The sequence below is a fragment of the Sabethes cyaneus genome, chromosome 3 (assembly GCF_943734655.1).
Source record: "Sabethes cyaneus chromosome 3, idSabCyanKW18_F2, whole genome shotgun sequence".
NCBI classification, from domain to species: Eukaryota; Metazoa; Arthropoda; class Insecta; order Diptera; family Culicidae; genus Sabethes; species Sabethes cyaneus.
Window position 1 is genome coordinate 104,314,391 of NC_071355.1, and position 121,896 is coordinate 104,436,286.

Genomic DNA, 121,896 nt, shown 5'->3' on the forward strand with positions numbered 1-121,896 from the left:
GATGATAGTTTGAAACAACAATCACCTGTTGTTGAGTTCAACTTGTATCACATTTTTGAGTCAAAAAAATATTGTTTAAACTGAATTCAGACTCCTCTTGCTTCTACTAGATCATTTATACAGTCGAATTTCGCTAGTTGGGCCTCTAATACTTGGGCTTCGTTTTAGTTGGACCTTCGCTAGTTGGACTATGGCCCAACTAAAACGAAACTGGATGTCAAAAATAGTTGTCAAATTAAAACTGGCAATCAATCGTCAATAAAGGTTTTTCGTCAAAAATTTTTTTTTCACTAAATGTTCGGTTTTGACTCTTAAAAATGATACCCATATAAACTTTCTTTATTAAAGCCTCTATTGTGCATTTACTTGATCGATGGATTCCGTGGACCCCCGTTCGTTTGACCGTTTTTAATCTGAACATTTTTTAATTTGAACCTCGTTGGTTTGCACGACGTGCAAATTAAAAATGGTTCAAATGTCATTTTCAATGTGACATCATTTGCTCATGCAGACAATGCACATAAACACGATTGGTTTGTACTGATCTAGCGTGTTTAATCTGTTTCAAAATGCGTTTTCCCAACGATTATGGTAGAAATCTGACTGGAGAATGAAATATTCGGTGCTTGCATTTGCCAACTGAATCAAACCACTAAACAATAACAAAGAACAGGGTAGCCAGCTCACACAAGCTGCAGCATATTTAGGGTTACCAGTTGTTCAAATTAAAAGCTAACCCCGTTAGTTTGCATGAGGAATCGTTCAAACGAACGGGGGTCCACTGTACTGTTTCAAACGTTCCAAAGGTAAAAAATGACTAAATTGGCAACACAGTTCGTAATGTTTTATCGCCATAACTGGCAACACAGACTCATTGCGTTTCTGTCGCAACCTTGATCGTGACTTCGTGTTAATCATACAAAAGCATTAAACAAATTGTTTTCTAATACGAACGTTATTGCTTTATTATTGCTTGTTTGGATAATGAAGGATAAACTACGCTTTATTCACTATGAAATTTCGGCAAACCGGCGTTGAAAATACAAATTCATTTCATGCTGAATTTCATTCCGTTTCTTCTGATATAACGGTAATTCCTAGGTTTATTTACTTTGCTCGATTGGTTCCAATAATGAAACAGCGATGATGACACAATTTGACATTTTATCTGTCAAAAGCTAAAAACGACCCTTTTTACGACTGTTTCAACCGTCGTATCCAGTAAGGGAATGCGTGCACAATAACTAGTGTAAAAATAAAAACTAAAATACGTACACGGAGAATAAAAATGTAGTTTCAACCATATTTATGGTTGTTTCACGCACAAACAAAAATTTCGTTTTGTTTCAAACTGAAATGTATGATTGAAATGAAAATATTGTGTTTTGCAGCTGTACCTGGATTAATCCAGATTATTTTCTCTAATGCCAATGTATATGACAAAAGAAAACAGCAACATTGCAGTTGTCACTCTTTCTCTTTCTCACTCACAGCATTCGCATTGTCGCACTTTTTGTGCCAGTCGCACTTTTAGACTGCGGTGTCCAGTAAGGTGCAAAATGCGGGATATTTATTGTTACATCAATGTTAACTTCAAATTTGAAAATACTTTACTTTTAATTCAAAACTGTTATTAACTTTATTCAAACAGAATCTTATTTGGAAACAACAATATTTTCAGGTTGTTATAAAAATATTTTATTGAGGCTTAAAGCAACAATCATCTTGTTTGAAACAAACTGGAGCCTTTTCGCTCCGTGTATATTTCAACCCGTCACTTTTCGGATGTAATAAATACATACCTTTTTGTACCAGTGTCCTCTATTTTCACCACTTCGTGCCACTCTTTACTCTTGTCCCAGTAAACCATTTGGTTTGTATATCTCGATTGCAACTGAGGTATACGAAATCATATCTGAACGAAAAAGTTATATTTCACGCCATATAAGAGCATATATGTACCAAAGTGGAGGCGATATACGTGCGAAAATTTTGACAACTATTTGTAATTCTATTTTGCGCAGTTTTTATAACACGCAACTAAATACTCCTGAATATATGATATAGATATAATCAAATATTGCAATTGTCTATCCTGCTTTATAATTCACAGTCATGAATTGTATATGAAGACACGCACGACTGCAAAACAACTTATTGTTCACTTCGATTTGACATACTCTAATCATTATACAACTCCAATATGAAATTGACATGAAAACGATTTAATGTGAACTTTCTATTACGATTTTGTGTTATCTGGGGTGGCAAGCAACACACGAAACGAAAAAAGAAGGTAATCATTAGCTTTTCATTCGTTTTGTCCTTTTCACTCAGCCGCTGATACAGTGATACACATATGTCGACCAACATTCGAAAGGGGCGGATAAGCCAACTGTCAAATAGAACGGGTGAAAGTTATTTTTTGCTGGAGCAGCATAGGAATATGAACTCTCACTCGTTCTGTTTGACAGTTGGCTTATCCGCCCCTTTCAAATGTTAGTCGACATATGTCAAAAACTGTTGTGTAATACTGCCAGAAAATCTGAAAATTTTGATAAACTGTGCAGCCGAAACGAATTTTTTAAAAACTCAACGTTCGTTAATTGGTGAAAAGAAACTCAACATTCTTGCAATTTGCATTGTTTAAAAAATCGTAGTAAATTCATAGTCAACGAAAAAAAAATTTTTTTACGCCATTGTCACTCGTATTAGGAGTACTTTCGAGAAAAAATAAGAAAAGGAGGGGAATGATCTGACGGAAAACCTCTATTCTTTTAAGGGATAAGCAAAAGCGTATCAACTTGTAATTCGCGTTAATTTTCAACATTTTTTTGAAATTTTCACAGTTTATTTGAAAAAGAAAAATATCCGAATATTACCCGTTTCACTTCACGAAACTTCGATTAGCTCTAAGAATTGAAGTCGCCTAGCTTCCGATACATTATTGTTCTCAACGTATTGAACGATTAAATTTAGTTAAGACTAAGGCTAAGTCTGCATCTGCAAAATTAAACAATGTTTACATTTTTATACTCGAACAACAAACAATCTTGAATGTATCCATAGTAACTCCGTCAGGGCGAACTCGACGCTCCTCCAATAAATGTCAAAAGATTGTGCCCACTTGTGCTCAATATCCGCCATTATCGCTCGTTGAAAGCTGGATAGATTTTTTTTGCATTTACAATTTTTTTTTCTGCGTGTACCTTTTGCCCGAAACTGCCAAACTGATGAATCAAGGCCCCGACACCACCCTATTGGCAGGCAGCCATGTTTTCGCTGCCAACATCTCGTGTGTGCGAAAATGAGATAGCAAGTCAGCACTGCCTTTCACTCACCTGCCAACAGTCTGATTTGGGCCCGCTGTCAAATTTGGAGCCCAGGACATGCTGTCGCTGACGTTCACTGCAGCTCGTTATAGAGATGTCGAAGGGGTGCCCGACACAATGCATACGGATTTTACTACGTTGCGGAAATTTGGCAGAAAACCCATGGAAAAACTGTCAAATTGCCGCAACGTAGTAAAATCCGTACGCATTGTGTCTGGGCCTTCACTTTTCTAGAGTGACTATATCCAGCTTTTTACGCGCTATAATGGCGGACGCTATAAATTGTGTTCGTAATATTCGAACAATCTTTTTGACAACTCTGCATCCCTATAGGACAGGATGTGCCAAGTGTCAACCGCGGCGTTGACCCAAAATTGACCCAATTTCTGATTGGCTGAAAGTAACGAGCAACCGTTGACTGGAAAATATAACGCGGTATCGCTTTCAGTGTTGCTGAAACTCATTAGTGGGAATACGTCAATAAGTTATTATTTCCGAATTTTAATTTCTTTTGTATTCTGTAGTTTTATGCTTGGTTCTATATTAGTTTTGTTTGTACACGAATTTTAATATTCAAAATAAAATGCAAAACATGATTTTGATCGCATTAACTGTGGCGTATTCGGGAGCTGTTTTTCGGCAAACGAAGTTATTCTTAAAACAATATGTGCAGGCAACAGTGGTGCAGAGTGTACAACGAATATTCAATCGGGATGGCTGTCATAATGAAAAGAAGAGTAAGAAGCCAGATGGCACGTCCTGTCCTAGGCTGCATCTAGAGTGACTATATACAGAGTGGCGACAATGTCAAAATTGGAATGATAATTATCTGTCAGTGTCATTCCAATCGAGCAGACAACCTATCCAACGCGTATGCAGGAAAGAGAAAGAAAAACCTAGGATAAACCGCATTGCATACATTTGGGATGACTTGGCGCCACTCTGTATATAGTCACTCTAGCTGCATCCATCAAAACTGGGCACTCTTCACCTGTACGGCAGTGTTGCTCTTTCTTTCGTTTACGCAAAAGAAGGACAGCAATAGTTTTGTTTACATTTCGCACATTTTTGCTTTCCTTCTTTGGCGTAAACGAAAGAAAGAGCACGGTAGTGTTGCAAGAGAAAAGTGGCAGATTTGATGTATGCAGAGTTGTCAAAAAGATTGTTCGCATATTATTACGAACTCAATTTATAGCGGCCATCATTATAGCGCGTAAAAAGCTGGATACAGAGTGGCGATTTCAAGAGCAACATTTCAATAGGGCCCAAGTGCAAAATATAAAAAAACTGGTTTTTTGGTTATATTTAAAGCTTTTTTAAGTATCTATAATAATACCAAACATCATAGCGATTTGAAAACTTTGAGTCTTAAAAAGCAAATTTGAAAAAGCCTTATGTGAAAACTGGCAACAAAGTTTTCATTTTGTGCCTTGGGCCTTTTGTATGAAAAAGCCTATTCGCGTTGACAGCATTAAACGATCTCTTGCACACTCATAGAAATACCCGTTTGAACGTGTTTGTGAAAATCTACCAAAATGTTTCGATCTCTTGCGCTCTTTAACACGTCCCGCTTCACAAACCTGTTGAACGGTGGCAGATTTGCCGATGAAATTAAACCCCAACTTTTCTAGTAGAAATAATAAAGCTGATCGGTGTCCCAGTTACGAATTTTTAACCTTTTCTAGCCATTGCGCTTCAAAACAACGTGATAAAAAAAGGCCAAACGCGAAACGCTGTTTAAAAACTGGCCCAACACCAAAATCATATCACCACTGACAGTAAATAAAAGCCTCATGTCAAAGGCCCCATCAACAATTGATAATCAAATCAGCCTTATGAAAAAGTCGTATTACCGAATGATCTCTGAAAACGGCCAAACGCATATTTTTGCAAATTACAAAGTAAATCAATGTTTTTTCTGCTAGTTGTTGCATTACACATTAAACTATTATGTTTTTGCATCATAATGTGACATTCAATTCTAAGCAACACTGTTCATATCAAATAAGGAGTTAAAAAACCCAAGGAACATTTTTGTTGTACAATAGCTTATTAAACTGTTGTACAGCTGATTCACGTGGAACAAGTGCTTGATAAGCTATTGTACAACAAAAATGTTACTTGGGAATGATGCTCAAGTTTCAACATCGATTTTCTCGAAACTGTCAGTTTTGACTTCGGCCTATTTGAAATGTTGCTCTTGATTTGTCATCTCAAAAGTATGCAATGCTCTAGCAGAGCTTATTAATTTTGACATTGTCGTCACTCTATACAGGGACCCCCGTTCGTTTGAACGATTCCTCATGCAAACTAACGGGGTTAGTTTTTAATTTGAACAACTGGTAGCCCTAAATATGCTGGAACTTGTGTAAACTGGCTGCCCTACTCTTTGTTATTGTTTGGTGGTTTGATTCAGTTGGCAATTGCAAGCAGCGAATATTTCATTCTCCGATCGGATTTCTACCATAATCGTTGGGAAAAAGCAATGTGAAACAGATTAAGCACGTAGATCAGCACAAAAGAATCATGTTTATGTGCATTGTCTGCGTAAGCAAATGATGTCATATTGAGAATGACATTTGAACCATTTTTAATTTGCACGTCGTGCAAACCAACGGGGTTCAAATTAAAAAGTGTTCAGATTAAAAACGGTCAAACGAACGGGGGTCCACGGTATATGAAGATAGAATTAACAAAAGGGCGAATGTCGCAAGCGTAAACAAACCGAGTGAGGGTTGATTTTCCTATGCTGGTCCAGCAAAAAGTAACTCTCACTCGTCCTTTTGTTAATTCTATCTAGATATAGTCACTTTACTTTTCTCCTACCTCAAAGTGTCACATTTGACATAAAGAAAATCGAGCGAAAAATGAAGACTGGTTCTGTTCGCTTTCTGCCAGGCATCCGACTTTTTCGTAAGCGACTGGCTGGATAAATAGTCTATGTAGAAAAGGCCGATAACTGAAAAATTCAGCATAAACGATTTAGCGTACAGTTTTGACAAAATCGTATAAAGAGAAATTCTGCCTTGTACATGTACAGTTCTTGTTAATCAATAATATGAGTGAAGTTGAAAAATAAGATTCATCGGTGGAATTCCCTAGTTAAAACATTCTTATAGTGTATGAAAACGTTATATTTATTGTTTTCGCATTAATTCCATTTATTGTAAGCAATTGGTGCAAATAGTAATAAAGGTAAAAGCAACTGAAGAAGTAAGAAAAAATGGAATCGCTAATACCAATAGTTAATAAACTGCAAGATGCATTCACGCAAATGGGTGTTCATATGCAATTGGATTTACCCCAAATAGCAGTAGTTGGTGGACAGTCTGCTGGAAAATCTTCTGTGTTAGAGAATTTCGTAGGAAAGTAAGTAAAGAAAAATAGTTTATGATTATCTACTATTTATTTGACAAAAAGCAAGAGTTCGGTGCCCTGCAGAAAACACAAAACACCTAAAAAATCAGAATTAGAATTTATATATAAAAAGTTCAAAAAGTTATCATCACTCGAAGGTGACAATGCTCTTTATTTAAAAAAAATAAAGAAGTACCCAATCAATATTCTGCTGAAAGTTAATAACTCAAAAATATAGAACAGACAATGCATGGCATTTACCAATGTAACACTCATCCATTAAATTGTCGATTTAATTTGTTAGATGTTTAATTTGCTTGTTTGCCTTGATGTATCATTATTAAATTTTGGTTGTCAAGCTTCCGTGTAACATATACCTAAATATCTAATTAAAATAAAACAAGCTTTATGGATCACCTATGCAAAAAGCAAATCAAAAAAAAAAAAATTAAACAAGTTTGATAAGATATTGTGATATAAATATATATAAATAAATGATCTCAGCTATTCAACACTATTGAAAAGATACAATTTTTTTTTCGATATGAGCTTGGCTTATTCTATCCAAAGATGTTCAATTGCAGTTATTTTAAAAGAACTGCGCATAATAATTTTATCTATGAGTTACTAAAATTTTACATACATACCTGCCTAAGAAATAGTATGTCAATCAGTTTCTTGGAATAATAGTCTTTATTAATGTTACTCAATTTTATAGGGACTTTCTTCCCAGAGGATCCGGCATTGTGACACGACGGCCGTTGATTCTGCAACTTATTAATGGAACTGTGGGTAAGTAAGATAATTTCTAAATGCTTTTTCAGTTAGACTTATTTGCAAACGTAATGATCTCTCACTTAGGGGCTGTGCATGAATTATGTAAGGGCCTTCATTTTTGAAACCCGTTCCCCATATAAAAGATTTTGGCAAAAACTCCCTTTCATCCCACGTAAAATTTTAGATTTTTTGATACATCAAAACGCAAAAGTTTTTACAAAAATCAGACCCTGAAAGATCCTTGAAAAAACTAACAAAATCAATTATCTGCTGTGAAATCATTCGTAACCCATTCGCTACGTATTTCACCATTGAGGTTGTCATAAGATATCGAGAAATACTCAGAAACTCCAGCAGCTACTTAGTCTGAGACGATAGGGGAAGGGGGGCGAGGAGGTTATTTCGGCTTCATCTGCATTATATGCGTAAACGGCGTTTAGACGTTTATAATTAAGACACTTGCAATCGAAATATGGCTCCCGGGCCCCCACCTCTGGCTACGTGGCCGAACTCCATTCGCATTGATCCATTCAATATCCCCTGAACACGTTTCCTTGTCAAGAAGCACATAAAGAACTTCTTTGTCATGTGTCACACGCGACATAGTCTAGTCTTCGTATTGGCACTGCGTTGCGTCAAATGCACAGATCTGTAATGATTACCCACGATTTTCTTTAAAGCAAAATGCTGGCCACACTCTGGGTATCACAGTTTGCAAGATTTTTAGAAAAAAAGCAAGACAAGTCATAAGGCGTTTTATGAATGCATGGCATTTTGAGTAATTTAAACTTTAACTTTATTGTGCCACCAACTGTTTGCAGCTGACCTAATAAATAGTTTTATTGCTCCAATATCACAAACAGGATGTCTTTTATACCCTGAGATTATGACTATCCGTAAAATAGTATATTATAGTCGAAATAATTAACTTTTAGTTTTGGAATGAATGTATTGAGTTTACATTGGCTGAATGAAAGTGAAAGAATATGGTTTTCAGTTCAATCTGGATGTACTTTTACTCTATTAGTATGCACAGAAATTTTTCTAGAAAACTCTCCAAATCCTACCCACCATTCATGAGCTTTTGACTTATGAAAATTTAAATTTATCGCTAGTTAGAACGAACGAGTGTACAAAAAGGATGTGATGTCTTTATTTGCGTAATCGAGACATTTTCAATGGGATTGCCATAGAATTTGTGGCTGTTATGCGATTATGGACAGCACAGCATTGAAAAATATACACACATGTGCATGTATACATGTGTATATATACGCATGTATGAGTGTGCATGGGTGCATAGGTATGTATGAATATATGTTTAAATGCTATGTGCTGAGTCAGAATTTTCTCTAATATCTATGCTGCCAAACTATACAATTACTAATGGGCAGGAAGCTGTAGTCAGTAGCTGTTTCCTGTGTTATTACTTCATTATTATTATTGTTTTTGGAACTGGTGTTACAATTATAACCATCTTCACTATTGCTATCATTTCTGCTACTGTCATCTCTATTGTATTGTTTTGGACGTAATTTTTAATAATTATTATTGTTATTTTTTCATTTTCCTCATTTATTAGAGTGATTTGCATGGCTTGTGACTAATCGCGTTCACGGTATTCAACTAACAATATAAAATTATCGGCTGTCGGCGCGGTTGGACTCAGTGGATCTCTTGAAAAGCTTCATAGCCTCGATATGCATTTTGTTCTGTCCATTGCCCAATCTTGGCAGACTTCAACTGGAATTCCACTTCTAACCAGATCTTTTTAGAGAATAACTCTTCAAGTAAAAACAGGTACAGGTACCTGTTCAAGTAAAAACAGGGCTGTCCTCTATGGCTGTGAACCATTTCGCGAAATTTTTAACTTTTTGGTTAAAATTTGACAGTTCGATGGTTTTCCGAAAATAACCCTGCTCGGGAGCATGGTTAGTTTTAACCAAGTTCTGAGAGCCAATGAGATATGCACAGGTGAGGAAGAGAGCTTCGACAAGTTTCACTGATTTTTCGTTAGATTTTTTTTACATTGGTATGGATGCTTATCGCATTATAACTTTGTTCAAACAACCCGGGTTGAAATGAGATGAATTTTATCTATCAAATAAAAGCAAATGAAAAGCAAAAATTCCTCCGATTAAAACTCGGACAGAAAAAACAATATTTTCATCCTTACCTTATATGCTCTCATTGAGCAAAAAAACTATCAATCCGTCAAATATGAAATGGTTCACATTCTGAACTGATTTTAACCACTCGAGGAGAAATAACCATCGAACTGTCAAATTTTAACCAAAAAGTTAAAAATTTCGCGAAATGGTTCACAGCCTATATATCATTCCCACTTCCTAAAATATGGTCATAGTAATTAAAATATGGCCATGGTATGAGGATTTTTTCGCTTCAATACCATCCAAGTCTTGTTTCAGTGACAGTTTGCACTTAACTGCCCATGGATGCATAGTCGACGTAACGACCAGCACCATGATTGTTGAGAAAACGCATTTTTATCGTGAAAAACGTTTAAAGCCATACAATCTTTGCTATAGACTTTTTCAATCGAATAATCTGTCAATTTAGTAGAGTTTATTATTCAAAACAGGACTGATGGGGTTTTATGATTCATTCCTCATTTATTGTGTTTAAAAAATGCGAACGCCAGTTTATGCGAATAAACAGACAGTTTTTTTGAACGATTATTCACATAACTTGGCGTAAAGCTACAAAAACAAATATGTTACTATGCTGATTGATTATGCGGGAAATTACCTACGTCGTGAAGCTAGCTCAATTTTCCTAAATTTCTCGAATATTTTCGAACAAACATTATATTGTTTGAGTATTGGGCATGTGAACAACATAGTTAAGAGTGCGTAGGACCGTAAAAGTACATTTTGGTCATTTTGGTTTTTGCGTCAACTATGCATCCATGATTAGTTAGGACTTAACACGGCCTATACACATATCACCAAGTAAAGTTCTACATGATCCACCTCATCCTTTCTGAGTTACAGAATTGCTTCAGTTTGATGACTGTCTGAAGAGCATACCGACAAACCGGTTGACTACCGCTACAAATAGGCAATTACTGCCACCGGGAATAATACGAGCGAGTACCTGTCCCTATTATATTGCATCTGCTCTATTTTTCGGAAGCTGAAGTAGTTTTTCGATAGTTCTGAACGATAATATTGCTCTTGAATAATTGATTTATATTTTATTCAAGACATTTTACTACTGTTGTGGCATTCGTGTCTGCTCTTGAATAATATTCCGCACAAAATATTCGGAAATTAACGTCAATAGCTACAATACTGCAATGATGTAGGTACAGAAGTGGCTGTGGCTCTTAAGGAGCTTGGTGGTTGGACAGCGCACACTATGTCTGAAGGGTGCGATTATGCAACTTTGATGTCCATAAAATTTTCTTCTGTAATCAACTGGGTAACAGGTGTACGCACTTAGTAATTCCATCATCAAAAGTGCTTCGATTTTGTTCAAACTTTGTGGATTTGTTCTTTTTAAGAAAATTTTAGACCTGTAGTTGTCATTTGACGCTAAGGGTACACCGTACACACACTTGGGATAGGGTCCACACACACTTAGGATGGTTCCAAAAAGCATCATATGTATCATGACACTTTCTTTTAAATGCTCAACTTTTGAATCGCTCAACCGATTACAACGATTTTGATAGCAGTCGAAAGGTATATTAATGAGTAACTGATAAAAGCGTTGCAATGTAACATATATTAGTTTTTATGAATAACGAGCTGACCCGACAAACTTCGTATTGCCACAAATTAAACTGTGTTGTACATAAATCGTGAATCTCGGATGACCTTTGTCATAATCACGAGTTTTGCAAGTTTCTGCGGAGTTCATGGGTGTTTTGATATACAAATTTTCCTCACAGTAAAGTAGAAAACAACTCTCCCCATTGCTTAGCCTGATAAAATAAAGCGGATAGCATTTAAATATTCGCCATCATTACAAACCATTTTGCGGAAGGCGGAACACCAATTCTCGGTTGACCATAACGCGGAATATAGAGTTAGGCAGAATACCATTTCGCGAAAAACCTTTCGCGGGATGTACCATTTCACGGAAAATCTTTTCGTAGAAATTACCATTTCGCAATGGTGACCCATCTGAAGGAAAGTAATAGAGGTTCCATTTGTTTGATTAGTTATCGAGTTATGAGGAAATTTGTATTTCATTTGTATGGAAGCCCCCCCTCTTAACCTTCCGTTCTTCAAGAAAACATAATACTGCTAGAAAAGAATACTGCTAGAATCAATAGAATGCTACATCATTTAGGAACGATAAAAGGATCTTTCCGAATGCTACAACTTGTATATGGCCGCAATTGTAAGATTGCGACAATTTACAGCAGGTTTTGGCGCCGCTTGGTGACAAACTTATAAAATTCTATCCCCCGAACGAAAGGTCTTAACCTATTGATTAACTTTGCTGAAGACAGTAACTTTCTATATAGCCAGGATTTCGAGATATTCCGAGATAGAGTGTTGTACAAAATACAACGCGCGAGTAAGCGTGTTACAAAAGTTGGCGCGAGTAACAGAAGGTTAAAAGGGAGAGGGCTCATTATTCCCCTCCTAAAGAAGGGAGGGGTCTCAATTCACCATAGAAAAAAAATTGCCTACAAAAACACCCAGATGCTAAATTTGGGTTTATTTGCTTGATTAGTTCTCGAGTTATGAGGAAATTTGTATTTCATTTGCATGGGAGCCCCCCTCCTAAAAAGGTACGGGGTCTCAATTCATCATAGAAAAAATTCATGCCTCCAAAAACACCCACATGCCAAATAGGGTTCCATTTGATTAACTAGTTCGAATTATAAGGAAATTTGTATTTCATTTGTATAGGAGCCCCCCCTCCTAAAGTGGGGAGGGGTCTCAATTCACCATAGAAAAAATTCTTGTCTCCAAAAACACCCACATGTAAAATTTTGTTCCATTTGCTTGATTAGTTCTCGGGTTATACAAAAATTTGTGTTTCATTTGTATAGGAGCTCCCTTTCTTAGTGGGGGGAGGGGTCTCTAACCATCATAAAAATTTTCCCTGGCCGCAAAACCCCTATATGCAAATTTTCACTCCGATCGGTTCAGTAGTTTTCGATTCCATAAGGAACATAGGGCAGACAGATATATATTTTTATAGGCATAGATTTATATGGAAGCCACCCCCCCCGGTCAGTGGAGGGAGGGGTCTTTTGCCATCCAGAGAACCTTCCCTGGCACCAAAAACCCCTACATGCAAATTTTCACGCCGATCGGTTCAGTAGTTTTCGATTCTATAAGGAACATAGGGACAGACAGAAAGACAGAATTCCATTTTTATTGGTATAGATATTGGTTTGAAACACAAACCATCCAAACCATGACATAACTACAAAAATATTAAACATGTTTCCATGCAATGACAACAAATAAGATTCCAGCTTTTATATTTTATGAAAGCTTAAAATTTTGTACGAGACTTATCAAAAATCTAGACACATTTATTTTTTTGTTGGTTTTGGAAACACAGTAAGCGAGTACGTCTGTACCCGATTGATCAGAATAGGGTTATTAGACCTTCACTGTCTAAAAGTCAAATTTCTTCTGCCATGTTTCTATTCAAACGATTAAATTTGCTCAAATTCGTCTAAATAACGAGAATCTGGAGCCTTTTGACATTCTTTCTGAAAATATAACAAAGCAAAGCCTAGGTGCTACGTTCCGTTATCGAAACTTGACCTTCTGTTTTTATACGACAGACTTCGCAGCCAGCTGTTAGAGTGCAGGACAATTGCAGGGCCAGTTGCTACGATCCTATTAACTCTAACGGCCTCTCCCAGTCGAGATTCGAACATACGACGACTGGCTTATTAGGCTAGCGTCATACCTCGAAGCCAACTGGGAGGCAAATATAACACTTGTTTGTACTACAAGCGCTCAGCCTAAAATGGCGTCGAAAGAAGAGCAGGTGCGAAAAGCAATTGTGTGCGGTCGCAATGAAAATCCGGATCTCTCGTAAGAAAACTTGCCATAAAGCTTGGATTTCCTCCAAGCACTGTTCACAGTGTTTTAAATTCGTTCGATATTCGCTTGACAACAGCTAGGAAGAAGGGAAGTGGAACAAAAACGGAGCTGAGGAACCACCACAAGGATGCGAAGGTAAAACAAATATTACGGAGGAGACCAGATTTTTCTGTACGTACCATTGCTCGTAAAATAAAAATGTCGCCAACATTCGTGCACACTTCTAAGCAACGACAAGGCATGAATGATGACAGGCAGGTGATGATAAGCAAAATACGACAGCTCGTAAGCTTTATCGCGATTATTTAACGAAGTTTCCATGCGTTATAATAGACGATGAAACGTATGTTCTAGAAGACTTTAGACAGCTTCCTGGTGTGTCTTTTTACACTGCCATGAAACGGAATGGCGTTGCAGAGCATTTTAGGACAAAGAAGAAAGCCAAGTTCCCGAAAATAATTTAGTATGGCAGGCCATATGCAGCTGTGGTCGAGCAAGCAAAAGTTACATCACTACAGGAACGGTTAACAAGGAAATATACCGTGAACAATGCCCGCAGAAACGATTGTTACCGTTCCTACACAGCCATGATGTACCCTCGCTGTTTTGGCATGATTTGGCATCCCGTCACTACACCAAAGATGTTTTGGAATTAGGCTTTGGTGAAGAGAGAGCTGTCCCAGCACAAACAACAAGCAACAACTATAGATAAATTTCGAAAATCTTGGACAAACGCAGCTAAATTGGTTGCCAACAAGTCTGCACTGACCCTCATGGCAAGGGTAAACTCCAAAGTTCGCCAATTTTTCATGCAGACCAAATAAGTAATGTTAATCTGTTTGATAATTATGATTTACACATAAATGATATAATATTGTTTCATGGATTAAACTTCTAGCAAATTTGTTTTATTGCAAAATTGAGATGTCCAGATTTCGTCGCGAACAAGCCTTAGTTAGTTAGTAGTAGCATAGGATATGGGCAGACAGAATCCTCGTGATATTACTAACCCGAAAATTGCAATCAACATGTTGACTAAAATTTCCCCCCTATCTTTTTCTTTTCTTTTTCGTTGTCTGATTTCATTGCTCCTCACGGCGATCCTAATTTTGTAACAAACTGGTGCCATTACTAATCATTTCAATTCACTTATCTTTAAGTGAACTTATTATCTTTAATTCACTTAAATTTAAGATTCTTATTTCTATTTTCTCTGGTATTATTAACATAAACTTACAAACAATTTGCAACCTAAACGGCCCTGGTGAGTGCTTTATCTAACGGTTATGCAAATTTTACATCCTAAACCGTAAAACGAACGCAGATGTCTCATCTGTAATAGATGGCCTGTTTAGTGCAATTTATCGAATAAGAATCACGCCACACATATTATAACATACTTTAAAATCACCCAGCTAACATCTTTCCTACTACTTTTGTCAACGAATTTTTTTGAATGGCAATGTTGATTCAAATAGTGATACATCTGGAGAACAGACCTCATAATCCTTAGACATGTAGTGTCGCTGGTGTGCTCATTGTAGTCAAGGTGAATTATCTTGCACAAAAGATACTACGCAACTAGATGCGAATTGTCGATATTTGCTTAAATATGAATATGCCGTATGAATAAAAGAGTTAGAGCAAATGCTCCCATACGATTTAAACGGGAAAAGCAAAGTAAACTGTTTTATTCATACGGCCTAATGTGAAACATAAGCAAAGCCATGGGTTTATACCGTCTTTAGACATTACCCTTCTTTATCGACAGACTTCGCAGCCGGCTGTTAGAGTACAGGAAAATTACGGGGCCAGTGCAACGATCCTATTGACTCTAACTAGCAAGCACCACTTAGCCGAGATTCGAACATACGACGACTAGCTTGTTAGACTAGCATCGTACCTTGAAGCTAACTGGGCGGATGTGAAACATATAATTTTCAAAAGGGCCGCAAATGCCAGTACGGACGTTTCCAGATGAGCTTTATGTACCGATTTATTCAGAATATCACAAAGATTTATTCCTCCATAGAATATATGACCAGATTCTGCAAGATTTGATAACTTTTTTACCATTAAAAAGGACAAAATTGCAAAAAATGATTGTTTGTCAAAACTATTTAAAACAAGTCTTATTTTCAAAAGTTTAAATTTTCTTCCTACAAAACCAGTTAGAATAACTTATGATGAGCCTTTGTTTTGATAAATATCCTTTGTAAATCTTTTTGTTTACTTCTGGTGGAATCCGTTTCCTGATGCTTGATGATTTTCAAAAAAAATGTTTCAAATATTGTCAATGTTTGTACACCTACCAAGACTTACAAGTATGTTTCTACGTGTTTTGACTAAGAGTACTTTGTGCAGCATCTATTTAAGCATACAAAAAAATATATATTATGTTAAAAGACCGAAAAAATTGTTTGTCTTATTTTAACCAGCTTTTTGCGCCCTATTCCTCTGTGCGCTGGCGCTGGTAGGAAATAGGTTAACGCAGCAACAGTACTCTCTCAGTTCTCAGCAACAGCATCTCAGTTTGTTTTGTGTTTATCGCTAATCGCATTATAATGTTCAGGTGTCAAGAACCAATAGTAGTTGGTAAACATAGAGATTGCTGACATTTATCTTACGCACACTTCGCCGCGTATGCGTATACGCGATTTGTATTCATCGCGATTTTTTTTCCATGGCGAAATCGTTTCGCGATGGTCACAAACCACTAATACAGCCACACACTAGCAATCCTTATTATTTTTATTTATCGCGTTCATGGTGCGGAATTTAATTTCTTCGAATTGGAATGTCGCAAACATATTCAACTCCCGGTTCTCGTACGGGTAGAAAATATGTAAATACAAAACAAAACATTTTGCGTTAATTCCGCACGTAGTGTGGCAATTTAATAAAAACTGGATGAAACTAATTCAACAAAATCTTATGATAAGAATCAAATAGAATGGTATTACAAAAAATTATGCATAGTTCAGTATTACCAAAAACCTATAATCTAGTCGCTTTATGATTAATATTTCCTCTTACAACTAACTTTTACTTGTACTCATTCAACATTCAAATCAAAATTAAGTTACTTATATTTAGTCAGCAATTTCATAAAATGAGAATTTATCATATTTCGTTCAATCGTTCAACTTTTGTAAACAAATTCATTTTCAGAAAAGTTTTAACCCGTATTTTATCATGTGACGTTTGAGGTGTCTCTTTCTGAGTTAGGGTGGGTTCAAAAATTGTCGTGTTGCCAAACTTTTTTTAATTCATATCTTTTGAAATACTGGGGCGATTTTCATGATTTTGATACCAAATTAAAGATATTGGTCATTGGAGAAATTAGCGCTCGTTTGTAAGTCCAATGGTATTATTTGGTGTGTGTTATTATTATTCTTTATAATCATTACCTGTCATTAGAAGTGATATAAATCAACTAGCACTGTGTTACTTAACAGTTGAATTATGATTTGAAGACGCATCGATTTCTATTTCAAATAACAAATAAAATGGTATAACAAAGATTCCTTTCACCACCAGGTGAATTAAATCGGGTTTTTCATTACGTTACGGAAATTTTAGTTTTTCCACATATTTTTTGTAAAATGCCCAGGCTGCCAAATTGTACTAAATTCACTATATCAGCATATTTGTATACTTGATACAGATGGTGGTTCATGCGTCTGCGCCAGACGCCATTTTCCATTTTGCCACCAAGCAGATTTCGCAAAATTTTACGATCAAAAACCCCCCGTCGATCAGCTTCCTTTAGTGTTCATGATTCATGTCCGCTTCTGGTCGGTTTATAAAACCGACACTATAATTTTTGAACAAACTTGTGGGACGGTTCATTAAATTCTTACGCTAATAGCATATTTTTCAAACATGGTACCTAATAAAATAAATACTCCCTTTTCAAAAGTGATTCTTGGGCCTAAATGGTGCCAAATTCTGTGGAAGGTGCATATTTTCTCTTAACAAAAACGTCGGTGATGTTTAGAATAAATAGTTTAAGTTTTGTCATTTACCTCTTTCAAATAAAACTGCTAAAATTTGAAAATTACTGACATGTGTTTCGTTCCGGTTTCATAAAATCGTTAATATCTCAGCGAGGTTTGAACATACGTCCATAGTTTCTTTGGCAAAGTTGTTCGTCATAAAATTTCCCATCTATGCAGTATAGCTACGTTGCCACTAGGGCACTGTTCGATACCCTGTTTTACCGTTTATTTAAATGAAATTTCAAAATTTTGCCGAAGTTTGCAAAGTTTCTGTAACCAAATATGACTCCAGACATGCTACCATAACTTTTTATGAATGTATCAGATCTCAATGATTTTAATTTGTAATTTGTTTGTTTATTATATTATGATTGTGAAAAAAATAGTTAAATAACTTGTTTCACCTACTTTAACGTTTCTAAAAATATTTTTTTGAATTTACTGCTAAAAATACCGTTTATTCATAAAACTCTTATATGCGACCCCTAAATCGTATCAATCAATGTTGACGCCATATAAAAGTTTTGTTGTGACACCCTCAGCTATCATTTGAGCGGTGAGCCCCCGGGTTTTCTGACATAGTGCTGTTTTGGGACACTCTATTGTTCATACTTGGTAAACAAATTATTCGATATCGTAAAAAGCGTGCTATGCTTTCCCGCTCTCCCGTGTGAAGATTCGCTAAGCTCTTGCTTTATGCAGAATGAGTTTTTTTTTTGAAATAGTAAAATATGTCGTAACAGAGTAAACAAATAATAAAACTGAAATCATCTAGAGTCTGAAATAATTTTTTCGCAAAGAAAATTTTTCGTGGTGTTTGATGCTATATATTTCTTCATACTTTTATAATACAACTTCATTTACGTAGTCGTGCTAACGTAAGAACTGGTACGAAATTAAATACTAATAAAGGTATGTAATTTAAAAATACAGTCTAACTATATTGAGGCAGCTCATTTTCCCAAAGCACTGCAATTGGAAATATGCTTAGAAATCTTAGAGCTACACTGCACCGTCTGTTTTTTTCTGAAATAATGTGATTGTGGGTGCTATCGCTCATTTTAATATCATTACGCTGCCGTGAATCGCATATCAGTCCCATATGTATTTTTTGTAATTTTGAGTTTAATCGCTAAACAGTATTAGTTATCATTGTTCTTTAGGTTGTAAGAAAAAAATAGCTCGTTTCATTTCAAAAAATATAAAAAAAAATATCAGGTCAGTTTGTCCCATCTTAAAAGTAATCGCATATCAGTCCCACAGCAGTGGCCGCAGGAAGAAGATATGATATATCCCATACTTTAAAGCTCAAATGAATGATAACACAATTTTATCAACTCTTACGTACTTTATTTACTCATATTTACGTTTATTATAGATAAAATGTTAGCAAACATCACAGATCGTTCATCAAATATGCGTTCACTGGTTTTGTTCTGGTAATTCAATCCAAAATAGTTTTTTTAGTTTCGTCTTATAGCATAATGAGCAAGACGCCGTTTTTTCGCCTTATCCAACTTCCTAATTTCTTTTCTAATACGCTTTCTGGTTGGTTTTGACGATGTCTGGACATGTTTGTTATTAAAAAAGCTGCCATCCGAATCATAATCCAATCCCAAAGATTCGTCGACATTTTCTTCTGCTACAACACTTGCACCAGTTTTCTCAATTTCACCGGCTGAAACTGATGAACTGTCAAAACATGACCAAAACTTTTCAATTATTGTTTCGCGACATGAAAACCGTTCAAAATCATTCGAGTCAAAACCAACACAATCTTCATCGGAACTATCATCGTAAGCATAACACTTTCTAAGAAAACTTAACGAGGACATTTTTCAGGAGTTATTAAACTTTTAAATAAACAACACTTAAGCGAAACAATCAACTTTGACAGTTACACCGTAAACCGGTTTCTAGGTCATAGCGGGACTGATATGCAATTATTTTGCAGTCTGTCATGCAAAATAAAGGCATATCAGTCCCATTGTTGTTTTTTATACAAAAATATTATAATTTTATTGTATAGTACTACAAAAGTATTAAAAACATTGTAATACATATTCTTGAGTCAAGTTAATAACGATATGTCATGCGATATTTTTCTTATCTTGATAAACATGATCATAGCTTTCATCACTGTTTTCTCCGATTGATGAATTTCCATATGGGACTGATATGCGATTCACGGCAGCGTGTAATATAAAACCGATTTGCAGATCAAGAAAAAATGTATACATATACATAAATATGTATTATTATATAAATGATATAATATTATATTAGCAATTAATATTACCCTCTTTATCCGTTTTCAGAGTATGGAGAATTTCTTCATCAAAAAGGTAAAAAATTTACAAATTTTGAAGAGATTAGACAAGAAATAGAAGCGGAAACCGATAGGGTGACAGGCAATAACAAAGGTATTTCAAACATTCCAATAAATCTTCGAGTGTACTCTCCACATGGTAAGTAGCTATTAACAAAATTTTATTCGTTCATTTGCTTTTAGTCCATATTATTTTTAGTGCTCAATCTCACACTCATCGACTTACCTGGCTTAACAAAAGTACCCATCGGTGATCAACCTGCTGATATTGAAAATCAAATCAAAGGGATGATTTTCCAATTCATTCGCAAGGAAACATGCTTGATTCTTGCTGTTACACCAGCTAATACGGATTTAGCAAACTCCGATGCACTAAAATTAGCAAAAGAAGTCGATCCACAAGGAGTGCGGACAATTGGAGTTATAACCAAGCTTGATTTGATGGATGAGGGTACAGATGCACGTGATATTTTGGAAAATAAACTTTTACCATTACGGCGCGGTTATATTGGTGTTGTTAATCGTTCCCAAAAAGACATCGAAGGTCGCAAAGATATAACTGCAGCATTGGGAGCAGAACGAAAATTTTTCCTAAGTCATCCTAGCTACAGGCACATCGCAGATCGTCTAGGAACACCTTTCCTTCAAAAAACATTAAATCAACAATTAACAAATCATATACGGGATACCCTTCCAGGCTTAAGAGATCGTTTACAGAAACAACTATTAACATTAGAAAAAGATGTTGAACAGTTTAAACATTTTAGACCAGATGATCCCAGTATTAAAACCAAAGCTATGTTACAGTAAGTATCCTATTCACTATAATTTTATAAAGAAAAGAAAATTTGCTATCGAATATCTTTTTGCATTTGGATCAATGAAAATTAATTTTAAAATCAATCACAAACAGATTTCTTGCCTTATTAATTCTTGTTTTTAATAAAAAAAAACAAGATGGCTAAATTTTTACATATACGTAAATTCTATTTCTAGTAATATTTTGTTTCGCAATTCACGCATAACTTTCCAAAAGGTCCTTATGAGAGGTTCTCTTCGGCTCTGCTCTCTTAAGCTTTTTTTTTTTTTTTTTTTTTTTTAACGAGTAGGGAAATCTGCTATCAGACACCTGAGAAGACAGCTCAGGGAGTGGGGTTTGGTATCCCGTGAAGATCGTGAAGATCCAGACCCACTAAAACCCTACTCGAGTCTCCAGCCTCAATCCCCCCTGGAACCACCTTATCGGTATTACTTCAGGGAGGGGCTATTGTGCTTAACGCACGCTCTTAGATAACTACTGGACTATGGTAGCTCTTAAGCTTATGAAGGCCCAAAAGCACCTGAACACGTCTGTATTGCATATATTGTTTGCTGGCATCATTTAGCTAGCTATCTAGTTAGCAAGAAACCTTTCGTTGAAATTCGTTTATGCCGCCGTGGTAATTGGGAGTGAAGGACATTGAATAGAAACTCTCAATGCTACATTGCTAGATTACATGTTATCACCCCTAAAGAAATTTCTTTTATAATTAACAATGTCATTCATATTTGTTTGTTTATACAAACAGGCATATTGTTGTCCTATATGCTAATTATATGCTGCTAGAGTTTGTGGGATCGTGGCACCAGGGATGGCCCGATTACTTTGACTCAATTTTAATTCATTTGACAGTACCGTCTCTGCCGAGCAAAATTTGACAAAGTTAAATATGGGACATTTGTAAAACTATTAATTATCTATTATTTTTTATTTTTTTATTATTTATTATTAATCAATTCCACACATGGTGTAACAAAAGTGTACTGCAACTAAATGTCCAAAAATGTAATCTAATCTCTTTTAGTAGAAAACGTAACAAACCTGATGTGTCAATTTCCTTAGGTGACCAGAATGTGAAAAAGTGCGATAGAGTTAGAGTTTTAGGGGTTATCATTGACTCAAAGCTAACGTTCATTGATCATTATAATACAATTATAAACAGAGCTAATAACATGTTACTTACTTACTTAGGTGGCTTGCCGTCCTAAGACAAAGCCAAAACATATAAACAAAGTTGAACAAAGTTTCTCCATGTAACTCGGTTGAGGGCTACCGCTCTCCAATTCCTCGGACACCGAGTACTCTCCGCCAGATCTCGCTCCACCTGGTCTAACCATCTTGCTCGCTGCGCACCTGGTCGTCTTGTTCCTACCGGATTTGAGGCGAACACCATCTTTGCAGGGTAGTTGTCCGGCATTCTTGCAACATGCCCTGCCCATCGTATCCGTCCAGCTTTAGCTACCTTCTGGATACTGGGTTCGCCATAGAGCTGTGCGAGTTTATGGTTCATCCACCGCCTCCATACTCCATTCTCCTGTACGCCGCCGAAGATCGTTCTTAGCACTCGTCGTTCGAAAACTCCGAGCACTCGCAGGTCCTCCTCGAGCATTGTCCATGTTTCATACCCGTAGAGAACAACCGGTCTAGTAAACGTCTTGTACAGGGTGCACTTTGTACGGGGGCTTAGTCTGCTCGACCGCAATTGCCTGTGGAGCCCATAGTAAGCACGACTTCCGCTGATAATACGCCTCCGAATCTCACGGCTGGTATCATTGTCCGCTGTTACCAGTGAGCCAAGGTAGACAAATTCATCGACTACCTCAAACTCATCGCCGTCGATCAATATACTACTGCCCAAGCGGTGTCGTTCGGCCTCGGTTCCGCTGGCCAGCATGTACTTTGTTTTAGACGTATTTACCTTTAACCCAATCTTTTCTGCTTCGCGCTTTAGTCTGATGTACTGTTCAGCCACCACCACAGATGTTCTGCCGATAATATCCATGTCATCGGCAAAGCAGACGAATTGACTAGATTTGTTGAATATCGTGCCCCGCGTGTTGATATCCGCTCGGTTCATAACACCTTGTAGCGTTATGTTGAACAGCAGGCATGAAAGACCATCACCTTGACGAAGCCCTCTGTGTGATTCGAATGAACTTGACAATCCACCCGAAACCCGAACACAGCACTGTGTACCATCCATCGTAGATTTAATCAGTTTGATGAGCTTCCTGGGGAAGCTGTTCTCGTCCATGATTTTCTATAGCTCTTTCCGGTCGATGGTATCATATGCGGCTTTGAAGTCAACGAATAAATGATGCGTGGGAACTCTGTATTCACGGCCCTTTTGGAGGATTTGCCGCAGTGTAAATATTTGATCCGTTGTAGACCGACCTTCGACGAAGCCGGCTTGATAAGTTCCCACAAATCTATTCGCAATTGGTGATAGACGGCGGAAAATGATTTGGGACAGCACTTTATAAGCGGCATTGAGAACGGTGATCGCTCAGTAGTTCTCACAGTCCAACTTGTCGCCCTTTTTGTAGATCGGGCAGATAACCCCATCTTTCCTCTTCTCCGGTAGCTGTTCCGTATCCCAAATTCTAACAATTAGTCGGTGCAGTCAAACGGCCAGCTTTTCTGGTCCCATTTTAATAAGCTCCGCTCCGATGCCATCTTTTCCAGCTGACTTGTTGTCCTTTAGCTGTATGATGGCCTCCTTAACTTCGCCTATCGTTGGGGCTGGCATCTCTTCCCCGTTTGCTACATCGTCGAAATCGCTTTCCCCGCCGCCATGGTTTTCCGCCTGGGCGCCATTCAGGTGTTCGTCGAAGTGCTGCTTCCACCTATCGGTCACCTCACGATCGTCCATCAGAATACTGCCAGTCTTATCCCGACACATTTCGGCTCGCGGCACAAAGCCTTTGCGGGATCCGTTCAGTTTCTGGTAGAACTTTCGCGTTTCCTGAGAACGATGCAGCCGCTCCAACTCTGCATATTCCTGCTCTTCCAGGTTGCGCTTTTTCTCCCGAAAGATTTGGTTTTGCTGCATCTTCTTCTGTTTGTGTCTTTCCACGTTCTGACGTGTGGCACTGCGCATCTTGGTCGCCCGCGCAGCGTTCTCATCCATCACCCTCCTACATTCATCGTCAAACCAATCGTTCCGCTGATTCCGGGCCACATGCCCGATGGAGCTCACCGCTACACCGCTGATGGCTGTTTTGATAGTGTTCCAACAGTCCTCGAGAGGGGCTTCGTCCAGCTCGTCCTCTTCCGGCAGCGCAGCTTCGGGTGAATGCGCGTAGTTTGCGGCGATGTCTGGCTGCTTCAGCCGCGCGAGATCTAACCGAGGCTGGCGTCGGTACCGAATGTTGTTCACAACGGAGAGTCTTAACCATCACTAGGTAGTGATCCGAGTCAACGTTAGCGCTTCGATAGGATCTGACGTCGATAATGTCTGAGAAGTGTCGACCGTCGATCAAAACGTGGTCGATCTGTGATTCTGTCTGATTTGGTGACCTCCAGGTGTACTTGTGATGGATTTTGTCCTGGAAAAAGGTACTACGTACGGCCATATTCTTGGAGGCGGCAAAGTTGATAAGTCTTAGGCCCATTTCATTGGTTCACTGGTGTGCACTGTACCTTCCAATCACCGGTTTGTATTCCTCCTCCTGGCCGACCCGAGCATTGAAATCCCCGATGACGATCTTGATATCATGTTTTGGGCAGCGGTCGTATTCACTCTCCAACTGTGCGTAGAATTCATCCTTGTCGTCATCGGTACTTCTAAGGTGAGGGCGGTGCACGTTGATGATGCTTATGTTGAAGAATCGGCCCTTGATTCTCAACCTGCACATTCGAGGATTGATTGGCCTCCACCCAATCACCCGTTTCCGCATCTCGCCCATCACTATGAAAGCTGTACCCAGCTCGTGTGTGTTGCCGCAGCTCTGGTAGATGGTATGTCCATCTCTGAACGTAGGTACCGTTGAGCTCTTCCAGCACACCTCCTGCAGCGCAACGACGTCGAACTTGCGGCTCTTCAATACGTCGGAGAGCACTCGAGTGCTCCCTTGGAAGTTGAGAGATCGGCAGTTCCAGGTCCCGAGTTTCCAGTCCATAGTCCTTTTACGTCACGTGGGTCTATTCCGATTAGTATTTTTCGTGGTGACGGCTTGCAAAGCCTGCTACACCAACCCCCTGTTTCGCCGGAGGGCCAACGAAGCTCGAAATAGCCCTCCTTTCCTGTCAGCATACGACCTTGGCTTCCACCGTGGTTGGTTACCCGATCTCCACCAAAGTTGCTCGTATCCCGGCTGGTACCACGAGGAGGTAGGAATAGGAGTTGCTGAATAAGAGGCTATGAACCACTGTAGGGTCTATTTTATGCCTACACGTGCACAATGAATGAATGAACGTGCACAAGGCACCGACGGTACGCATTATTCAGCCATTTACCAGCCTAACATGTTAGGCTTTATTAATCGTTCTTACTATAACTTTCAGGACCCATACACTTTTAAAACATTATACATTGCATATGTTAGATCAATATTAGAATATTGCAGTATAGTATGGTCTCCATTGACAATCACACATGAAGAAAGAATAAAAGAAAGAAAAGAAAGAAAGAGTCAGTACAAAAACAATTTTTATTATATGCACTGCGTAGGATAGGTTGGACTCAATTTCCGTTACCGTCTTATAAAGATAGATGCATGCTTATTGATATTCAAACATTAAAGGAACGGCGAGAATTTGCAATGGCATCTTTTATGAACAATATCGTCTCGCATAAAATCGATTCAACTGAAATCTTATCTAAATTGAACTTTTATGTGCCAACAAGACATTTGAGACAACGACAAATATTTGCAATTAACAATTATAGAACGAACTATACAAAATTTGGACCTATTAATCAAATGATGGCAGTTTACAATATACATTGCAACAATATTGACTTCACAATGTCCAAAATAAAACTCAAGCAATACTTTGGTAATTTACTGCGCAGTAATAACTCCTAACATTAATTTAATAAGCTAGATCGTTAGATAATATTAAGTGTTTCTCAAAATGGCTTTGGTTTTTTTTCTTCTCTTTTGTAAAATCTCTGGTTGAGGTTTGTTCACAAATCTCAAAATCTATCATTTCCTAATATTTACCAAGAAAACAAAGAAGGTATGTTTGAATACGTTCAATAGTTCCTGAGAAAAATGTACATAAAGCTGGAACATCATGACTTTGCATACGCGGCGTTTGTTTGCGTAGAGTATTTTTTCGTGCTCACCTGCCCACAGCCACCTTTAGCGCGGTCTATATTTTTAGGCAACTATTTAAGTATTTCATCAATAAATAAAGACAAAACTCATGTAGGGTAAGGTGGGGCAAGACGGGTCACGGGGCAAGATAGGTCAGTCAGTAATGTTCTTTTATAATCATTTTAATTCGTAACTTATCTTTCACCCGTTTTCAATAGAAAAATTTGAATGTAAAATCGCAGCATTTCTTACGCGATTCATGAAACAATACAAAACGTAGCGTATCCAATATTTCGTCAGCAGAAAAAATAGCAATATGTTTTCTGTGTGCTCGTATCATTTCTAAGATCACATAGGATAACAAAATTTGTTATATACTACAAAAGTTTTAAATAAACATGTATTTTGTTCTACCAGCTCAATAGGGGCAAGATGGGTCACATTGAAAAAGACTTGTATGGCACCCTATGTTTGTCCATATATCTATATTTTTGAATTTCTTTATTGTTGTTATTAAATAAGTGACTAGTTTTTAGCTGGCCCGGTATATATTTCATCCACAAAACAGTTGCGGCAAAAGGTTAATTTTCCGACTTTTCACTTTTTGTCTGATATAATTTTTATTCTGTTTCGTTTTATTTATTTTTGTTGCCAATTTTGAAATATATAAGCCGTTTTTCTGCAGTAACAATGAATAATTTTTGTTTCTGTAAAAATTTCATAGAGTTTCGATAAAAAAAATTCGCCGTACAGATGTAACCTATTTTACCCCGCATTTTGACCCATCTTGCCCCGTACTTTTTGAGAGCTTAAAATAACATATCTTAAATTTGGTGCCGATTGATACCCCCCACGATTAGTGGTAGTACCCAGAGTTGCCACATGCACAGATTATTCCGTGTTTAACAGATATTTGAAAGAAATCGCCTGTACAGAATCTGTATGCATAGAATACAGATTTTCGTCAAATTACGCAAATTAAACAGATTTTTGAGCTTTTACATGAGAGTGAAAGAGACGGAAATAGTCAGCAAAATGACTCTTTATCTCTTTCACTCTCATTGTTTTGCATTGGACAGATTTTTGCACAGATAGTTTTCCTCGCCGTACAGATTGTCAGATGTTTCCAACAAAAAACACAGAATTATATGTGGCATCCCTGGTAGTACCTGAAACATGAAAATCTCGACCATCATGTCAAAAGGTCCAATGTACAAATGAGAGATTCTCTTTGCGTCTCCTCTCTTATGCTTATTACGGCGGCATAAACGCATTTCGACCCAATTTTTCTAAAGGATTGGCTTTCCAATAACACCAGTAACCGTTTCATGCAAAATAGACGCATTCAAATGCATTTATGCCGCCGTCGTAATAAGCGTAAGAGAGGAGACACAAAGAGAATTTCTCATTTCCACATTGGACCTTTTGAAATGTTGCTCGTCAAATATTAGGTTTAGAAAGAAACTATTTTCACATTTAAATTCCAATTCCCATCAAAAATAGTCGAGTAAAAAATGGCTTTTTTGCGTTTTGCGCTGGAAATGATCATATGCGTCTTCGGAACTTAATTTCACTGTTTGTTAACGCTGTGCTAGTTATCATCTATATGCATCCTAGCGATAAACAATCTTCAGAGTGTATTTTGTCCTACTAAATAACTTTATAGAACATAGGAAAGCAATGAAAACATCGTGTGCAAAATTTTTGAGCAGAACTGATTTTAAAGTAGCCCGCGCACTTATCGTAGGGGTACAATGCAAGCCTAACAAGCCAGTCGTCGTATGTTCGAATCTCGACTGATCGGTGCCGCTACAGAGCTAAGAGGATCTTTGCCCTACCCCCGTAATTTTCCTGTACTCTCATAACAGGCTGCGAAGTCTGTCGATAAAGAAGGGTCAAGTTCTGAAGGACGTTTACACCCATGGCTTTGCTTTGCTTGATTTTATAAGGGGTTTTTTTAACAAATCATTCAAATTCGCAACCAGTAAGAGATAGATAGTTACTATATGCCGCAAAGTTGCTTATTTTAGTGTGTTTACAATTTTTGTGAAAACGCTATTTTTTTTGGACGCGTTTAAAAAACGAAAATTTGTATCACCCTATTAGGCGGGTTCACGGTCACCCTAAAAGTGTAATAAAATGTGCTATATTTTATTAATTAACTGCTCCAAAAAAATTACACATTTTTACTATATTTTTCTGTTTTTGAGGTTTGGTTCCATTAAAGGTTTGGCCATTAAAGTTTTCTTGAATAAATTTCATCAAAAAATTTTAAATATCTTTTAACCAGTAGAACCAATCTTTTTGAAATTTGGCAGATATATTTGCAGTGTTAAGACCTCTCGTTTGATGCTAACATAATTGAAACTAGATAAATTATCTTGGTTACATTCGCTATAAATTATTGTAAATTTTAACGTGTAACTTCCATTGCTCATAACTTTTAAATTAAAGGTCCAATCAAAAAACAATTCAATAGTGATCTATCCGGCTATATAACCTTTCAAACGAGACTGATAGCGCATCTCTGAGAAACAGGCAATAATTATTACCTTGTCAAAACACGTTTTTAAGCATAACTTTTAAGCTACTTATTTGTTTTCAACAAAACTTTCTGAAAATTTTTATCTTCCAAGTTTCATCGAAAACAAATATGCAGTTTAAAAGTTACGTTTAAAAAACCAGTTTTGACAAGGTTCAAATGATCGCCTGTTTCTCAGAGATGGCCAAACCGATTAATGCGTTATTAGTTCCATTTGAAAGGTAATATAGCCGGATAGTTCACTATTGAATTGTTTTTCGATTGGACGTTTAGTTTGAATGTTATGAGCAACCGTATTCACCACACCAAAATTAACTATAATTTATAATGATTTTAACCAAGTTAATTTGCCTAATTTCAATTATTTTAATGTTAAACGAGAGGTTTTGACACTACGAATATATATGCAAAATTTCATAAGAATTGGTTTTTCCGGTCAAAAGATATTAATCCTCGAACACTCGCGTCAACTTTTGTAACACAGTTACTCGCGCGCACAATAGCCCAAAACCAAAGAAAACGTGCGCACTAGAGTTTTGACTAGAAAAATTTGGTTTTAAGTTTATCAAACCTTTGGAAGAGTTTTTTGAAACTGAATGTTCTATCGTCTGGTAGAATTTAAATTTTGACCAATTCCCCTAAAAGTAAAATAAAAAAAATTTTCTTCAGTTTCAATGTAACACATTGATGTTATTTGTTATTTATTTATTAACACATTGATGTGTTCTGCAAAGTTTTAGACCATATTATTACAAGAAATTTTGCTGAAGACAGTAACCTTCTGTCTCTTCAGCGAAGATAGAGAAATCTTATTTATTGTATATGAATTTGCAAAGTCAGTTTTTTCTATTTCAGCTCTTTTTGTAATTGTTGTATGACTTTTTCATGTATTACAAAGTTATACAAATAGTAAAAATACACAACTTTACTGAATATAGTATACCTCTATGTCTGCTTGTTTAGGATCTGTAGAACTTTGAATCTAAAAACACCCTAATTTTGATTCTGAATTATTTGACTACCAACAGACGGATACATTTTAAACATTTTACATTTGCTGATAGTTTTTCTGCATACAGACACCATTTTTCTATATGAAGAAACGAGAGAAAATACCAGTTGAGGCCAATTGCGGTATACCTCACATGCTGTTTGCTTCGTTTCTGTGATTTTCTGTCGGTTTATGCTGATGTTTTCCTAACAATTTAAAGTATTAATGCATCGAATCATTCTGACGTTTTGCACATAACAAGTTTATTGAAGAACATACGTTAGTTAAACAATGATTTGTAACTATATAACAATATGGCATTCAAAAACCTACACATGTTGTACAAAATACAACAGCGTGAGTAACCGAAGGTCAATAAAAATTGATGAAATTTATTCAAGAAAACTTTATTGATGTGAATGAATGAATGACATTACAGGAAATTATGCATAGTTCAAAAACCTGTAAGTTAGACCTTTACTACGCAATGTATATTGCGTAGAAAAGAATAAGAATATTTCGCAAAGAATATTTCTTCTTACAACTTACTTTTACTTGCACTTACCCACATTACTAACAACTTACTCAGCAATTTCATGAGAAAAAGAGCTATCAAAATTTATAAGTGCTTCTATTTTATTCAAATTTTGTAAACTTATTCAATTTTCAAAAATTTTATGTAAACCATGAATTATTGATGAATTATTTTCCGAAGACGTGTCGATTTATATCTCAAATAGCAAGTAGGACCGTATAACAAAGGTTCCTTTCACCACTAGGTGGATTAAATCAGGTTTTTCTTTTATTATAAAGATTTAAAAATTAAATTTCATTCATCTTTTATCTTTATAATACTGATAATTGCAATTAAACTCTAAATCTCAATTCCCTAATTTTTATCAAATTTTTAAAGCCTATCAAAACAAAGATTTACTCTGAAATTTAATGTACTTTTATAAGTTCGATGTAATGTGTTATGTTAGTTGAAAATGAAGCCCTACAATGTGCTTTGGTTTCCTAACTAATAGGGTTTCATTTAGAAAGATATATGCAAATGCATTTTTACATCTCACTACCTATGTACATAATAAGATTTTCAACAAAATATTTAATACTTTGTGCTATTTATTTTTTAGGATGATCCAGCAGTTACAATCTGATTTCGAAAGAACGATAGAAGGCTCAGGTTCAGCATTAGTAAACACAAACGAATTGTCAGGAGGAGCAAAAATTAATAGAATATTCCATGAGCGACTTCGATTTGAGATTGTCAAAATGTCATGCGATGAAAAGGAGCTACGCAGAGAAATTTCATTTGCAATTCGCAACATTCACGGTATTCGAGTAGGTCTGTTTACTCCTGACATGGCCTTTGAAGCAATTGTAAAGAAACAGATATCACAACTGAAAGAGCCTATTCTTAAGTGTATTGACTTAACGGTGCAGGAGTTATCAAACGTAGTCAGGATCTGCACCGACAAGGTAAGAATAATATCCGAAAGAGAATTAATACTGTGCTCAAGTTATTTATATTTTCTATGAAAAATTTTGTTTATGCAAAATTTAGTTATCATCTGAGGGGGAGGGTGTATTTCCCATACAAATGAAATACAAATTTCTGCATACACAAGTCTTTTTTTACACGGTTTGCTTATTTCGATTACTCAAAAACGGGTCAACTTTGGGAACATTTACAAACTACGTGACAAAAAACAAAGCGTGTACAAAAATACTTGACTGTCAAGAGCTAATCAAGCAACTGGAACCAAATTTGGCATCTGAGGGTTTTTGGAACTAAGATTTTTTTCTATGGTGAATTGAGACCCCTCCCCCCTCTATGAGGAGGGGGGGCTCCCATACAAATGAAACACGAATTTTCTCATAACTCGAGAACTCATCAAGAAAATGGAATTAAATTTGGCCTGTGGAAGTTACTGAAAGCACAATTATTTATGGTGGTTTGGGACCCTTTCCCTTTCTGAATGAGGGGGCTCCCATACAAATGAAACACAAATTTCCTCATCACTCGAGAATTAATCATGAAAATGGAACCAAATTTAGTATGTGGGGGTTTTTGGAGACAGGATTTTTGTCTATGATGGTTTGAGACCTCTCCCTTCTCTGGAAGGGGGGCTCTCATATAAATAAACCAGACATTTTTGCATAACTCAAAAGCTAATCGAATTGGAGAAATTTTAGACTTATCAGGACAGGACCTTCTGAATCGACATGAGGACCGTTGATAGAAATTGATTTGTAAATTTCTAATACCGTAAAACGGGGTAATATTGATCAGTTAAACCAATCTCATAAATAAGTGAAATTAACAACTTCTGTCAATTTTCCTGAACTGATCAATGTTACCCCGTTTTACGGTACACCTAACGTTTCCTTGAAGATTCAGGGTGAGCCAGCCGCAGGCTGCGAGTGTTCACCGGCGACCCGCTATCGAAAGCGCCGGCCCCTGCGAGGGGCTATAGTACTGACTAGTAGGAGTCTAGGAGTTATCCCTTAGTGGTGCTGAACGACCGGCAGCGAGTAAGGACAACATATATCTAATAATAGAGTAGGTCGACAGCCGCGAGTGGTTCTATAACACGATTAAAAAAAGCTTTTACAGCTGATCTTTTTAATTTTGCCAGGACATGCTGCACCGATTTGAAGACCATATAAGATTGTCGTAGCTCTGCGGTCTGCAGATTATTAGACCGTCGTGCAGTTCATTGATTGATTATGCTCGAGATTCTATCCTTCCACCACAATGCTGAATAGGTTTATCGATATACCGTAGCGCGAGGCGTGCCACCTCTGTTGCTGTTATCACGATCGGCAGCCAATGCAAAATGAACCGTTATAGAGGTAAATTGTGCTCGCCTACGGGTCTGGATAAATCATTCTCTTTATACCGGGTAATTTTCATAAACATCCTGCCTGATTTTAACAGTTCCAAAACGATTCCGGATGTTTAGAAAACCGATTGTTACAGTCTTCTCAATTAGTAACACAAGCATAAAATATATTGTCAAACAAGAAATATGATTTCCAGTTGAATTTACAATTTTCGTAATTACAGAGGCGGGTACCGCTAATCTGAGACATTTTAGCCAGCGAGTAGTGCGTTGGCCAGGTTTTAAATGTGTTAGCGCTTTCATTAGCTTCCATTAAATTAAAATGCCGCTAAATAAACAGCCAAAAAATAGTGGTATTTTTTTCGAAAATAATTTCTTGCAAATTGATGAAATTGACCATTGATATTTTGATGTTTCCTAAAATATCTGAATAGCTGACAATATCCGGATTGTTTGCAACAAGAGGTTGAATTGAATCCTTCGAACTTTGACCTTTTTTCCTTAGTATAATTGCCAGGTCCCTTAGTTTAATCACAAACAGACATAACTCTTTGAAGAAAATTCGATAAAAAATGTCACGCACATTTAGTATTAATACTAGCACCATTTAAGATCGACATTCCAAAATATCAACTTAAAAATGGAATATCCCTCTAACATGCAATTATTAATAAGTTAATAAGTGGCCTTCTCTTCTTTCGTTAAAAAGCACCACTTTGATGAATACGGAGACATTCCTAACCCACACTAAATATTAAATTACTGTTCAAACGAACAAGAACGGGACACTGAATGTTATGTCCGTTTTTCTGTGGAATAATATCTCATATATAAGAGAAAAACTGTCGACCAACATTTGAAAAGGGCGGATAAGCCAACTGTCAAACAGAACGAGTGAGAGTTCATTATCCTATGCTGCTCCTGCAAAAAATAACTCACTCGTTCTGTTTTTGACAGTTGGCTTTTCCACCATTTTCAAATGTTGGTCGACAACTATTATATAAGTTGGGTTATCACATTATAGTTTCCTGAAAATCTTTTAAAATTTGCGAAATGGAGTAATTCGACCTGGGCAATGGTCGGGTATATGCTGTCCTTACTCGCTGCCGCTCGTTCGAACTCTACTAAGAGATACCCCTACTAGTCAGTAAACCTAGGAAAACGCATGCCCCTAGATAGAGGTGATTTCTGCGGGAGGGCTGCCCCTCCGTAGTGGCCGGCGCTTCCGACGGCGGGTCGCCGGCGAACACTCGCGGCCTACGGCCGTCTCGCCCTGAATCTAGGAAACATTTGCCATTATGCCACCTTCTTATAATGAACGACACTCATCGGTTCATTTTTGCTAACACACCTAAAAATGTATGTTGTCAAATTCGGATTTCACGATACGCTTTTGGTTTCCTTTATTATTAGATATCCTTATAAAACGCGCGAGAATAACTTTGAATACATTAAAAATATTCTTATCAACGGGCCTTATACTGCGAGGCGAGTGACGTGACACGACAAATTAAAATTTGCTGCCACTCGCGTTTCAATTAGCCCTGCGATTGCCCTGTACTCTAATAACTGGCTGCGAAGTCTGTCATATAAAAACAAAAGGTCAAGTTTCGATTACGTAATGTAGCATCTAGGCTTTGCTTCGCCACTCGCGTTTCGTTCGGCGTTAATCGAGTCGAATGGGATAACATTGAAGTTTTCACATGGACCTTTCGCGGCATATGCGGCATGTCACTCGATTTGCAAATCACGGAAATAAATGCGCAACGAAATTGAACTTTTCACGTCACTTGCCTCGCATAATAGACCCCAAATCGGGAAAATGTTGATTCAGGGTAAAATACTTCGGGAAAATAGTCTGTTCGGGGAGAAATAATTCGGGAAAATAGTCAGTTCGGTGAGAAATAATTCGGCGAAATAGTCTGTTCGGGGATGGTGTTCTTCGGGTAAATATTTTTCGGGGAAATAGTACACTCGAGCAAATATCATTCGGGAAAATCGTTTTCGAGAAAACAGTTTTCGGGAAAAAGTCGTACAACCCATTTACTGAAATTAAAATTTTGCGTATTTGATTGACAGCATTTTGTGCTTTCTTTCAGAGCGTGCAATCTTTCGTAATGAAGATACAAACCCCATGGAAACATTTTCTCCCAAAGTGTTTGACTTGAAATTTGGCACTTTTTTCGCTCTATCCCGTTCAACTATGTTTGGAAGAATGTACGTCAGTTTGCAGAAGTGAAACGATTTTTTGGTAAACAACTTATCACTTTTCTATATTTGGTAAAAATTTGTGATTCTTGCTAATGATTCTGACTTTTATTTTATGATCGTTATCAATGAGGGAAGTAGATAATGGAGAATTAGAATGTAAAGGGGCAAAAACAACCAAGCTTATTTAAACTGCGACTGGTTCAATCAGCCGCAATGATGATAAAATATTTTGCCAAATTGACATAATTGCCAAAGAAATGTGCAAAACTTATTTGATGTTGACCATTTAATATGCCATTTTCACCGGAAGTACTCTTTTATAGCTCTTTTGAAAGTATGCTCGTAAATTGTTTTTATTTTAAGTTCTAAATACATACCCAAGGAGGTATTTCAAATAATGAAAATCGATAGGAAAATATAAAACAGCATATGTACCTATTTAGTTCTAGTTAGTTCTACTTATCTGGTATGTAATGATCGGAATCAAATGAAAATTAAGTCGAACAGTAACTCAGTTTTATTTTTTCAGATGGCCCGCTATCCACGCCTACGCGATGAAACTGAACGAATAATAACTACACATATTAGGCAGTGCGAACAGCGAGCCAAAGAACAACTTCTACTTATGATAGATTATGAGCTCGCATACATGAATACAAATCATGAAGATTTTATTGGATTTGCCAAGTGAGTAGTTAAAATGCACTCACCTAGTCGAAATATAATTACATTCGCATAAATTTCAGTGCACAGAGTAAAACAGAGAGTGCAGCAAAAACGGGTACACGAAGCCTTGGAAACCAAGTGATACGAAAAGGTCATATGTGTATTCAAAACCTTGGAATAATGAAAGGTAAGCATAGACAGCACATATTAGGGCGTATGAATAAAACAGTTTGCTTTACTTTTCCCGTGTAAATCTTATGGGAGAGTTTGCTCTAACTCTTTTATTCATATGGCTATTGTCTCCTTCGGAGCACATTTCAACAATTATAAAACGATGTTTCATTCACTTAGAAGTTCAGTAGTTTTTCTAGGCATTGGCAATGCGCACACAGGTTCGGGGGACCATCAAAACTCTTGCAGCAATGTTACGAGTCCTACGCAAATTCATATTTTATTAATAATCGTCTTGTACTGAACAATTACATTGAAAATACACTTGTCAAGGAAGGAGGGGTGCATTGGGGAGGCAATAATGAGAAATTGATGGTTCAAACTTCAAATTACTAAATTGGAAACATGCGTGGGACACGCAGAAAAAAACCACGTTAATAACTGCGAAATGCCTAAGAAATGTACGATTCCAATATTTTATCTATTTGAATGGATGTGCATACAGTCGAATTTCGCTGGTTGGGTCTTTAATACTTGGGCATCGTTTTAGTTGGGCCTTGGCTAGTTGGGTCCAACTAAAACGAAACTGGATGTCAAAATTGGTTGTCAAATAGACCAAATCATCATACCGTCAATTGACAGATACTGGCGCCCTTGTTTACATTTTGGAAAACTTTCTTTTCCGTTTATAGGGAATGTAGCGTGTATTTTAACATTTTACAGGCATAATGGTTTTTAAATTTAATCCCAATGCTGTTTAAACTCGACTTAAACAACAAACTTGCCGTTTAAACAGCTGAAACTTTTTTGGACTCTACGGTCTGTTTGTAAACAAGGGCGCCAGTATCTGCCAGATGACGTCACCTTGATTTGATCTATTATAACTGACAATCAGACGTCAATTGTTCCAAGGGGTGAGCAAAAGCGTATCAACTTGTAATTCGCGTTAAATTATTTTCAATAATAAATTTTTGAAATTCTCAGTTAATTTAAAACAGAATAAAATCCACATATTAGGTACCCGTTTCGCTTCACCAAACTTCGATTAATTTTGTTAAAAGAATTCAAGCCGCGTAGCTTCCAATACCTTGTTCTCAACGTATTGAATAACTCGGACTCGGCTAAGTCTATACGGCTATGCAAATCTAGATACAAATGCACTTTAATAAATCAGCTTACTTTGCTCTTTTTGAAAAAGTAGCTTTTTTATACGGCAGACTTCGCAGCTAGAGTACAGGACTATTTATTTATTTTTTATTTAAGTTTACATATCTGACGTAGCAATATATTCAACTCAGTAATATATACCTATGTATATTTATGTGCGTTTTACTCCTGTTCTCAAATCAAACATCTCATTTTATGTTTCAAACAAACAAAAAATCCGATATTAGCTCAATATCGATTCAACGTTTTACAAAATTGTAACACCAACAAAAAATGATGCATGCACCACTTATGGAAACTTGCTCTTCTGTCAGTTGGCCCAACTAGCGAATCACTTTCACTAGTTGGGCCGAGGTGGTGACCCGACCAGCGAAATACGATTGTATACGGGTAAAATTACGATTAGACCACTTATCAAGGTGAATCTCGATCCTACAAAACCTATTCTATTAACAAACGCAACTCCTTCCTGTATTCGTTGTGGGGATGCAGAGAACACGGTCTCGAAAACAACAAAGAATACACTAATATATCTTTTGCAATCTCACCTTAGGATGTGCCCTGTTCAGTTATTGATCTTTTAAATATCAAGTCACTGAATAATACATAGTGAGGAATAAATGGGAGTGACCCCAATCCCATTCATTTGATTCATTGTGCACTCTTGAATGATTTTACCTATAACTAGGTCGGATTTAGCTAAAATTTGGTTGAAACTACTCAAAATGCCCTTAAAGTGTACGAACTCAAATTTTGGGTAAAAAATTTAACCAATTTTGGTTACTTGCTACCGATAATCGAATTATTCTCTGTGACAAATAACGCACTTTTAAGTTCCTGCTGCCAATTTTTTGATTGAAAATCTAGTAAAAATCTGAGCTTGTACATCTTTAAGGGTATTTTGGGTAGTTTTAACCAAGTTTTAGCTAAATCCAACCAATTTACGGGTAAACTCATTTAAGGTGGAATTAGTCGTCATCGATTTTGCCAATTTCAAAGCAGCTTTTTTTTGTTTGAAATCAAATTTCTGTTCCTGAATATATATTCGCTGTGTTCAGATTGGCAAGAAGAATGCAGTATTTATATTTTTATAAACAGAACCCCGCTTTTGGACCCAAGAACTGTTTCCGAAATTGGGTTCTCCGACGAAAAGTTAATGACTGCTAATTTTCGTTTAACCCATTTCCTCCCAGCGTTGCGAAAACGCAACGCACTTTCATTCGTTTCTAGAGAAGGCCCGGTTGAAGATAACAACTTGGACCCTGAGAAACAAAGAAAGATTGAAAAAAAATCTAATCGACCTGTTTTTGCTCAAAGGCCAGATGTTACATGTAACATAATTATAGCTGTGACAAAACAACAGGTTTTGCTATTTTTCAGACAGTTAAGGAAAAATGCTCACGAAACTCGATTTTACCTCTATTAACGCCTGAGCTATCAATCAGTGTTAGTAAAAATTGGTTGCTTGCCAGAAAAAGCTTTGTTTCATAATTTTGATTATTTTTGTAATTTTCAGATAGGTTTGAAGCTTTGCGTTGCGAAAACGCAACGCTAGGAAGTAACGATATTCAAAATTTGCAACGGGAATGTTTGTTTTCGTTCGTTCGCTGCGGTGTTTCATTTGATGTCGTTGCTTTTTAGTAAACAAATAAATGTAAATCTTATCTTTCGCTTTATTAAAATATCCCAAAAACATTATAAAAGTTTACATAACATAGAATTTGCTGCTTCAAACACTGATGGCAGATGGAGAAGCCGTTGTGATAAGAGCGTACCTTTGCCTCCGGAATATCTGGATGAATTGAGTGATGGCAACGACAGTTTCATGGACCCAAACTTAATGTTACAACCTTTCCGGAACGTGTTGGTAGGCATTCAATCATCTGCGATGACATGCATTTAGCATTCAAACTGCATACTATGCGTCTAGTGCAAAGATGGTCTCCAACCCAAATATTTCGATATCTATCATAAAACATAACATGTAATACTCTAAGTCGTTCATTTAATCTTTATTAATACTCAAAATCACAAAAAAAATCCCAAATTTGATTTAACGGTAAAAAAGTATGAAGCATTTATTTGCATAATAATGAAGGTATGCAAAAACGGTATACCCTTAATGCCCAGCGTTGCGGGACACAGGATCAAAATTAAAAATACATATCAGCGGTTTTTTCTTAGTTGACCGAAAAGAGAATTTTCCTGAAAGTTTCAACTTTCTATCCCTGCTGGGAAAAGTGTGGGGCTTAATGGGTTAAGATTGTGCAATTTTACTGATTCAGGTCAATCACTGTGTGCAACCAATGATATATGAAATCAGTCTAAGGTAAACTAAGGTTCTACAGTGTAATATATTTTAATAGGAAGCTTCATTCGCAGTTAAGCGGGGAGTATAGAAACAATGTTGACTTGCTGACAAACCGACTTGTTTTTTTTTTGTTAATTGATTAGTAATGGCAAGATGTAATTGACGTCAAAAATGGTTTATTTTCTGCTATAAACTATTGTCAAAAGCTACAAATCAAAGTGTAAAAAAAATTCAACACGTAGTCCTACGTCAAAATAAAATCGAATGTCGTCCGTCTAGTGCTAGACGATAGCGAATATATATTCGTAAAAAACATCCACTGCATTGGCAGTACAAGATTGAAAATGAAGCAATTGAACGAGTTTCATCATTCAAGGACCTGCGTTGCGAAAACGCAACGCACTTTCATTCGTTTCTAGAGAAGGCCCGGTTGAAGATAACAACTTGGACCCTGAGAAACAAAGAAAGATTGAAAAAAAATCTAATCGACCTGTTTTTGCTCAAAGGCCAGATGTTACATGTAACATAATTATAGCTGTGACAAAACAACAGGTTTTGCTATTTTTCAGACAGTTAAGGAAAAATGCTCACGAAACTCGATTTTACCTCTATTAACGCCTGAGCTATCAATCAGTGTTAGTAAAAATTGGTTGCTTGCCAGAAAAAGCTTTGTTTCATAATTTTGATTATTTTTGTAATTTTCAGATAGGTTTGAAGCTTTGCGTTGCGAAAACGCAACGCTAGGAAGTAACGATATTCAAAATTTGCAACGGGAATGTTTGTTTTCGTTCGTTCGCTGCGGTGTTTCATTTGATGTCGTTGCTTTTTAGTAAACAAATAAATGTAAATCTTATCTTTCGCTTTATTAAAATATCCCAAAAACATTATAAAAGTTTACATAACATAGAATTTGCTGCTTCAAACACTGATGGCAGATGGAGAAGCCGTTGTGATAAGAGCGTACCTTTGCCTCCGGAATATCTGGAGGAATTGAGTGATGGCAACGACAGTTTCATGGACCCAAACTTAATGTTACAACCTTTCCGGAACGTGTTGGTAGGCATTCAATCATCTGCGATGACATGCATTTAGCATTCAAACTGCATACTATGCGTCTAGTGCAAAGATGGTCTCCAACCCAAATATTTCGATATCTATCATAAAACATAACATGTAATACTCTAAGTCGTTCATTTAATCTTTATTAATACTCAAAATCACAAAAAAAATCCCAAATTTGATTTAACGGTAAAAAAGTATGAAGCATTTATTTGCATAATAATGAAGGTATGCAAAAACGGTATACCCTTAATGCCCAGCGTTGCGTTTTCGCAACGTAGCGTTGCGGGACACAGGATCAAAATTAAAAATACATGTCAGCGGTTTTTTCTTAGTTGACCGAAAAGAGAATTTTCCTGAAAGTTTCAACTTTCTATCCCTGCTGGGAAAAGTGTGGGGCTTAATGGGTTAAGATTGTGCAATTTTACTGATTCAGGTCAATCACTGTGTGCAACCAATGATATATGAAATCAGTCTAAGGTAAACTAAGGTTCTACAGTGTAATATATTTTAATAGGAAGCTTCATTCGCAGTTAAGCGGGGAGTATAGAAACAATGTTGACTTGCTGACAAACCGACTTGTTTTTTTTTTGTTAATTGATTAGTAATGGCAAGATGTAATTGACGTCAAAAATGGTTTATTTTCTGCTATAAACTATTGTCAAAAGCTACAAATCAAAGTGTAAAAAAAATTCAACACGTAGTCCTACGTCAAAATAAAATCGAATGTCGTCCGTCTAGTGCTAGACGATAGCGAATATATATTCGTAAAAAACATCCACTGCATTGGCAGTACAAGATTGAAAATGAAGCAATTGAACGAGTTTCATCATTCAAGGACCTGCGTTGCGAAAACGCAACGCACTTTCATTCGTTTCTAGAGAAGGCCCGGTTGAAGATAACAACTTGGACCCTGAGAAACAAAGAAAGATTGAAAAAAAATCTAATCGACCTGTTTTTGCTCAAAGGCCAGATGTTACATGTAACATAATTATAGCTGTGACAAAACAACAGGTTTTGCTATTTTTCAGACAGTTAAGGAAAAATGCTCACGAAACTCGATTTTACCTCTATTAACGCCTGAGCTATCAATCAGTGTTAGTAAAAATTGGTTGCTTGCCAGAAAAAGCTTTGTTTCATAATTTTGATTATTTTTGTAATTTTCAGATAGGTTTGAAGCTTTGCGTTGCGAAAACGCAACGCTAGGAAGTAACGATATTCAAAATTTGCAACGGGAATGTTTGTTTTCGTTCGTTCGCTGCGGTGTTTCATTTGATGTCGTTGCTTTTTAGTAAACAAATAAATGTAAATCTTATCTTTCGCTTTATTAAAATATCCCAAAAACATTATAAAAGTTTACATAACATAGAATTTGCTGCTTCAAACACTGATGGCAGATGGAGAAGCCGTTGTGATAAGAGCGTACCTTTGCCTCCGGAATATCTGGAGGAATTGAGTGATGGCAACGACAGTTTCATGGACCCAAACTTAATGTTACAACCTTTCCGGAACGTGTTGGTAGGCATTCAATCATCTGCGATGACATGCATTTAGCATTCAAACTGCATACTATGCGTCTAGTGCAAAGATGGTCTCCAACCCAAATATTTCGATATCTATCATAAAACATAACATGTAATACTCTAAGTCGTTCATTTAATCTTTATTAATACTCAAAATCACAAAAAAAATCCCAAATTTGATTTAACGGTAAAAAAGTATGAAGCATTTATTTGCATAATAATGAAGGTATGCAAAAACGGTATACCCTTAATGCCCAGCGTTGCGGGACACAGGATCAAAATTAAAAATACATATCAGCGGTTTTTTCTTAGTTGACCGAAAAGAGAATTTTCCTGAAAGTTTCAACTTTCTATCCCTGCTGGGAAAAGTGTGGGGCTTAATGGGTTAAGATTGTGCAATTTTACTGATTCAGGTCAATCACTGTGTGCAACCAATGATATATGAAATCAGTCTAAGGTAAACTAAGGTTCTACAGTGTAATATATTTTAATAGGAAGCTTCATTCGCAGTTAAGCGGGGAGTATAGAAACAATGTTGACTTGCTGACAAACCGACTTGTTTTTTTTTTGTTAATTGATTAGTAATGGCAAGATGTAATTGACGTCAAAAATGGTTTATTTTCTGCTATAAACTATTGTCAAAAGCTACAAATCAAAGTGTAAAAAAAATTCAACACGTAGTCCTACGTCAAAATAAAATCGAATGTCGTCCGTCTAGTGCTAGACGATAGCGAATATATATTCGTAAAAAACATCCACTGCATTGGCAGTACAAGATTGAAAATGAAGCAATTGAACGAGTTTCATCATTCAAGGACCTGCGTTGCGAAAACGCAACGCACTTTCATTCGTTTCTAGAGAAGGCCCGGTTGAAGATAACAACTTGGACCCTGAGAAACAAAGAAAGATTGAAAAAAAATCTAATCGACCTGTTTTTGCTCAAAGGCCAGATGTTACATGTAACATAATTATAGCTGTGACAAAACAACAGGTTTTGCTATTTTTCAGACAGTTAAGGAAAAATGCTCACGAAACTCGATTTTACCTCTATTAACGCCTGAGCTATCAATCAGTGTTAGTAAAAATTGGTTGCTTGCCAGAAAAAGCTTTGTTTCATAATTTTGATTATTTTTGTAATTTTCAGATAGGTTTGAAGCTTTGCGTTGCGAAAACGCAACGCTAGGAAGTAACGATATTCAAAATTTGCAACGGGAATGTTTGTTTTCGTTCGTTCGCTGCGGTGTTTCATTTGATGTCGTTGCTTTTTAGTAAACAAATAAATGTAAATCTTATCTTTCGCTTTATTAAAATATCCCAAAAACATTATAAAAGTTTACATAACATAGAATTTGCTGCTTCAAACACTGATGGCAGATGGAGAAGCCGTTGTGATAAGAGCGTACCTTTGCCTCCGGAATATCTGGATGAATTGAGTGATGGCAACGACAGTTTCATGGACCCAAACTTAATGTTACAACCTTTCCGGAACGTGTTGGTAGGCATTCAATCATCTGCGATGACATGCATTTAGCATTCAAACTGCATACTATGCGTCTAGTGCAAAGATGGTCTCCAACCCAAATATTTCGATATCTATCATAAAACATAACATGTAATACTCTAAGTCGTTCATTTAATCTTTATTAATACTCAAAATCACAAAAAAATCCCAAATTTGATTTAACGGTAAAAAAGTATGAAGCATTTATTTGCATAATAATGAAGGTATGCAAAAACGGTATACCCTTAATGCCCAGCGTTGCGTTTTCGCAACGTAGCGTTGCGGGACACAGGATCAAAATTAAAAATACATGTCAGCGGTTTTTTCTTAGTTGACCGAAAAGAGAATTTTCCTGAAAGTTTCAACTTTCTATCCCTGCTGGGAAAAGTGTGGGGCTTAATGGGTTAAGATTGTGCAATTTTACTGATTCAGGTCAATCACTGTGTGCAACCAATGATATATGAAATCAGTCTAAGGTAAACTAAGGTTCTACAGTGTAATATATTTTAATAGGAAGCTTCATTCGCAGTTAAGCGGGGAGTATAGAAACAATGTTGACTTGCTGACAAACCGACTTGTTTTTTTTTTGTTAATTGATTAGTAATGGCAAGATGTAATTGACGTCAAAAATGGTTTATTTTCTGCTATAAACTATTGTCAAAAGCTACAAATCAAAGTGTAAAAAAAATTCAACACGTAGTCCTACGTCAAAATAAAATCGAATGTCGTCCGTCTAGTGCTAGACGATAGCGAATATATATTCGTAAAAAACATCCACTGCATTGGCAGTACAAGATTGAAAATGAAGCAATTGAACGAGTTTCATCATTCAAGGACCTGCGTTGCGAAAACGCAACGCACTTTCATTCGTTTCTAGAGAAGGCCCGGTTGAAGATAACAACTTGGACCCTGAGAAACAAAGAAAGATTGAAAAAAAATCTAATCGACCTGTTTTTGCTCAAAGGCCAGATGTTACATGTAACATAATTATAGCTGTGACAAAACAACAGGTTTTGCTATTTTTCAGACAGTTAAGGAAAAATGCTCACGAAACTCGATTTTACCTCTATTAACGCCTGAGCTATCAATCAGTGTTAGTAAAAATTGGTTGCTTGCCAGAAAAAGCTTTGTTTCATAATTTTGATTATTTTTGTAATTTTCAGATAGGTTTGAAGCTTTGCGTTGCGAAAACGCAACGCTAGGAAGTAACGATATTCAAAATTTGCAACGGGAATGTTTGTTTTCGTTCGTTCGCTGCGGTGTTTCATTTGATGTCGTTGCTTTTTAGTAAACAAATAAATGTAAATCTTATCTTTCGCTTTATTAAAATATCCCAAAAACATTATAAAAGTTTACATAACATAGAATTTGCTGCTTCAAACACTGATGGCAGATGGAGAAGCCGTTGTGATAAGAGCGTACCTTTGCCTCCGGAATATCTGGAGGAATTGAGTGATGGCAACGACAGTTTCATGGACCCAAACTTAATGTTACAACCTTTCCGGAACGTGTTGGTAGGCATTCAATCATCTGCGATGACATGCATTTAGCATTCAAACTGCATACTATGCGTCTAGTGCAAAGATGGTCTCCAACCCAAATATTTCGATATCTATCATAAAACATAACATGTAATACTCTAAGTCGTTCATTTAATCTTTATTAATACTCAAAATCACAAAAAAAATCCCAAATTTGATTTAACGGTAAAAAAGTATGAAGCATTTATTTGCATAATAATGAAGGTATGCAAAAACGGTATACCCTTAATGCCCAGCGTTGCGTTTTCGCAACGTAGCGTTGCGGGACACAGGATCAAAATTAAAAATACATGTCAGCGGTTTTTTCTTAGTTGACCGAAAAGAGAATTTTCCTGAAAGTTTCAACTTTCTATCCCTGCTGGGAAAAGTGTGGGGCTTAATGGGTTAAGATTGTGCAATTTTACTGATTCAGGTCAATCACTGTGTGCAACCAATGATATATGAAATCAGTCTAAGGTAAACTAAGGTTCTACAGTGTAATATATTTTAATAGGAAGCTTCATTCGCAGTTAAGCGGGGAGTATAGAAACAATGTTGACTTGCTGACAAACCGACTTGTTTTTTTTTGTTAATTGATTAGTAATGGCAAGATGTAATTGACGTCAAAAATGGTTTATTTTCTGCTATAAACTATTGTCAAAAGCTACAAATCAAAGTGTAAAAAAAATTCAACACGTAGTCCTACGTCAAAATAAAATCGAATGTCGTCCGTCTAGTGCTAGACGATAGCGAATATATATTCGTAAAAAACATCCACTGCATTGGCAGTACAAGATTGAAAATGAAGCAATTGAACGAGTTTCATCATTCAAGGACCTTGGAATTTTGCTTGATACACAACTGTCATTTAGGGAGCACTACTCTTACATCATAGCGAAGGCTAATCGCAATCTTGGGTTTATCTTCCGAATTTCCAAGGAGTTCAACGATCCGTACTGTCTGCGAGCACTGTACTTCTCACTTGTGCGGTCAACACTTGAAACGGCGGCCGTAGTGTGGAGTCCATACCATGATGTTTGGATTAAAAGAATTGAAGCTGTTCAGAAGAAATTCATTCGCTATGCTTTAAGATTTCTGCCTTGGAATACCCCAAGCGACTTGCCACCCTACGTGAATCGATGCGCGCTGCTTGGTATGAATACTCTATCGAAAAGACGTGACATTGCCAGTGCTGTCTTCGTTGGAAAACTATTGCTAGCTGAAATAGACGCTGCTCACATTTTGACTCAGATTAACGTTAGCATTGCCCCAAGGAATCTTCGACTTCGGCCGTTTCTTAGACTGCATTTTTATAGAACCGATTACGCGCAGAACGAACCTGTAAGAAGAATGTGTTCAGTATTTAATCGAGTGTTTGACGAATTCGACTTTAATGTCAGTATAAATGCATTTAGAAATCGACTGAATTTAATTGATTTGTGACAGTTTATGTAGTTTTAAGTCATTCATGTAGACCAAAGCGTTCGATGAATTATGTTAATAAATAATAATAATAAATAATAATAATAAATAATAATAATAAATAATAATAATAAATAATAATAATATATAATAATAATAATAATAACTACATTTCAACTGGAATGGCAATAACTAATATATTAGTGATATAAATTAAGTATTTAGGAAAAAATGTCAATTATATTACCATCATTACTTATGAAAAAATAACGTTTACAATGCTCAACGTAATCAGTAGATATACATGTGATAACCAATAATTCTTTTAGGTGGTTCTCGTCCGTATTGGTTTGTACTGACCTCAGAAAGTATTTCGTGGTATAAGGATGAAGATGAGAAAGAAAAGAAGTATATGCTGCCGTTGGATGGTTTAAAACTAAGGGATATAGAACAAGGTTTTATGTCCAGGAGACATACATTTGCTCTTTTCAACCCTGAAGGACGAAACGTTTATAAGGTATAAATGTTTAAAAAAATTTCTGTAAAATGAAATGAAATAATTATTTTTATATCAAAGGACTATAAGCAATTAGAACTATCGTGTGAAAGCACTGATGATGTCGATTCATGGAAAGCTTCGTTTCTGCGCGCTGGCGTTTATCCAGAGAAAGATACTCCAGCGAACGGTGAAGATGTAAGTAATTTCCATTAAATTTTTCTTATTGATAATTAATGTAGCAAATTGATTGGGAAAAGTGTATCTTATAGAACCTTTTCAAATGTTTATTATCCTCTAATGAAGAGCATTCACACAGCGAAACTGCCGTTATAAAAACAGTAAAATAAATCTTTTTTACCGACCGGCGTTGAATCAAAGACGGAAAAAGTCGATGTTAGTGATCTGTAACATAAGCTACTGTTAGATTCATGATTTAAAATCCGGTTAGACGTGTAACCTATCTCGATCACGTTATAATGTGCTATTGAAGCTTAATATTGTTATTATCTAACTCCCAATGGATCTAAAATATTTTGATTTTACGTAGGTGGACCTATTCTTCCACTCTTTCTTTGTTGCGGTTAATGAGTACTTCTTATTATCATTAGATTAATAATAAAGAATTTATGTAACGTATATAGGTCAAATAGCTTATTCTAAAGCTTTTCTAATATGGAAGCAAGGTTATGAGCGTTATTCGTTTCGAGGATTGGAAAGAAACCCGAGTTGAGAGTAGACCATGACTTTGTGCCATTTGGAATATTGTGTCACGATTTTTCGTTTCCTCTCATATCTCAATGTGAATTGATGTAAGAGATTGTGCTGGTGGATGTATAATATTTTTGTTGACTGCTTCGATACAGAATCATCGCAAAAAGGACGAGGTGATATTATTTGGAATTATAAAATATCTGTTGTAGCTATTTGCTACTTCTTGACATCATGTCTATAAATAAACATATTTATAAATAAAAAAAACTATTTTAAAACCATATTAGAAACTAGGATTAGAATCGGACTATAAATTACGTATTTGAAGAGGGTAACATAGTACCTATATAATATTTTTACCCATGATCTTCATTACAACACTTTCTCAGAAAGAATTTTTGTTGTTAGATTATAGTCACTTTAACAGCTTATGTCATTCGTGACTTCTGCGGGGTTAGGATTTCAACCCGAGTCCTCGGCGTGAGAGGTGTGAATGCTGACCACTGCGCCGGGACTGACCCAAATCAAAAAGAATGAACAACAAAATTATGTTAGAATAAGTTTTAAAAACAATTTTACTACCATAATCTTTTTTGATAGTCTCTAATAAAATTGTTTCGCGAGCTTAGGTTGGTAGGGTTTACAGTTTTGCAATGTTTATTTCGTATTGGTTTATAGCAATTGAACCAGTTTTTCCTTTGGTTCTTTTGCTTCCAAATTCGGCATTTTATCAACGTAGTTTTATTAATAAATTTTTGCAGTACATAGATATACCATAACCTTTCGAGTTTATCTATTTTCTCGATCAAAGCATATAAGTTAGCGGCTATATGCAAGTTCAATCCAGTTACAGCGATCAAAACCGTTTACAAACGATGTTAAATTTTTTAGTTTAGCTTTCTCAATCCCTATATCCGTTTTTTTATTAGATTCTCTTGATGAACGATTTTCTTGAATATCCACCACTCTCGCGTTCAATGGACGTCTTTGAAGTGATTTATTATAGAAGAAAAGATGTAAGATTCCCAAAAAAGGGTGAAAGGGTGAATACAATACCTACGATGACTTTTGTGAAAAAGCTCGGGTACTCGGTGGTCAAAATATATTAGTTTTTGGCTGATCAAATGAGAAATAAGATCGTTATTATTGACGCTATTGAATCCTAAGTAACCGGGTGTCTCATTTGTATGGCCAAGGTTACATAGGTATACGAAATTTATCTAATAAGTTTGATATTGAAAGTGATATTAGAACCAAATGTTCGGTAGCCGCCACCTCTATCTTAATTCCCTTTCTTCGACAAGAACTGACACACGCTTACATCTACCGAATTCATAGAGTAGCTTAATATTCCAGCGACTTTACAACAGTTATATGCACGCAAAATACATACTTTTTCAGAAAAAAAACAACAGAAATGTAATAGGTATATTTATTCGATATCAAATGAAAAACTGTTAGAGTTGACAAAATTGTCTGCTACGTATCTGATCCTTGACAATCTGATGTTATGTTAAAAGTTTACACGTAAAAATCAATTATATTGTTTTTTTTTATACAGTTATTCAAACATACAAAAGCAAATCATAATTTAAAAGTGCTCTGATTTTGTTCGAATGTTGTGTACTACATATTTCGTTTTCAAAAAATATTAAACTCGTACCTTTTATTTGGTGGTTAGGGTTCCCCTTATTAAGTTTTTTTTTCATGTGCGGACTCATTACTGCGACCAGTATAGTTGATCTATTGTAATATCACCCGGGTGTTTGCTGTATGGCCTGCACTGCATTTCTTACTAAGTTAGAGTGATCCTAAAAATGTTTTTTGCCAAGCATTCTTTCTTTAAAAAATCTTTTGTATCACTGAGCCGATTTCAATGATTTAGATATAAAGTGAATTGAATTAAAGTTTGAATTTTTATTTTAAAAACATTCAAAATATCGCGAACGGCGTTCTCACGCATCGACTGTTGTTGGAGTTGGTTAGAGTGGAAATTTGAAATGAGAGTTTTCGTTGGTGATGAAACGAAGTTTCAATATTATGCCTGTTAGTCCGTGGGGTCACCCTCAGCTACAAATAAAAAATAACTAATCTAAAATTTTGTTCTTTTTTATTTTTTTTTCTTTTAAAATTTTGTATACAAAACATTAACAAAATTGGAGTACTTTTAAATTTTGTTATGTTATTTTTTCATGATACAAATGCTGTATATATATTGTAATTCTAATTATTATTTTATACTTCGTTCAAGCAGGCTGAAGGAGCAGAGGTTGGTATAGTATTGATTATGTCTTATGTTTTATACTAATGTAAATATATTCAGTGTGTTTAGTGTTTCCTGTACTAATAGATCATTATTTATGTTTAAAACGTAGTACATACCGTATCCGTACCTATTATTTCGATTAAGCTTGAAGCTAAATTCTGCAATCCGCATCATATGAAAATAGTTTGATTGTAGTGTTTTTGGCACTTCATTGGAATATGTGGAAGACGTAGCAGTTTAAGAGAATTTAATTATTTTTAATGACGCCGCAGTACCGTGCGGTTGGCCAGACTGGCACCTGCTAGGGGCGCCGAAAAAGGTCTGAACTTCAGTAACGTATGCATTAAAAAATCGATTTCTTTCGGATGGCGATGAAACAATATTAAGAAATATAATGCAATAGATCAAATTTTCTCCAAATCCCACGTTTATTAATCCTTCTGAAAAATACTTTGCTACTGGCTGGACTTACGGCAGTTGGTCGTATCCTTTAGCGGCAACTTACAGCAGGTTCATCTTCCGTTTACCGCAAGCCCCATAGGATAGAATAGTGGCTTGCTTATTCCCTTCGTGCTGATCGTCAGTCAAAGAAGGACCTTCTTCGGGAATTTCGTGTGCGAGATATATTTGTTGTCATCGTCTAAATCACCTCATCGTCGGAGATGTTTGCCGCTAACGCCGCTCCTTCTGGGTAATTGCTTGCTGCTCAAAAACGGTCGGCCTCGACTGACACTTCGCATAAAAATGTTCGTTTTGTTCCGGTACTTCTTCACCATTTGGCGGATTGCGTAGACTTTCCGGCCCAAGGCGCGGAACGATGTGGCCACTATGCTCTTGATCTTCCTATTAAGCTACGGCTGCACTTTACTATCACACTTCATCGTTGGGCGGCCGGAACAAAACTTCCGTGGAACGCTCTTGCCTTTCTCCAGAAGGGAGGGGATATTGTAAATATCGGATCGGCTATATTCGGCGGACACGAAGTATTAATATTTTTTGAAACGGTGGTTCTACAATTGACGAAGGGACGCACAGTGGGACGGATTAAAAAGAATACGGACATCGATATTTGTGACGAAACTACTAAAGATATCACCTTAATGTCTTCTGCAAAGTTTCTTCGCTTTATGAGAACTTTTTTATGGTGTTGGAAAATTTGGGATTAAGGGGATAACACAACAGATAGAAAAAATAACTTTTTTTGTAGGCAAGAATATTTTCTATAGTATATTTTCTATGGCTTTCCCCACTTTAAGAGGAGGGGGGCTCCTATACAAATGAAAAACAAATTTCCTCATAACTCGAGAACTAATCAAGCAAATGGAACCAAATTTGACATGTAAGTGGTTTTGGACGCAAGATTTTTTTCTATGGTGAATTGAGACCTCTCTTCTTTAGAAAGCGAGTTATGGCCCATCTCCCCTTTAAGAGGGTGGGCTTCCATACAAATGAAATGCAAATTTCCTCTTATCTCAAGAACTAATCAATCAAATGGAACCAAATTTGGCATGTGGGAGTTTTAGATGGCAGAAATTTTTTCTATGGTGAATTACAACCCCTTCCCCTTTTAAGAGGGGAGCTTCCATACAAATGAAATTCAAATTTTCTTATAACTTGAGAACTAATCAAGCAAATGGAACCAAATTTGGCATGCGGGAGATTTTGGAGTCTTGAATTTATTTTACGATAGTTAGAGACCTCTCACCCCTGTGTACTCTCATACAAATAAAACAGAAATTTTTGCGAAACTCAAAAACTAATCGAACTCGAGAAATTCGAGACTCTTTCATAAAACATTAGTCAATACAAGACCACAAAAACTATCTATAGTATCAGGTATCAGGTATCAGCATCTTTGGCTCGAGCAGCACGTTCCTCACAATCATGTGGAAGATTTGTGCCTTGCCCCTCTTGCCCGTGTCATCATTTACCTGATGAGGACGGGAAGGAAAAGAAGTCTATAGTAACACTAGATCATTCAGGACGAGACGGTCGCGAGTGTTGCCGGTGACCCGCCGTCGGAAGCGCCGCCCACTGGGGGGCTTGCAAAACTCGAGATTGTGACAAAGATCATCCGAGATTCATGATTTATGTACAACACAGGTTAATTTGTGGCAATACGAAGTTTGTCGGGTCAGCTAGTAATAAATAAATTAAATAAAAATATCGCAAAATGAATGGATTGGGTTATTTTTAGACACAGATCGTGCCTCTTCCTCCATCTGCTGTAGAACCCCCGATCGAGAAGTTTTAATCTAACTTTATGTTTACTGGCGGAACGACGACACTATGCAGGCCCTTGCGACTTACAAGGTACTGCGCGTGACGCTGTTCGTCTACCAGCGTAAGCCGCGTTTCTCAGCGACAGGACACGAAGTGCCATACGATATCTAACGATACGATACGAATAAAGCATCGAGCGTAGTTGCTTGATAATTTTCGCCACTGCAGTTGCTTAACTGATAATTTTCATTTTTTTTCTGTACACAACAGGGTTGCTACGATTGGCAATGCATAGGTAAATTTATCACCAAGTGGCAGAAGACCCGCATGAAAAATCGTTAAAATCAGGTTATTATGTTAAAATGGCTTGGCTTGGCTGTTTATCGGACATTTCAAGGCGCAGCTCTATTATGAGGGATTGAAGAATAGGGGAACTGGGGGGAAAATGAACACCCTTAGCAATTTCGCCATTTTCTCCCCAAGGAACCAACCAAATGCTGATCGCACTATATGAATTGAAAGCTGGATTCATATTCCACGTAGCTTAAAGATGTTAAAAATAGGACTATTTTTCATGAAAAATTCCTCTTTTTCGAAAGCGTCACATTCGAGCCTGATTTTTTTCGTGTGGGTAAAATGAACATGTAGTGAGGGCAAAATGAACATGTAATAGAAAACTAAAGTTAACATGCAGTTTAGATAAATTAAACACTATTTTACATTATCATTGTTCTACATAAGCCGTAGGTATTCAACAGGGCTGTTGGAATTAAAATGGGACTCCACAAAGTTAACATAATGTATCTTCGCCACGTTCATACAATGCTTGACTTTTAGCTCGCAGGATTTTCCAGCACTCGGTCATTTTTCGAGAGACTCGATCATTTTTGTTGCTTGAATTGTAATTATTTCGTAGCTGCTGATAAATGGAAAGTAAAACATCATGATACCCACTGTTCATTTTGCCCCCATAGTGAGGTGTTCATTTTACCCCCAAAACACCAATTGTTTTCAAGTGTTTATGTAACAAACAGTTGATAAAATTATTTGGAATTTTCGACAGATCCGCAGGATACTTATAAGCAAACAACTGTGAATGATACCAATAGTCGAAAATTAATTTGTTTCGCCAAAATAGTTTATTTACTAATAGTGGAAATTATCATCGGCGTCAGATTTCTGCAAATATTTTTTACTTTTTCCATTTTTTTCACATTGGAAAGCTTATGATCACCACATATTGTCTCAAACAGCTTGAAATACTTCTAGGAGAAGATACCTATTGATCTGGAACAGATTTTAATCGGTTTACTGGGAATTTGGCTGCCTGTTCATTTTACCCACAGTTCCCCTAAGTGTTTCTGTTGCAAAGGTGAATGTTCGCAAGGGAATTTGGTAGTCAATCAAATAAATTTCTACGTTTTCTAGGCACGAGCTTAAACTCACATATCAAGAAAATGAAATCACGAACCTGAACTGTCAGGACACAGCATAGGGCTGCGCTGCACGTTAAGCAACGATTAGTAAAACTTATTCACGATAAATATTTCTATCAACATTCTCCTCAGGGAGCCGGATGGCTCGACCCAATCATCTGCTCGCTAAAGGTTTCGTCCTCAATCGGTAATACAGCTATCTTCGTCGTTGCTCGCTTGTAAATGCGGTCAATTGTTCGTATGTTTACCAGTCGTGTGATGCCGTTTTTACCAGGATGCGTCTCTACTATGTTGGAAGTACATTGTCCTCTTTCAACACAACTAACAAACTATTACGCAGTAAAGTATGATCCTTGAACCACTTGCTCCGTTTCTGTAGACCAGTCAAGTATTCGGCAGACCAACGACGCAAAAACTCTTGCTTTCTCCTCAGAATTTATTGGTATCGGGACAGCGTCGACTCCTTCAGAGCGTCGTAGAATGGCTCTCCTATCGCTGTTAACTCACGTCCTACTAGGAAATGCCCTGGACTCAAGGTTCGATAGTTTTTAGGATCATCGCGAATCGTGCGCGATTTACTTTGAGAATTACCTCTATTTGGTATAATAAGGTACATATTTCCTCATTCGTCCAATACGATTCATTGAGGACCTTGACCAAGTGATTCCTCACGGATTTAACTCCAGCCTCCCAGAGACCTCCTTGATGAGGAGCCCGTGGTAGTATAAATTTCCAAGTGATACCACGAGACTGGTAGAAATCTGACTGCTTACTCTCTATCGTTTGCGATTCGAACAAGCTTCGCAATTCCTTTAACTGACGCTTGATCCACAGAAGAGAGTTAACCTCTGTAACATTTGTTTATTTGTTTATTTGTTAAAAAAAAGTCAACAGATTTTTGGATCCTAATGACTAATAAAAACTACTAGCTAATGTTCTAAAGCGAGATTTCAACACGTTGCGGCTAACGCCAAAGTCAAAACAAGATTCAAAAAGGTTAAAATTGCGTTGTAAGCCAGTTATAGTGCTAAAGGTGCTGTAGTTGGTTCTTCTGTGTGTTATACGTAGAAATGAATTGTTCCGTGTTAAGCGAGGCGGAGCTGAAATGTCGATTCTCTCAAGTATCCAAGAGCAGTCGATCCGAGACGTCAAAACATCTGATATAAAAACAGCTTTGATTACGTCCCGACGTCTTTGCAGAGAGTCCAGGTTGATTAGTCTGCAACGCTGTTCGTAGCTTGGTAGTCTGATCGGGTCGTTCCATGGTAGCCGTCGGAGCGCAAAGCGAATGAACCTCCGCTGTACTGTCTCGATTCGGGTGACGCCGTTTTGATAATACGGGCTCCATACGGGTGCACAGTATTCAAGATTAGAACGAACTAATGCACAGTAGAGTGATTTCAAGCAGTATATATCATTAACCGTTATGTGTTCGACAAAAAAAACACCTTTAAGTGCTCGACAAGGGTACCCGGGTACCCACAAATTGAAACGCTTGTAACTTTGGCAATTTTTGACCGATTCGGACACTTTTACCACCAAAAGATTCAGGAACTTATCCACTTCCAGTGTGGTTATAACAGAGCCGGAAGTGGTTCATCTGGTTCCCGGAAATCCGGCAGTCCGAGGATGTGTTCCGGAATTAAAGCACTTTTTATATTTTTGGATGTAATTATAGTAATATGGGTGTCCAAAGTTCTTCCAATTACTCCGAAAGGTCATTCTTCATTGTTTTAAAACAATTCAATGATATATCCTCGGAATGGCCATTCTGCGACCAGTTCCCGTGGGACCTCCCGTGGCCATAAAACTGTTTGGTTTGCAACACTGGCAATATGGGTGTCTAAATTCATGAAATTACTCCAGAAGGTAATTTTTCATTATTTTGATTCTGTCTGATGATTTTGCCATGGCATGGCCATTCCGGAACATATGCCCGTGGGGCTTCACAGTTGTCCAAAACCAACAATATGTGCGCATTAGAGTTTTGAGTAGGAAAACTTGATTTTAGGTTTATGGAACCTTTGGGAGAGTTTCTTGAAATCAAAAGTTCTATCGTATGGTGAAATTCAAATTTTGAATAATCCCCCTAAAAGTGAAATAAAAAAATTTTTTTTCTTCAGCTTCAATGTAACACATTGATGAGTTCTGCAAAGTTTTAGAGCATATTATTACAAGAAATTTGACTGAAGACCGTAACCTTCTATCTCTTCAGCGAAGATAGAAAAATCCTATTTCTTAGATGTGAATCGTCAAAATCAGTTTTTCTATTTTAGCTTTTTTTGTAGTTATTGTATGACTTTTTCATGATTTATAAAGTTGTACAAATAGCAAAGACACACAACTTTGCCAAATGTAGTATACCTCTATCTTTGCTTGTTTGGGAACTGTAAAACTTTTGATATAAAAAATACCCTAATTTTGATCCCCAATTACGCGACTATGCGCAGACGGATACAAATGAAACTTCCTGACTTTTTGTAGTTTTTTATTTAGTTTCAGATTCATGTAATGTAATTTGTATCTGTTTGCGCATAGTTGAGTAATTCGGGGTCAGAATTAGGGTATTTATTATAACAAAAGTTTTACAGCTCCAAAACAAGCAAAGATAGAGGTATACTACATTCGGCAAAGTTGTGTATCTTTGCTATTTGTACAACTATGTAGAACATGAAAAAGTCATAAAACAACTACAAAAAAAGCTAAAATAGAAAAACTGATTTTGACGATTCACATCTAAGAAATAGGATTTTTCTATCTTCGCAGCAGAGATAGAAGGTTACGGTCTTCAGCAAAATTTCTTGTAATAATATGCTCTAAAACTTTGCAGAACTCATCAATATAACACATTGAAGCTGAAGAAAAATAAATTTTTTATTTCACTTTTAGGGGGATTGTTCAAAATTTGAATTTCACAATACGATAGAACTTTTAATTTCAAGAAACTCTCCCAAAGGTTCCATAAACCTAAAATCAAGTTTTCCTATTCAAAACTCTAATGCGCACATGTTGTTGGTTTTGGACAACTGTGAAGCCCCACGGGCATATGTTCCGGAATGGCCATGCCATGGCAAAATCATCAGACAGAATCAAAATAATGAAAAATTACCTTCTGGAGTAATTTCATGAATTTAGACACCCATATTGCCAGTGTTGCAAACCAAACAGTTTTATGGCCACAGGAAGTCCCACGGGAACTTGTCGCAGATTGGCCATTCCGAGGATATATCATTGTATTGTTTTAAAACAATGAAGAATGGCCTTTCGGAGTAATTGGAAGAACTTTGGACACCCATATTACTATAATTACATCCAAAAATATAAAAAGTGCTTTAATTCCGGAACACATCCTCGGACTGCCGGATTTCCGGGAACCAGATGAACCATTTCCGGCTCTGTTATAACCACACTAGAATTGGATAAGTTCCTGAATCTTTTGGTGGTAAAAGTGTCCGAATCGGTCAAAAATTGCCAAAGTTACAAGCGTTTCAATTTGTGGGTACCCGGGTACCCTTGTCGAGCACTTAAAGGGTAAAAAAATTCGAAGCCCCCCCATTCCACCCCCTTAAGTGCTACATGAAAACTTATTTTATGAAAAGTTGCAATTCAACTAGTTCTTAGATGTCACAGAGTTTCAGTATCCTTGATCAAAGAAAACTTTAGAATTTCGTACTTTGAAAGCTGAAAAGGTACCCGGGTACCCTGTCGAACACATAACGGTTAAAGCTTTTGGCGATACGCATGATGAATCCCAAATTCCTGCAGGCCTTGTCGACAACGAAGGAAACGTGTTGCTTGAAGGTCAATTTGGAGTCGAGTAGTACACCGAGATCTTTGACGCAATCTACACGTCGTAAAGACATGCTTGACAGTCGGTATTCGAAGATTATAGGATTCAGCTTTCTGGAGAACGTAATCACTTCACATTTATCGGGGTTCAATGTTAGACGATTGTTTTTACACCATTCGGCAAATATCGACAGCTGGTCCTGGAGTGCGAGAGTATCCGACGAGTCATTTACTTTTGCGAACAATTTTAAGTCGTCGGCAAACGCAAGCCGAAGACCTTTGAGCGTTATATTGACGTCGTTAAAATAGATAAGGAAAACCAAAGGACCAAGATGGCTACCTTGCGGAATTCCAGAGAAGGCGGTGAAAGCCTTCGAAATGAACCCGTCGATAGATACATTAACGAGACGATTCGACAGATACGATTTAAACCACTGGAGTAGCGGCCCTCCAAAGCCGAGTTTATCCAGTTTAGCGATAGCGATTTGATGATTCAGCTTATCAAAGGCAGCAGAGAGGTCCGTGTACATGTATAATTGTATGTATACATGTATACATTGTATGTAAACATGTATAATTAATCTGTTCTTATCAGCTAGAAGAGAAAGACTCAGAGAGTAATTAGCACGATCGCACGACGATCGATATCGGCAAAATTATATTCACCACTGACCCATCATATCACGTTCAATACCAGGGCAGTGGCAGTTGGAATTCGATCGCGATAGATATCGCACCAAAACAAAATTAGCTCTCCAACATAAAATAGTGTTGCTTAACAAAATTGTTATCTTCTGTACAAGCGTTTGCGGCCAAATATATCTCCATTTGAACATCCGTTGTATTATTAAAACTTGATTTCATAACAAAAATGTCATCTCGAAAAAAAAAACATATAACTGTTTGATCTTAAGGTTTTATAAAAAAAATCTCAGCTTTCCAAAAAAATAAATACTTATGATATTTTCGCGATTACGAAAAAATATTCGAGCTTAAATCCTATGTTTTTTCTAAAAAGTTCAATAAATATCCTTTTTTTTGTAACCACAATCTTTGAAATCACAAAATAAAACTCAGAAAAAAATGGTGAAAGTTTTCAAAAAAAAAATATTTATTTTTTTATCGCCAATCTTGCTTTCGTTAAGTCTCTTTTACTACTTTTACTCTTTTTACAGTATAAACTGTCGTGATCTTTTATTTATTTAAAGAGATTAAAAGACAGTAAAATTGCCGAATTAAAAAAAGTTGTTTTTTTGTTGTTCCCGACAAGAGTCTATTTTTTTAAATATTACCTGCTTCAAAAATTCACCCATGCATCGCAGAACAAAATTTTTGTAGTGAATATGCAAGTAGATTTTTTAAGCAACCTAGGAACGAAATTTTCGTATAATTTTTTACAGCTGTGGACAACTCTAAATAAAAGTAAAAAAAACATGTTCTATGTTTCTCGTACCGAGAAAGGAATTTTGCATCACCTGGAATTTTTTTCCAGGATATTTTTTCTCTAGATTGTTGAGAAAAAAGTAAAATACAAGTTTTTCCAATTAATGTTTTCTGAAAAAGTTCATGAATCCATGAACTATACCCGCGTTCAAACTTTCATAACTTTCCAGATCCCTTCGGTCCAAACTCCAAACCTGCATGATAGTTTTGAAAATTCCCCTCTCCCAAATATCTAAAACTAAAACTTAAGTATATGATTGCTACAGGATACGAGTAAATTTTGTATTATTTTATAATTTTTCTACACTATAAAATTTTGAATATAATTTTAAAATTAAAATCGTGGTGAATGACCCTTTGGGTTAAAACCACTCAAAAAAAAAATTAAAATCTAAAAATATAGTAAGCAAAAAACTATGTGTTATGATTTATGTTTTACTCTAGTGATAATGTTGTCTAATTTTTTGACGTGATAAATGTGTACTTACAGGAATCAAACGAAATTGGACAAACAAGTTCATTAGATCCTCAACTCGAAAGGCAAGTTGAAACGATCCGTAACTTAGTTGATTCATACATGAGGATTGTGACAAAGACAACTAGAGACATGGTGCCCAAGGCTATTATGATGTTGATAATCAATAACTGTAAGGATTTCATTAACGGAGAATTGCTTGCTCATCTGTATGCAACTGGCGATCAGGTATGTCAAATTTACAAAAATCCGTTTTTTTTTTTGGTTTATGCGTGTATAGAGTTTAAGCATTTCAAGCAAATATGAATTTCGAAATCGGCGAAACGGTAGTAACTATATTTCTCTTCGATGTCAAGGTGTTTTATAGCAATCAATGCGCAATACGTAACATATAATTCGACATAATCAATTAGACAAAAGAGTCATTAAATTCAATCTGCTCTTGTAAAAAGATTGAACCCGTACTCTCAGTATGGACAAACTATATCGTTCAGATGGACTGGGCATTGAAACATTTATGCGATAAAACAAAAATACTTATTTAATAAATTTTAGTTTGCGATCAAATTGGATTGAAGAAAGAAGGTGTGATAATAGGCAAAATATTTATGTAGCGGTAGAGAACTAGCTACTAAAAATGCTTATCTGTAGAAATGCGTGTCAATAAACTTTGGCTCGCGATTTGTTATAGCTCTTGCTTGATTTCACGCCAACTCTATGGGCCAACGTCTATGGGGTTGGCAGCAGCCTCTCAGATTTCAATGAAATTTTGTGTGTGTAAAGAGTTGAAGTAAATAAACAACTTTGCATGCTTAGTTTTACGAAAATTGGTCTAGACTACCTTTTAGAAAGGGCTTAATTTTTTTCTTTTATATTATAAAAAATTATTATTACTTTTTATTATAAAAAATTGCCGAATTGCCTTATTATTAAACTCATACTTCAAATTTACTTTTTTGAGATTGTTTATGTTAATTCAGCCCATGCTGGATTATACTCAAAGTATGGATGCGAAAAGGTGTTAAAATAAACACATTTTGAGTCACTTGCTATTAGATGGCCTGGTGTTGCTTATAAGACATTAAGCCAAAACAAATACGCCGGGTACTAGGATTATTATTGGCGGAACCAGAGGTAAGGGCTAAGCCCCACTTAGGAGATTTAGTGCCCTTAGAAAAATTGACCTGGTTTTGTAAATTTAAGAAAAAACTATAGTCAGATTACTTTAGATAATTAAAACTTGAGAGTAAATTTTATTGCATCACAGTTATTGCATTCCATGCATTAATGTACATTTAATTAAAATATGCCGACGAAATATGCCGACGGTTATGGACGATTACCAGCATATTGTTGTTATATTTATTATTCTGTTTATTCGATATAAAAATTAATGATATTTTTCCCAATCGTATAGGCTTCAATGATGGAAGAAAGCCCTGAGGAAGCGCAAAAGCGAGAAGAAATGCTGCGGATGTATCATGCATGTAAAGAAGCACTTCGAATTATAGGTAAATTATAAAATGATGCTAATAGATGGATATTGTAGTTGTTTTTCAATTAGCTGTAAATAGTATGAAGTTTTTTTTAAAATTTTGATGAAAATAGTAAAACTTATTCGTAAGTAAGCATTTGTTTCACACACACTTACAAAAACACCGAATTCGGTAGAATTTTGCCGAAATCTCAACAGCCGGCCGTTCGGTAAAATTTTTAATGTTACCAAACGTTACACACTATGTCTGAAGGGTGCGATTATGCAACTTTCATGTACATAAAATTTTCTTTCACAACGTATTAGTATAGGTCTTCACGATTCAGAATATGCTAATTTTAAAAAAATCCATCGGGAAAAAATTGAAAAACTACAAGGTATACAGCCCTAAAGGTTGTACGAAAGGGTGACGTAGGACTATATCAGATCATCAGATCAAAGACTAATGTAAACCACAGAGAACAGACTACCAGGTAATTGACAAAAAGTGTGTAAAAAGTTTTTATGTAATTTACGAGTAATCCTTCAATAGAGCACCCCTCGAGCAGTAAGTGGCAAACTAAATTTTGAAGTCGCTGCCATCGCTGCTATGTAACTCCAGCACAAAGAAATATGGATAAAGATGCATGGATATTTTTTGATGCATTTGGCAAACTATTGCTGGAGGGCGCCACCGTTAGATTTTACACCGAAAAAATCGATTACTTCCTTCAAGCCTGTTAATCTGTTCTCTGTGTGTAGAATGCATTTCTGGCATATGTATTGTGTATTCAGCACTAAATTGGACTTCCGAAAAAACGGCAAACGATTTTTCTTCCGTACCGTACAATAAACCTAGTATCGGAAGTAGTGCATTGTATAGCACGTCTCATTTGCTAGGTTTAATGTACAGTACGGAAGATAAACCGTTCGCCGTTTTTTCGGAAGTCCAATTTAGTGCTGGCGACATTAAATATGTTTCTAAGAATCTGTGAGTGCCATTGTTTAAGTGAATTTTTCAAAGAAAAGAGCGAAATATTCAGATTCAATTCTTCATTTAATGCAATGGTGGCTTTGAAAATACGTGGACGGGGATTCATAAGTACAACGCCTGCAACCTTGGAGACAAAGAGATTTCTTTTAAAATTCACTTGTGTGCATCATAAAGATTGAAATGGCAATGAATGACCAATTTCTATTTTATTTGCATGAGAGTCCTTCCTCGTACCACAGGGGTGAGCCCATCATAAAATAAATAAATTCAAAATAAATTCATGCCTCCAAAAGACCCCACATATCAATTTTGGTTCCTTTTGCTTGATTAGTTCTCGAGTTATGAGGTAATTTGTATATTATTTGTATGGGGCCCCCCTCCTAAAGAGGGGAGGGGTCTCAATTTACCATACACACAGAAAAATTTCATGGTAAATTCTACCATTTTAGGGGTAAGCTTGACCAGAAAAGTATGGTGGTTTTCAACCGACTGGGAAAACTGGTCTAGACAACATTTTCATGGTTATTTCGACTATAAGCTTGAACAATGGACGCATGGTACGGTTGACCATGCATAGTAGGCATAACTATAATCTGTATACCATAAAATTGTCATCATTACAATGCTTTAGTTATCTTAACCACTTTTTGTATAGTTTTACTGACAAGAAAATAGTCATCTTGGACAAAAAAATAAACGGAACTAGCTGGTTGCAGTGACAATTTTATGGTAAAAATGACCATGTATGGTTGGGACAACTATAATTTAAAACTATACAATTGTCATCATGACAATGGTTTTGTTATCATGACCAGGTTTTGTATGATATTGCTGACAAGAAAATAGTCATCTTAAACACGCAATGAACGGGACGAGTTGGTTTTCGTGACAATTTCGTGGTAAAAATGACGTTATTAACTATTGTTGAAATAACCATGAACGTAGTCATCTCAACTATAAATTTTATAGTTTTTATAATCATTCACGTTATACTTACTCCGAATGAATCAAACGAATCTTTTGCAATAAATGAATGTGGTGCACCTGCAGGTATACTTGCAGAGAAACTTTCAAGTATACTTGCAGATGCACCACATTCAATTATTGCAAAAGATTCATATGATTCTTTCGAAGTAAGCATAATGTGAACGGTAATATATAAATAAATTAGACGGATTTCTCATTATTTCACAATCCAAATAACAAACAATCGGTTATGTCTATACATATATATCGTAGATTACTATAATTTTAACAGGAATTTTACGTACGTTTTTGGTGTGGCTCTGAAGTGTAGGTTTGCTGACTGTGGTTACCTGCATTCCAAGTATAGATTCATCCGCGGCTAAAACCACAATTTGCGATGTTCAGCCAGCAGCAGAGCCGGTCAGATCTGGCATATTTAGCTGGAATATACTGAAGTGAAACCACTGGCTACCTATTAGTTTGAACTGCCTGAACATTAATCGAATGTGGCATAGACTTCACGTTATCCTATTTGGGATGAGAAGCGGTTTTAGACGTGTGCTAAACTAACACATACCAATATTTACCTCAAAGTTGTCGAGCCCGTGTAGCTACTACTCTAAAAATCCTTATCATGATGGCACATCCAATGACGATCATCGGTTATTGGGACTTCGAATAAATTGGAAACATCTCCCGGGGGCATTATGCAGCAGAATCCTGTACGGATGGGAAAATCGATAATCCTGGAAATAGTTTTCTGGACATATGCCGTATTCTTGACTGCAGACAACACGTCTAACTTAAGCCTATCCATGATGCCAATTAACTACAGGATAAGATTCTCCACCGTGCACCATGCATTGAAAATATTGTTATTTCAACTGTTATAAACGGCAAGCAAAGGTGATCTCCGTCAAGTGATTTAACAATTGGTTTCTGATCAATTTCATTAGAACAGGTTGGTACAACCGACATAATTAGCATTTTATATATGTTCGGTTCTAAGGGAAAGTCTGTCATACGGCAATCTAATCATGCCGGCTGTCTTTCGTTGTCTAATGCAGATAAAGAGTGCAATAGGTCTGAAGCAGGCAACAGTAATTCAACTAGCGGAGCATCCATAAAATCAAACTGCAGGAAATCGTTAATTTCCAGCTGAAATATCATTGTGGTCAAATCGGTACGCTAAATTTTTGGAACCAGCATCGGAAGCGTTTTACGTTCCATTCTAGTTTTTGAGATGAAGACTTTTTGCTCAACAAATCCTGGATTAACCACATAATAAATACCATCGACTGTGAGCGATGTTTTCGTTATGTCCGTTCGTAGTGTGTCAGCAACTTGAATAACAGACGACTGAAATGAACAAAATTGAATAAACATTGAAATACGACAAAAATTAAATACTCACTTCGTTCGTTCGTTGGATATGCCGTAGTTTCGGGGTAGTTTAACCGTTATGTGTGCGACAAAAAAAACACCTTTAGCAGGGCGACAAGGGTACCCGGGTACCCAAAATTGATATTGTTATAACATCAACAATTTTAAACCGATTTCGACGAAATAGGTGTCATTTGAATCGTTTATTTATCTAGTTTTGAATCATTTGGCCATTTGGCCACTAAAAGACATACGGAGCCCGAAAATCCGGAATTCCGACAGAGTGTCCGCTGTGAGGAAGAGAAATGATTGTATTGCAGCAAAATCAGTCATGCGGATATAAAAACTAAAGATTCGTACAATGTACTATTTCATATAATGAGATGAATCAGGTTGGCCATTCCGAAGTAGGTACCTGTGGGGTCATGGGTGGCCAGTCCAGGATTGGAGGTAAAACCTAGCAATATGGGTATCAAAGTTCTTGGAATTAGTTCGGTAGGTGATATTTTTTACATTTCGATGTATTTTGATTGGTTATTTCGAAAATGGTTTCTACGGGGTCACAGATGATACCGCAGGATTCAAGATAATGCTTAGCATTATCAGAACCGTTCAAAACGTAGAACCATCCGTTATACATTTGGAACCAGTTCCGAAATTATTAATCAGTACTAAACTGGCCATATCCGTTCAAAACATCTAAAAGATCCGCTAAACCAATTCTAATATTGGATTAGGCACCCAACTGGCCATCTGTAATCCTACAGGGACCCAATTCTGGAATGGCCAATGCGATCTAAAGTCACCAATTTATATAATAAGATGAAAAAAGGGTCCACAATGTCAAGTTCAAAACTAATAGCTTTACTGAAGGCTGATATTCTTTCAAAACAAGCGGCTTTCCACGTTTTACCGGACGTTGCTCCGGAATTACCGATTCCCGGGAACTATATGTCATTTGATGGCCAAATGCTTTATCTAATCAAAACTAGATAAATGTACGAATCAAATGCCACTGGTTTCAGCCAAATCGGTTCAAGATACCCAAAGTTATGAGCATTGCAAATCATGGGTACCCGGGTACCCTTGTCGCCCTCCTACGTAATAAAAAAAATCAAGTGACTCTCATTGCTAAACCCCTTTATGGATATGCACCAAAAAAACCTCAATTACTTAAGATCAACGAGTTTTACGATGTTGCAAAATTTCAATGACGTATGTTTTAAATTGAATGAGTTATAACTATTTTAAAACTGAAAAGGTACCCGGGTACCCTGTCGCACACATAACGGTTAAAGGCCGGCCGAAATCTTCCGATCAAGTAAGACGTCATAACTGCTGGTAGAAGTAGATTTTACGATTGAAATATTTCAAAGTCTCGGAGTTGCTAATTGTGACTCTGATCGGTTTTAGAAGTCTATTGTGCTCCAGTGTCTGCTGACGGAAATAGTTTGACGATGGTCTAGCTCAGTGGTGGCCACGGTACAAGCATATTGCGGGCTAAATCAGATCTCCCCAATAGATCCGCGGCCCTAAATGACTTCTGACATTAATAAATTCAACCTATAGTGTCCGTCCGCCATCTATCAAACCAGTTCGCGGGCCGCAAAGGCCAAATTCAAGAGCCGCAGTTTGGCCATCACTGGTCTAGCTGGTGTTACATAGGATGTCATTTTGAATTATTCGACTGAAGGTATCGAAAGTGTAATCCTCAATTCCCGACACGAATCAGCCATCGTTGGCAGTTCCAGAACCTGCTTTTTGTTTGTACGTGTGGCAGGATGTTCGAACTGGTTTGTCTGATCATCTGGATGCTACGCTTGTTCCGCACCTGCCACTCTACCGGTCAGGAAAAATATGTACTAACTTTTGATTCCTGTCGGTCTACTATATTGCCGCTTTCCTCTGTCGAAACGTATTTACTTCTGTTTTTTTTGCTGAAATATCCAGTAAAACACTGTACCTGGAAAACAACATATTAGCCTCAACCGTTTGAAACAGTCCTAATCGAGTTCATTGCTGGTCCTAAAAAGAGTTATTATGGTGTATTTGAAGATAATAAAAGATGATTTTTCTATTTCTTTACCTAAAGCACAAATGGTGCTTCCTGTAGTCCGTACGGTATGGAGTTATGATGACGGCGATTAAAACTTTGGATTGATTCTTTTTTTTTTCACTGGCCTAATAAAATAAAAAGTTTCACTGGCCTGTGGATTCCGATATAAAACATCTGTTGGTGAGCAAACCGTGATCATTGTATTGTATTTACGACGAATCAAGAAGATCTATGACGTGGATCTTGGACCCGGCAACAATACCGTTCGCACAATAGAGGCTAAATGTTGTGATTGCTGGATGGTGTTGGCTCATTCCTAGTTTTTGTAAAGAGCTGCAATCCGGTTATGTTCGATATTTCGGAAGCAAGTAACAGATGCAAATTTTCTTAAAAATATGTTGCGGAAAATATAAAGAAAAAGAAAATATTGTACCCAACAAATATTTTTGTTATATAACAACTTATCAGGCGTTTGCTACTCGGTATTAGCTATACAATGGTTTTAATAAGGTATACTATTAAACAAAAATGTTTGTTGGGTATACAGAAAAATGAATTTTGTCTGTTCTGCATGTGCCTTATAGACTAGGAAACTACTAAACCGATCGGAGTGAAAATTTGTATGCGGTTTTTAGGGCCAGGGAAGGTTCTTATTGTACTAGCTAGTGCTGCTAATGAAAATACGTCTGTGCCGCCCAGTTGTAAAGTTTGTACTTCCCAGTATGTATATTAAATAGCATATCCAAGAATCTATGTTTACTAGATCAACGGATAATAGAGTTTATAAATATTTTACTATACTACACAGGGTGGCTCCCATACAAATAAAACCCAAATTTTACATATCTCGAGAACCAATCAAGCAAATTGAACCAAATTTTGGATGAGGTGGGGTTTTCCCTTCTCTGGAAGGGGTTGTACTCACACAAATAAAGCGGATATTTTTGCAAAACTCAAAAACTAATTGAACTCGAGAAAAATTCTTCCATAAACATTAGTCAATATCAAGATCACTAAAAACTGCTTATATACACTAGATGATTCAGGGCGAGACGGCCGCAGGTCGCGAGTACTGCCGGCGGAAGCGCTGACCACTACGGGGGGGGGGGGGGGCAGCCCCAGAGAAAACACCTCTGTCTAGGTTTATTTGTTTTCCTAGGTCTACTGCCCTCTATTACTTTCCTTCAGTTGGGTCCGAACGAGCGACGGCGGGTAAGTGAGGATCGCACCCGCGAAATAGTACTTTTCGCTAAAAGGGTTTTCGCGAAATGGTATTCCGCTAACACTATATTCCGCATTATGGTCAACTGAGAATTAGTTTTCCGCGAAAATTCGGCGAAATGTTATATAATCACGGTGAATATTTAAATACTATTAGCTTTATTTTATCTGCCGTAATAATAATGGTGGGAGCAGCCACGTAGCCAGGAGGGCCTGGCGGCCTTGGCCCATCCCCCGAAATATTTTGGCTCACATTTTTATCGCGGCACTGCAAGAGATCTGTCGCAAAGGCGAGAAGGTGTGGAGGATCCGTGGCGGTAAAGCCAAATTTTTCCAGAGCGGTGGAGCGATCGACGAGCTGGGAACGGGCTTCGTAGTATTGGGACAAATGCAGGATCACGTAATGGACTGGAAAGCGATCAACGAGAGGATGTGTGTGTTGAGGATAAAAGGCCGTTTCTTCAACTACACCATCATAAACGAGCATTGTCCATACGAAGGTAGACCCGACGACGAGAAGGAAGCGTTCTATGTGCAGCTGCAGGCAACGTACGACAGCTGCACACGACAGGACATCAAGATCGTCATCGGCGATATGAACGCCCAGGTCGGCAGGGAAGCAATGTATAGACCGGTGATCGGGTCCCATAGCCTGCACACCGATACGAACGACAACGGCCAGCGATGCATGATCACCAGCGATGGTGATCAGAAGCACTTTCTTTTCCCACAAAGATATCCAAAAAGCCACCTGGAGATCACCTGACCAATGAACTTCGAACCAAATCGACCATATTCACATCGAGGGCCGGTTTTTCTCGAATATCACCAACGTACACTCCCTACGGGGTACGGATACCGACTCGGACAATTACCTAATAGCAGTACACGTGCGCTTAAAGCTAGATGCTTCGACCCTCGAAAACGGGTGGAGTATGATACGCTCGGTCGTCAACGGGGTCGCAACCTCGGCGCTAGGAGTGGAAACCTCGAGCGGAACCAAAAAAGTGGTCTCTAGGAAACTCCGGTAATATACGTGGGAAAGGCGAGACCACACGAAGCCAGCTCCCCCTCGATCCAAAGTGTGTTCGGCTACTGGTAGTAAGAAAACTACGGCCTCCATGAGGCCAAACCTCCGGTAATTCCGTCTCTCCTAAATGCCAGTGAGCGGAAAAATCACAAAAATACAGTGCAGATAAACCTTCCACTTGCGAAAGCTGTTTCGGGCGTAATTTTCAGGAGGTTTATCGAACACGGTGTGGACCTGGCCCTGGGGTGACATTGCGATTCTCGTTTCGAGTGATTTTGGTTCGTTTCGACCACGTTAAACGAATGGGCGAAACGAACTAAAATCACTCGAAACGAAAATCGCAATACCACCCCTGATTCAAGAGCCCTGGGTCTACAAAGGAAGAATACAAGGTATTCAAACAAGAACATGTAAGTTCTTCTATGATGACAAATATGATCCTCCGAGAGCTGCTGTCTTGGCCAACGCAAACATTAATTGTTTGCCCATTACAGAGTTCATCAAACGAGACATAGTGGCGATCAGAGTTGAGGTATCAATCGCCAAGGGAAATCCGATATTATCGCAGCATCGCCCCATTTTCCTGGAGACGTTCCTAAGGTTGCAACTCAAGAGGTTGCGGCGTTCGTCAAATTCTGCATAGAAGTCAACAAAGACTGTATTATCGGCTGCGATGCCAACGCTATCGCATTTTGTGGGGAAGCACCGACCAGGGGTGTGAAATTGTCAAAATTTTGCGGACTAAACATCCATGAATAGCGACAATTTGGAACCAGCCAGCGTATCGAAAATAACAGCTAATAATAGTTAAATTATAACTAAAAGGCTACGTTTAACTGCTTTCTAATTAATTTCAGTTGTTTTAAAACAAATCAACCTTTAAGTAGGTCCCAGCACCAAAGGTATTAAAACCAATGAGTGGGACATGGACAATGTATGTGATTTGACAGCCACACCACCTCGCTGGCACCGACATCAACAATCGAGATGAGTGCCTTTTAGAATTTCTCTCGTTAAACAATATCGACATTGCTAATAAAAACAATGAACCTACATTCATGAATGCTATGAGGCAGGAAGTCTTGGACCTGATCTTGTGAGAAGCTAAGAGGCAAAAGGTTTCGAATTTGTGGGTTTTGCTGATGATTTGGTCATCATGGTTCTTCGAAAATTCGACGACGTGATATCGGATAGAATGCGGAATTCAATCGGATAGAATACGAATTCAATTTTAAGCAGCTTATCATTTATTTAGATAAATCACTAATAATATAAATCCAAAAATAACCAAAATAAATAAAACGAAACAAAATAAAAGTTATATCAGACAAAAAGTGAAATGTCGGAAAACTACCCTTTTGCCGCATTAACTGTTTTGTGGATAAAATATATGCCGGGCCAGCTAAAAACTTATTTAATAACAACAATAAATAAACTCAAAAATATAGATATATGGACAAACATAGAGTGCCACACAAGTCTTTTTCAGTCTAACCCATCTTGCCCCTATTGAACTGGTAGAACAAAATACATGTTTATTTAAAACTTTGTAGTATATAACAAACTAGCTGACCCGACAAACTTCCCCCATTGCTTAGCCTGATAAAATAAAGCGGATAGCATTTAGATATTCGCCATCATTGCAAACCATTTAGCCGAATACCATTTTGCGGAACACCAATTCTCGGTTGACTATAACGCGGAATATAGAGTTTCGCAAAATACTATTTCGCGAAAAACCTTACGCGGGATGTACCATTTCACGGAAAATCTTTTCGTAGAAAGTACCATTTCGCAGGGGTGACCCAACTGAAGGAAAGTAATAGAGGTCAGTAGATCTAGGAAAATAAATAAACCTAGATAGAGGTAATCTCTACGGGGGGCTGCCACTCACAGTGGCCGGCGCTTCCGACTGCAGGTCGCCGGCAACACTCGCGGCGTGTGGCCGTCGCACGCTGAATTATCTAATGTTACTATTGATAGTTTTTGGTGGTTAATCAATAACAAGATTAATGTTTTATGAAAGAATCTAAAATTGCTCGAATTCGATTAGTTTTTGAGTTACGCAAAAATTTCTGTTTTATTTGTATGAGAGTCCTTATCCCCCTACCACAGGGGTGAGGGGTCTCAAACCATCATTAAAAGAATGCTGGCTCCAAAACCCCCCCACATGCCAAATTTGGTTCCATTTGCTTGATTACTTCTCGAGTTATAAGGAAATTTGTATTTCATTTGCATGGGAGCCCCCCCCCCCCCTCCTAAAAACCGAGAGGGGTCCAATTTCATCATAGAAAAAATTCATACCTCCAAAAACACCCACATGCCAAATATGGTTCCATTTGATTAACTAGTTCTCGAGTTATAAGGAAATTTGTATTTCATTTGTATAGGAGCCCCCTCTCCTGAAGCGGGGAAAGATTTCAATTCATCATAAAAAACATTCTTGTCTCCAAAAACACCCATATGTCATATTTTGTTCCACTTGCTTGATTAGTTCACGAGTTACGAGGAAATTTGTGTTTCATTGGTATGGGAGCGGCACTAAAAGCCTTTAAAGTTTTTAAGTGCTCCTCAAAAATTGTCTGGGATTGCAATTGCTTCTTACGGCAACTAAGCCAAGTGAACTCGGTAAAATTGTACTAGGTTCCTGGTCATTGCGCTATAGAGTGGAATGAACTTGCAGACGAACCAGCCAGATGTGGATCTAACCCTCCATTCACGGTTCCAAATCCATTTCGCTGCATCCCTGACTGTGTGCTGAAAAGTGAGCTGACACAACGGGAGAGCCGAACAGGCATGGCCAATTGGATGGCCGTACAATCCCTCAAACAATCAAAAAAATTATAACGCCGTGTATTAGGGTTACTCAAAAGTTGACATCAAGAAATCTCAGCACGCTTACCGGTCTTGTGACAGGACATTGTGCGAGTAAATACCATCTTCGGAATCTCGGTTTCGTACAAGATAACATTTGTCGCTTGTGTAATGCCGAGCGTGATACCTCGGAACACTTGCTCTGCAATTGTGGAGCACTAATAGGACGTAGAGTGCAGTATCCCAAAAATGGTCTACCAGAGCCAAGGGAGATCTGCTTTGCGTCGCCGATCAAGGTAACAACGTTCAAAAACCAAGTCATCCCTGATTGGTACCTGTCTCGCTCCAGCTACGAGCCTATTACTTACTTAACAAGTGATAGGTAAGCTTGAAGCGTACAGTAAAAGAAATAAACGGGGCATAGCACAATAGTTCAAAATAATGGACGCAGTGGTAAGAGTACTCAACAGAAGAGGGAGTTTCATTAAGCAATTCTTGATAGTTATTCAAGATCAGTGTTATCGCTCAGAAGTACGAAAAATCGAGCAGATATAGTATAATGGGGACATGGCAATCGTTCGCATTATTCCAATTTTTCTCGGTGACGGTAATTGCGGCTTTTAAAAGTAGAGAGTGTTGGTTATTGGGTTATTAGGTTAGGTTACATGCTATACATGAAACTAAAACTGGCGGTTGCTGAAGGACTCAACAAACCACCTACTCATGGAAGAGAAATTAATGTATCTAAAGTAATTGCTCAGTAAGTGAGTAATTTTTATAAAAGAGAATTTGAATTCAAAGCATATTAATAGCTAATACAATAAAAACATTAAATGCATACCTGTCTGCAAGATTCTTGTGTTTCGCAACTTTTGATGCAATTTGCAATCTATGTTCAGTAATGATTCTCTGCTCAATCGCTTGCGATAGTGCTTTTCCACTCGCGCCTCCACATATTGCGATCTCTCTAAGGCCTAACTCAAGAGCATGTTTGTCGCTTAAGGATTACTCGATCTGTATAAAACATTTCAATTAAATTATGACTATTAAATTTTCAACCGTTACTCACCAGGTCATTGACTAATTCACAAGGGTATATTTTACGCTCAAGGATTGCAATTGGCAATCGTAAAGCCATAGCTTAGCCAGTACATTTCCTAAAAAAGTTATTTATCACAATTTGCTCCTAGTAGTTTGCGTCTCATGTGTAGTAATCCAAATATACCTGACGAATATTAAAGAAAAGATAATACCAATAATTCATACAATCAAAAAATATCGAATACTACCTATAGATGATGGTCTGCATGCAGATAGGATATATAAATTGCCTTTATTACAGTTCCAAATATACGTTTCCAACAGTCTATCCCGCAGCTCCCTCGCCGCAGTCAAGTTAAATGGAAATATTTGGACATCATTTCACGTTTTATCCAAAAACACTTCACGGACACGTCTAAACCACCGATTGAACTGTTTAGAGCGGAAGTCCAGCACCATCCGCAATTAAAAAAATAAAACAGACAAGCTATAAATAACACCGATTACACCATAACAGTTTAGCAGTTTGTTTTTGTTAGTACACTACACAGTAAAATAATTCAACCTGTTTTCACGTACACAGAAAATAATTTAATGCAATTTGTCACTTAAAGATTAGATTTTTTTTATTATTTGTTTTGCACTAACAAACTGTTCATAATATCAAAAAAAAATTTAATAAAAACAAAAAAACTCACAACTAAGCACATCACTCGTGACTCAAATTTTTCGTAATGGCGGTGCGGTTTCAAATGACAGAAAGAAAAAGGGCAAAATAAACATAAAATTGTCATCAAGAAACGCGTTTCCATAGTCGGTTGAAAAGCACTAAACTTATACTGTTACGATAACCCATAAAAATGTTAAAACTACCATGATATTCTTACAGTTAGTAAGTTACCAATTTTATGGTCCTGTTGACAATTCAATATTGTTATATCAAGCTGCAAAAATATTGTCATTAGAAGTATAAGAGAAAAGTCAATTTAACCACGGAAATAGTCAGCGATTTGCTTGTTGTCATAGTAGTTTTAACCACGAAACTTCTCAAGTTGACAATAATCATGGTAAGCACTACAATATTGCAATATAGTTAAGATGACCATGCATACATGTTTCGCATTACCATGGTTTTTTTCTCAGTGTAGGAAAAATTCCTGCCTTCTAAAACCCCTACGTTCCAAACATAACTCGTTAAGGCTTTATTAGTTCTCGAGTTATGAGGAAATTTGTATATTATTTATATGGGAGCCCCCCCCCCTCCTTAAGAGGGGAGGGGTTTCAATTTACCATAGAAAAAATTCTTGCCTTCTGAAACCCCTACATTCCAAATTAGGTTCCATTTGCTTTATTAGTTCTCGAGTTGTGAGGAAATTTGTGTTTCATTTGTATACGAGCCCCCTCTTACGCCCTCCTTAAAATTGCTCTCTTACCCCTATAAAATTGCTGGTCATTTTATCTATCCAACGACATATAAATTGTTCAGTTTCGTTCAGTAGTTTAGTAGTTATTAGCATTGGAAATCTTTCATTCAAATATTACACTTCTATTTTCGTTTTCACAAAGTGCTACCCAGTTCCAGTATAGTAAACAAAGACGTAGTCCTACGTCAAAACAGTCAATTTAAATATTTTAGCTGTGATCCATCGGGTACAGAGTGACGCGCTTAGAAATTCCATGATCAAAAGTGCTCATTTTTTTCAAACTTTGTGTATTTATCCTACAGGTCTTTCTGAAAGACCTGTAGTTTTCGTTTGACGCAGGGTACACACTCTTGAGATGGGGCGTGTGGAGCACTTAGGGTGATACCAGAAATCATCATTTGTGCCAGGACACCTTTTTTAGATACTTAACTTTTGAATCGCTCAACCGATTCCAACAATTTTGATAGTAGTCGAAAGGTACATTAATGAATATCTAATAAGAACGTTGCATTATAATCTATATGTACTAGTTTTTATGAATAATATTGGTTTGAAACCCAAACCATCCAAACCATGGCAAAATTACAAAAACATTGAAAATGTTTATCATGCAGTGACAACAAAAGAGATCCCAGCTTTCATATTTTTTGAAAGCTTAAAATTTTGTACAAAATTTGATTGTTTGTTTTGGAGATACAATTTTTAAAAAAATAGTTACGATTATTTTTGATACCACCCTAACCACTGGCCTCCCTAAGCACTAAATAAAAAAAATACGTATCTAGCATTTTCAAAGATGGAATAAGTTTACAAAGTTTAAAACAAAATCGGAGCACTTTTTATGATGGAATTGCTAAGTAGGTACGCCTGTGCCCGATTGATCAAAATCAGGATATTGGACTGTCCAAACCTCAATTTCTTCTGCCCTGTTTCTATTCAAACGATTGAATTTACTCAAATTCGTTTATTTAACGAGGATCTGGAGTCATTTGACATCATATCAAGAAGAACATATCGAAATCAGACAATAAAATATAGAATGAGTGTTAATTGTGGGTTATGGACAATGGGTGTATGTACTGATAAGGGGTCTTTGAATATTGAAGTTTTTGTGCTTGGTTAATTGAAAATGACTAAAAGCTAAGAATTACACTTTTAACAACTTGAAACAGTAGAGTGGCTGGTGAGCGAGGGACCAGTTTTCAAACAAGTTGATTTTTAGCAAATCTTAACATCTTTGTCATGTAATATTTGCTAAATTTGCTATGAAATAAAAGACAGCATAGTTTTGTAAAGAAGAACGACAGAGCATTCAAATTAAGTGAAAATAATGCTAGCGGCCACCTTAGATCTTAGATAAAATCGGTTAATGTGACTGAAAAGTCGATTTCATGGTAAAATCTAATATGACGACAAATCCAAGAGGGCCGCAAAATATGTTTCACTTAATTTGAAAGCCTCATTCTTCCTTTTTACAAAACCATGTCTTTTGTTATTTGTTTATATAGCAAATTTAGGGAATATCACACGATAAAATTGTTAAAGTTTGCGAAAAATCAACACTTTTTAATACTGTCTGGCCATTTGGCGAACGAGAGGTTAATTGTTTCGAGTTATTTAAAGTGTAATTCTCCATACTTAACAATTTTCATTCACTCAAGCAAAAAAAATTAAATATTTAAAGATCTTGTGTCACTAGAGAGATTCAAAGTTAAGTATTCAAAAAAAGGTATCATGACTCTGCTGAGTTTTGAGTTTTGTCACCCCAAATCAAGAGGGGCAAGACACTGTTGCAAATATATTACTTTTCCCCATGGAAATATTTTTTCAACCTTAATATATTTACCGTTCCCACCCTAATATAACCTAAAGCCCTATAAAGATATACATTTATAGGGCTTTAATAGGGCCTAATATATTAATATATGATAATATTATAAAGTGTCTTACCCCTCGGGGTCACGCTAAGCGTTAAATTAAAAATACGAGTCTAAATTTGTCATAAAGAAAACAAATTTACAAAGTTTGAACAAAATCGGAGCAATTTGATCATGGAATTGCTATGCGCGTACAGCTGTACCCGGTTGATTACAGCTGAAATACTTGAATTGACTTTTTTCAATTTTTTCCCGATGGATTTTTTTAAAAATTAGCATATTTTGAATCATGATGAGCTGTACTCACACGCTGTGAAAGAAAATTTTATGTACATGAAAGTTGCATAATCGCACCCTTCAGACATAGCGTGTGTTAGTGCATAGTAAATTTTACACCATATTGTTTGCCTTATTTCAAATATTTTTTTTCTCGATAACGCGAAAGGCCAATCGAACCGGGTTTTTGCATTCAATACATTGCATTTTATACTAATGTTTACAATTTTTTTCATATGGCAACCTCTTCCCCTTTCCCCTACGGCTCTTTTAAGATAGTCATTCAAAAAAACCATTACTTGCGGTACCATGGATTGGCGTTGGGGGGCTTATCCGAATTGAAAAACGACATGCAAGTACATTAAATTATCTCGTGTTTGACCCATCCTTTTTTTAAAACTCAAACGCATAACAAAATGGCGGATATTCAAACATAAAAGTAAGGTTTTTAGTCGAAAAAATTGACTTCAAACATTTCTAAAAAATACAAAAATTGCAATATCGAAAAAAGGATGGGTCAAACACTAGACAATTTTGTTGGCTTTAAAACAAAACAAATTATGAGAATTGCTTGAGCCGTTCTTGAGATATTTATGGTACCAATTTTCAAAAACTGGTTTCGAGAAAAACAGCGTTGAAGTTTTTATTCGCTGTGTAATCGCTCCAGACATGCGCGGTACAAATAGCTGTAACTTTGTCAATTTTTGGAATTCATCTAAATGACTTCAAACACATATTGTCAAAATGTTAATCTTTCTAAATAATGAATAAAAAATTTTGGTTTTTTTAATTGAAAAAGTACTATGCCCCCTTAGAAATCCGTAAACGTCGATATGCACCATCGACTTTTTTACCGAACATTCGGCAGTTGAAATTTTGGTAAATTTTACCGAATTTTTTAAGAGTGTAGTCTTCAAACGGTTTGTTTGTCGAATTCAGAATGGGAATTAGCTGCCTCTGGAATTTTTTGTTTAATAGTTTTTAAATATGTAAAAGTAAGATTTTTCTCGTTTAGTCATATTTGAGATGGTCAAACATGATAATGATATATGATAGGGTGAATCATATATTTTGGACAGGTTACGTACAGTATGACACTTATATTAATAACATGTGTCGTTGATTCTTCTCGGTGAAAAAAAGACTCTTTTCCTTTTCTGCGTAACGTTTCAGGCTAGTACGCTTCACCTATCGTCAGACGCATTTCAAATTTAATTATTTTCTTCCCAACATCACTGACGCTGAGAGCCACTTGCACGTTGAAGAATGATCATCGCCTGCTTGTCGTTTTCATACTCATTTCATATATATTCGTACAAAAATCATTTTATGCTTGCAACGGCATATACAATTAATACAATCAAATTAAGACCATGTGTGTGTGGCATCATGACTTAAGACTTACTTGACGTAGTTTCTTTTTCTTATTGTGCCTCGTTAGGTGAGATCGTACCAGAGTTTGAGTTATGGTCGTTGATAATAAATAAATTGTGAAACGGTGCAATAAGCGGCGCTATTTTTCGTGACCTCAATCATCGCGGCATAAAAAGAGGATTTGTATACTACACAGTAAAAAGATTTGTTGAGATGGGATCTGTTGAAACCCGTAATAAAAACGGAAAGATATCGAAGCGTTAGAATTGCAAAGATCAAAAAGGTTGTTCGAGCACAAATTCGTTGCAGCTGCGCCCGGCCAGTTCAACTGAATATCAAAAGGAAATCTCTTCGTCGAATTTTGAATGGATCTGGATATGAAAGAGTTTAAAAAACGTAAAATCCATGGATTAAGGGAAGCAACAAAATAAAATCGACAGGAAAGATGAAAACTGCTTCTCTGTCGGCACGATGTTCCAGAAGTGATCTATTCTGATGAGAAGTTGTTTTTTCTTCAAACACCGCATCATGCTCAAAATAATCGGTTGTGGTCGATTTCGATAATCGACGTTCTAATGCACAAACGGAATGTACCACGATACCTAAATTCATCAGCAGTCAAAATTTGTATATGGCGGTACATGCAGCAGAAGCTCAAGGATTATAAAAATCATAATTTGGATGACTTTAAGATTTGGTTATCAACAAGATATGGGATGATATTCCGATGAAAGTAGTACGTGCCGCATGTAACGACTTTAAAAAGTGTTCCAATTATTACTCGGTATTTAACATATAAAATCCTGGTCTAATGATCCAAAACGACTAGGACAACTCTAAGTCTCAAGCTTATATAAATTTTCAAGGTGAATTACTTTGCAATTGTTGATATTTTTTCGAAACCAAAACTTGTCGCTGCTTGCTGTTAATTTTCAACGTGGATCAAGAAGAGTCGCAGTAAACCGACTCAACTGTAATTTGTTATAAATTTTGATATCAAGCATATTTCACAAACTTTATTGTCTTATTCTATCCATATTACTTAACTTCATGCTTGTGCTTGTTACTAAAGTTTAAAAGGGAGTATTGTCCAAAATATATTTAGAAAAAAAGCAAACATATATTTTGGACATCATGGCTTTTGAGGAATGAAAAGCAGATCTGTTGTCATTTACTGATCGCAAATTGCAGTGCGAATTATTTTGGTATATAATTAAGTGAATGCACCCCTGGAAGTGACACTACAGTCTTTTTAACCTTCCGTTACTCGCGCCAACTTTTGTAGCACGGACACTCGCGCGTAGCATTTTGTACAACACTCTTTATCTCGGAATCCTGGCTATACAGAAAGTTACTGTCTTCAGCAAAGTTAATCAGTAGGTTAAGACCTATCGTATCGTATCGTATGGGGGATAGAATTTTATAAGTTTGTCACCAGACGGCCCCAAAACCCGCTGTAAATTGTACATCTTACAATTGCGGCCATATACAAGTTGCTGCATTCGGCTGCATTTTCTAGTATTTATCATGTTTTCTTAGAAATTTTTCACATAAATCATCTCATCACATGATAACATTTCTGCTGTTGGTAGAAAGTAGGGCATCTGTGGCTAGAAAGTAGGGCCGATGTGGTGTTTTGATTTACTTGGGCAGGATGTTTAGAAAGTTTTTTGTACAGTGATGATACATAGTGTGAAAATTGGTTACTTCCGTTCATCAGCCTAGCATTTTTGGTCCAATAAAACATTTTCTGAAAACAGGATCATACAAATAAACAGATAACGTAGATAGAACACATTCAGAAAACTAGCCCATACACTAGCGCCGCGAAGTCACGAAATTATGAACTTTTGCACAACTGAGGAATGACCATCAACTGCTGAATAACTTTGCTGTATACAGAAACCATTTTCCCTTGTGAAGAAATAAGAGAAAATTACAGTAGGGACCAAGTGCGGTACCCCTCACACGCCGCTTGCATCGTTTCTGCGATTTTGGTCTATGCTCATCTGTTTTGCTGAACAGTTTAAAGCATTAATGTATTAAATAATTATGTCATTTTGTTCATAATAAGTTTATTGAAGAATACATTTTGGTTTGACATCGATCTGTTACTTTAAAACAAAACGGCATCCAAAAATCTACAAGTGTTGTACAAAATACAACAGCGCGAGTAACGGAAGGTTAAAGATTTTCAAGAAAATAATTTTTTACGTTCAAATATCTCTGAACCGATATGATATAGAGAAATGCCTATGTACCTATTTACAGGTCTTACAGCACTAGAACTAGGAAAGAGTTTTAAGAAAAAGTGCATAATAAAATTATATGCAGCAAGACAAATTGAAAGTCGTTGGTGGCGAGAAAGTTGGTGGTTTCAATCCAAAATCACGTATACTAAAATCCCCTTTAGGGGGAATTGGGTAGAGGATCCATATTTCGCCAGTTGATGAATCCAAAGCCTTTTTGCATATTTTTGGTAGACTTAAAAGAAATTATTTGACGAATTGGTAAAATTGAGGACGAAATAGGGACCTCTATCCTTGTACCTTTTCAATTTTTAAAAACCGAAATTTTTTATTGATTATTTCGAAAGATTAACATTTTGACCATATGACACATTCCGCCGTGACGTTACAACGTTTTGACTTTTCTTTGCATAGTATTTATGTTTTAGCTGGGAAAATCGTTGAGAAACCCCTAAATATTATTATATATTTGGAAAGAGCATAAAATTTCCTATTAAAAGTGAACAAATTAATAGCATTTGCTTTGCCCAGATTGTTTTGGAAAGCAAATATGTAGCGTGACGTTACAACGCGCCAGAAATACGTCTGTTGGTTCTTCTGTTAAAAAACATGAAAATTCTGCTCTCTTTCAAATTTTATCTAAAGATGTTCTTCTATGATTTGATAAGAGATGAATACTGAACAACTTGCCGTTTTCAGAATTCCGATAGTTAGTGAAGTTAATTTTTAAACAGCTTTCACTTTTCGTGACGTTACAACGCTCTGCTTTGCACAGAAAGGTTCGTAGCTCCGTTGTAACGTCACGAAAAATCTGTTCAGTTAATATTCGTTAATTATCGCTGTTGCTGCCTTTTGTATATAAGAGATAATCCAAAAACATGTTGTTAATTTGTCTTCCACTATTTTGCCTATGTAATTGTGGGGTTGTTCACTAATTACGTCGCGCAGTGGGAAGGATTCTAAGAAAGTGAGACATAAGTAATAGCATCGAAACCTTAAGACATAGCATAATAGTAGCTTCAGAAAAGTTTCTTCATTTAAAAAGCACTTTCTAGTGGTGAAAAAATATTCGGACATTAGGGTGTCCTCAAACAGATACAAAAAATATTTTCTCTATTTTAAGTCAGAAATGATAGCTGTCTACAAAACATTTGTATAAAAACTAATTTTAAGAAACTTTGTTGAATACTGAAGATTTATATTTCGTACATGAAAAAAGTTATAGCGCCAAACTCTTAGGGACACCCTTAAAAATAGTTTTTTTTAACTAGCTCTTTAATAACGCTTCGTATAGCTTGAAAATGTTCTAATCAATTGGTAATCTAATTAAATTGCACATTTTTGTCGAAAATAGTTGGCTCTATCTTTTTCCCTTTAGAAGCTATTACTGGCTTTTTTATTTTTACGTGTACTCTTTAAGGAGAAACCAAAAGTGGCTCACGTTATAGTATTAGAGCGACAAACACTGTACTGTACATCTCATGTGTTCGTTGAAAACCTAAACGTTTATTTGAATGTTGCATTAGTATTAGTAATATATGTCAAATAGCAGAGCTTGCAAATGTAAACACAGCTGATCCGCAGCCAACCGCTGCGACTCCAAATTCCCAAAATATGGTTTGTTTTCTTTATCCATTCATTCCGATTCATTAAAGAGTTCCAGCAGCAACTGAATAATGCATAGAATCAATAGGATAGTTAATTAATTCGTTTGCATTGAAGGCCAGTTCCGTGTGTTTACTTTACTCTAAGCTTATCTATGCGGCAAAAGCTGAAAGCTCTTTAAAAGCTTATTGATGTGGCGAAACTTTGAGACCGTGGTGCTGTTTTTTCGGAAATCGCTAGTGCAACGAAATATGTGCGCAACCAAATATCTATTAAATAATTCCAGATTATACGTTTTATGAACACGTAATGATCTATATGATCAGTTAAATTTATTTTGCATTAGCAATTATGTTTTGTTGAGCCAACGATCACGTGGCGAAAGCGTGCTCTGCCAATACAGATGCATTTTTAAGGCACAAAACAATACATGCATCAAACGGTAGCCATTTATCCAGCCATCTTTGAGCCATTTTCGGTTTCCCCTTAATGGACTGTATCTCGGGGAAAAGCAGCTATGAGCAGCTAATCTCACTTGTTTTTATTGAGTTAATTTATGCTGTATTCCACCATGTACAATATAGGGTAGAACACTGTGGAATATCTAAAAAAAGGTATTATGAAGGCAACCGTAGGTGAACATGTCGAAATAAAAGAAACAAGGGATAGCTCCTAAAGGGAAAAGATAGAGCTCTAGTATCTTCGAAGAAAATGTACAATTTAATTCGATTGCCAATTTATTAGAACATCTAAAAGGTGTACGAAGCGTTATTAAAGAGCTAGATCGAAAAACCTGTTTTTGAGGGTGTCCCTACGAGTCTGGCTCTATAACTTTTTTCATGTAAGAAATAGAAATTTTCAGCATTCAATGAAGTTTCTTGAAATTAGTTTTTCTTCAAATGTTCTGTAGACAGCTATCATTTCTGACTTAAAATAGAGAAAATATTTTTTGTATCTGCTTGAGGACACCCTAATTTCCAAATATTTTTTCACCACTAGAAAGTGCTTTTTAAATGAAGAAACTTTTCTGAAGCTACTTTTATGCAATGCCTTAAGGTTTCGATGTTATTACTTATGTCTCACTTTCTTTGAATCCGTCCGGCTGACCGCCGTGACGTTACAACGCGAGCTTCAATCAGTTGTAACTTAGGTTCTACTTTACTTATCATCATTCTTTAGGCACCGTTTTAAAGGTATTTTTGAGTACAAAGAGCATACGGATTATTAGATTGTTCGAATTTGTTCTTTTCTGCGAAAGCGAAAAAGTACGCCTTTTTCGTGACGTTACAACGCATGAAAATGACCCTGTTTCATCCACTTGAAATACAAAATAACTGCAAAATTACATCCAAACTATTTTTGGAATAGATTCAGCATATATTCCTTTATAAGGTGGTCGAAAACAAGTGATATTATGAAAAGTTTCAGCGCACTGTAGCAGCATTTTCAAAAATATCACGAAATATCATTTATTTCTTGTAAATTTCATTTATTTTCGATACACGTTTTATATAACTTCCGAAAATGCTAGAATACCAGTTATGGCAGTTTTGAAAGGTTCAAACATTGCCAAATCATGGAAAAATAATCAACAATGCAAAAAGCATGTTTTATAAAATGTCTGATTGGTATACCGGTCCGCGGAATGTGTCATATGTGTTTGAAGCCGTTTGGATGAATTCCAAAAATTGACAAAGTTACAGCTATTTATCCATTTCGAAACTTCTGGAAACAGTTTTGAAAATGAAGAGGTCCATTTTCTGCCCGGGTTGTCGGTGGAAATAGCATTTGTTCTTCGAGAAAGCATTTTCCTACGGATATTCTTGGTCCTTGGATATATCATGTTGATGCGCAAACCAACCTTACGTCGGCGTGCCTGACCATGCAATAGATGGTTTCTTTAATTTGAAATGGACTAACAGCAAAATCGTGGAGAAAAGTACAAGCATACCTCGACATAAGACAATTTATAATTTCTAAAAGTTGTCTTAGATCGAAATTGTCTAGTCCCTTCCTGCATAACTCCAGAACTTATCAGGCAAATGGAACAAAATTTGGCATGTGGGTATTTTTGGAGATAAGAATTTATTTTATGGTTCATTGAGACCCCTCCTCTCTTTAGGAGGGGAATTATGACCCCTCCTCCCTTTAGGAGGGGTGGGCTCCCATACAAATGAAATACAAATTTCCTCATAACTCGAGAACTAATCAAGCAAATGGAAGCAAATTTGGCATGTAAAGATGTTTGGAGGTAAGAATTTTTTCGATGGTGAATTAGAACCCCTCCCCACTTTAGGAGGGGCGGGGGGGGGGGTCTCCTATACAAGTGAAATACAAATTTTCTCATAACTCGAGAACTAATCCATCAAATGGAACCAAATTTTGTATGGGGGGGTTAGGAGGCAAGAATTTATTCTATGGCGAGTTATGACCCCTGCCCCATTAAGAGGGGGGAAGGGGGCACCCTTATAAATGAAATACAAATTACCTCATATCTCAAGAACTAATCAAGCAAATGGAACTTGTTGTTGGTGTTTCATTTGTATGGGAGCCCTCCCCCTCCTAAACAGGGGAGGGGTCTTAATTCATCATAGAAAAAAATTCTGCTCTCTTAAAGCCCCACATGCCAAATTTGGTTGCATTTGCTAGATTAGTTCTCGAGATAGGAGGAAATTTGCATTTCATTTGTATGGAAGCCCACCCTCTTAAAGGGGAGATGGGTCATAACTCGCTTTCTAAAGAAGAGAACGGTCTCAATTCACCATAGAAAAAAATCTTGCTTATAAAAACACCCACATGGTTCCATTTGCTTGATTAGTTCTCGAGTTATGAGGAAATTTGTATTTCGTTTGTATGCCCCCCCCCCTCCTAAAAAAGTAAGGGGTCCTAATTCATCATAGAAAAAATGGTTGCCTCCAAAAACACGCACATGCCAAATATGGTTCCATTTGCTTAATTAGTTCTCGAATTATGAGGAAATTTGTATTTCATTTGTGTAGAAGCCCCCCTCTTAAAGTGGGGAGGGGTTTTAATTCACTATAGAAAATATTTTTGCCTCCAAAAACACCCACATGCCAAGTTTAGTTTCATTTGCTTGATTAGTTCTAAAGTTATGGGGAATTTGTATTTCATTTGTATGGGAGCCCCCCCTCCTAAAAAGGTAAGGGGTCCTAATACATCATAGGACAAAATTTTGCCTCCAAAAACCACCACATGCCAAATTTGGTTTCATTTGATTGATTATTTCTCGAGTTATGATGAAATTTGTTTTTCATGTGTTTAGGAGCCCCCCTCCTAAAGTCGAGTGGGATCCTAGTTCACCATAGAAAAAATTCTTGCCTCCTAAAACCTTCACATGCCAAATTTGGTTCCATTTGTTTGATTAGCTCTCGAGCAGGCTTGGCATACACTTTTCGCTTCGATTTTGCTCTTTTGATTACTGCTTCTCAGCCAAGCAAAATTTGAAAAAGTGATGTATTGGGTGTGTGTAGAATTTGTTATAATCTACAATATTGCTGAAGGAAGCATTACTGTGCATTTTGTATTTATGGCGCTATAAGGCTGCTACCCTCTTGGTAGCAAAAAGAGCGCTCTTTTTGCTACCAACGGCGTTGCTATCGTACAGCGCCGTAAATACTAAAGATAAAGCTTCACTTTCTTCAGCAATATTATAGATAATTACTAGCTCTATAAATGCCCCATACACCACTTTTTCAAATTCTGTTTGGCTGAGGAGCAGTAATCAAAAGAGCAAAATCAAAGCGAAAAGTGTATGCCAAGCCTGCTCTCGAGTTATTTATATAAAAAAATTATTTTTCATTTGTATAGAAGCTCCCCCTCCAAAAAGTGGGGAGGGGTCCTAATTCATCATAGAAAAAATTCTTGCCTCCAAAAACACCCACATACCAAATATGGTTCCAATTGATTGATTAGTTCTCGAATTATGAGGAAATTTGTATTTCATTTGTATAGGAGCCCCCCCCCACCTAAAGTGGGGAAGAGTCCTAATTCATCATAGAAAAAATTCTTGCCTCCAAAAACCTTCACATGCCAAATTTGGTTCCATTTGTTTGATTAGTTCTCGAGTTATGAAGAAATTTGTATTTCATTTGTATGGAAGCCCCCCCTCTTAAAGGGGCGAGGGGTCATAGTTCTCCTGCTAAAAAGGGGAGGGGTCTCAATTCACCATAGAAAAAAAAATTGCCTGCAAAAACATCCACATGCTAAATTTGGTTCTATTTGCTTGATTAGTTCTAAAGTTATGAGGAAATTTGTATTTCATTTGTATGGGACCCCCCCCCCTTCCTAAAAAGGTAAGGGGTCCTAATTAATCATAGAAAAAATTCTTGTCTCCGAAAACACTCACATGCCCAATATGGTTCCATTTGATTGATTAGTTCTCGAGTTTTGAGGAAATTTGTATATCATTTGTATGAAAGCCTCCCTTCTTAAAGGGGAGAAGAGTAGTCATTCCGCTTTCAAAGAGGGGACGGGTCTCAATTTACCATATAAAAAATTCTTGTCACCAAAAACACCCACATCGCAAATTTTGTTCTATTTGCTTGATTAATTCTCTAATTATGCAGAAATTTGTGTTCAATTTGTATGTTAGCCCCCCCTCTTAGTGGGGGAGGGGTCTCTAACCTTCCCCGGCACTAAAACCTCTGCATGCAAATTTTCACGCCGATTGGTTCAGTAGTTTTCGATTCTATAAGAAACATCCCGACAGACAGACAGAAATCCATTTTTATATATAAGATATAAATAACCGACAAACAAATATAAAGACCCGACAAACTTCGTATTGCCACAAATTAAACTGTGTTGTACATAAATCCTGCATCTCGGATGACCTTTATCACAATCTCGAGTTTTGCAAGTTTCTGAGGAGTTCATGGGTGTTTTAACCCTCTAGTGCCCAAATTTTTGTTTTACTTGAAAATTTTTTAAAATGCTCATTTCGTGACCAGAATAATGGAAAAAATATTCTCTAACTACTAAGTTCAGGAATAGTGTGATTATTTATAAAAATTCGTAACCCGCCAATTGGCGGGGTTGGGCACCTGGGCGCAAAAAAGTTGCAAAATCAAATTTTTCGATTTAATTCGGGACATCCATTTCAGAACATCTATAACAGTGCTAGTATTTATGGAACTAGTTATAATGAGCTTCAACTGAAATTTTTGGCCATATGACCGATTTCAGGTGCCGGACAAGTTCCTTCGAAATCCGTGCCGTGCTTGAATCAGAAAAGAAATTCTCCCCGGGCCCGGAACCGGTCATACGGCCTCTAAGAGACGTGAGATGATCGCCTATCGCTATTTTGTCGAGTGCTGATGTTTTTTGACATGCGACACGACATACTTTACTGATGGTGAAATGTCCCTTTATGGGAATCGGTTCCGGATTTATAGTGTCCCCCCGGATTCGGATGCCGCGCACCATGGCTCATAACTGCGGCAAAGTAACTGATATGTCCACAGTCGATGATATGTTTACAAAAATCAACAGATTTCAAACAAATTTCAAATATTTGGCAACTTTATTTAAAAACACCATGTCACGGTCTCCCAAGGAACTCCAGAATAACTCCGGGACCATATGACTATTATCTATAGATATTATAAAAATAGAAAATATTTTCAGGAAAATTCCCAAATTTGGTGAAAAAATATTGAAAGATACAAAAGTTACGGCCATTTTAGTGAATTTTGCGGTGCTAAAAATGCAGTAGACCTTAGAGGGGTTAATCGAAGCGTCTTGCGGAGGAAAACTAGACTTGACTTCCAGTTTGTCGGCGGTGACCAAAGATCCCAAATATAAACTCATCAACCACTTCCACTTCATCGTTGTCTATAGTCATTGTCCGTGTAAAGATCCGGTAAAATTTTAGAAAGGCGAACAACAACATTAGAAGCTGCTCCCAAGTCAGGATTGCTTGTAACCATTGAAAAACCATTAGAGTCTGATAGAACATGAAACTTAAATCCTCATTTATGTGATTTGTTTGATAAATTGGGTTTTTCATTTTTGTTGTACACATTTGTTCACTACAATCTTTTATCGACTGGTAATTCACTCAATTTGTTCATTAACACAAACTTATTAAGCGGTTTAGACTAAAATTTGCGGTTAAAATGGTCTGTGATAGATCCCTTTTTGAATAATTGTCTTGCTTATCAAGATTTTGTCGTTAAGCAGCAAAATTCGCCGGGTTTCATGGAATCTGTTTCTTGGTTATAGGATTATGGTTTTCAAATACCATAAAATGCAAAAATGTTTTGTTGTATAGCTGTAAAGCGCAGCTCGTCAAAAAGGCGCACTGAAAATTAGGTGATAAGTCCTATAAATTCCCCTTCCGTTTTAATGCCACTGCATGTTTGTGTATTTTTCAAGGCATATAAAAGAAGCTAACAAGGCCTATAACAATTATTTTTAGCTTAAATTCGAAAAAATCAATAAATACAATGGAAACATCACGTTGTCAAATTACCAAAAAAAAGTTGACGTCAATGCCCAACCCCGCCAATTGGCGGGGTCAGTTCCTTGATAAAAATCGACCAGTTCCTAAACTTTTTATCGCAAATTTCCTTTTTTACCATGAAGTACAACTTATCAGCTACTCACCAACAATTTTTTTGTTCATTTATTCCAAGAAATAAGCAATTTACAACAATTTGAATTTCACTCTGCAGAGCAAAATAATTTTTTTCTCAGTTTTCTGGCATTTTTCAAGTTTCGCTCGAAATATTTGTTTCAAATTAACGTAATAAAACAAACAAACCACTCGAATAGTTAAAAAGCAAAGTCGTGGGCTTACACCGTCATTAGACATTACCCTTCTTTATCGACAGACTTCGCAGCCGGCTGTTTAGAGTACAGGAAAATTACGGGGCCAGTGTAACGATCCTACTGACTCTATCAAGCAAGCACCGTCTAGCCGAGATTCGAACATGCGACGACTGGCTTGTTAGACCAGCATCGTACCTCGAAGCTAAGTAGGCGAATAGTTAGATTAGACTATAATGAGAAGGTATCAGTGGATACCAACATATCACGAATAAGCATCGTAGATTTATAACGATTTTCCTGAAGCCCGCCAATTGGCAGGGTTGGGAACTAGAGGGTTAATATACAAATTTTCCTCACAGTAAAGTAGAAAACAACTCCCCTCATTGCTTAGCCTGATAAAATAAAGCGGATAACATTTAAATATTCGCCATCATTACAAACCATTTCGCCGAATACCATTCTGCGGAACACCAATTCTCGGTTGACCATAACGCGGAATATAGAGTTTCGCAGAATACAATTTAGCATAGCATAGTTTGACCGCCCGTGAGTTGCCCGCGATTGATCTCGACTAGCTGAAATTGCACAAAGAACCATCAAAATGATGCTTGGGTGTAGCAATCATTCTCAGTGTGCATCTTCTGGTAGTCCAACTCTATATGGTGATCAATGGCAAAGCTGGCCACGCCCATGCAGGTCAATTTAGGAAGGAAAGGAATGTTAATTCGACTTTTGTTGTTACTAGAGACCGAGGAATCCTCTGCATCATCCACAAGAGTCACAGGAGAGGGTTGATGTTAGTGGAAAGGTATTGATCCTGATCCACCGAGGTGAGTGGTGCGATCATTATAATTCGACACGCGTACGATGTAGGAATGGTATTGGTTATTCAGCCGTCGCGAGGTAGTAATGAAAGACTCAGATATTAATATACGCACGGAATCATTTCATCTACGATGAAGATTACCTTTTATCTACTCGATCTGCTAAAAAAATTTTACGCGCAAGAGCCGTTTGAAAGACAAACATGCAATTATCTGACTGCTCTGGTCTGATTAATTGATTTTGAGTATATATCGAAGGAAGAGTATTCATAATACACCCTGAGCAAAATAAACAAACACTTGAGAAATCGGCAACCCTTGCTGGGCATTTCAGTTATAGCGCTGTTCCAGATCTTATCTATATCGCACATATGCGTTCCACTGCTACAAACTTTCGGAATAGCAGCGCCTTCATCTAAACTAACACGAGAGTGTATGCGCGCCACGCGACACGAACACGATAGACGACAACTACAGAGGTCATTAACTAGACGGAGCAGCGCAGTGAACACCCAAAATCCAACGGCGAGCTCGCACTGCAAAGGACTACGACCAACACTTCAACAGGGCCCAAGCCCTTCAATCAAACAAACCGGACATCGGCTCATTTATTTTGGGTTCAGTATACAAAAAAGAACTCCCGCTCTAACTGTTCACAATCCGGACCCAGTACCCAACGAAATGCAATTCGTCAAATCATGGGAACCCGCTATTCAGCCTCAGCTCTCAACCCTATCCCTGTCAACCCGCTCACCACAATAATAAAAAAACGAAAAAATTAACATATGGATCAAAGCAAAATAAAATAAAATAAAATATACAAATGAAATCAATCAACTTAGCTCAATCAAATGAATCCTGATGCATGTTTGCATTTACTCTGTAAGCTGTATTTTCATGCAGAATTGCACGTGAATCCCCTTCATGTTCAACTTGCACTTGGTTGGTTGATTCTGGCACCAACTGAACACTGTACACCGGTTCTTTTTCCATAAGTTCCACGCACTTTATATAAAAAAAAACACCAAACGCAAGTTGCTGAATAGCAATATTTTCAGAGCCAATTTTCAAAGCAATTCTAAATCCTGTAATGCAGAATTCACTTCACTCACGCACCATATAACGAACCGAACGATTTCGTCAACTCCTACGAAATTTCTTTTAGGAAAAAAACCCATAAGATAATGAAAAACACACGGAGCGACCGAATATGCGTCCATTGCTGACCGTGCAGCCAATCTCTCCAGCTATAGAGTTTCGCAGAATACAATTTCGCGAAAAACCTTACGCGGAATGTACCATTTCACGGAAATTTTTTTCGTAGGAAGTACCATTTCGCAAGGGTGACCCAATTGAAGGAAAGTAATAGAGGTCAGTAGATCTAGGGAAACAAATAAACCTAGATAGACGTGATCTCTACGGGGGTCTACATTCCTCTACATGCAAATTTTCACGCCGATTGGTTCAGTAGTTTTCGATTATGTAAGGAAAATCCCGACAGAATCCATTTTTATATATAAGATATAAGATATATATATATATACTTACTATTCAATAAGAAGGTTGTACTAAATAGACTGTTTCACTAATATACTGTTTTTTCTTGTTATAATAACTACTAATAGGTGATGTTTCAATGGCCACATTCACCACTCCTGTACCACCGCCTGTTAAAAATGACTGGTTATCAAGCGGTTTAGATAACCCTCGGTTATCACCTCCTAGCCCTGGTGGCCCTCGAAAAAATCCACCTCTGCAACAGGTAAGAATAACTAAACTGTGGGATATTTTTTGGTTTGAATATTTGATAAATGATATTGGCTAAAGGTGGATTATGCATCAACTCTTCCACGGGGTTTGATTTTCAGAATCGAATAAAATTTTGTAACTAAAAAAATCCAAAGGAAACCTCTCCAAAGTCAGCAGTTAGAAATAGGTTTGATGACTAAATAATTAAATAATATGAAATGTGTCGCATTTTAAATTCGCCCCCAAAATAAAAACTCTAATACAAAAGTGCAACAGTTTTCCATTCTCCAGTGCACTACGGTCCAGGAAGCGATTTTAGACGGACAAAAATGATTGCGACTAAACAAGAAATTTTAGCTCAATGAAGTATTCGACAACTTTTTGAATAAAAACCCGATTTAATCCACCTATTGGTGAAAAGAACCTTTGTTATACCATCTCATTTATCATTTGAGTTAGAATTCGTCACGCCTTCGGAACTCAACTTTTTGATAACACTATGATAGTTATCATCAATACATATGCATGTTTATGTAATATACTGATAAATTTGTATAATATTCCAAAGCAATCAAAAAATGTCTTCCTTTGTATGTTTTGTTGTTTTGAGTTAATAGCGGGGTGACATTCTGGGGTTTGGTTTAAGTGAGCAACTGTCCGTTTTCCTGGATGTATTCGGAACGTTCCTAGAATGTGTCCAGCTGTGGCCAATGTAACCCTGGACACTTTATATGTCGACAAATGAGCTACTTTTGCAATTTTGAGTACTTAAAGATGTCATTTGTTGTACTTTAGCTCAATTCAGAAACTGATCCCCGATCCGGAACATTCCCGGACGTGTTGTTCCGGACATATCTTCGGAATCGTACATCCGATCCAAATTCTGTTCAATAGATTTTTTTTGTTAGATTATAGTCACTTTAACCAGCTTGGGTCATTCGTGACTTCTGCGGGGTTGGGATTTGAACCCGGGTCCTCGGCGTGAGAGGCGTGAATGCTAACCACTACGCCGGGACTGACCCCGTTCAATAGAATTCTTCTAGGTCACAAAACTCTACGTTTGTTATTTATTCAGTCAAATCGGTCCAGGCATTTTCTAAAAGCAGATGTTTACTGTTATATTTTCACTACTGAGACTGTTATGCGTTTATTTGTAACTTGTAACTGACATAGTTTCATATTTTTTTCAAAATTTTGGGAACAAACATAACATTACTGTTTGAAATATTGAAAGCATAAACAATTTAAAGATGATTCCCAGGCTCATCTCAAAAGTGGTGAAAATCACATGGGACTGTTATGCATTTATAGGCAGTAATGGTAGTTATCATCAACACATATACATGCATATGTATTATACTGACAGATTTGTAGAATACTTGAAACTTTCAAGTTGAAAGCAATCAAAAAATCGTGTGCAAAGTTCTTGGGCAGGATTGATATTTAAGGGGGACCCTCACTGGAAAGTCGAAAAACTTGTTTGTTTTGCATTTTCAGAAGGCTTTTATCTTTAGAAATGTTAAGCCCATAGTATTTTTCGGTACGTGGTCTCGTTGAGAATTTACAGTAAAACTGTTGGATCACTTGAAGAGAAGTGCAGTGCTGTACAATAGTTTAAACGCGCTCTCCTCGAAATCATATGTTTTCAGCGACTGTGCGTGTAGCGCAGTATCTAGAGGATCGATTTGGGTGAATTTTTTGACGTGTAAATATTACTTATCTAAATTGTGACGTAACCGCTGCTCGATATCTCAACTTTTTAATTTTCGCTGCATTTATAAAAAATCGTTACAATTCGCAACCAGTAAGAGATAGATAGTTACTATGCACAGCAAAGTTGCTTATTTTACAGTGTTCTATAACTTTTGTGGAGACACTGTACTTTACATAATGCAAAGCTTACTACAGCGGACTCTCGAAAAAAAGTTAGTCGAAATAGGATCCGGCCAATTAACTTTTCCGAAATATTAATTAAAATATTAATATTAATTAAAAGGACCAATACAGAAAAGAAATATAGTTTGCAAACAGAATAAACCTACTTTAATGTACAATTTCAATGAATGGTTATAATAACAAGTTTAACTTTCCTAATGCATTAAAAAAGTTACATATTATGTATTGGGGTCGAAAACGACCCAGGTTTTGAAATTGCTCTCATTCATCCATTTTCAATCCCAATTTCATTTTCTTCATCTCGTTTGAAAGGTATGGCCAAAAACTGGCACCGAAGGTATGTTAGGGAACATTTGTTGACTAATGGCCACTTCTGCGTCGGTTCCGGAACATCCGGTACCCGGTTTTAGGGGACAATTTTGAATTTTAGGATGATTTATCTTGCGACACGCCGTATTACATCTGATTGATAACATAAGACTATTGAAAGCATAACAAAGACATTTTGAAAGCAAATGGCCACATCAGCATTGGTCCCGGAACATCCGATACCCGGTTTTCGGGGACATTTTTGTATTTTAGGATAACTCATCTTGCGACACATGACATCACATCGGCTTGATCGAAAAAGACTGATGGAAGTAAAACTAGGTCATTTAGAAGCCAAATGGCTACTTTACCGAACCGATGTTCCGGAACATCCGGTACTTGATTCCGGGGACATCTTTGGATTTTGAAATACCGTATGGTCGCCATCTACCGCTCATTTAAAAACGATTCTAGCTTAGTTTGTCCATAGCAAATCTAAATTGAGGTCCATTGCGTCATAAGATACAGAAAACAATTATGTTTACAAGAAAAACATATTTGGTTTCTAAATATTTCATAATAGTGACTTTTTTTTTCTTACACTCTTTCCAAACTCACGTTGAATCATCCATAATCCTAGGTGTAAATAATTTACAGTTTAATCGTCGGTCGATTCAACATTTTCCGTCTGCAACTCCTTGAACGTGGGCACTGGAACGTATGTGACCAAGGTGTACAGCTTGTTGGGCGAATCTTCGTCGTCGTTACGACGGCGAGACAGGCGCACGCGTATGCGGAAGGGTGGGTTCCTGATTCCGCGGTGCCAGATAGCCTTGTTCAGGCGGATATCGATGCGGACATCGGTGGTGCCCATCTCCTTCTCGGCGAATTTGCGAACAATTTTAATGGCCTGTGGTGATCGCTTCTTGAAACCGACTTTGTGCAACCGCCGGTTCAGGTTGATGGTGCACTCGCGGGTCACCACTTCGTTGATGGCGGATTTCGCCTTCTTTTCTGTCTTCGCTTTTGCCATTGCAAATACCTAGAATTAATTAAAAGAGTTCAAAACTTTTAATTAATCAAAATGTGTTCCTTAGCAGCTAGAGGTGCCGGAAACGAAAAAAAGTAATGCAATCTCATGATCCCTTTCACCGCTCACTTGAAATATGACGATCCATTCACCGCCAGTAGCAAATTGATTCTGGTGGTTCCAAGATCAGGCAGCCTCAAGTTTTGGTCATATAGTCATGTATCAGTCTTCCCTACTAGCACGGTTGCTACAAAATTGTTGCAGTAATCGAAATATGACTAATTTCAGTCGTAATTCGGTTGCTTTAACTAAATGAACCTATATTGTGCTACTTGGGTTGTTATCAATGGTTAAAATAGTAGACGTTTGAAGCTAAGAGATAAACATATACGTTTTTCATACCTGTTGTTCGGGTGCTCATACTCCGTTGCTCTTACCCTTTTATGATGAATTTTACCTCAATTCAACAGCAGTTCCCATTCCCATTAGAGCCGTCATTGCCTTGTCTCCATCAAGTGTACCCATCTTTGCCTCGCTTTACTGGTGGTTTCCCGAGCGAAGTCAGATCCTCTAACAGCAGAATGCTCCATAAAAATTTTTTATTATGCCAAACATTACTAATGATTCGTAAACCTCGTTTAGCACCATCGAATTTAACCGAACTTTCGGCTGCTCAGAGTTCGGTAAAAAAATTTAAGTGTGATATAGTGTCCTGAGCCATTCAGCTGCAACTATTCTTGTTTGGGTGGTGGTCCTAGTTTCTCTCCCTGGTGTGCAAGGCATTGGATGGCGTGTGTGTTCCGTGTAATTCTCACGTTATTTCTATTTTCGGGAGCTCATCTTCATCCGAAATTCTATCCTCTGATAATGACCTGTAATACCATCGTTGTCTCTCTCTCACACACATTAATGCATTGTGGAAGACGAGGTTGAAAAGAGAAAATAAGAAGAAATGGGATTTTTAGACCGTGGTAAGAAAAAGGTGGTCTGGCTGGCATGCGAGACAGAGTTCTCCAAAGCTAGAACCCAAGATTGAGTGGATATAGAATCGTAAGAACTCCGCCCACATAAGAGACTAAATAAGAGTCAGGGTGACTCTGTTTCTTTTTAGCTTCCACTCCCATCCGCGAATCGGGAGTACTCACCCAAAGGCTGACCACCAAGTCCAGGGTATTCCATCACTTCCATTTTAGACTTTAATGGTATTTTGCAAGTGCAGTGCAGTGAGCAAGTTCACTGATTCCGCTTGACCTTGACCTTAACTAAGTAGAGATTGTTTAATTAAATATTCGCTCAACTATTCCGAACAATTAACTTTTCTGAGAGTTAACCGAGATCCCACTGTATTTATTTTTTATCGAAAAATATATTAACGCTGGAGCTCAGTTGGTGCCCAGATTAGATAATATTGAGAAAACAAAGTATGCGAAATGTAATACGAAAAAGACCAAAAACAGCAACGCATTTCAAAATAATCTTAGTATTTAATTGTTTCGAACATGCCATAAAACCACAAAGGAGATTGCGTCATATTTAAACTTTCATGTATTTTTTTAGGGATCACTGGGATCGATCGGTGCTCCTGCCTCCGCCGGACGGGGTCCACCACCAGCACCGACAAGTGCGAGACCTGCACCAGCTATTCCAAATAGGCCTGGAGGAGGTAGTGCACCTCCCTTGCCTCAAGGCAGACCTAGTGGACAAGCTTTACCCGCTCCTCTTATTCCATCGTAAGTACTACCTACTGCATACATGTAATAATATCTTATTCATTATTAGGACACTGGGTATGGGGTTTTACTTGAAGTTTGATATTATTGCCTCTTGTTTACAAATTATCATTAATAATGCCAATACACAGATATTCCAGACAGCTGAGCTTTATGTTTTTTAAATAAAATTCTTGTTTTAAAATGTGTTAAAAAGGTTTGGAATAATTGTAAGGGTTGTGGTTTTTTTTTTGTGTAAATCCATCACCGCGACCACACCATACACTGTTATATCATCATATTTGATCATATTGATATATGATTATATTGCCCGTTGTATTTTGATCTGCATTTATTTTTGCTATAATTGCTGTTGAGTAAACGATATGCTTATTAAATGATCATGGTGTGCTATATGTTGGGTTTATACGCTGCCTTCCGCTCGTTCATCGAGCCAGTACTATGTCCAGTTATAGGCGGGGGTTTTCTTTGGCCACTACACTAACTAAGAATGACCTTTTTGTACGATCAAAAGGTAGAATTGATAGAACGATAATGAGTGGGCCCCTAAGAATTGATTAACCCGTACTAAAATTTGAGCCCACACCCATTCGTTCGCCAATCCTGACTCGGTAACCTTGCGGCTGCGGTGCCCCCTATTTGTGTTGCCCTTTAGTATAATTCTTATCTATATACCTAACGATAGATCAAAAAATTATCTTATTTAAGTTATATGGTAAAATTGGTTTACTCTTTATTTACTTTTGATGTATTTTTTTCTATCATGCAGTACATTTTTATATTTTTTGCTAACAAAAGTAAACTCATACCGATCAAATTGTCGACTTCCAAGGAAATTTATATTTACGTGATGAAATGAAACTTGGAAATGTTTCAAACATGAACATATGTTATTTCTATTGTTTGTGTTGCATATTTCTATACACATTCCTTATTTGTGAGGTGCACCATAACGCATACCAGTGAAATAGTAAAGGCAGCGACATCACCATTGTCAATTTGTAAGTTTCCCTATTATGGAAATTCATCATTTACCATTCATATTATGTCCAAAACCTAAAATCGGTTGTCAGTCAATTGTTGAAGGGAGAATGAAAATCCAAACAATTGAAATGAAATGAAAATCCAAGAAACAATTAAGATATGGCCATTTGCTTGAAAGCAGCTCCAGTACAATCCATCGCTACGACCATTTTATGACAGAATATAAACCAATATCAATATGAGTATCAAGCTTTAGAATTTATCAATCACTGACACTGGAAGATTTTCCAGATTCGCTGCTTTCCATGGCCTCCCTCGTCAAAATTGATTATATAATTAGAGCATGTCCGCACCTGAATGCCAATCTGAGTGTCAAATTTCATTTTCAAGCCTCGAAGGTTTCGATCATGTCCTAAAATTAGAGAATTTGTTAAATTAGAGTGAGAAAGGGGGTGAGAAAGGGGGGGGATAAGGCCAAGCTTTACTTGTTACATAGGGGAGGGAGGAGGTCAAAAACTGTAATTTTTACGTTGCGTACTTTGTGACCAGCTTCACTGATTTTCTATGCTTGTAGAAACCTATATAAGTATTTCACGCATAAATTAAAGACAAAACTTATTTAAAAGAAGTAGGTGGCAATCCAGTGTTAATAAACCGGAATGCAGCTTTGTCTATATCAAGTAAAGTGCATAAATAGCCCTCATAGGAAAATGTTCTCTACTTGATTATTGTATTGTAATTTGCAACGCAAGTTTCCTTACGGATTAACTAACTAATGACGCCAGCAACAGATTTATATAAAGCAACATCTAAAAGAAAATACGTTCAAACCAACCAGAATAATTTTAGGTTTGAAGATCACCATTCACAAATTGTAACGATTCATCCATGTGCATATGGTCGGTGTTAAGTCATACCGGACCAAGTCGCAAAACTAAAAAAAATGTGTTAATGACAGCAAACAATCAACAAATTTCTAAGCTACATTTTACTTTAATCAGACTACATGAATGTTGCAAACAGCCAGAGTTATGAGATGATTTTGAACGATTGATACCATACAGAGCAGCAAACTTTGAACGCGTTTTTCTCGAAATCAGAGTTTTGTCACTTGGTTCGGTCTGCCTTAACACCAACCATATTAGGAAAATACTGATTTATGTTAAAGCACCATACCATGTGTAATATATATGAAATACACCTGTGAAATTAAATTTCAATTAGTGTAAATTGTTTCCTACACGCTATATCTCAAATATTGTTGAAATGTCATCACTAGTGATTGGCCATGTTGTATATTTAACTTAGAAATATGAATGCATACGTAAGCCTACATTGATATACCGCGTAATCAGTCTGATAAGATCCACGATTTTGATCAATAATCGAGCCCGATGTTGAAGAAGGGTTTATAAACTTTAATTGATTTTATGATATAATCTTTAATTGGTTTTCATGATGTGCAGAATTAACCGTTTTTGAAATGTTGTTTATTTAGTTCAGCTATAGTTGGTCAAAGTTATTACTTTGGTTGAGTATCTTAAGCGAATAAAAATATCTCATATCAGATTTTAAGATAGGCATTAATGGCAAGAGTATGCGTTTAATATTATAGAAAATAAATACCTAATATAAAACAGAATTCCTATTGGATAAGACATTTGCTATAATAGTGCTTGACATTTCATACAATATAATACCTTAATAATGGATTTCTTTCCATTTCTATTACAATTCCAGGCGCCGCTAAGCAGTTGCTGATTCTAGTATGGATTTACTGATAGATATTATTATCCGCCCCTGATACTCTTTATGTAATCAATATTTGGTACCAAAATCGAGCACATGCCCAAAAGTATAAGATAATCAAACAAATACATAAAGTACGTCACATGAGATAAAATTAAATTACGCATTTTAGCCCAAATGTACAGTAAGAATAAGTGTGTAATATATAAATCATGTGTAATATAGAATCGTATTCATGTATAATATTCCAACTGGAAGAAATGGCGCCAATTAGTAGTATTTAACAATGTTATAAATCGTAAACGCAACGACATTACAGTTTGATTTACATTAAACAGCAAATCGGTGCATTTACAGCGTTACGTATCCAAAATAAATATATTAGCACAAAAATAGGTTGTTTAAACTGTGTTGTAGAGCAACAGCCATTTTGCAAATAGTGCAACAGTACTCAACAGCTGATCTTTTTGTCATGTTCATCATTTATTATCATTGAGTTTGCTGTCATTTACCTTGCGCACACACCGTCGCGCGATTTGTTGTTGCTGTTGGTGAATTTGCACGTTTGTTATTGTTTTCCCCCAGTAAAAAAATCCAACGACCCAGTAAAGATACAACTTTTTTATAACTTTTCACACGGGGTTTAGTCATTTCAATTGTCTAATTTCGCAGTAGGAGTAGGGGTTTACTTTTTCTACTTCCCTCTTTTGTTTTTCAAAGACGATAATACAGATTGTAAAATGTAACTAGTAGGGTCAGGTGGGGCAAGACGGGTCACCTAAGGAAAGTACCCGATGCGTTTTTCTACGAATTCAATTTTAAGCCGATTATCATTTATTTAGATGGAGTCACTAATTATCTCTCCCGAAAAAATCACAAGTCCGATTTTTCGAGGACTATATATTTTTTGTGAATACATTTAAAAGACATATTATTTTAGGCTCTCAAAATGTACGGGGCAAGATCGGTCAAAATGCGGGGCAAAATAGGTCACATAACAAAAAGCGAATTTTTTTTATCGAAACCCTTTATGATTTTTTACAGAAACAAAAATTATTCATTGTTACTGCAGAAAAACGGCTTATATATTTCAAAATTGGCGACAAAAATAAATTAAAGTAAAAATTACATCAGACAAAAAAGGAAAAAGGAAAAGGAAAATTAACCTTTTGCCGCATTAACTGCTTTGCCGATGAAGTATATGCCGGGCCAACTAAAAACTAGTCATTTATTTGATAACAACATTAAAGAAACTCAAAAATATAGATATATGGACAAACATAGGGTGCCACACAAGTCTTTTTCAATGTGACCCATCTTGCCCCTATTGATCTGGTAGAACAATATACATGTTTATTCAAAACTTTTGTAGTATTCAACTAGTTTTGTTATCATATGTGATTTTAGAAATGATAAGAGCACACAAAAAATATATTACTATTTTTTCTGCTGACGAATTGCATATTGGATCTGCTTCGTTTTGCATCGTTTCATATATCGCGTAAGAAATGCAGCGATTTTACATTCAAATTTTTCTATCGAAAACGGGTAAAAGATAAGTTACGAATTATAATGATTATAAAAGAACATACTATATGAAAAAATCGTTGGCTTGGATTAAGCTAAAACTTTCATGTTAATGCAACTGACCTATTTTGCGCCGTGACCCGTCTTGCCCCACCCTACCCTACCTATGTAAGTTTTACCATTTTTCGATTCTTTGAACATTTCCGAACACATCCGATTTTGGTGATATGAACCGGAACCACGTGTCCAAATTAAAAAATGTTGTATATAAATTAAGAATATGAAATCAGGGAGCATGAACTTTATTAATGTTCTAATTTTCTTCTTTTGAAAACCAAATGGAACACAACTGTTTTACTTCAGAAGACAGCAGATATACAATTTAGAATTGATTCCTGTTTTTATAATCGATTCCAAAATAAACAAAAAACGTAAGGTAAGCGCAAAGCAGAATGTAGGTCAGAGGTGTAGCCAGAACATTTGCTGGCAAACTCTAAGTTTGCCTAAGAAGTCAAGTCAACTCTAAGAAGTTGATTCAAAAAATGGGAAATAATTTTTAGTCAAAAGCTTTTTTATTTAAAATTGTTAATGCTTAGTGCATTGTATATTTCACATTTAACAAAGATATAAAATTCTGATCAAAAATAGATATAATTGTTTTTTTTAATTGCTTCTACCAAAGCGAAGCAACCACCCGGTGTTATATTTCGCTTTCGGAACTTAATCTTCAGCTTTTATTCGATAGATTAGCTGACCCGGCCTACTTCGTGCTTCCACAAATTGAGGTCGTGGGTTCGAATCTTGGTAGGATCAGGCCATTCGATGTCAAGTGACTTTAGCATGGGTTAATTCTCAGGCCCCTCATTACCCTTCCTTCATGCCCAATTCTATATGACCCCTATAAAAGCACTCTTAACAGTGCAAAGAGTCACTCTTATAGTTAAATGTACTGGTCCGCCTCGCCAGGGATGGCTGTAATTGGAGACAGCACTGGCATTGAGGAGCAAGGTGGATAAAGTAGGTAGCATTGAAGGAAGGGTAAACCGTTAACCCCACTACGCGCAAGCACGCACAAAATTTAATAAGCATATCGCTCATTCAATAACGATTATTGCAAAAAAAATGCAGTGCAAGTTATACAGCAAACACCCGGGCGATATCACAATAGATCAATACTGGTCGCAGTGATGAGTTCATAGAGGAAAAAAACCTGATTTAATCCACCTAGTGGTGAAAGAAACCTTTGTTATACCATCTTATATGTCATTTGATATGGGCATTTCCAGCTCAAATATTATTTTTGATTTGTATTTGAATTTGTAATTCTCATAAAACGGACAGAGTCAAATTCTATACGCATCATTTTGAACTAAATTCTTAAATAAACTGTTTCTAGGCCCAGCCATTCTCAAGTTATTCAGATGTGAAATCTAAAAATTATCTATTAGAGCTAACACATGCAAAGTGTCCGATAACCGTGTAATTTGTCAAATTGTTCATTATAGGTCAGAAAGCAAAAGTCTTAAATTTGGTGCCGATTAGTGGTAGTACCTCCTTTTTAAAAGAACAGACCCGTTTTGTTAAACCTTTTTATGTTTTACTTACAGATAAACATGAAAATATCGACCAACATGTCAAAAGGTCCAATGTGCAAATGTCTAAATGATTAGCTTTCCAATAACAGCGGCAACCGTTTCATGCAAAATAGACGCATTCAAGTGCATTTATGCCGCCGTAATAAGCGTAAGAGAGGAGACGCAAAGAGAATCTCTCATTTGCACATTGGACCTTTTGAAATGTTGCTCGTCAAATATTAGGATTAGAAAGAAAGAAGGCATGTGAAAATATCACTTTCGAATTCCAATCGAAAATAGTCGAGTAAAAAATGGCTTTTTTTAGCGTTTTTCGCTGGAAATGATCATATAGAAATCGACACGTCTTCGAAACTTAATTTTACTGTTTGTTAACGCTGTGCTAGTTATCATCCATATGCATCCTAGCGATAAACAATCTTCAGAGTACATATATTTTAACCTACTAAATAACTTTATAGAACATAGGACCGCAATGAAAACATCGTGTGCAAAATTTTTGAACAGAACTGATTTTAAAGTGGCCCGCGCAGTTAGCGGCGCCAGTCCTAACAAGCCAGTCGTCGTATGTTCGAGTCTCGACTGATCGGTGCCGCTACAGAGTTAATAAGATCTTTGCCCTAGCCCGTCACTTTCCCGTACTCTAATAACCGGCTGCGAGGTCTGTATAAAGAAGGGTCAAGTTCTAAAGGACGTTTACACCCATGGCTTTGCTTTGCTTGATTTTAGGGGTTTCTTTTAAACAAATCATTAAAATTCGCAACCAGTAAGAGATAGATAGTTTTACTATTATGCAAAGTTGCTTATTTTAGTGTATTCTGCATGTTTTGTGAAGACGCTATTTTCTAGACGCGTTTAAAAAACAAAAATTTATATTTATGTCACCCTAAAAGTGTAAGAAAATGTGCTATATTTTATTAATCAACTACTCCAAAGAAACACTTGTTGAAAAATTACACATTTTTACCTTTGTTATATATAGTATATAACAAAGGTTTAGAAATTGGTCGAAAAACACGAAGTTGATCCGAGTCAATTGTCACATATACCAATCGATAGAGGTCGACGAACTGAGCAATGTCTGTGTGTGTGTGCGTGTGTGTATGTGTGTGCGTGTGTGTGTGTGTGTGCGTGTGTGTGTGTGTGTGTGCGTGTGTGTGTGTGTGTGCGTGTGTGTGTGTGCGCGCGCGTGTGTGTGTGTGTGTGTGCGTGTGTGTGTGCGCGTGTGTGTGTGTGTGTGTGTGTGTGTGTGTGTGTGTGTGTGTGTGTGTGTGTGCGTGTGTGCGTGTGTGTGTGCAGCTCATTTTCTATCGCCTGTTTCTCGGATATGTCTCAACCGATTTGTGCGCTATTAGTCTCATTTGAAAGGTATTATTGCTTAGTATCTCAGTTAGCTCACTATTGAATTGTTTCGTGGTCCGATGTTTCGTTTAAAAGTTATAAGCAAAAATGTGAAAACTACGTGACACGATTTTCTCCGGAACTACACAACCAATTTCAATGGTTTTAGCACCAAACGAAAGGTCTTGCTATCATAAAAATTTTCAGGAAGTTTTATTGAAAACAAATACAGTCAACTTTCGCTAATTGCACTAAGCTCTTAGCCCGTTTAGTGAAAGACTTTCGTTAATTGGGCTGAGATGTCAAAACCGAGGGATACATCGATTGTTTTTGTCGAAATCGTCGCAGAAAGGTTTATAAAAATATACACTTATATCACAGACAAACAGACGAGACACTCGCGATAATTCCATCGTCCAATCAAAACACACTCATTTTTCAAAAAAGCATGTTTCGCAACATGGCCACACCGCGGCGCGCGATTGTTGCTTTGAGTTTTCAGTAGAAAACCAATCAAATATACAAAACCCTAAAGCATAAAACCCTGCAAATGCAAGCTACTCCGCAACATGCATAACAGAGGGTGCTAGTGTGCAAGCAAAATGTGCAGGACGATAGTTTTTAAAGGATTTTCTTCTAAGTGTCATGTCAGTTCGTCAGTGCTTATATTAAATACAGAATCAAAGTGGAACCTAGTCTTTACATGGTTGAAATTTAGTTCTAGATTGTTTAACAAGTAAATAGCTGAATTTCATGCTACAATGTTAATATATTGACATTTTTAACTGTTTCACCGTGATGCTAAAAATAGGAGGGTCAAGTTCATAGGGGATCGGAAAACGATATGATGCAATTGTGTTCTATTCAATTAATTTTAATATTTTCTATATAAATTATTTTCCACACTTGAATGAACTATATTCAAGAGCCCCTCGGAAGAAAAAATCAGAGGGGTTGTGCACAAGACACGACCGCATAGGTGACGTAGGACCACGTAAGTCTCTTTGTAGCGATAGTAGGATGTATCCATGTATATAATAATACGATTCTTCATGTATACAAGCTACATCCGTAAATAAATTTGTATGATATGTTTCTACGTTGAATAGTGCTTTTCCTTTGGTAATCGGTAGACGGTACGCGCGAGTTTTCAAAAAGTTGAAAATTTTGCGCAACTTTTCTGCGGCTTACAAAAGGACACGGATAAAGCATTTACAACCTGCAGACGTATTGGAAGTCGCAGAAAATGTCACCTGTGACCAGAAAACTTATTACCGTCATTGGTTGGTCGTCCGCAATGGCGAAAAATTCAACTTTTCTCTCGTTGACTGTGTTAATTATGGTAATAACTGGGCAAGAAAATATAATAAACTCTTCAATCGTTGTGTGGCCCTTAAAAGAACCGATTGTTTGATTATCATAACTCCTGCTTGCAATAAACTTGCACTAACGCATTTAACGTAATTCTCTGTTCGGTAAATTGGAGTACCGATAACCGCTAACCAGGCACGGCTTGTTGCAACGGACCAACCGGAGAGCCTCAGCAGCTATGAGATCAACGAAACCGTTCGTGTATGGTCCTGAATCACGAGAAATACCACTCCAAGTGGCCAGCTGCAAGTGACGATAATTCTGATCGTTTTGTTGTCGCGAGCAGCATATTTCCTGCCAATTCCAGGACTTCAGCAGCCAACTATGCCATCACGGCAACGAAATGAACCACCAGCAACAAGCGAACAGCAGCGCAAGGCGATCGGTTAAAATTATTGCAAAGAAGCGAATAATCAGATCAATCTAAGTTAAATAGAATTTAAATCTGTGAGAGAAAATTCCTCAAATCTTCATGAACAAATATTTCGTTCTTAAAAGAACGGTTTTTCATCGTGACATGCTGGAAATTTAAGCCTTCTTTCCCGTCTTCTTGGGCAGCAACAAAACAGTTTGAATGTTTGAAAAGACACTTCTCATAGCAGCGGTGACACGGGACAGCAATTTGTTCAACTCTTCGTTGTTGCGGATGGCCAGCTGCAAGTGACGATAATTCTGATCGTTTTGTTGTCGCGAACAGCATATGTCCTCCCAATTCCAGAACTCCTGTTGCCAGATAGTCCATCACAGTAGCGAAATGAGTGCTTCAGCTCCAACACACGGTCAGCCGCCAATGAATACGTGCACGAGTCGTACGTGACTTCCGTTTGCCTGGCAAACGATGTTAGCTCTAGCTTAGCTAGCGTTTGAATAATGCTGTTCGCCGGCTTACCACGTATTATGTACCAGGAGCAAGCGACAAGCAACGCCCATTTTTCTTGGTTCTTTATTCTATCATCTACGTGTAATAAAAAATCGAGCATTTCAATTTCAGTCTGAAGGGCGAAGGTGATCGGTTAAAATTATTGCAAAGAAGCGAATAATCAGATCAATCTAAGTTAAATAGAATTTAAATCTGTGAGAGAAAATTCCTCAAATCTTCATGAACAAATATTTCGTTCTTAAAAGAACGGTTTTTCATCGTGACATGCTGGAAATTTAAGCCTTCTTTTCCCGTCTTCTTGGGCAGCAACAAAACAGTTTGAATGTTTGAAAAGACACTTCTCATAGCAGCGGTGACACGGGACAGCAATTTGTTCAACTCTTCGTTGTTGCGGATGGCCAGCTGCAAGTGACGATAATTCTGATCGTTTTGTTGTCGCGAGCAGCATTTGTCCTCCCAATTCCAGAACTCCTGTTGCCAGATATTCCATCACGGCAGCGATCATTGAGTGCTCCAGCTCCAACACCTCGCTTGGTGAATTTGCATGCCTTGGTTGCCTTATCCGTGGAAAGCAGCAACAGCTGAAGCTCAACAATTTTCGATCGGATTCTATAGGGCGTAAATTAAATACAATCATAAGGAAGCTTAACCCATAGCTTATATCATATATATTTCTGTCATCCGTGCTAGGGAAGCACTGACGAGGGAAGGCAAAAATATGAAAATAATTCAAATTTTCAAAATCAATTCAAAAACAAAAATTTTTCAAATTCATTTTCAAAAACAAAATCAATAGTTTTCTATATTTTCAATATTTTCAATCGATTTCCCGATCAATTGGTGTAAATATCTTGGAAATCTATTGAAAATTGACTGAATTATAAGCCGAAGCGTGAAAACGCGTTTGTACTTTGATGACGTCATTTCCAACAACCAATCACGAAGCGAGAATTCTGGTGAAACATAGGTTCATTATTTTCAATTTTTCAATAGTTCAACATCAAGAATCCACACTTTTCTTTATTTGGGTCAATTCTTAGAAGATTTTCCAATCAATTGGTGTAAGAATATTGAAAATCGATTGGAAAACCGCTGAGCTATTAGCGCTCAAAACCTTTCATTTTTCGTGACGCTCGCATTTTTCGATTTTTTGGAATGACACCCTATCTCAAAACTTGCCGTAAGACGTAGTCCTACGTCAAAATACGCTGTCAGAAATGACGTTTGACTTCGTTTTAGATGGGCTATAGCCCAATTAACGGGAGCCCGATTAAAACGTAGCCCAGTTAAAGATAGCCCAACGAACGAAAGTTGACTGTATGTAGTTTAAAAGTTATGCTTAAAAACGTGTTTTGACAAGGTAATAATTATCGCCTGTTTCTCAGAGATGGCCAAGTCAATTTATGCGCTATTAGTCTCATTTGAAAGGTAATATAGCTGGATGGAATTGTTTTTACCTTTGTTATTTTTTTCCTTGTTGGGGACCTTGGACCTACTATAACAAAGGTTTAGGAATTGGTCGAAAAACAAGAAATTAATCCGAGGCCCGGAGGGCCGAGTCACATATACCAATCGACAGGGTTCGACGAACTGAGCAATGTCTGTGTGTGTGTGTGTGTGTGTGTGTTTATGTGTGTATGTATGTACGGGGCGCAACTTTTCTATCGCCTGTTTCTCGGAAATGGTTGGGCCGATTTGTTCGCTATTACTTTTGTTTGAAAGGTATTATTGCCTAGTATATCACTATTGAATTGTTTCGAGGATCGACATTTCGTTTAAAAGTTATAAGTAAAAAAGTGAAAATTACGTGACACCATTTTCTCCAGAACCGAATGACCGATTTCAACGATCTTGGTATCGAATGAAAGCTCTAGTTAACGCTAAATTTTATTGAAAACAAATAAGTAGTTTATAAGTTATGCTTAAAAAACCTGTTTTGACAAGGTAATAATTATCGCCTGTTTCTTAGAGATGACTAAACCGATTTAGGCGCTATTAGTCTCATTCGAAAGGTAACATAACCTAATAGATCACTATTGATTTGTTTTTTGATTGGAAGTTTAATTTGAAAGTTATGAGCAATTGGATACAACACATTGAAATTTACAATAATTTATAACGATTTCATCTAAGATGATTTATCTAATTTAAATTATTTTGGCATCAAATCAGAGATTTTAATGCTGCAAATATATCTGTAAAATTTCAGAAGAATCGGTTTTGCCGATCAAAAGATATTCACCCTCTACCACTCGCGCCTACTTTTGTAATATGGTTACACGCGCGCACAATGGCCCAAAGCCAAAAAGACATGCGCACTAGAATTTTGACTGGGAAAACTAGGTTTTAGGTTTATGGAACCTTCGGAATAATTTCTTGAAATTGAAAGTTCTATCGTCTGGTGCAATTTAAATTTTGATTAATCCCCCTAAAAGTGAAATAAAAAAATATTTTTCTTCAGTTTCAATATAACACATTGATGTGTCCTGCAAAATTTTAGAACATATTATTACAAGAAATTTTGTTGAATACAGGAACTTTCTATCTACTCAGCGAAGATAGAAAAATCTTATTCATTGCATATGAATTTGTAAAATCAGTTTTTTCTATTTAAGCTCTTTTTGTAATTGTTGTATGACTTTTTCATGTATTACAAAATTGTATAAATAGTAAAAATAGACAACTTTGCTGAACATAGTATAGCTCTATGTTTGCTTGTTTAAGAACTGTAGAACTTTGATTATAAAAAATACCCTGATTTTGACCCCGATTTACTCGACTACTAACAGACGGATACCATTTTTCCATATATAAGAAACGAGAGAAAATTTCAGTTGGGGCCAATTGCAGTACACCTCACATGCTACTTTTTATTTATTTATTTATTTATTATTTATTTATTACTAGTCTTCGATAGTATCGCACAGACAGTTTCTAATATATAATTATTCTAAGTTTAAAAGTCATTCTACTAATATTAAAATCATAAGAGTCAGACACTACATTGAATTCACGACAACAGACATCAATAGGATTGTTCTGGCCAAATAGAGTGCGATGCATTGGAAGCCGAAAGAAATCTGATCGACGGGTAAGCCTAGGTGGTACGTTGATTTGAAGCCGCTCCAGCAGCTCCCGACAGTCAATATTGTTTCCAAGAAGATCGAAGACAAATAACCGTTGCAGCAACCTTCTCCTGTTTGCCAGCGTGGGTAGACGTATAAGAGCGCATCGATGTTCGTACGGAGGTAAATGAATTGAATCATCCCAGGGCAGCGCTCGCAAGGCATACCGGATGAAGTGACGCTGGATTCGTTCAATCCGGTTGATCTGGACAGCATGGTAAGGTGCCCACACTATCGCTCCGTACTCCAAAATACTACGTACAATCGCGCAGTAGAGAGACTTCGGGCAATAAACATCATCGAATTGCTGCGTATTCCTTTTGACGAAGCCTAGTAACGCATATGCTTTAGCAGTGGTAACTGCAACGTGCTGAGCAAAACATAGTTTGCTATCGAGGAGAATTCCTAAATCTTTTACAGAATGGACTCGGCTGACACTGACTGTTTGCATTCTATAGTCAAACAAAGTAGTCTGTCTGTTTCTGCAGAATGATATCACATTACATTTCTGTATATTAACTTCCATGCCGTTCAATGTACACCAATTCAACAGCGAATCAATATCGGATTGTATTGCGTAGTAATCATCTGTCGATGCTACCACCCGGTAAAATTTTAAGTCGTCAGCAAACATCAACTTTGGAGATTTTATAGTGGAGCACAGATCGTTCACAAAAAGATTGAACAGCAGTGGGCCAAGGTGGCTTCCTTGGGGCAAACCTGATTTCATCTCAAAAAGAAGAGAGCTAGTTCCATTTACTCGCACAAACGCATTGCGGTCGGTAAGATACGACAGTATCCACCGTGTCAGCCATTCAGGAAATCCCAACTTTACCAGCTTCGTTACCATCAAGGCATGCGGTACCCTGTCGAACGCTTTAGCGAGATCCACATAGACGGCATCGATCTGCTGACGCTTCTCAAGTGCATTCGTCAACGTAGAAACATACGACATCAGGTTAGTAATCGTTGAACGCTTTTTCACAAACCCATGCTGATATTCCGAGATCGTATGATGAACCATTGGATAAAGTGAATCGTGGATAAGGCTTTCGAATACCTTCGGCAAGCAGCTTAGAATCGAAATACCACGATAATTCTTGACGTCATGTGTACTCCCTGCTTTATGGACAGGTGTAATTGCGGCAGTCTTCCAAACACTCGGAAAAATTCCTTCCGACATAGATAGATTAAAAATAATCGTTGTCGGAATAGCGAGTGCCGCAGCACAGTTTTTGAAGAGAAGCGGTGGCAATCTGTCCGGTCCTGCGCCTTTCGATACATCAATTGATTGCAACTTGAACACCACGTCGCTCTGAGAAAAGTTGAATAACGGCATATTCAAATCAAACAAAGGTAAACTACTCAAATACGCTTCAGACGAAGGTGGTCGGTTATTACTTTGCACACTTCGAAAGAAGGATGAGAATAGGTTTGCTGACTCCAGTGGTGACTCCGCCGAGTTGTCGTTGTAGTGCACACGTTGAGGGATTCCGCCTTGCTGTTTCCGACTTTTCACATAGGTCCAGAACGATGCGGGGTCATGCTTGATGTTATCTTCCATGCGACGAATGTAACAGCTAAAACAATGCGCATGCAAAGAGTTATATTCGCTCTCTATGTCACGCAGCAAAGCTTTGTGCCTTTCATCCTTCCATCGAAAAAACTTTTTCCTTGCTTTACGGAGTCGATTTCGCAGACGCTGAAGTTGATTATTCCACCACGGCTTTTTACAACCACGCAGACAAAATTTTTGCTTCAACGGGACAACATCCCTTAGTATACCATATATGCGCTCATATAATCGTGATACAGCTTCATCAATATTGCAACCAGCAAGAAATTCATCCCAACGGGTTTCCGCAATTAGATTGTTAACTATGTCAAAATTGCATCGCTTAAAGTCAAAAGCAAGTGGGTCCACACTATCAGAAGTATTTATCTTCTCGTCAGCAAGTTCAAATATTATTACAAAGGGGCGATGGTGCTGGTCGATTGCAAGCAGCGGTAACGGTGGCTCCAACAATTCCACACGACTGTTGTCACTAATAAAGGCTAGATCGAGAAGCCTGCCATTGAAATTAGTTAAATTGTTTATTTGAAATAGCCCAGTTGACAGAATTGATTCAACAACAACAACTTCTTGTTCGGACGAGGCATTTATCGGGAGCAAAGAATTTAAATTCTCATCGTGTGCCCAACATAAGTGTGGAAGGTTGTAATCTCCAACCACCAAAACTAGATTTCGATCACCCGCCAAATCATTCAATTTTTGCACACACATTGCATGTTGCTCATACAGTACAGGCACACTATTAGGTGGTAAATAAACGCAGCAAACAAGCAGATCAAAATTCAGTAGTGAAACTCGAACAATCGTTTGCTCCAGCTGATCGGTGCCTTCAATACAAACAGCTGTGCTATGAAGCTTGCTACTCACAGCAATGAGCACTCCTCCGCCGCGCCTGTACCGGCTTGTCTGTGCGTTTCTGTCGCACCGATAAATAATATAATTGTGGGCCAATTCAGAATTGTGGATATCGTCGTTCAACCAGGTTTCTGTGAAAGCGATGACGTCGTAGTCACTCTGAGACAGGGCAAGCAATAAATTATTAGTTTTTGTACGAAGTCCACGAACGTTTTGTTGGTAGACAGTGAGTGATCGAAAACTGTTAGCGGAATTAATTTGATTTCGTCTGTCTTGGATCAAAGTGCGGCTATCAGGACATGGTGTACGATTGTGCAAACGTGTTGTCGGTTGTTCGATTCTGACGGTAGAATTTTCTGTGCGGTGATAGGCGGAAGGTGGCACTAATGCATTACTACGATTGATTTGTTCCTGGTGTCGGTAGGAATCGAAACGGAGCGCGTGTGTTCGAAGTGTGTTGGAAGTCAAATTGTCGGAAAGTAATTCCCTTCTGCCAAGTCGATTTAGATAGTGCTAATTCCTTCAAATGAATCTCAACGCCAGCTTTAAAAGATACAAACGTAAGTTCATCGAGGGATTTCCCCTTCGGCACTAGTTTAACAACTTGCACAGTCTGGTCAGTGTTCAGGTTGTTTTTGACAAGTTTTTCGACCTGCTGCACTGATGCCTGCGGATCGAAACCAGAAAGATACAGCCAGAATACTTGCTCCGTTTCTGTGATGTCGGTTTATGCTAATCTATTTTCCTAACAATTTAAACTATCAATGCATTGAATAATTCCGACTTTTTGCTCATAACAAATTTATAGAAGAATATACGTTAGTATATACGTAATATACGATTTGTAACTTTATAACAATATGGCATTCAAAAACCTACACATGGTGTACAAAATACAACATCGTGAGTAACTGAAGGTTAATAAAAATTGATGAAATTTATTCAAGAAAACTTTATTGTTGTGAATCAAATAGAATGGCATTACAGGAAATTATACATAGTTCAAAAACCTATAAACTAGACCTTTACTACGCAATGTATATGTTAAAGAATAATATGTATTTCATCTTACAACTTACTTTTACTTGCACTTACCCTCATTAGTAACAACTTACTCAGCAATTTCAAGAGAAAAAGAACTATCAAAAATCAAAATCAAAGTGCTTCTATTTGGTTCAAATTTTGTAACTTATTCAATTTCCAAAAATTTCATGTAAACCAAACGTGTCGGTTTCTATCTCAAACAGCAAGTAAGACCGTATAACAAAGGTTCCTTTCACCACTAGGTGGATTAAATCAGGTTTTTGATTGGACTTTTAGTTTGAAAGTTATGAGCAATTGAAGTTACACGTTAAAGTTTACAATATTTTATAGCGATTTTAACCAAGATAATTTATCTAGTTTCAATCGTTTTAGTATTAAACGAGAAGTCTTAACACTGCAAATGCATTTGCCAAATTTCATAAATTTCTACTGGTCAAAAGATATTTAAAAATGGTTGATGAAATTTATTCAAGAAAACTTTAATGGCCAAACCTTTAATGGGACCAAACCTCAAAAACAGAATAATATAGTAAAAATGTGTAAATTTTCAACGGGTGTTGCATATAGTAACTATCTATCTCTTACTGGTTGCGAAATCTAATGCTTTGTTTAAAGAAACCACTTTAAAATCAAGCAAAGCAAAGCCATGGATGTAAGCGTCCTTCAGAACTTGACCCTTCTTTATCGACAGACTTCGCAGCCGGTTATTAGAGTACAGGAAAATTACGAGGCTATGGCAAAGATCCTATTAACTCTGTAGCGGCACCGTTCAATCGAGATTCGAACATACGACGTCTGTCTTGTTAGGCTAGCATTGTACCCCGAAGCTAAGAGCCACTTTAAAATCAGTTCTGCTCAAAAATTCTGTACACGATGTTTTCATTGCTTTCCTTTCTATAAAGTTATTTAGTAGGTAAATACACTCTGAAGATTGTTTATCGCTATGATGCATATGGATGATAACTAACTAGCACAGCGTTAATAAACAGTTGAATTAAGTTCCGAAGACGTGTCGATTTCTGTATGATCATTTCCAGCTCAAAACGCTAAAGAAAGCTATTTTTTACTCGACTATTTTCGATTGAAATTGGAATTTGAATGTGAAAATAGTTTCTTTCTAAACCTAATATTTGACGAGCAACATTTTAAAAGGTCCAATGTGCAAATGAGAGATTCTCTTTGAGTCCCATCTCTTACGCTTATACGGCTTACGGCGGCTTGAATGCATTTGAATGTGTCTATTTTGCATGAAACGGTTACCATTAGCGTAGCTAGGAAATTTCCCTGAGAGGGGCCTAGGGGTGCCTTTAAAAAAAATCACTTTGTATAAACACTTTTATAAGCGTTGTCGTTAGCAGCATTGAGCCGAAGTGACTCGTGCTGTTTCAAGCAGTCGTCTCCATGCAACTCGATCTTCCACTCGTCGCCAATTTTCAGCCATCTCAGAAATCGCAAATCACTTTCAACCCGGTCGAGCCATCCTGTACAAGGAGCCTTCCTGTTCTTGATGTCGGTTGGGATGTTGTAGAGAATTATTTTTGTCGCATTTCGTCCGGCATCCTTACGACGTATCTGGACCACCGTAGCCTTCCATTTTTCGCCAGATGTGCGATGAGAATCTTTCCAAGCAGTGCCTGTAGCTCGTGATTGATACGTCTCCTCCATTTTTCGCTTTCAGTTTCTACTCCGCCAAATATCGTCTACAGCACTTTCCTCTCGTACACGACAATGGCGCGTATGTATTCCGTGAGCAGCAACCCGGTTTCAACTGCATAAATAACTGCTTTTCTAATAATGGTTATGTACATTGTTAGCTTCGTATGACGGCTATCGTAGCTTCTGGATCGTAGCGTTTTGCGTCGCAAAGTTCCTGGCTAGGAGTTGACTACCCTTGGAAAAATTGTGCCTCTCGTTTCGATACCCGCTCGTCGGAGCAACCCCTCAAGAGTAATGTTGAACAGCATGCAGGATAAGCTGTCACCTTGCAGAACTCCCGCTGCGTCTCAAAGGGACTCGAGAGTGTCTCCGAGATGTGCACGAAACACTCACTCGATCCTATGTAACTCTGATCAGTCATGTCAGTTTATGCGGAAAATCGTGTTCTTGCATTATCTTCCTATATCTATAGGTGGTCTCGATTGACTGTATCGAATGCTGCTTTAAAACAATAAAGATGTGGTTCGTGGGTAGGTTGTACTCCCGACATCTGATATGTCTGACCTGTCGAATGGTAAAAATATAGTCCTTAGTTGCCCGAGTAGCCCATGAAGCCTATCTGGTAATTCCCTACGAACACCCGGTAACACTCGGTGTAACAAATCTAGAAGACTACTTTGTAGGTGGCTTTACCAGTGTTATGCCTCTTCCAAGCAGACACACATTTAGTTGCAGCAACTCATTTATGACTAAAATTCGATATATATCGATTTCCACAACTTAACAGTTGTTATAACAACTGTACTACCAGGGCTGCTTACATCTATTTCTTCGGTAGCTTCTCCTCCTCCCAAATCTTGGAAATAACCCTCGTCCCTATCACATGTATGATTTCGGTGTGTAATATCATAATTACACAGCTGTTGATGTTCGTTTGGGTTTTGCACCAGAAATATAAGGAATTATTTTAGGGAGCATATAAACTGAATTTTTCCGGTTTTCAATTTCCAATTGTGAAAATTTCTGGAGGGGGCCTGGTCCCCTAGGCACCCCCTCTAGCTACGCCAATGACGGTTACTGGCAGGGATGCCACATATAATTCTGTGTTTTTTGTTGGAAAAATCTGACAATCTGTACGGCGAGGAAAAATATCTGTGCAAAAATCTGTCCAATACAAAACAATGAGAGTGAAAGAGATAGAGAGTCATTTTGCTGACTATTTCCGTCTCTTTCACTCTCATGTAAAAGCTCAAAAATCTGTTTAATCTGTGTAATTTGGCGAAAATCTGTATTCTATGCATACAGATTCTGTACAGGCGATTTCTTTCAAATATTTGTTAAACACAGAATAATCTGTGCATGTGGTAACCCTGGTTACTGGTGTTATTGAACAGTTTATCCTTTAGAATAATTGGGTTGAAATGTATTTATGCCACCGTAATAAGCATAAGAGAGGAAACACAAAGAGAATCTTTCATTTGAACATTGGACCTTTTGACATGTTGGTCGAGATTTCCGTTTTGACAAAACGGGTCTTTTTTTAAAAATGAGGTACTACCACTAATCGTACCACTAATGGGGGTACCAATCGGCACAAAATTTAAGATTCTTGCTTTCTGACCTAAAATGAACAATCTGACAAAATTTTATTTAAATCCGCGAAGGTCGATTACACTGTTATCGGATACTTTGCATGTGTTGACTCTAATAGATAATTTTTAGATTTCACACCTGAATAACTTGAGAACGGCTGGGCCTAAGAAACAGTTTATATAAGAATTTAGTTCAAAGTGATGTGTATATAATTTGACAGTTTTATGAAAATTACAAATTCAAATGCAAATCAAAAATAATATTTTAGCTGGATATGCCCATATCAAATGACATATAAGATGGTATAACAAAGGTTCCTTGCACCACTAGGTGGATTAAATCGGGTTTTACTCTATTATTCTGTTTTTGAGGTTTGGTCCCATTAAAGGTTTGGTCATTAAGGTTTTCTTGAATAAATTTCATCAATCATTTTTAAATATATTTTGATCAGTAGAACCAATCCTTATGAAATTTAGCAGATACATTTGCAGTATTAAGACCTCTCGTTTAATACTAAAATAATTGAAACTAGATATCTTGGTTATCTTGGTTAAAATCGCTATAAATTATTGTAAGTTTTAACGTGTAACTTCAATTGCTCATAACTTTCAAACTAAAAGTCCAATCAAAAAACAATTCAATAGTGATCTATCTGGCTATATTACCTTTCAAATGAGACTAATAATGCATTAATCGGTTTGGCCATCTCTGAGAAACAGGCGATAATTATTACCTTGTCAAAACACGTTTTTAAGCATAACTTTTAAACTACTTGTTTGTTATCAATAAATTTGTAATTTCTGAAAGTTTTTATGATATCAAGAGCTTTCATTTGGTACTAAGATCATTGATATCGGTCATGTGGTTCCGGAGAAAACCGTGTCACGTAGTTTTCACATTTTTGCTTAGGGAATCACGGGGCAAGATGCCCACCTTAAGCTCACTATCAATATATCCGAATAAATCTACAGCAAAGGGTTCAACAGTGTGACGAGAAATCTTTGAACGCACCTCGCTGGTTAACGAAGGAGAAGCAAAAGAGCAAACAACAAATCGTATGTGACATATACGTTGTCGCATCGCTTGCAGATAGAAATACTGTGCGCGAGAGTAAAAATAATCTCGTCGCACGAAACAGAGGCGCGCGCACAGGAAGTCTGCTCAAAACCCTCGCTACGTTATCTTTTACAGTCTTTTCTATAACCTGTATGCATATTGGGTGCTACAAGTTATAACGCATATCAAATATTCACGATTCACCCTTGCGGGCAAGATGACCATCCTTTCCAAAAGCTATTAAACCTTCTTTGTATTTCACGTATAATCTAAATAATAAATATTATGGATTCAAGCTGGTCATAAACTATTTTAAACATTATTTGAAGAATTTGGAGTGTTTAGTTAACCATAAAAAAAGTTGTTCATTGAATGTACGTATTCCTCTGTGGTCATTATTAGACAGAAATATGTTAAATAATGTATTTTTATCGAAAACAAATAAATATGCATGTTTGTTCCGTTACAAATATTTTATGCAGCGATTGTGTCTGATTTAAGGTTATGGGTATGCAATTCAGGGTAGCAATCTTGGTCTATAAAGCGGTGCGCATTTTGCCCCGTAAGTAGATGAATTAAGTATTTTTTAAAAGCAATTTGTGGTAAATACATTATCTGCATAATTGCTGCAATATCAACATTTGCTTCATTACTAAAATCAATACCACGATAACTCATTCGATAGATGAAATTTTTTTAAGTCATGATTAAAACCTTATTTTATGGCTGCGCAGTCTTATAGTAAATGCAGTATTTTAAATCATCGATCTATTTTTTATGTTATTGAAGAGTTCAATGATTTTATTTTTGTAATTGTTTGAATCATTGTTAGATGTAGTGTTTATTTACGCGTGCGGTTATTAATTGTATACCTTTATAGCGTATATAACGATTTTTGGAAGGGTGGTTATCCTGCCCCTTCCTACTCTATAACTTTTAAACGAAACATCGGACCACGAAACAATTCAATAGTGATATACTAGGCAATAATATCTTTCAAATGAGACTAGTAACGCATAAATCGGTTCAGCCATCTCCGAGAAACAGGTGATAGAAAATGAGCTGCACACACACACACACACACACACACACACACACACACACACACACACACACACGCACACACACACACACATACACGCGCACACACACACACACACACACACACACACACACACACACACACACACACACACACACACACACACACACACACACACACACACACACACACACACACACACACACACACACACACACACACACACACACACAGACATAGCTCAGTTCGTCGAGCTCTTTCGATTGGTATATGTGACTCGGCCCTCCGGATCAACTTCGTGTTTTTCGACCAATTTCTAATCCTTTGTTATATACTATAACAAAGGTAAAAAGTATAACCGTTGGAAACATGATGATTTTTCAATTACCAGTACCCAGCACAGTCAATTTATTTTTTGTAAATGTTAGCAAAAATGGGAAAGCTTTGGGTATAAACGTCTTTTTAGACTTGACCCTGATACAAAGTAGAGTAGAACTGAGTAGAGGACAATTACGGGGCTTGTGCAATTATGTTAACAAAAAATAAATGTTAAATTGAACTTATCTTCAAACTACGTCGTATTTTGTCAGTTTGCACGAAATTTTCTCTTGCATAACCTAAGATTAACTTCTTGTGTGTAGCACTGAGAGTAGTTCAAGTATCCTCCTTTCTTGACTTGTCGCACATGTAACGTGCAATATTTGGTCACAACCACCGAAACAGTAAACTCGGTGATTTTCTGCTGTTATCTTCAGGGCTAAGGCGAAGTTTCGTAGTGTTTAGAGGGTTATCCTTTGTTAAGACCAGTTGCGAAATGGAGCGGAATTGTTAAGACAGAATTGTGGCAATCGGCGCCACAAGGGATATCAAACACAAGTCGTTTTATAGAATTTTATTGCACTGATGCGGTCCGCATCCAGACTGATGGTACGACACAGACTAACTAACTGCTTAGCGAGAGCGCTCTCATACGATCACTTCCAATGAATCGATCAGATCGGCACTAGGTTTCCCTATTCTGGTAGAATTACACCTATTCCCTATTCTGATAGTGATTACACCGCTTATATATTACAACATTACAATTTTAATAATATTATAATCCCAATGACGAGCTGCAATACCAGAATTTTCTTTTATCAAGGAAGTTTTCAGCTAATTTTGACAGCTTCTTCTGTACACTCTCGGAAACTACAAATTTAAAAGTGGCTACATGTACATATTTTTCAATGGGATCATGCATAACCCTCTGGTGCCCACCACCGCTTTTTGGCGATTTTGGAGTACAAGGTGCGTGACGAATGTTTGCAGTAAATGACATGTTTTAGAAAATTAAGACCAGTTAGTCATATATGTGAAGAATATTTTGTGGTTTATTTTCTGTCGTACATAATATATGGGAATTGTAAATTATTTCATTCAAAAAATTACCTTCCTTTTCAATGACTTCAATGATAGACGGTTCCGGAAACTGCCGCATGCACCTTTTACCATGTTTAGATCCATAGACGTCATCACCTCGATGATCTTAGCTTTGAGAGACCTAAGCACGGTGTGAGGCGTCCTATTAGTATCCCGCTCGACAACGCCTCACGCAAAATAATCCAAACGATTGATATCGGGACTGCTGGGGGCCAAATTTCCTTCCGCCAAAACTCCTGAACATTTTCAGCCAGCCATTTTTGTGTTTTGTTGACATTAAAGCTTGCTTCATTTAGAATTGGAACAAACTTTTGCTCATATTGTGGCGCTCTTATTGGACGGATTTGGAAGTTCTTGGAAAGGAGGAAGGATAAGGAAACATTGACGATGATGGAAGCCTTAAGCTAATCATCGGAATGGAACTGTCGACCGGAAACTGCGTGGTAAGATTTTGAAGATCAATAACAGGAATCCCAATCTGTCGGACCGTGATTTGGATAAAAAATTCGAGTAGAATTAGACTCCGAGAAGGAATCAAGTTGTATAGAGCTAGCAAACAGCCAAACCGAACCATAAAACAGAATAGTGTGGCCAAAATCCGTGTTCGAAAGCTATACGAGATACGATCGGCTGCTAACCAAGTTCGACGGATGTCTTCTGATGGACGATGAAACCTATGTCAAGGCTTACTTCGGGCAATCGCTAGGCCAAACATTTTACTTGGCAGTGGCTCGGGGGATGTTCCAAACGAATTTAAATTTGTTTTTGCCGATAAATTTGCAGAGAAAGGGGTCCAGTTTGTTCCAAAAGACCTTAACCCACCTAATTGCCCCAGTTCCGCCTTGAGACAAAGGGAAAAGTTGTCAACGACATCAATCCTTCATCTGATTGATCTGACCTGGAATAAGATAGCCAAAACGATGGACGAAGAAAGTGTACGCCGCCTAATGAGCCATATTACAGGAAAAGTTCGAGAATTCCTTCGAAATTGTGCCGAATAATTTTATCTGCATTTTTTCTTAAAAATATGAAGAAAATGCTACATTTGTGTAAGAAAAGATCTTGAATTCAATAATAATTTTTGTTCCAATACTATCTGAAGCAAGCTTTATGAGCAGGTGCTTCGTCATGTTGGAAGATGAAATGCCGGCTAGCAGCAACCTCATTCATCTACGGGCAACAACATCCTTTAGAACCTTCAGGTATACATCGGTTGTTGCCATTATAGTCCTTATTCAAAGAAATACAGAGACATTACATCCCCCTCGCTGGAGACTACGCCTAGAACTATCACAAAACCACAGATATGAACCTGACTGTGATGGTGCAAGCCACCTGTCATTCTTTCGATTCACCTTTTGATCGTGATTAAAGTTTTTTCAACGGCGAAAAGGATGACCGTATACAAGGTTTGTCAAGAGAGGTTTTTTGATGTTCAAATTTGTTTATCACCCCCGCTGGGTTTCACTGGACGATCACCGAAATTTTCAAAGCGAAAACTTTTGAATGTATATAAAAAATGTCGATGGTTACTAACCAATCCCTCCGCGCACTTCTGTTCTACAAACTGTGAAAACTAGATCACCTATTTTAACTCATCTTGACAGAATCATTATGATGAGGATGCTTCAGAAGTTTTTTAGCGCAAACGACGACGGTTTGTGGCCATTACTCGCCGGATTGAGAAGTCCGAACACCCGATTTTTCGAGCTATGGACCTCATTGACCTCGCTGGATTCTTTTGAATCATTATTTCCACTTTTTTTACCCTGTTCCGTTCAGCGGGAATGGAACGGCACTTGTATGCCTCCCGGGTAAGTGTGTAGGATAGCTTATCACTTTGCCAAGCCTTTTTATATAGTACACTGTTCGTTCCGACCAAACTATCTTCTTGACGCTTGCTCCGGCCTCCGGCGCTCAATAAAACGACGACGGCTAACCGATTATTTTTATGTTTCCACATCTTTCAGTTTACTCAACACTGTTTACATCTGACACCCAACGGTGAAAGCTATTCAGTGCTGCCAGATATCTCTGAATATTGTTTCGCATGCATGAGAAATTGTTATTTGAAATTAAGGTGAAATTAGTCGTCATCGGTTCTGCCAATTTCAAAAGCAGTTTGTTTGAAACAAAAATTCTGTCCTTCACTCTTAAATGATTCTACCTGTAAATTGGTCGGATTTAGTTAAAGTTATGTTGAAACTACTCAAAATGCCCTGAAAGTGTACAAAGTCAGATTTTGAGTAGTTTTTCAACCAAAAAATTGGTAGTAGGAACTTAAACTTGCGTTATTTGTCATAGAGAATAATTCAATTATCGGTAGCAAGTAGCCAAAATTGGTTGAAATTTTTACCTAAAGTTTGAGTTTGTACACTTTAAGGGCATTTTGAGTAGTTTCAACCTAGCTTTAACTAAATCCGACCTATTTACAGGTAGAATCATTTAAGAGTGTTGAAAATATATTCGTCGTGTTCAGATTGGCAAGAAGACAGTATTTTCATTTTTACAACCAGAACCCAGCTTTTGGGTCCAAAAACTGCTTACGAAATTGGGCTCTCCGATGAAAAGTTAATGACTGCTAATTTCCCGTTAATATTTTTTGAAACGGTGGTTCTACAATTGATGAAGGGACGGTAGGGGAAAGTAATGAATTTTTTTTGATAATGGAGGGGAAAGAAAGGAAAAGTGAGGAGGGGGGGGGGGTATTGGTAGCTACGCTTAACAAGTAGTCGTCTTGACTCCTACCTTTTGTCCAATGCTGAAAGGTGCATGGGTCGAACCAAGCTATAATCTGAGATTATAACCTGATTCGCATCCACAACACCTGTCAGGGCATGTGGCTCGCTGATACCCATGTACCTTTGAACCGCAGAGGTGCTGGACTCTGGGTACCAGGGAGCCATGAACACGAGGTTGGTCTATTTGAAATTTACTGCAAAAATTCGTTACGCACCCTGTTTAAATCCCTGTTTCTTCGTTTTTATTCACTCCAAACTTTTTATTTTAGCACAATCAATTTATTTTAATTTAGCATGAAGATCAAAAAATCTAAGAAAAATTTGGACACTAGAAGCACAAGAAGGTTAATTTGAACTCGCAGAAGCACCGTTTTAAAATCAATTCTTAACCGACTATCGATTTACTTTTTTGCGTTACGTTTGTAAAAGCTGTCTTCATTCGTGCCAATTTTTTTTTTGAATTTGGACAAATCGGCGGCCGGAAAACCTTAAAAAAATTGGATTCGTCAAAATTTCAAAATGCGCCCTTCTGCTTAGTCATTTTTTTTTTTGGTTTTGGTATGGCTTTGGGTCAATACTCATAAAAAAAATCATAAAACATTGTGATTGTGTGTGTATGATTGTGTGCATGAAGGATTGTTTGTTTCTGATTGTGTATGGCTTTCTTTTCCACGTATGTACGAGTACTGTTTGGCCCCTGAGAAATCAAGTACAAACCTATTTTTCAAGTGAAATGGATGAGCCATTCAGTTCCTCTGCTTGAATACCTTTGATCGAACGATTCTGCTGAAAGTTGTGACTGAGAATTCAATTTTTTCGCGAAAGATTCAACCGACTCATGTGATTTAGATAATGTCTTATTGAAATTTTATATATTGTGGCCTTTAGTTTATAAGCTACACTTAAAAATGTGATTATACCTTGCATTACAGCATTGTTGGTAGCCTATATAACGGAATTGTTTGTTTAAAATTTCCTGTAATGAACGCCCCTTTAAATTGCTCTACTTCAAATAATTTGTTGATTTTATTTCTTTTACAGCCGACCGGGAGGAACAGCATCCCACGCTTTTCCGCAGAGCATGAGGCAGCAGATAAATCAACAAGTCGGCCAAGCTGTTACTAACACAGCAATGAATGAACTGTCAAGTGTATTAAGCAGCAAATTCAAATAATCCCAATAAAATAAATTAACCAATTGTTATTGTTTTATATAATTTTTGAGAATTTTTAACAAGACGTCATCCATATCATATCATCCACCACGTGGACAGTTTAGAGGGGGTTGAGTATGGAAATATGCATGCTTGCCAATGGAAGATTGGGAGGGGTATAGAAAACGTCCGCGATTGCACAGAATCTAGATTGTATTTTACCTCAAAATCAAATGCAGGAAAAAGGACATCCATAGTCAATGTATTTTCAAAAGGATTCGCTGTCTCAAAATTTTGCAAACCATGGCGGAGAAGTGTGACTGTTCGGCCAAGCTGGGGTAGTCTGTATAGAACAGGGATACTATTGAAGGAAATG

The 121,896-nt window shown here is 37.1% G+C and overlaps 2 protein-coding genes across 4 annotated transcripts; one reads left to right on the forward strand and one right to left on the reverse strand.

Moving 5' to 3' along the window:
* Positions 1-6,426: 6,426 nt before the first annotated feature.
* LOC128743795 (dynamin) lies at positions 6,427-121,556 on the forward strand. Of its 3 annotated transcripts, none has more exons than XM_053840460.1 (15): positions 6,427-6,701; positions 7,408-7,481; positions 19,833-19,982; positions 20,043-20,649; positions 30,597-30,942; positions 35,050-35,207; positions 35,267-35,373; positions 46,190-46,377; positions 46,438-46,554; positions 49,325-49,339; positions 58,718-58,930; positions 60,120-60,213; positions 89,728-89,864; positions 94,644-94,816; positions 121,409-121,556. In XM_053840460.1, the coding sequence occupies exons 1-15, from the start codon at positions 6,556-6,558 to the stop codon at positions 121,539-121,541; spliced, it is 2,658 nt and encodes an 885-aa protein (XP_053696435.1). In that variant the 5' UTR covers positions 6,427-6,555; the 3' UTR covers positions 121,542-121,556. The 3 variants fall into 3 exon arrangements, with proteins under 3 accessions (XP_053696435.1, XP_053696437.1, XP_053696436.1); XM_053840462.1 differs by lacking the exon at positions 121,409-121,556 and adding an exon at positions 97,541-97,931; XM_053840461.1 differs by lacking the exon at positions 49,325-49,339.
* Positions 92,669-93,174, reverse strand: LOC128743796 (60S ribosomal protein L31-like). The gene has a single exon (XM_053840464.1). It carries the CDS (start codon positions 93,087-93,089, stop codon positions 92,715-92,717), a length of 375 nt encoding a protein of 124 aa, XP_053696439.1. The 5' UTR covers positions 93,090-93,174; the 3' UTR covers positions 92,669-92,714.
* Positions 121,557-121,896: the final 340 nt, after the last annotated feature.

Coding starts and splice junctions, on each gene's coding strand:
- LOC128743795 (XM_053840460.1), top strand. CDS start 6,556: ATGGAATCGCTAATACCAATAGTTAATAAACTGCAAGATGCATTCACG. Junction 7,482..19,832: donor ACTTATTAATGGAACTGTGG/GTAAGTAAGATA, acceptor ATCCGTTTTCAG/AGTATGGAGAATTTCTTCAT. Junction 20,650..30,596: donor AAAACCAAAGCTATGTTACA/GTAAGTATCCTA, acceptor TTTATTTTTTAG/GATGATCCAGCAGTTACAAT.
- LOC128743796 (XM_053840464.1), bottom strand. CDS start 93,089: ATGGCAAAAGCGAAGACAGAAAAGAAGGCGAAATCCGCCATCAACGAA.